The following is a 144,179-nucleotide window of genomic DNA, read 5'->3' on the forward strand; positions in this document are numbered from 1 at the left end:
TCCTTTACATTTACCATTTCTAAAATCAACTGACGATTGGTCTCCATTTTATTAATATTATTTAAACACTCCTTCAATACTGTAACGCAATTTGAATTATTTCTTACAAAATTATATTCATGAAAACACAATTTCTTTTTTTTTTTAACTGACAAATATTGTTTTGCTTGTTAAAAATTAATATCTAGAAGAGAGAGGTTGACATATGTTAAAATGGTCTGTGATCCACTGCGTCCTAGAACAAGATTAAAAAAATGGTTTCAGTCGATTTGCATGCACTTTGGATAATTTACTTCTTTTTATTGTGCATAACACTCCCTCTACATTTACTACTTTAAATGGACCTATCCATTGACTAGATAATTTCTTTGAACGCCCTCTCCTTACCGATTCATCAAATAATAGTACATTATCACCTACTACAAAATGGTATTCGTTCATATTTTTATCATATTGTTTCTTACTACGCAATTTTGATTGTATTAATTTCTCACGGGCCTGTTTATACATTTCCTGTAATTTATTCTTTAGTTGTACAACATACTCGTCTCTTTCCGATAAATTCTTTTCAACAGGTTTTTGCAATATTCCTGGTATATTGGGGACACGCCCAAACATCAACTCATGGGGGCTGAACCCTGTACTTGTATGGGGTGTGGTGTTGAAGGCAAAATGGCATAGGCTAACCACTTGTCCCAGTCAGTCTGTTCATCATTTATAATGTCTTAAGAATTCTGCTAAGGTTCTATGCGATCTTTCAATAAAGTTAGATTGGGGATGATAACTGGTAGTGTGTATTTGTTTAACATGTAGTAGTTTACATACGTTTTTCATAACGTCACTCAAAAAATTACTGCCCCTATCTGTCAAAATTACTTGGGGAATTCCAAATCGTAGGACAACATTTTCTACGAATCCTTTTGCTACGGTTTCCGCATCTTGTTGTGGTAACGCGACGGCCATTAAGTATTTTGACAAGCTGTCTTGACAAGTTAGTATGTACCGGTTTCCTGTTTCTGTAACTGGCAGAGGGCCCACAATATCCATTGCACACCTTTCAAATACTACTTCAGGTGTGGTAGTAATTTCCATAGGCATTTTAATTTTTGGTCGGGTCAACTTATTCTTTTGACAAGAGGTACATTTGTGAACGTATTTTTCGACTTCGTTTTTCATACCATCCCATGCACAAAATTGTTTAATCTTTCTGTAGGTACGCGCTGCTCCCTGGTGCCCCCCTATAGGAGAATCATGATATTCCTTTAATATTCTTTGTTTACTTTTCTCATCCAATACCTTATTTGTTTCTCTTGGATTTTTATTTACTTTAGTTTCTTTTATTGCTTTATTTTCTGTTACTTGTAATTCATAAATTCTACTCAGAGCATCTACATGGGGAATCTTTTTTCCTTCTCGATAATGAATTTCATAATCATATTCCTCCATTTTCAAACGCCATTTTAATAACCGTGAGCTCGGGTCTTTCACACTAAAAATCCAGGTAAGAGGTTTATGATCGGTCACAACGGTGAAACGTTTTCCCAGGAGATATGGCCGGAATATTTTTGTACCCCATACAATAGCTAACAACTCACGTTCCGTGGTTGAATAATTTTTTTCTGCATTATTTAGAGTTCTACTTGAGTATGCAATTGGGCGATCATTTCCTATCTCCCCTTGTGATAAAATGGCACCTATAGCATCGCGACTTGCATCAGTAGTTAATATAAATGGTTTCTCAAAATCTGGGTATTGTAATACTGGGGCTGTTATCAAGGCATCCTTTAATGTTTGGAATGAATTTTCCTGGTTTACCCCCCACTCAAATTGTACCTTTTCTTTTAATAACTCAAACAAAGGTTTGGCCACTCTATTAAAGTGAGGGACAAATTTTCGATAGTATCCAGCTAACCCCAAAAATGATTTTAATTTTCTTTTTGTATCTGGTCGCGGAAATTCCTGTACTGCTCTAATCTTTTCTGGATCTGGTTTTACTCCCTCCTGAGTTACTACATGGCCTAGGTAGGCTACTTCTTTTCGCAAAAATTCACATTTGTCTGGCTGTAACTTTAAATTATGCTCTCTCAATCTTTGAAATACTTCCTTAAGCCTGTCTATGTGCTCGGTTAATGTTCTACCATATATTACGATATCATCTAGATAAACCATACATTTTATACCTTGCAAACCTGCTAATACGGTATTCATAAGACGCTGAAATGTGGCAGGTGCACCTTTTAATCCAAGTCATACGTGTGAATTCATAATGGTTACGAGGAGTGCTAAACGCAGTTTTAGGCTGGTCTTCTGGGTGCATTGGCACCTGCAAGTATCCACTAGCTAGATCAAGGGTGGTAATGTACTTCGCCTGACCTAATTGGTCCAGGATTTCTGAAATATTTGGAATTGGAAACGCATTGCCTATAGTTAAGGCGTTTAAAGAACGGAAATCCACAACCACCCTCCATTTTTGTTTCCCGGAGGCGTCCCGTTTCTTAGGTACTACTAAAATGGGTGCATTCCAAGGGCTTCGACTTGGCACTATTATTCCATCCTTAATCATCTCTAACTCCTGTCTATATACCTCTTCTTTATGAGTCTCGGGTATACGATAAGGACGAACGTTAACAGGCTTGGCCCCCTCTATGGTGGGGATAGTGTGTTCAACGGTAGGGGAACACGTCAATTTATCGCCCGGCAAGTGAAATATGTCTGAATATTGGAAACAACAATTTTCAATTTCTCGCCTTTCTTCTTCATTCACATGATCTACTTGTAACAATGATCGCAGTGTGCTGATTCTATTAGATTGTTTTTCCCCCTTTTCTATTTGTTTTGCTATCTCTACGGCTTCTAAAGTCACTGTAGGTGTGTGCAACCTAACTATTTCATTGGTCGTATTTAGTACACTACAAACACAAGTTCCATTCCGGGCCATCGTTAAGCTATTCGCCAGGTAAACTCCTTTCTGTAACTCCCGTTTTTCTATTATTCCTTCTCCCTTATCACTAGTATAAGCTACCATTAAAAACTCACATCTCGCGGGAATTATCACATGCCCAGGAGGTTCCTTAAAATTTCCTTCATCTCTTGTATTTAACACCATGGGTATATCAATTGCTAATTTTGTTAACGTCACCTTTTTCTGTGGGTAATTTATGACTGCTTGTTGCGCAACCAAAAAGTTATTTCCCAAAATTCCCGTATAAGGGCAATTTTTAACGACATGAAATTTAAAACAAGGTCGATTGGTTGCATTTCCTATGTTCAAAAACATTATCAGTGTGCCTACTGTAGTTACTTTCTCGTACGCGATTCCTTGAAGCGTGCGTCGATCTCTCATGTTGACGCGTGCCTTATCATCTGTCTTTAAACAATTGTAAGCAATCAAACTTATCTCCGAGCCGGAGTCGACGAGCATTCTCTTATCCGAATTTTCCCGTATTCCATCTAAGGGTAATTCAATAAAAGTTAAATTTCGTTCTATGCCTACGGACTGTTGGTTTTTGTTATCAATGCAGCCTAATTTGCATTTTGTTACACTGGAGGGGTTCATTGGCTGCGTGTGACCCCTCCTAATTCGTTTCCCGTAGTTTCATTCGTATTTGTGTCCCAGAAACGTGTGTCATTACTTCTCCTTTGTTGCCTCCACTGTTGAGGACAGAAACGCCTAATATGTCCGACTTGTCCGCATTGGTAACAGATAATGTTCACGTTTATCTGTCGTTCTCATTTTATTTCTTGTTTGAGAAAACACCTATCAGATGTATGTCCCAGTTTATTACAATTTGTGCACTTACGTACGGGTCGGTAATCCCTGTTATCTGTGTTCATACCCATTCTACCTTTAATTTTATCATGTTGTGAATTAATATTACTTTCTTCCTCTAATGCAATTTCTATCGCATCTCCCAAACTTCTAACATCATTCCCTTTACTACGTATTATCATTTGAATTTTCTCGTCAATTAATCCTTGTACGAAACTGGCTTTGGCTAAATGATCAATTAATGCTTGCACCCCTACTAACTGTGGCGCTGTGACAATCCGCACCGCGGCTTCCTTCAATTGTGACATCATAGAATCCAATTTGCTTCCCCACGCGGCTACATTCTCATTCCTCCCCTGGCGTGCATTAAACATAGTGCAAGCATAATAATCTAAGGTTCTCCTCACTGCATAGTTTTCTTCCAACACATCTCGCACTCCATCCCATGAATCTACCGTCGTGCGAGCTAACAATTTAGTTTTAGCTTCACCGGTATTTTTGCTTTGAAAAATTTAAGTAGTTTATCATGTTCATTCGGATTTACTAACTCGAAGGCTGATTCAACATTATTTATGAATTCCCTTAACTTTTCTTTATTTCCAGAAAACGGCTCTCCGATTAGTTTAAGAGACTCAGACAAGCTACAGAACGGATTGACAAACTCTCTCTCCTGTTGTGCCATGTTTGAAATTTATTTCACGTACAACTACCGTTACAAAATTTGAGCACTTAATAATTCCTTCCTTTTTACTGCAACCGTAAGGATCAAAGGGAGCTGAGTGTGACTGACCTGTACAATAATATCTTCTTTCTTCGTTTGTAGACGCCTTCTGGACTCGTTGCTGTCGTCTCCCCGAAGTCGTCTTTATTCTTTCTTCTTTCGTTGTCTTCGTCTTCTTTCTTCGACACCCTCTAGAATCTCTGAAGTCTTCTCGCCGATATCTTGTTTCTTCGTTCTTCTTTTCTTCTTACTCGAACATAGACGCCATCTGGAATCTGCGCCTGTCTTGTCCTTAGCAGTCAGCTCCTCCGTGCCTCCGTCAGGGTTACCATCTATTGACTCATAACGATTCACTGCGCTAAATCACCCCTTCGTAGTCGTGTAGTCATCTTAAAATTCTTCTTATCTTCTTATCTCCGCAGCTCTGTCATCCGATTCTTCCGTTGATGCGTGTTCCTTCTATTTGGCTAACCCCACACCTGACACCAAATATTGTTGTGCCCGACTGCCTATTCCTGTGCAGTCGAGCCTATGGGGTTCGAGTGCCGAGCGGAACACTCGCTGATAGCCAAAATTAAGGGATAGGTACCCCAAGAAGGAACTCGTTGATTTAGTGGAAGACCTCTTTACTGCTGCTGCCCATTCTACAATTCATTTTAGTACAAGTCAACTACAACCATAATTACATACTGAACGTCCGCTCCCTCCGAGAGCCTAGCCTCCTCTGCTCTCGTCCCTCAGCGTCTCTCACATAAGTCCACCGCCAGCAACGCCCTGATCAAAGTTCAGTTTTTCAGGCGTCCGGTCACGAGGCACGCCGGCTTCCAGAAATCAGCAACGACGCACAAGCACACTCATCCTTGGTTTGTACAGCATACAGAGTTTCACAAACAGTTCTGTGTACATGCCCGCTGACGTCTTGAGATTACAAACATTCGCTACGCATCAGCCTGCTAAATGCACATGTACCATTTCCACTGAATCATAAGACCTACGTACAATATTTATAAATGTCTTAAAACGTATGCTTAAATGAAATAAATACAATACAAAGAAATAATCTTGTCATTATGTCTACCCTCTCTGAATCCCGGACACAACACTCATCTACAGCAACATCTCTGGATTCACCACCATTTACAGGTAAAATGATTGGGAACAAGTCAATGAAATACTTAACATCACAGAAGTTGGCTCTTTCAAAATTCTCTATAGTTGCCTGACCCGGCTTCGCACGGCTATACTAATGGAAAAAAATTCAGTGAAAATGTATTACAATGCTGTATAATGTACCGGATAGAAAATGAATAGCATCGATGGTTTCCCGACTCGTGCACGCAACGTACAACTGATGAACCCGTACTTCGCTATGGCAGTCTACCGACAGATCACTCTTGCGCCGCTCATTATACATGCCCCTCCTTGTGGGTACGCCACTGCCGCGCGATGCCCGTTGCCATGGAGACGCAGAAGGCATGAACAATGCAAAATCCTATTCTCATGCAGACAAAGTACCCACTGTTGCCTGGTTTTAACCACCCATGGGATCTAATTTTCGGATAATGTCATCCTGCGTAACATAAGGAACATTACTGTGAAGTATCAAGTCTATAAAATATATATACTTGAAAAAAAGGGCAATAAAAATACAAATTAAAGACAAGAGGGAAAAAAACAATAGTTTAGGTTTGCGATTTAAAGTGATCAAAAGTATTTAAATACTAATTGAACTCTTATGAGGGTACTGATTGCGTCGTTGTTAATATCACACGGGTGTTTTTTACTTGTATGAGAAAATTAAGAATGATAAGGCATCTAGTGCATGGCAACAATGTTAATAGGCAATAGGAAATAAACTTCTAGCGCCTGCGGCATTGTCAACACACACTTCGTAAGTGTACTGCATGTTGTATCTAACCCCCTCAAACACATTTGATTCTAAATTGGACTTTTAGTAAGGATCCCTAATGTTATTGATAATATAATATAGCCTATAGCCTTCCTCGATAAATGTACTATCCAACACTGAAAGAATTTTTCTAATCGGACCAGTGGTTCCTGAGATTAGCGCGTTCAAACAAACAAACAAACAAACTCTTCAGCTTTATAATATTAGTATAGTAGTATAGATTTAAGTAACTTGTGCCTTTTTAAGAATTTCATTTCTCAACGGAAATTTGTGAATTATATAATCACAAGCAGAAATGTAGTACATTTGCAAACTGTAGAAAAAAAAATTTTTTTTTACTGGTAGTGTAGCGACAATCCTTTCTGTTGAACATCCAACAACTAAGTCACCACTTTCTTTCAGATTGGTCTCCTCATGGTAATTTACTTCCAGCAAATTAATGTTCTTTACTGCACTTGGTTTCAAAAATCTTGAGTACAACTCTTTCAAAAAATCCAACAACAACTTCTGCAATATGTGAATTTGTGGACTGACTGACTGCAAAGTTAAGTTGAGTTTGTCAAACAATGGAGTGACACTTAACACAAACATGCTAAAGGATTTGTTTAACGACGATGACAGGAACATGAAAAGTTTTTCTTCTCGTAAGAGAATGGTCATAGAGCTTTTTGGTGATGATTTCAATTTTTTTTTCAGTTGAACATTTTTGCCTCTTCATACTTGTACCCTCGTCACTTTCTGGTTTTCTTTTGCTTATTTTCTTTGTGCTTAGGCCAGGTTTGGCATCGCTGATTGCAGCTTTCTTTGGAATTCTATATGATGACAAAGAGTTTTGAGATTTTGTAACCTTAACTTCCTCGTTGAAAAAACTAAGAAGTGGCTCCCACTGCTCCACAACTCTTGCCAAACTTGAACCTAACCTAATGTCAACCACCTCATGCAAACATATTTCAAAATTTTTCTAGTTTCCTTATTGTGCAGCTCTTGGAATTTGTGAAGCTTGTCCTTTCTCTTGGAACTTTCTTCCAGATAGTAGTAAATATCTACAACTATCTCGTCAAGTTTCACAGGAATGCTGGCTGATGCTTTCTCTGCTGCCAGGTTAACTAAATGACAAAAGCAGCCAATTGATATCAAATTTTGCTGTTTTTGTTTTAACAGTGCAACAACACCATTTTTAGCTCCAACCATTACAGGGGCATTATCAGAGCAAAAGGCTACACAATGTTCAAAAGGCACCTCCAAACGTTTGAGCTCTGTTAGCAACAGTTCACCAATATTTTTCCCTGTGGAATCCCCCTGCAATGTAGGGAGCGACAGCAAAGAACTCACAATTAACTGGCTCTTTGGATCGAAATATGTCACCACAAGGGGATAAAGTTTGGAACAAGAATCTGTGCTACCATCTGTAGAAAGGCAAAATGGCCCATTTTGCAAACAGTCAACAATATTAGAAACTGCATCTAAAGCCATTTCATTAACAATGGCAGTTGTCTTAGTTCTACCACAGCTATATTGCTTAGCCACATCACACTTAGGAAACATTTTTCTAAGCAGTGGGCCAACATGATCTGCAACACTGAAGGGTATGTTGCGTTCCACTAAAAAACCAGTGAACAAACACTCAGCCTGTATAACCTCATTTTCAACACTATTTGTGCCAAAGTAAGTGTTAATCTTTTTATTTTCCTGTTGTTATTTGAAATTACTTACATGTTTCGCACACTTGATATGGTTAGTGATATCATTTTTGCCCCCATGAGAAATATTAATATCACAGCGACAGACGGAACAAAACGCATGCTTGTCACCTTTCTCCGACTTCAGAATACATGAAAACTGTGTAAAGTATGCCGATCTAAACACTTGAACGTATTGTTTCTTTTTATCACACATTTTATACCTTTTGTTGGCACATAAGTACTATATTTATGCAACAAAAAAGAAAAATAATCAACATCTTGACTCAAACAACTTTATGTCTTTCTTGCTTCACTACACAACGAAATGTATGTGAAACTCAAATACACTCCCAAACATAACTGTATTGTAAATATTTTGCTTTCACTGAACCACTATAGTTTTTAATTAATGTAAACCAAACCACTATTTGTTATCAAACACAACACTACATGCGTGGACATAACCTGCAATCTCGTACACGACGGGCCCATCTACAACAGTCTGAACCTGTGGCCTCTGGGCGGTCCGTGCCATTATCCCGTAGATAAAGGTTACTATTTTAAGTGAATGAATGACGTCACATTGTCGCATATACAACTGTCCAGTCTACAATTACGATGTCTGATGACTGAATCTAACAATTTCTAAAGTATTCACCACAGCGCAGTACTGTGGAAGCGCGGCAAAAAATGTTGCCGGGTCAGTGCAAATATATGGTATTCTGTACTGTAAACTACAGTACATGTACCACAAAATACAGTTAAAACAATCTTGCAGCACGTAAAAATCGGTACTTCCTTTCTTCTTGCCATAAAAACCATTACAAAACTGTGGTATTGTACGTGACATTTACGGCACTGTTCTAACAAATATACGGAACAAAAACTGTACATTTATGGTATTTACCAATGCAATTTTATTTTTTATTTTACCAATACTATTTTATGGCACGAGATTGAAAACGCTAGCCCGTGAGTCGATGTAGAATTTCAGGCCAGCAGAAACGTAATGCGTAAAATTAATGCTGCTCCCCGTAAAAACGTAAGAACTGCAATTACCCGTACAAATTACGGCAGAATCGTACAAGTTGGCAGGTCTGCAGGAGGTTGTTACCGCTTATAATAAACACAGAGCAGCCCATGATTTTAAGGTTGGAGATTGTGTTTTGTGCCAGTCTTGTGTTTTGCCTAGTCTTTGAGCCCAGTTAAATGTGAAATTGCTGGCTCCTTTTGAAGGGCCTTATGTAATACATAGGTTGTTAGCCCCTAATATGCTATTATTAAAGTCACTTCAAGTTAATAAATTTTAAAAATGTCACGTGTCTCAAGTTAAGCTTTATGTGGCATGATGTTTTGATGTATTCTCTTTGGCCTAATTGATATTAGTCCTGCTGGCATTTTTTTTATTACATACTTGTATGTGTTGTTTGTTTCTAACGTTCTTTTAAATCCAGTGCTCTGGTATTTTAGTGTGTGTTTTTCGTGTGAGCCAATATCGAGTTTGGGTTTGCATAATCTCTCCCCTGGCCGCACCGAACCTCCACATTTAGGGCTATTTATTCGTTTTGATTCTGTCTAAATTGTTTTGTTTGTTTGAATCATTTTTTATATGGCCTGCGCAGTCCACCGGGGTTTTATACTCCTGTAATACTGCTGCATTTTAATAATCTTCTATTTTACTGTAGCCTATTGTATACTCCCAGTATTGTTTTCATGCTGCGTTTATTGAGGTACCGCATCATAATGGTTCACGTTATATTTTTAACTTTCTTGCGGACTTGTTGCGATTGATTGTTTTAATGCGTCGTAATAGAGCACGTTTTGTTCACATACATTGTTATGCATGTATTAAGCATTTATACTCATGATTGTTATCAATAAAAAACAAGTTAACGAATGTGGTTAGTCCTGTTCTATAACTACATTTACACCTCTCTGAATAATTACACTTTTTGTTTCAATAGCTTGCAGTCTAGTCGAACCCGTGAGTCCACCGGGCTGCACATTAACAGAAAATAGGTTTAAGTTTTATTAAATTACAGTATTATTTTGACACACTTTCTCTATGAACCATAAGTTAATAATTTTGCAGGTATATCTTTTAGTATCGAACTTCTTTGCTCAAGTAATTAGATATTTTGTTAAGCCAATAAGAAATGTATTTTCAAGTTTCTGCTTAATATTATATAACTAAATTTTGTAAAACACTCTGGTATTGGACGAAGACGGTAGAACAAAAACTATTGCTCGAAAATAAAAGTTTTGTTTGGAATTTTGACGGAGAAAACAAAAACGATAATTAATATTCGAATATTCGTAGAAGCACGACGTATAATTGCATTACAGAAGAAATTGAAAATTATGGCATTTTAATTAGTGATGGCCCGATATCCACCAACCCGATACCGATACTGATTCCGATATTTCCAAATTTACCGATCCGATACCCGATACCCGATAATAGGCCTACCTATCTCATTTCTAATACTGATTCTATAAAATTGTGGTTCTGGAGTATTGTTAGAGACAATAATGAAAAATGTTAAATATTAATAAAACATACTTATGTGAATGTATATTATTTTTATTAATTGTAAAATCACATTAAATGAAAGCTAATAATGAAATTATCATAATGGCCTACAAATAAGCTCTCTAAATTCAAATTCACGAGTCACTGCATGTACTTAGTCCAGTGTCTCAACTGTAATCTACGAAAAATACCGTCCGAAAAACATCAAACTTTTGTACCCTTTGCATAATTTCATCACGGTAAACGACACGCTAGAAAGGAAGGTCTTCAATTAGCAAATTTTGTGACCATTGTTCAAGTGTATCACTCCATTTATTGGTGGGAAAACACGTTAAAAATACGTGAAAAGTAATTTCAATACAACTTTGAAACGTACTGCAGAGATTATAAAACCACATATCTTTATTTATGTTATTGGCAATGCACTCAATAATATAGCCAACATAATACCTTTGCTGCAACTTGCCCTACTTAAACACGTTTCATATTTTAGCTTTGGAAAACATACGTAACGTCTTTGTATAGAACAGCAGTTGGCGACCATGAAACGACACGGAAAGAAAATGCCTGTTATATCAAGCAGCAACTTTATTCTTCTTCATGTTTACTTACAGCTACATCACTTATTAAATTAAATATCGTAATTATTTTTGTTTATGTTTTCAATTTATGTACACTGAACTTTGAAAATTTATCATGCTAAAACATTTTGCGAATATCTGAAACAAATAAATATGCACTAATGACTGGGATTTGTGTACACATGGAAGAATTGTACCGTCGGGATGCATTGCAGTATCAGAAAGAAAAAATAGGCTTGAAATTGTTTCAGTGGAAATTATGCTTGGAATTAATAGGTAATATGGTGACGTGAAGAAAGATAAATTACGCCCACGGAAAATAAGCTTGGAATTACGGTTAAAGGCCTTTTCACAATACCGCAATGCGACGCGATGCGACGCGATCTGGCGACGATATTTAGCGAAGGCAGCGACTTATATACCGTATTTACTCGTGTATAGCGCGCCCTCGTGTATAGCGCGCACCACGATTTTTGCAACTAATTCCAAAGAAAAAAAAATTGAAATTTTTTTTTCCCCCATAAATAAATTTTACTAACATTTTGTGGTACCTGATTATTTAAATTGATGTGTGGTGATGCGTCAGGAAAATACATAAACTCTGCTGTCTAAACGGAAGATAATGAAGCGCTATATCGTCACAACTGGTACGTGGAAGGAAGGAAGGGAGGGAGGCGTGCCGCGCTACGTTGCTAAGCTGGCGCGGAGAACTTGATGACTCACCGGTGAGGAATGGAGGAAGCGAAGAAGTTGCCGGGGGGGGGGGGGGGAACTGGTGACAACATTCTCTCTTTCTCTCTCTCTCTTTTTACTAGCTTCTGAGCTGGCTTTCTGTAAAGGGGGGAGGTCTAAAAATAAACAAGAGACCATGATGTGCGAGCTTGCTTGCGCGCGCGCGCGTGTGCGTGTGTGTGTGTGTGTGTGTGAAACAGAGGCCTTGTTGCTTGAGCTTATGTGTGGGGGCTGGCCAGAAACGTCACCCGTCACCCGGCAGTTAACGACTTCCACTCCTCCCCGCCTCCCCCCCCCCCCCAAAAATTTTTTTTCCCCGTGTATAGCGCGCATCCTTATTTTTTTCCTTTACTTGAGGGGAAAAAAGGGCGCGCTATACACGAGTATATACGGTATATGTCGCCAGCTAGTGCACTTCATAATAGCGCGACGCGATCGCCATGCAGCTGGCGAAAAAAAAAAAAACGAACCAGCCTGCACTCTGCTGGGGATATTTTGCAACATGGTTGTAAACAAAAGTTCTTGGTGGTAATATTCAGATTGTTGTTATTATATTTGTACACTGACTGACTGGTAGAAGCATTTAATTATGGATAGGAATCGCGAAGCCCATAATATATTTCTAACCAAGCATTATTTTTCTCCGTCTGATTACAATATTTGTTAGGTACTAGAAACATCGTACAAACACGGCTTTTTCTGAACATCAATCAGACGTTCTTCAAAACTAATTTCAATTGAACAAAATCCACATTACTTAGATGCATCAATACATCGTTTCTTAACCCTTGTTTTCAGTTCTTCTTCTTCTTTACCACAATCTTGTTTCCGATTGGCTGTTATTTCTGACGTCATTAGCGACATCGCCGAAGCGACGAAACAGCCTCGTCGCCAAGTGAGCTGTCGCGCATCGCGGGCGATGTAGTTGTGATTGGCTGGTTTGGTATGACGTCACGTCGCATCGCGTCGCGTCGCGGTATTGTGAAAAGGGCTTAAGGTTATGTGAGAAGTATTATTGGCGAAAGCAAACATCGGTTATCAAAATATCGCAAGTATTTACTGATGTCCGATATTGAAAAATGTGCCGATATTACCGATCTCCGATATCGAATATTGAATATCGGGCCATCACTAATTTTAATTATTTAGAAGAATTGCATAAAATAATAGGAGAAATTTATTCTACTGATAATTTGAAAATAATTATTGATTTGAAGAAAAAGGACAACATATACGAAGATTATAATAATTATTCAAGTGTTCCCAGTTAGACGAAAATAAATTATTTATACGAAGAATTTCAAGAAGTATTCAGGCGTTCCCAGGATGAAGATAACAAACCACGGTTACGAAGATTATAAGAATTATTGAGGCGTTCCCAGGACGAAGAAATAGAAATCTACGGAATAATCGTCAGTTTGATTCCATCCAGAACCACCGAGAGGCGTTCCCAGGACGAAGAAATAGAAATCTACGGAATAATCGTCAGTTCGATTCCATCCAGAACCACCGAGAGGCGTTCCCAGGACGAAGACGCGGAACTGCTGCGCTGGTGTTTCAAGGATGAATATGCGGATTATTCGATGCTGAGTTCCAGTATTAAGAAGTCAGAAACCGTATTACATAGTTCTATTACACTGAACTATTACTACAGGTCGGTCGTATCTTTCTTAAGGAATCTCGTATAACTTACTAACTTTGCAGAACTAACACTCCGAAATATTTAAAATCCTTAGAAGTCAGTCGACACACCATTTTCTTCTAGTACCAGAATGTTTACGTCTATCATAACTTGTGTTACTATTTAAATATTGTACTTCATATAATCTAGAAATCTAGCGAATATCACCACAACATATCCTGCTCTACCTACTAAGCTAGGATAATGAAAATTACTTCATTCTGTATATAAACCATTCAATTATTGAAGACATTTAATAAAATAGGTTCAATGAGTTTGACGATATTTTACTGGTATGAAGCAAACCATGTATATCAGGTGGTATTAATTGAATGACACTGAAAAGTAATAACCTTTGTTTTCCGTTCACGATACTAATATTGTGGCATTCATATTTAAGTCAACTCATTCACACACTTTTATTGTTTACTTCTAATTCATATAAATATTCATTTTATTACAACTTCTTAGAAGTTGTTGGCGCCCATAAATTAACATTAAATGATTCGTTCTTTTGCTTTTATTTTATAAATTCATTAGAATGGGTCTAAGTATACTCGAGTTATTTGAAGTCAAATCACTTTATCGTAATCAATAAATGTTTTGACTGAGGTAACCCGTTTATGGTGAAAAAGCACGACTAAAATTTTTTTTTTTTGTTGGCTAGAAAGCTATCCATGAAAATGGGTTTTCTGATTCAATTAAATGATATGAAAAAGTCTCTCACCTACAGCTTTTATTGTAATGATACAATTCTGAGATTTTTTTAAAATCTTTCTACATTATAAATATGTCAGCTAATTTGTGGTGTGATTTCTAAGTTTAAATGTTACCATCTGATTAATACTGTGGTGCTTTTAAACACTCTACAGTAGTGTCTCGTTTGTTTGACATAAACTGTCCGGCAGAACTTCGGATAAGCAAAAATGTTAGATAATCTGAAAGTGTTAAGAAAAAGAATATTCATCGTCAAACTAGTGTATGTTATCATTTCACATATTAACTACTTAATAATCATGTTTTTCAACAGAGCAACTGAAAAAATTAACTGGGAAAAAAAAAGGTACATAACTAATTAGTTGTGGTAGTTGGTAGCAACAAAAAGGACTTCACTAAGTTGCTTGTTTTTCGGGGGGAGGGGGGGAAATTGGATAATACTGAATGTCTGATAAGCAAAGGTCACTTAAACAAGACTCAATCTTCTCAAATGCTTTCCGTAAACAGATGCCGCTGAAATACGTAGACCTGTTTATAGTTCTGAAGCGCTTCAGGTAGGCCAACCCCAAGTAGTGCGAGGATGTTTCCACTGAAGAGATACTGTGGAATTCAATGTAAGAATGCAAGATCTTGAACTAAACAAAATAAAATTGTGCTTGAAATAAAACATTTTCATTTTTTTCTAACAAAACAAGATAATTTTCAACATAGAACATACAGGCACTTGTGTTGCTGTTAAAATGATGTCAAAGAAGTGTAGATGAAGTGATGATTGACGTCGGAATCAGTGAAAAACAGGAGCACTTTGAATCAAATATAATATCCTGCCTGCTTCTTCGGCCTAACATGCTCGTTGCACAGTGGTCCCGAAGTCCTGGCTCTCGACAATGTGAGACACTGCCACAGTGACAGACCAGTGTCTCCCAAGATGTGGATCACTGCTGGAGGCTTGATTCAGTGCTGACTGCCATCCAAGTCTACACATTGACAAACCACTGGGAAATATGGTTTGTGGTCTTGTCTCGAAGGATCACCGTGCCTCGACGTCTTCACGAAGCTCCCCAGCGTCGGTCAGTCCGACCACCTTCTTCGCACTGGTCAGCAATTTCTTTCGTGTCTTACGTCAGGTACATTTCAAACCACGCCAATGTCACCGCTGTAGTTTTCATCATGTATGTTAATTTCTCCTTTCACTTCGTTTCTTCTTAGGCTGTTCATCACTTGATTCTAGAACAAAAAAAAATGATTGGTTGCTAATGGGCATGCTATTACATCATCTCAAAAACATTAATTACTCAAAAAATAAGTCTACTAAAAAAGAACAATCATTCTAGCTCCTTGCATTTTTTTTGCGCACATTCATTAAAAACAGAAAAAAAAAGTATAAGACGAGTACGTCCGTTTACTTTCCCAGAAAAAACTTTGTGTTTTACCGCACACTACAGACAAGGATACTGGCCTGCAGTGAACGAGGACAGCAGATATCAGGATCTGTGACTCCAGAGACTCATAACTGAACTACTTTGCTTCTTACGTTTGGCAGCCAAGGCTCAGGCGATCCTTCCCTCCTCTTCCGGCATAGTTTGTACTTAGTCACGTGATTTATTTACTTCTTTGTGAGTATTTCTTAAAAAGGAATTAACGGGAATTGACTTTAAAACCGAATGCATCTCAAAACATAAACTCTTGGAACTATAAACACAGGGCCCATTAGTGTGTGTGCAGCTTCTGTGACATGGTACTGCCGCCTTCGTGCTAACAAAAGGTCGTCTGTCGGCTGCGAGGCAGAAAGCTGAGTTGCACCAAAGGAAGTGCTACATCCAAAGACAATTCTATTCTCTTTTTGCCCACTAACTTTCGTCTTTTGATGTCTGCAAGGCGACGCTTCATAATCGTCGCATAGACCTTCAATGAACATGCTTGGCCATAGGCTGATGTATTTTTAATTGTAATAAATTTTTATTCATTATTTAATGTAACCCTCTGTTATGCTTAAACATTACATGTATGTATAGATTACCTTTTTAAATATAGTTTGTGCCGCCAACTAGTATTTTAAGCATCATTTCAAATTTGAATTAAATAATGTCTCCAATCTTTCCTCTGCTGCATGAACTTAACGTGTTCTTCCTCCTGTACACTCCCATCCAACCTTTGTCAGACTCGTCTCCCCTAATTTTCCCAGCCTCTACTATTCAATGACCCAGTAGGGCGATCCCATTATTCCAGCCTTGGCGCACGGACGTCTCCTGTAATTCGTCCCCGATTCGTGACGAGAACTGCTAGGGCCTGCAAGCTCTTAGGACCGGCCAGTTCCTAGACCTCGCCTGACGCGAGCACTCCTTGGCATGATCGCGAATCATCTTCGCCAAAGTATCGTCACGCCTCCGGGTCCTGAAAACCACCGTTCTCACTGGCACCGCAGTTTTAACCCCCCCCCCCCCCCTTCACCAGGTTTTCCTGGGAACACCGCCCCGAGTCTTTGACCAGCCACAAACCCCGACCAGTGTCGGCCTCTCCCCAAGGCCACTACAGTAGTACATGAAGTACATGCTTATGCCATCTAGCGGTAGTTTTGCGAATCACTTCCCCTGGGAGTTCGAACACCCGTGGAACGCCTGCCCTCTGGCGTCTCCCGCAGTAACCAGTACTGTAGTTCCTCCCCGGGCCACCAGAGCGCTGGCTTAGTCCGTCCCATAAGCCTCAATGCTGCTACCAGCTGACCCGTGTGAGTTGATCTCTACTGAAGTTGTAAAGAAAATAAATAATGTAGAATGAGCTGTAACTTGTCCGGCACAGTGACACAAGGCAGGTCTGGGGGTTCACACTCTACTGCTTAAAGTGTCCCTGGCTTCAATTAGTTTGTGCACGACAGCTTCATGCGTATTTTGCTATCTCAGAGAGACCGGTTGATATACCAATGGTAATACTCAACCTGCGTAAAACAATTCACTTCGGCAGGCACACTTTGACTTAGTCACAAAGATTTAAAATAACAAATTATTATAGTTTAAATTAATTGTATGGTTTTTATCGCTTTTTTTTTCCTCTTTTGCATGTGATCATGCAGAACAATAAATTGCATCATAAGTGGAAAGGGTTATGGGTTATTATTTATTTCTACTTTATGATTTTGTTTTGAAGTAACCAAACAACACTTTATGAAGTCCTTAATTTTCCTCCTTAAAGTACATGAACTGTATTCTGCTCCGAAATATGCCCTAGCTTTGTCAAAAGGGTACTCACTCGGGCAACTCCAAACCTATAATAACATCACAAGGCTGGTTGGTCCCAGCAAGGCACACACCTGCCTTGATCCTGACGGGACCCTCGTCCGGCCCGGCCCCGCGGACGCCGGAGGGGTCGTGGGAGCAGCCGTGGGCGCGGAGGGACTGGGTCACCTCGTCCACCTTGTCCGAGTCCTTGGGCACCTTGTAGTCGGCCACGTGGTCGACCCTCAGGGTGCGTCCCAGGAGCTGGCGGAGCCAACAACAACGCACACCAATATAATGGCATTTCATAAGACAATTATGTGATTTCCACTTAAATACCATAAGGGGATCTGCTACTGAAAATAATGAACAATTTGCTTTATTATTATTATTATTATTATTATTATTATTATTATTATTATTATGGAATGTAATAAACAAGGTGATTATATTTGAAAAATATTTCCTAGCATTGTAAGAGTCAAATTTATTATTTTTTTACAACCCTACAAAATCCCAAAGTAGGCATTTCACAAGTAAATTGCATTTATCCAAGAATGTTCATAACCTAGACCTAAATTCTTATGAACAATGCTAATTTCACGTTTATGAACTAACAACTGTCTAATAAAATAGTTATCAGAGCAATATAATTATAACATCTAACTTTACAAACACACTTTCAATAACTCACTGTTTTATTCAACATCAGAGAGCACAACTAAAGAAATAGAACCATAGAGTAAACAATTCAGCTGATTATTTACTTCTTCATTTCTGCTCTTCTTCAGTCATAGTTTCATAAGTGGCATTGTTATGTTTTGTCATGAAGTGTCGTGAGAGGTTGAATTCCTTGAATACGACTACAGCTTCATTGCAATTGAGGCACACAGGTTTAACCTTAATAGGCGTGAAAAAGTATTTCCAAATCCACTCATATTTAAAAACATGACATTCTGAATAGAGGTGGGACGATACCACACTTTCGATACTCGATTCTGTATTGTTTTTTAAGTTCGAACATTTCGATACTTTCGATACTCCAGGGAAAAATATTTTCCCATTAAGTAAAAATTATTACAAATAACATAAATTAGTTTGAAACTATATAAATTCCCTCTTTATTAAAAGAAAAAATACAAACTGTGAACAACTTTAAAGACTTGAGTATAAAAATCAATATAAAAAATAGAAGTAAAATACAAACTATCTTCAAGAGAGTTAGCCCTTTTATTTTCCAGTACACTTTTTTTTACCGCCAACAAATGTAAATAAAGATAGGTAGCGCTCTCTTAAATAAAATTGCCGCAAACAATGATAGTTCGCGCTGGTGGCGCCAATTTACGTCACTATACGACCGCGGCAATTGAAAATGTTCATAATATCGATACAAATCTCTGGTACTTACCATACACGAGAGACGAGACACGTACTTATTCTATGCTGTTGACTGTTATTACTAGGCGTGTTATTGTTACTATTGCGACGGATTGCGAGTGGAGTCAATTAATGTCAATTTTAAGTGCTCAATATTTCTACAATTGTTTTTTCTTTCAAATTTCCTGTGAATTCAATGTCAGAAGTGTTACGTACGAAAAACATAACTTCTTGAACACGAAACAAAAACAACTTAACCTTACTTTACCGTTTGTTTACTATTGGCAAGTTGCAGTAACGACTTATATAATGATGATTTATTCTGATGTAAGCCTATTGGTTATCATAATTACGGCTAATAAGCTGTTCTAGTATGTAGTTGTATTTTGTACGATGGCGACTCAAAACGTAATTCAATACAAATGAACAGGCATTCCGGTATCGAAAAAATGTATCGAACTTATAGTTTCGATACTCAATACTTTGCGATACCGTCAAGTATCGAAGGTATCGAGGTATCGAAGTATCGAAAATCCCATCACTAATTCTGAATCAACTTTACTCTTTTACTTGGCATTTAACGATCAAAAATGTCAAAAACACTACCAACAAAGCAAAACTTTGGAAACACAAGCCAGACACACAGCCACAGAGGTGACTTGACACTGCCTACATGACTGTCCCAACTACACTGACCTTGAGAACAGACAATGCGAGATTGGTAGCGCCCGACTCGTTCCGAACTCAGCCGAGCAATACCGAGCGCTCTGCAGGCCAGGCACCGTGGAGACACCAGTGTGAACACTGCCACACGTATTGTACTCCACATCTCCATGCTACTGAGCTACAGACGTCTGCTACAACACTAGGCCTACGCGAGGTCGCGTGCAAACCCAGTTAGTATTAGATGCGATAATACAGTACTTACAACGCAATGAGAAGAAAACTGTTATTTATTCTAGCTACACAGGAAATACATTTTGTCCTATGTGTAACTGTAGGGGTTTTCTAAACCATGTCGCGGGCCAGATTGACTGCCGGAAGGATCGCATTTGGCTCGCGGGCCGTACTTTACCCATGAATAGTTTATACAGCAACTACAGCAATAGAGTCACGGAATTGGCATTGCCGTTGTTTGATTTGCTGAAAAAGGACAGAAATTGGGAATGGAATGACAGCACACAGAGTACGTTTGAAAAGTTAAATCAGTGTTTTTGAAAGAACAGATTATTGATCACCCTGTGAAAGGGCGAGATTGTTGTTGTATACCAATGTGTCAGCCGATGCACTGGTTCTTAACTGGCACAATGTGATGACAATGGTATTGAAAAGACAGTAGCCATGGCCAGCCGTACGTTAAATGGCGCAGAAAAAATTACACAGTAACGGAAAAAGAAACATTGACTGTAATATGGTCACTCCAGATATTCAGGGAATTGCTGTTAGGTGAAAAGATCAAATTGTTAACGGATCATCAGTCTTTGACATGACTAAAAGTCGGTAAAATATTCTGTAGTAGACTGACTAGATGGTGCTTTTCAATGCAAGAGTTTTACCTTGAGATTTGCCATATAAATAAATGGTAAAGATAACACCGTAGCTGATTTTCTGAGTAGAGTTCCGGATTTTAATTTAGTCAGGCTGTCAGGCGAAAAACGTCCAAATTAATTTTTGGCAGCTAACCTGTTGTCCGACCATGTACGCTTAAAAGGTATTTCTGGAGATTTACCTGCATTACAGGAGAAAGATAAATTTTGTCAGGAATTAAAAGTGAAATTGCGTAACACCGATACCATGCACAGACTACACACATTCAAGTCTTTTATTTTAGCAAATTAAACTGGAAACGAGATTTGAAGACAGTTGGAAAATGTTCATACCTAAAAGCGTAAAAAATGACATAATAACTTAAACACATGTTCTTTTCAGTGATGTACGAGCGAAGAAATTATCGGAAATTTTGCGTAGTCTTATGTACTGGTCGAATAGGTAAAAAAGATTGCATCTGTGACTTATTGAATGTAGTACTTATAAAAATAAATACCAACATGAATTTATATGAAAATTTATGTTCTTTATTTGAAATTTAGCCTATTTTAACAATATAATACACCCTCGCAGGTTGTTAGTTTAATTTGCTTATACTTTTGTATTTCACGTCTTATCTAACCTCATTTTCTTACATTTCATCAGTCCGCCATTTTATCTCATAGCTTCATTTCTGCATCCGACACTTGTTCCAGTGTCCAGTATAAACAGGTTAATAACAACCTGCTAAAAAGTAAGTCTCGGACACTTACCGCAGATATATACATCCTCTGAGCGTGTGTCAGATGCAAATACTGTCTGATACTTTCCTTAGACACATGATATTTATGTCACGACTAAAGTGTCCAGTGTTAACATACATTAACTGTGACAAAACTGCAGCCGTCTGTGTTTTCAAGTGCACCTATTATATTCCTCCAGCCCGGCACAAGTTTGCCGGTAAATCCATGGAACTCTAGGAAAGGTGCACCCTTACAGTCAAAATGTTGGATTTTTCTGACCAAAATTAAAGGAGCATGGGCGAACCCTTCTGTGGGTCAATGCGGTAAACAAAAGAAAATTATCCATTGTTTGTAAAGCACTTGTTTCTAAACAAAACAAAAATTTATTGTCAATAGTAATATACAATCCCTCAGTAAACTGGCTGTTAATGAGACAAACATTCAATAAAAAAGTTCACGTTAATACTGACTCAATAAGATCAATTATGTTGCTTGTATACAACTGTGAATTACATGTATTGTGATAACAAAATATAGCCAAATATAAATAAACAATTTGTTAAAGTTAAAACTCTCATTTGTAAATTTATTTACTTTCAATTTCAATTTCTTTTTTTATTTACCAAAACTGATATTTATAAACGTAAGAGCTTGCCATTCAAAAATATTATGATGAAAGATGTTATTTAAAAACTTCCTACAAATAAATATTCAAAAAAAAATTTTATCTCCCATTCACAAGACTTGTTTTGTGAACAAATGTTTCACGTCATTGCCAGTCGTATGATTATCTCAAAGCCCAACATTGTGGAACTAGAAGACCAACCTTGATTCCATTGAAATTGTCCACGGCCAAGATTGTGCTCCGCTGGTCCTCGTAGCACAGGAAACAGAAGCCCTTGGACTTCCCCGAGGCCTTGTCTCGCACCAGGTTCAGGTTGGCCACCTCGCCGAACCTGCGGACAAGCACGCGACTCCGAGGGACCTCCCCTCGTGTGCCACGTGCTTGCACGGCTGGTCGGGCCGGGAAACACAGTACTCCCCCCCTCCGCTCCCGCCTCACGGTCAAGCATACCAAGGCTCGTTCGGTTGACGTCGACCCAAGTGTCTCCCCAGCTCCTTCAGGCCGTTATGCCTCGTCAGCCCCTGATCCACCCCTGCCCCACGCAATGTGATACTGTGTAATTTAGTATTAGGAACATACTTATTTGTTTAATGCGTAATGGTTTATAATTTGAATGTATTCTTTTGTATTAGTAATGATTATATGTTTTTCTAAAAACTATGTTATATAATTTTGTAACTTTGTTCACCGGGCGATAAAGCCGAGGCCAACACCCGGAAACTCTCCGCCCATGTAAATAGACTTTGTGAAGGGCTCAATAAATACTTGCATTCAAACTGTCGAACTGTCATTGTAGTACGGATAGTGATAATTTCCCCCGCCACGAGGCCTGAACCCCACCTGAGAGTAAGACGCAACCAGAATCACGGGGGTGATATCTGTGACTACGACACACTAATGTCTTTTCTTTTACTAGCCACATTTCTAACTGATTACATCTACTGATCACAGTAAATTATAAAGATACCATATTAATTTTTCTAAAACAAAATAACATAATAAGATAAGGTATCAAAAATAATTTTAAATGTCAATTAATACCAACTACAAAACAAAAATTATATTTTAACCGGGTTACCGCTTAACATTTTAACGCAGCTAGAATATACTTAATTAACGTATATTTTTACTTAGAATATATATATAATTTCTTTCTCCAATTATATTAACAGTCTTTGAAACTGTTCTTCCTTTTTAAATCCTTTAAAAAAAATATACTGTGTGACCACAAGGTCACAATTTATACAGAACATGCTTTTTTATTACAAAACAGCATTAAGTGTTTTTTGCACAGATTAAATCTTTTTTATGAATCCATTAGTTATTGTCAGGGGTGCAACAGGGGGGGGGGGGGGGGGGCAAGGGTATTTTCCTCCCCCTCTGAAACCTTGAAGTGGGGGCAAAGAAAGTGCTGTGTAATCAATTTTTAGATAACAAAACTGCTTAAATAGCACCGTTTTCCACCTTGAAATACAAATTTTCCCGGGGGAGGACCCCCGGACCCCCCGCTTCAATAGGGGGGATCGATGATTCTTTATAAAAACGTATATTGCCCTCCCCCCCCCCCTTTGGAAATTTAGTTGTTGTGCCCCTGGTTGTTGTCAAGTATTTAAATTAACATTATAAACCTAAAATTTTGGATTTAAACCTCTATCCCAATTTTTTATTGCTAGCAGTTATGGGCCCACTCAACAAATAGCATCTCTTGTCGTGCAATAAAAAAACCTGGTTTCAGTTCCACTGTAAGTTCGCACTTTTGTATCTCCCTCCTTGTTCTGTGGTCGATGCACACAGAAAAATACAAGTAAACTCTTCTGTTTCTTGTCCCACTATAGTCAGAGACGCCTGGGGCCTGTTTTATAACCAAGGCAGAATGCTGACAAATGACCACTTACAAGCGTGGACATGAATAGTTCTTGACATTATGATGACACTTGTAGAATATTTTTTATTGATTTTATTGATTTTGACTAGTAGTATTTCACTATGTTACTGACAAATTATAGGCTGTAAAGTGTTTGCTCATTATAAATACAAAAAAATATATATTATTCCATTAGGTATATATATTCCTAACCTCAAAAACCAAGTTAAATGTAGAGCATTATAGAAGTACATTAAAATCTCACTACGAGATTAGTCAGACATTCAAAGTTTGGCAGTACACAAGAGATACATTTTGAAAAAAATATGAAAAAAGGAACTGTTTGGTCCTTTTACTTTCAATTTTTTAATAATGCATGCTTTTTATGTAAATTATTGTACTGTTGATTGTATCTGACCCCACATTACCACTAAGAAAACTGGTCTTGCTGTTTAAATGAAGCTCATGAGGCAGTCAGACACAAGCTGTTAACCTGGCAGTGCCACAGAGAAGGAGCACTCTGAGGCAATCCACGTTCAACATCCAATGAAATTCAAGAAATGAATGGTGAGATTATGCACCACCTATATAAACACTGGCTATCAAATTGATGTTAAAATGCATTTCAAACAACAGGAAGGGATATGTTACAACTGACTACAAAGAGCCTTTACAGTATATTTTCAAATCAACTCACTAATATATTGTAAAACAACTTAGGTACTTATAAAAATTTGTTAACTGTCTACAATAAATTATTATCTTAAAACAATATGGAAAATGAGTTTTTTTTAAGGTAGATATATATAGGCCTAATATTATCATTTCAAAAAAAAAGGGGGGAGGGTCTTTGGATACCTATTAAATTTTTAGAAATTAGAAAGAGGGATGAACAATAAAGACAACCGAAACTGTGTTTGAAGAGCTTAAAAATACTTCTATAAATGCCCCAAAACGATACACACACTTGGATGTATTAAAATTCCCTCATATATTGTAACTATATAGATTACGACACTGCCCAATTTTATAAATTAAAGACCATATCTATTACTACCCAGGTAAAATTAAACATTTAAAATAATAGGGTAGGTATCTAATCCTAGTTTAAATTTTTAAATTCAAAGAATCAAAAAAAGATTATTAAATATTTTAAATTCACCTAAAAAAAATAATAAACAAAATATAAATCTTAACTTCAATAACGAAAAATATTAATTTACATTTATTGTATAACCACATATGCTAGCACAAACATTTACAATACTATAAAGAATATCCAAATCAAAAATAATTTAATATTTAATATTAAATACTGCAAAACAATTATATAAAATATGAAGAAAAACCCATCATGTATATATTTCTAAAAACTAATATAATAGTAGTCAGATTCAAACTATCAATCATAAAACTCAAAAATAAATATCAGAACAAAATAAAAAAATTATATAACAAATTATATTAACTAATTTAAAAAACTGTCCAGCAAGGCATATTTTGCAGACATAATGTATGTTATTCACTAGGTGTCACGAGTAACTGGTGCTAGTTCTTGTTGGAAACAAATACCTGTGCCTGCATGCAGGGTGAGTGGGCAGCTACTCACTGGGAGAACACGCAGATGATGTCGCCCTCAGTGAGGTTGTACGGCAGGCCGCCCAGGAACACTTGTGTCTGACTAGCACTGCCTGCATGCAGGGTGAGTGGGCAGCTACTCACTGGGAGAACACGCAGATGATGTCGCCCTCAGTGAGGTTGTACGGCAGGCCGCCCAGGAACACTTGTGTCTGACTAGCACTGCCTGCATGCAGGGTGAGTGGGCAGCTACTCACTGGGAGAACACGCAGATGATGTCGCCCTCAGTGAGGTTGTACGGCAGGCCGCCCAGGAACACTTGTGTCTGACTAGCACTGCCTGCATGCAGGGTGAGTGGGCAGCTACTCACTGGGAGAACACGCAGATGATGTCGCCCTCAGTGAGGTTGTACAGCAGGCCGCCCAGGAACACTTGTGTCTGACTAGCACTGCCTGCATGCACGGTGAGTGGGCAGCTACTCACTGGGAGAACACGCAGATGATGTCGCCCTCAGTGAGGTTGTACGGCAGGCCGCCCAGGAACACTTGTGTCTGACTAGCACTGCCTGCATGCACGGTGAGTGGGCAGCTACTCACTGGGAGAACACGCAGATGATGTCGCCCTCAGTGAGGTTGTACGGCAGGCCGCCCAGGAACACTTGTGTCTGACTAGCACTGCCTGCATGCAGGGTGAGTGGGCAGCTACTCACTGGGAGAACACGCAGATGATGTCGCCCTCAGTGAGGTTGTACGGCAGGCCGCCCAGGAACACTTGTGTCTGACTAGCACTGCCTGCATGCAGGGTGAGTGGGCAGCTACTCACTGGGAGAACACGCAGATGATGTCGCCCTCAGTGAGGTTGTACGGCAGGCCGCCCAGGAACACTTGTGTCTGACTAGCACTGCCTGCATGCAGGGTGAGTGGGCAGCTACTCACTGGGAGAACACGCAGATGATGTCGCCCTCAGTGAGGTTGTACGGCAGGCCGCCCAGGAACACTTGTGTCTGACTAGCACTGCCTGCATGCACGGTGAGTGGGCAGCTACTCACTGGGAGAACACGCAGATGATGTCGCCCTCAGTGAGGTTGTACGGCAGGCCGCCCAGGAACACTTGTGTCTGACTAGCACTGCCTGCATGCAGGGTGAGTGGGCAGCTACTCACTGGGAGAACACGCAGATGATGTCGCCCTCAGTGAGGTTGTACGGCAGGCCGCCCAGGAACACTTGTGTCTGACTAGCACTGCCTGCATGCAGGGTGAGTGGGCAGCTACTCACTGGGAGAACACGCAGATGATGTCGCCCTCGGTGAGGTTGTACGGCAGGCTGCCCAGGAACACTTGTGTGTGACTAGCACTGCCTGCATGCAGGGTGAGTGGGCAGCTACTCACTGGGAGAACACGCAGATGATGTCGCCCTCAGTGAGGTTGTACGGCAGGCCGCCCAGGAACACTTGTGTCTGACTAGCACTGCCTGCATGCAGGGTGAGTGGGCAGCTACTCACTGGGAGAACACGCAGATGATGTCGCCCTCAGTGAGGTTGTACGGCAGGCCGCCCAGGAACACTTGTGTCTGACTAGCACTGCCTGCATGCAGGGTGAGTGGGCAGCTACTCACTGGGAGAACACGCAGATGATGTCGCCCTCGGTGAGGTTGTACGGCAGGCCGCCCAGGAACACTTGTGTCTGACTAGAACTGCCTGCATGCAGGGTGAGTGGGCAGCTACTCACTGGGAGAACACGCAGATGATGTCGCCCTCAGTGAGGTTGTACGGCAGGCCGCCCAGGAACACTTGTGTCTGACTAGCACTGCCTGCATGCAGGGTGAGTGGGCAGCTACTCACTGGGAGAACACGCAGATGATGTCGCCCTCGGTGAGGTTGTACGGCAGGCCGCCCAGGAACACTTGTGTGTGACTAGCGCTGCCTGCATGCAGGGTGAATGGGCAGCTACTCACTGGGAGAACACGCAGATGATGTCGCCCTCGGTGAGGTTGTACGGCATGCCGCCCAGGAACACTTGTGTCTGACTAGCACTGCCTGCATGCAGGGTGAGTGGGCAGCTACTCACTGGGAGAACACGCAGATGATGTCGCCCTCAGTGAGGTTGTACGGCAGGCCGCCCAGGAACACTTGTGTCTGACTAGCACTGCCTGCATGCAGGGTGAGTGGGCAGCTACTCACTGGGAGAACACGCAGATGATGTCGCCCTCGGTGAGGTTGTACGGCAGGCCGCCCAGGAACACTTGTGTCTGACTAGCACTGCCTGCATGCAGGGTGAGTGGGCAGCTACTCACTGGGAGAACACGCAGATGATGTCGCCCTCAGTGAGGTTGTACGGCAGGCCGCCCAGGAACACTTGTGTCTGACTAGCACTGCCTGCATGCAGGGTGAGTGGGCAGCTACTCACTGGGAGAACACGCAGATGATGTCGCCCTCAGTGAGGTTGTACGGCAGGCCGCCCAGGAACACTTGTGTCTGACTAGCACTGCCTGCATGCAGGGTGAGTGGGCAGCTACTCACTGGGAGAACACGCAGATGATGTCGCCCTCAGTGAGGTTGTACGGCAGGCCGCCCAGGAACACTTGTGTCTGACTAGCACTGCCTGCATGCAGGGTGAGTGGGCAGCTACTCACTGGGAGAACACGCAGATGATGTCGCCCTCGGTGAGGTTGTACGGCAGGCCGCCCAGGAACACTTGTGTCTGACTAGCGCTGCCTGCATGCAGGGTGAGTGGGCAGCTACTCACTGGGAGAACACGCAGATGATGTCGCCCTCAGTGAGGTTGTACGGCAGGCCGCCCAGGAACACTTGTGTCTGACTAGCACTGCCTGCATGCAGGGTGAGTGGGCAACTACTCACTGGGAGAACACGCAGATGATGTCGCCCTCGGTGAGGTTGTACGGCAGGCCGCCCAGGAACACTTGTGTGTGACTAGCGCTGCCTGCATGCAGGGTGAATGGGCAGCTACTCACTGGGAGAACACGCAGATGATGTCGCCCTCGGTGAGGTTGTACGGCAGGCCGCCCAGGAACACTTGTGTCTGACTAGCACTGCCTGCATGCAGGGTGAGTGGGCAGCTACTCACTGGGAGAACACGCAGATGATGTCGCCCTCGGTGAGGTTGTACGGCAGGCCGCCCAGGAACACTTGTGTGTGACTAGCGCTGCCTGCATGCAGGGTGAATGGGCAGCTACTCACTGGGAGAACACGCAGATGATGTCGCCCTCGGTGTGGTTGTACGGCAGGCCGCCCAGGAACACTTGTGTCTGACTAGCACTGCCTGCATGCAGGGTGAGTGGGCAGCTACTCACTGGGAGAACACGCAGATGATGTCGCCCTCGGTGAGGTTGTACGGCAGGCCGCCCAGGAACACTTGTGTCTGACTAGCACTGCCTGCATGCAGGGTGAGTGGGCAGCTACTCACTGGGAGAACACGCAGATGATGTCGCCCTCGGTGAGGTTGTACGGCAGGCCGCCCAGGAACACTTGTGTGTGACTAGCGCTGCCTGCATGCAGGGTGAATGGGCAGCTACTCACTGGGAGAACACGCAGATGATGTCGCCCTCGGTGAGGTTGTACGGCAGGCCGCCCAGGAACACTTGTGTCTGACTAGCACTGCCTGCATGCAGGGTGAGTGGGCAGCTACTCACTGGGAGAACACGCAGATGATGTCGCCCTCGGTGAGGTTGTACGGCAGGCCGCCCAGGAACACTTGTGTCTGACTAGCACTGCCTGCATGCAGGGTGAGTGGGCAGCTACTCACTGGGAGAACACGCAGATGATGTCGCCCTCAGTGAGGTTGTACGGCAGGCTGCCCAGGAACACTTGTGTCTGACTAGCACTGCCTGCATGCAGGGTGAGTGGGCAGCTACTCACTGGGAGAACACGCAGATGATGTCGCCCTCGGTGAGGTTGTACGGCAGGCCGCCCAGGAACACTTGTGTCTGACTAGCACTGCCTGCATGCAGGGTGAGTGGGCAGCTACTCACTGGGAGAACACGCAGATGATGTCGCCCTCAGTGAGGTTGTACGGCAGGCCGCCCAGGAACACTTGTGTCTGACTAGCACTGCCTGCATGCAGGGTGAGTGGGCAGCTACTCACTGGGAGAACACGCAGATGATGTCGCCCTCAGTGAGGTTGTACGGCAGGCTGCCCAGGAACACTTGTGTCTGACTAGCACTGCCTGCATGCAGGGTGAGTGGACAGCTACTCACTGGGAGAACACGCAGATGATGTCGCCCTCGGTGAGGTTGTACGGCAGGCCGCCCAGGAACACTTGTGTCTGACTAGCACTGCCTGCATGCAGGGTGAGTGGGCAGCTACTCACTGGGAGAACACGCAGATGATGTCGCCCTCGGTGAGGTTGTACGGCAGGCTGCCCAGGAACACTTGTGTCTGACTAGCACTGCCTGCATGCAGGGTGAGTGGGCAGCTACTCACTGGGAGAACACGCAGATGATGTCGCCCTCAGTGAGGTTGTACGGCAGGCTGCCCAGGAACACTTGTGTCTGACTAGCACTGCCTGCATGCACGGTGAGTGGGCAGCTACTCACTGGGAGAACACGCAGATGATGTCGCCCTCAGTGAGGTTGTACGGCATGCCCCCCAGAAACACTTGTGTGTGACTAGCACTGCCTGCATGCAGGGTGAGTGGGCAGCTACTCACTGGGAGAACACACAGATGATGTCGCCCTCAGTGAGGTTGTACGGCAGGCCCCCCAGAAACACTTGTGTGTGACTAGCACTGCCTGCATGCAGGGTGAGTGGGCAGCTACTCACTGGGAGAACACACAGATGATGTCGCCCTCGGTGAGGTTGTACGGCAGGCCGCCCAGGAACACTTGTGTCTGACTAGCACTGCCTGCATGCAGGGTGAGTGGGCAGCTACTCACTGGGAGAACACGCAGATGATGTCGCCCTCGGTGAGGTTGTACGGCAGGCCGCCCAGGAACACTTGTGTCTGACTAGCACTGCCTGCATGCAGGGTGAGTGGGCAGCTACTCACTGGGAGAACACGCAGATGATGTCGCCCTCAGTGAGGTTGTACGGCAGGCTGCCCAGGAACACTTGTGTCTGACTAGCACTGCCTGCATGCAGGGTGAGTGGGCAGCTACTCACTGGGAGAACACGCAGATGATGTCGCCCTCGGTGAGGTTGTACGGCAGGCCGCACAGGAACACTTGTGTCTGACTAGCACTGCCTGCATGCAGGGTGAGTGGGCAGCTACTCACTGGGAGAACACGCAGATGATGTCGCCCTCAGTGAGGTTGTACGGCAGGCCGCCCAGGAACACTTGTGTCTGACTAGCACTGCCTGCATGCAGGGTGAGTGGGCAGCTACTCACTGGGAGAACACGCAGATGATGTCGACCTCGGTGAGGTTGTACGGCAGGCCGCCCAGGAACACTTGTGTGTGACTAGCGCTGCCTGCATGCAGGGTGAATGGGCAGCTACTCACTGGGAGAACACGCAGATGATGTCGCCCTCGGTGAGGTTGTACGGCAGGCCGCCCAGAAACACTTGTGTCTGACTAGCACTGCCTGCATGCAGGGTGAGTGGGCAGCTACTCACTGGGAGAACACGCAGATGATGTCGCCCTCGGTGAGGTTGTACGGCAGGCCGCTCAGAAACACTTGTGTCTGACTAGCACTGCCTGCATGCAGGGTGAGTGGGCAGCTACTCACTGGGAGAACACGCAGATGATGTCGCCCTCGGTGAGGTTGTACTGCAGGCCGCCCAGGAACACTTGTGTGTGACTAGCACTGCCTGCATGCAGGGTGAGTGGGCAGCTACTCACTGGGAGAACACGCAGATGATGTCGCCCTCGGTGAGGTTGTACGGCAGGCCGCTCAGAAACACTTGTGTCTGACTAGCACTGCCTGCATGCAGGGTGAGTGGGCAGCTACTCACTGGGAGAACACGCAGATGATGTCGCCCTCAGTGAGGTTGTACGGCAGGCCGCCCAGGAACACTTGTGTCTGACTAGCACTGCCTGCATGCAGGGTGAGTGGGCAGCTACTCACTGGGAGAACACGCAGATGATGTCGCCCTCGGTGAGGTTGTACGGCAGGCCGCCCACGAACACCCACGCGCTGTCCTTGTACTGGTCGTGCCAGGACGTCTTCAGCTTGCCGCTCAGGTCCTGTTCGCTCAGCTTCTTGATGTTCTTCACATTGCTGCAAGCAGCACACCGCCACACTCTGGTTTCATAACTGTGGTGTCTGGACACGCCAAGAATTTAAATATAGCCACTATTTCAACTGATAGCTTGACAGGTTAAGTAGATTTTTATTTTTTACAGTTAAAGTACTCTAAAACACATTTCCTACATATAGAGATATTTTTTGTGTCTTATTAAATTTTTTTCTTTAATATAAATAATATCTGGTGTCCTTGGCATGAAGACAGAAATATACTTATTTGTTTTATCTATTTTATTAGCGATAAATGAGTAGTTTTCTGCTGTTAAATGTTTGGAACCCACAGCTTTGCATGTATTTTCAGATGGTGGGGAAAGGGAAGCAGAGAAAGTATTAGACATCAACAATTTGATTACTTAAGGGGCAAGTATTACTCTTTTACCATTTTACCCAGCTTCCTACCCACTCCATCTCGTGTTTCAAGTTGTACCCCCACAGGGATGAAGACTACCAGCATCTGCCAATGACAGCACTGGCCCCGAGTGCAGTAGTACATCATGTTTCAGTGGCCACTTGTATTCAGCCGGGGCGCACTTAGTGCAGTTTATCCCCCACTGGCTCCAGGCAATATGGCAGACCTCATGGAAGTAAATAAGGAGAAATTATTAGCTGTTCTTCAGTTTGTAGATCTTCTGATGGCCTTTCAGAAGACAAGCCAGTTTAATGTGGGTTTTGAAACAAACGGAAGTTAAAAAAACCAGGCCTAAAATATTAAACTATACTGATGATGTAGTTAGTCATTATAGTGATTAAGATGTTAGTTGTTACATTTCAGTAATTTTATGCATCTCCCAGGAATTTTCAGAGATTGATCCCAGAAATTAATACTTTACAACACAATAGCTCGTAGCTATCTTTATTTCCGGAACTTAATACTAGCTTTTTGTCTGCCATATTTTTGTTAAAAATCTCACATAATGCACTTTTCAGGCTTTGAATTCCAAATTTTAGTGCAAGAACAAATGGTACTCGTTCAATGCAATCACATGATAGTTGCACTAAGTTGGGCTCCAAGTTGCTATCAGCGGCGTAGCAAGCGGGTGGCAGGGATGGCCCCCTCCAGGGGTGCTGGAGCAGGGGGGGACACTGCCGCGACGGTTTCGCGGTTACTCAACCCTCCCCCCTCTCTTTTAACCCAAGAGGGGGCGCCATTTTCAAATTCAGCCAGGGACGCCAGTCACCTTAGCTACGCTAGAGGTGGGTTGTTACAGCAATTTTCGGTATCTGTTCCAACCTGATACTGATACAGTAATGTACCTAGTTACAAATATCTGATACTTTTGTATCAGAGCAGTAGCGGTCCCAGGAAGCGACAAGGTACACATCCTCCATGCCGTCATCACCAGCATAAAAAGGTATCGGTGTCTCTGATGCATTATTTATCACGCCCGGTAATTCTCTACCTCTGTTACTCTCATGCCCGCCTGATACAGCCAGTATCAATCAGTTCAACATTCACTGCAGTTCGTCCTGGCCGTGTATCACCATGTACATTGTTGCGGGCTGTCATGCTTTGTAGTTAGTATCTTTATAGTGAAATAAGGAATGGATAAGTGCACGAAAAAGACTTCATTTGTGTGGAATTTTTTTACGGAAAATAATGAGTTTGCTAATTGTAATTTGTGTTAACAAAAACTGAGTTACAAATCATCATCGACTAATCTGAAGAAACATTTGAAACGTAAACATTGATATAGTATGCTCACTATTGTAAGTATCTGTTTTTTTTTATTTTTAATTTTTGATAAAATCGTAATCTTTTAATGTATGAAAACACTAGTTACTAATTGTTTTCGGAAAAAAAAGTCCTAATGTTGATTACATCTGTTATTAGTGTCAACTGAGAATTTATTTGCATTTACATAGCTGTTAGGTGCACAAATATAAATATTATATCTTGTATTAATGTACTTTTTAATATTAAAATTTCATTAGTTTTATTATTGAATGAGACTGTGCACGCACTGCGCACTGAGCGTACTTTGATGTGGGACAATAACCAAACGACTCGTAACAATTTCGCTTTGCGCCTCTCCTTCAACGCCTTCCCCTGCGCTTCTTCCCCTACATTATTTCCCTTCTTTATCCCTTATTCGTCGTTCCTGCTCCCTCCCCTTTCACAAGCTCCGCCCAAGTGACCGTCATCTGCGATCGGGTTCTGCGCACATTGGCCATGGTGTTCCAGGCGAATTCTGAACTGATACTAAAGTTCTTGATACTTTTCAAGTGTACTCGTTTGCCGTTCCTGATACAGGCGCGTATCAGTGACAAAGTATCAGGTTGATACTTTTCGACCCACCTCTAAGCTACGCCACTGGCTGCTTTAAGGTTATGGAAGTAGTTCAGAGCACTCAACACCGACTAATAGCTCTTGTCCTGAATTTTGCTTGTTTGTTACATCGATAAGCCCTATCTGAAGCAGTAAACAAGAAACCTCACCAACACTGAACCCTTTTACTTAAATTACATTAACCAATAAAAGCACATCTTGTCTAAATCAGGTACACCAGAACTGCATACACATTGACATTTTCAATGTGGGTATTTGAGTAATTCTGGGTGATGTAATAAATATTTTAGCATTATAAAATACAAACGATAGTAACTAAAATAATATACTAACGTCATGGGATTCATCTTGGTTGTGTTTAAAAACCAAGAGTTTATCCTGAGAGATAGTCTTCAAAACGCACAACCAGACACCAAAACCAATCTTTTTTTTTTTTTTTTTTTTTTTGTGAATTATGGTTTCCCGCGGAAAACCGACGACCAAGGCATGAAGTGTAAAGGATTATTGAAAACTGCACTGGATACTACTTAATAAGTATTCGCATAAATCTAAAGCGGTCTGTCCGGAAAGGGGTTGAGTGATAAGATTATCTAGGAAAGCTCCGAGGAAAATAAGGATTACTGGAAATTATATAGATACATTGTGATGTAAAAAGTTTGAAATAACATGGTAAATAGCATAGATAAAAGGAGCAACAATGAACAAATACAGGAATTTCATTGGGAATGGTAGTTGTAACTGTTAATTCCCGTAAAAAAACTTGTTCTATCTGCAAATTGTGGGCATTCTGACAAAAATTATTAATGTCGGCTGATTTCGCTCCACAGCCACATATTCGATTTTGTATAAAGTTGACGCCGCCGTTAGTGCTCCCTCTGAGAGCACAGGCCGTTGTGTGTCCTCAACACCCGAATTAGCTCAAGTGTAACGAACATGCCCGCGCGTGCCAAGTAGAGTAGGGTAGGGCAGTGCACCGAACGACGTGACGCTATAGTCACGGGCAGCTGTGTTGTGCGAGCGCCCGGCCGGGTGTGGCAATGCGCAAACGAACATAGAGCACATGCAAATTTCATTAGGAGAAATAACTAAAACTTTTTATGTATTTAATATTCATGAATAATTATTACATGTTAATTGATATGCTCTTGTGTCACAAAACTGGCCATCACCATCTTACCGTGCTCCGTATCTTTCCACGGGAAATCGAGCCCTCCCTCGCCGGGTTGCCAGGGAGAGACGACAGTAGCCTTCCAGCACTCATCAGGGCCGGCAGCTCCGCGCACGTGGAGCCTTCAACCTTCGTGCCAAAACCATCATGTAGCTTCCATAGGTAAATCTTACAATCCATTTTCATCGGCTCCACAGCCGGCCCTAAATCGACCGTACGACGTGTCGTGCATTTCTTAATTAATTGTGTGTTACTCAGCCATGAGTCGTTTCGCGTAATACGTAATTCTTGTCGTTTTGGGCAGCACGCCATCCCCGCTGCCTGTTCTAAAATTAATGAATTTAAGTTGTGGATACTAGGATTTTGACTCGAGGGCGTGGTTCTTTCCCTCGTGGCTAAAGGCAGGGACGCGTCGACAAGGACTCCCCGGGCTGTTTTGGCCACCCAGGACGTCGTAACGATTAAAAGAACACGTAAATATAACTAGATTTATTAACACGTCACACGGTACATTATGTCACCTGGTACAGTACGCTGTCACATAACTGGCTGTATCATCGTCTACCTTCTCATCTCCACACACCCTCGAATGGCGGTACTGATCCACGGTTTATGGAATTCCCTGGGAATACCCCACCGAGTGTTGCAGGCTACCCTGAGATTACAAGTAGAGCTGATGAGGGCACATGACGTGTCTGGATGTTGGGGATAATTATACCCCGGACGGTGAAACAGGGTAAAATACTTCAATTAATTAATTAATGTCGGACATTAAAGCTACATAACCTTACGTGACTGATGGCTAAAACTAAACTAACATAGATACCAGGGGATATAGTCTGACATGGAAAGGTTCTGTAGGTCGGAATGAGTCTGATGCAGGAACACTGCTCAGATTAAATTAACATAATTACCGAGTCCATCTTCGTAGTGGCGTGGGGCCACGTAATGCTGGGCGCGGGCGTGGCTGTCCTGGGGCACGGAAACTCACTAGCGACCACAGCAAGTCCCAGGAACTGATTCGTTAGTAAGACACTGTTCGTGCTTGGCACAATGCCGCCCTGCGTGGGCAAAGTTCAAATCTCCTGACGGAGGTATCAAGGCGTGATGCGTGGGCACACCGGCGTGCTGCCCAAAACGACAAGAATTACGTATTACGCGAAACGACTCATGGCTGAGTAACACACAATTAATTATGAAATGCACGACACGTCGTACGGTCGATTTAGGGCCGGCTGTGGAGCGGATGAAAATGGATTGTAAGATTTACCTATGGAAGCTACATGTTGGTTTTGGCGCGAAGGTTGAAGGCTCCACGTGTGCGGAGCTGCCGGCCCTGATGAGTGCTGGAAGGCTACTGTCGTCTCTCCCTGGCAACCCGGCCAGGGAGGGCTCGATTTCCCGTGGAAAGATACGGAGCGCGGTAAGATGGTGATGGCCAGTTTTGTGACACGAAAGCATATCAATTAACATGTAATAATTATTCATGAATTTTAAATACATAAAAAGTTTTAGTTATTTCTCCTAATGAAATTTGCATGTTCCCTATGTTCGTATTGCGCATTGCCACACCCGGCCGGGCGCTCGCACAACACAGCTGCCCGTGACTATAGCGTCACGTCGTTCGGTGCACTGCCCTACCCTACTCTACTTGGCACGCGCGGGCATGTTCGTTATACTTGAGCTAATTCGAGTGTTGAGGACACATAACGGCCTGTGCTCTCAGAGGGAGCACTGACGGCGACGTCAATTGCTATTCATTCTCTTCTTCACCAATATAAATTTTATCTACTTTTATAAAAATAATATGAAAACAGTGGTAATTATAATTTATAAAATATTTAAATTCATCTTAAAAATAGCACCATAATGTAATAAAAAATTGCATTTGAGATTTATATAATGTGATAATATACATAATTTGTTATGGAAAAAAAATGTTCAATTGTAATTATTTTACACTCAAATTAATGTTATGTTTCACAAAAATCATCTTCTATTAACAATTTATTTTACTCCTGAAATTTTGTTTGGTGATATTTACATATCATATGGTATTACACTATTTCATGTATTATTAACCACATTTTCGGATATTTTATTTTACCAGTCCGCCATTTCTATAAAAGTTAGTGTTTGAACCCTCTGGCAATTCGAACGTTAAAGAGGTGGAATGTTATAAGTAGTCATCTAGTCGAACTTCATTTACCCGTTCCAACGCTCTATCCATTGTTTGCATTGTGTTACCTCTGCTTTACGTGGTTGTCACTTATGAGATCGTGAAATGTTGATGAAGGACGTGGCATACGTTTGACGTGACTCACGTAGGATTGTGTTTCTGACGTCTGCATTCTGAAGCTTTGAATTTTATTTGTTAAATCAAAAGAGAATGGGTTTGACAATTTCGAGCGTTTTCAATAGGCTATTCGGGAAAACTCAGATGAGGATACTGATGGTTGGGTTGGACGCCGCTGGAAAGACGACAATTCTGTACAAACTGAAGCTCGGAGAGATTGTGACCACAATTCCTACTATTGGCTTTAATGTGGAGACCGTTGAGTACAAGAACATCTGCTTTACGGTGTGGGATGTCGGCGGCCAGGACAAGATAAGACAACTGTGGCGTCACTATTTTCAGAACACTCAGGGGTTGATCTTCGTGGTGGATTCGAACGACCGCGGACGGATAGAGGAAGCGGAGAAGGAACTGCAGAACATGATGCAAGAGGACGAGCTGAGAGACGCAGTGTTGCTGGTGTTCGCGAACAAGCAGGATCTGCCCGAGGCGATGAGCGCGGCGGAGCTGACGGACAAACTCGGCCTCAACCACCTCCGAAACAGGAAGTGGTACATACAGACCACCTGCGCCACTCAGGGCCACGGCTTGTACGAAGGTCTGGATTGGTTGTCGAATGAACTCTCCAAGAAGTAAAACTAACATTCCTCTCTGTTGAGTATGAGACTGTGCAATGTGAAGCGCTAAGTAAACATTGTGTGTGTGTGTCTGAGTGAAGACATATTGATAGTTTACGTTATCATCAAAAGACTAGGGCTGACGATCATCAGTGTAAGTTACTTTATGCATTGGAGGTTCGTGTATATCTCTCAAGTTCTTTGTGCTTAACATTACATCGCATGGATTTGAACATAACCATCTTAAACTGGATGCACCACTCAGCAACTATTGACCACGAAAAGTGTATTGCACTCATATGTTGTTTGCTGGTGGGAATGAACTCATTTGGTGCTGACAGAAAGTGTAATTGTATGACACTTTATATCTTAATGTCTGGACACAATCAACTTAAATTTAACACATGGCCGAAGGCACTTATGAAACACAAAACTAGCACAGGCATCTGGCTACAACGGACATAAACTTAACTTCTTTTCTTTGTTTATGATGGTTGTTTTAGCGGAGCTATTCTAGAACTCGATACCATACCATGTTTACGTCATTTACACTTACATCGTTACCATCCCTACTTTCTTTTGGGGAAAGTGCGGAAAATAGGGGTTTTGGGCGGGGAACATTGTATTCCTTATTTTTCGCTTATGTAATTTTCTTATAATCATTATTTCCCATCAACTAAATATCAATATCACAATTTTGATCATATGTTTCACATTTTTAACATAATCAAATACTGGTATTGTGAAGTACAGTATACTGTATCTTCACGATACCTAAAATATAATTTTTTGTACATTGTTCACACATTTAACTATTTAAATTCCAGTATCGCAAAATAGAGTACACCGAGATACCTAGGTTTTTTTATACATTTTTTCACACATTAAAAACTACACAGTTATCAACATTTGAAAACCTACTTCCCCTACAGTTTTTTTCCTCGCATATGAAGCTTCCTCAACTGGAGATATCACATTCTAGAACTGACCCGTTTTAGCCTTTAAGAAATTAATGCTGCAGTGTAAATAGGGCCTATATGAAAAAATTGCATTTACTGAATAAAATCTATAAAAGCAAAAATAAAGGTTTTATTTTTTCTAAGTGTGCCGTGATTTCAGCAAAACTTCGTTGTCAGAACATAATAAACAAAAGAAAATAAAAAAATATTCATCACAATTTAGTTAACTCACACATTTTGTTATTTATTAAATAAAGTTTTATAATGACATCATAGTAGAACGTTCAGAGTTTTTTATTGGCCGAAAACATAGAATTAAGCAAGCATCAAACCTAGAGTGAACTCTATCTACTTACTAATTCTGGACTTATGTAATTCTTATCATAATGTGTAATTGTAGTGAGTCGGATTAGATTTCAGGAAGGCCAACTGTTTTGTATAATACTGGGTTGTGTAAATGAAATGCAAATGTTGATTGTATCCAGGCTTTTAATGATATGTTATTGCTTCCTTGCCTTTTTGCTTGAACAACCTTCACCCATTTCTTGTTATTTGTTTGTACATTATGTGCCTTGTGGGTAAATGTGCAGAACAGCTGCCACTTTAAATTTAATGTACCAGAAATCCCTGTGTTGTGTTAAATGTTTGTAGTACTGCACATTTTCACTTCAAATATTATTTGAATTACTAATGTTAATTCTTAAAAAATTGTGTTTGTGAGGTTAGTGAAAATGATAGTTAGGAAGTTTAATAAGTCTATTAAGAACAGTGGCATAATGTAAATGTTATTTGCCTGACTAGAAATTTTGAAGTGGTAATGGTCTAGAATTGGTTGATGATGAAAATAAATTTTAGAATATGAGGAGAAAAATAGTGTTTGATATTTATTTGTTTCTTCCATGAGGGCCATTTTGAGGTTGTTTCGTGTTTTGGTGGAAAAGTAAATGGTTAAATTAATTAAGAATGTGATTTATTATAAAAATGGCTAAAGTTTGAATTTTTTTCTGCTTTATTTTTATTTGTAAAGTTCTTATTTTTTTCTTGCAAATCACATATTTTTTACTTGTGTTGCATATCTCACGCTGTGCTTCCTGATGGCAGATGGAGTGGTGAGACCAGACAGACACACTTTCACTGCGTGCTGCACGGGGCAGGGAATCACGCAGCTGTCGTCCGTGCTCGCTCGCAGCGAGGCACAGAATCGAGAGAATCGAGAGGTTAAATAAATAGACGTTTACGGTAGTAATTTATTCATCAGGAATGTTAAAAATGTAAAAAAAAACATATACGTCAAATCACAAAAACAGGGAGTGTCCACTGAGTTAATCTGTAAAGTGAAACAAAAAAAAATCATGTAATCCAAATAAAATGCTTATTCTTAATAATAATATATTTGGTGATGACTTCGCCCGAACAGAGACAAAAGTATAATCAGCGTGGCGTAAAACTCCAAAATAAACCTTTTTACATTGGGATAAAATCATTATAAAAATTGAGAACATTTTTTGGAAACAAGCAATTTAAAACCACCAACTTTTTAAAATATTGGTGATCAGACAGTCACTTGCGAGGATACTGGTGGAATAACAGTGTTCCAACCCGGGAGCCGTTGATATCCAGAAGTAACCTCCCTAGGCTTGCACAGTTACTTCAGGCAAAGGAACAAACTACTCCAGTGGATTAACTTGTGACTGCGGGCTGGCCTTAGCTTCGTGAAGATCTTCCTTGTGAACCTTCTCATTTTTGTTGTTTGAATATGGAAAATATGTAGGTTGCAAATGAAGATTTTACAAGTGTGCTCTTAAATGTAACGCACAAAAGGGTTTTCAAAATGACGACGTTAGATTACCTGTGTACTTCACTTCCAGATGTTACTTTTGAGACAAGTTCACGTAAGTATTGACCTTGTCGGATGCCTTACTGTCACCTGCTTCTCGTACACGTGGTGGTTCGCAACTCCGCAGGATTGTGGCCTGGTTGTTCACAGACTTCCGCGCTGCCTCGGACCAATCACCACTCTGGCTTCCCTCTCTCGTGGTACAGTCCGTTCCACTTCCCTTGATCCTGTTGCTCGTCACGTGGTTGAAAATACTTGTGTGTGTTTGGAACTATACATATTTATATCACTGTATTAGAAATTGCTTTTTTCTTTGACTATGCATTGTATTCATTACATTTTTTCCTAATACATTAATGTGTACATAGAAGCAATGAATAAAACACTGAGCAAGAATAGTTTTGTAGCTGTTTGTATAAAGGTGCCTACTTTTAGCTTATTTTATACTACAGTTTTGAGCCAGCCGACGGACATGTTCTCTGCCAGCACAGCTCTGGGTTAGTTGGCCAACGTCGATGGTCGTGAAGGATTCAGAGGTGGAAAGCCCCTGTAGACAAAATGGGAGTAAAAAATAAAATTAAAAAAAAGTGAATAATGCAAATAGTAATTTTGTATTGTATGCTTGTATGTTTGAGAATGATAACATTAACTAGACAAAATGGGTCATCACAGCAGATTGAGAAAGCTCAAAAATGTTGTGAGCCTAAGCTTGACATTCAGTTGAAAGTTGGACAATTCAAGTAAATAAAGCACTGACTTGACAGCGAAGCATGTTGCGTGCTGCAGCGACAAATGCCCTGGTGGAGCAGGGCCCTGTGCCGGAATTTTCATATTTATTTTCCTTTGTCTATTTCATGAAAAAATTATGGCCAACAAGATTTGGAACAGAATGAAATGGTATAGCATATAATTTAAAGTGTTGGTCAAAACATTTTTAAAACTTTTTTAGTTGTACTAATTTATTAATGAAAATTTCAATTTAGTCTTTATTACCAAATGTAATTTCATAGGAATATTTGATCCGTTAGAATTAATAAATGTAATCCAAGTGTAATTCATCTTAAAAAGAAATTCAAAATTTAAAAAAAAAAAATTAGAAAATTGTTATCAAAATACTAAGTTTAAGGTTGGTTTAATAATTAAGCATTAAAGATCTTGTGTTTTCAAGTTCTCTAGGTAGAGCCCGGATAAAAAATTACCTGGGGGTTATTCATATCCACAGGTCGCAACTGAACTTACAGAACTTTCTTTCTGAGGTTGATCTACATCCCCAGACCACCACCAAATACACTTTCTGGGGGTTGCTCTACATCCCCAGACATCCATCAGGAGCACAGCACTTTCTCTCTGGGGTTTCTCTACATCCCCAGACCACCATCAGGAGCACAGAACTTTCTTTCTGAGGTTGATCTACATCCCCAGACCACCACCAAATACACTTTCTGGGGGTTGCTCTACATCCCCAGACATCCATCAGGAGCACAGCACTTTCTCTCTGGGGTCGCTCTACATCCCCAGACCACCATCAGGAGCACAGCACTTTCTCTCTGGGGTTTCTCTACATCCCCAGACCACCATCAGGAGCACAGAACTTTCTTTCTGAGGTTGATCTACATCCCCAGACCACCACCAAATACACTTTCTGGGGGTTGCTCTACATCCCCAGACATCCATCAGGAGCACAGCACTTTCTCTCTGGGGTCGCTCTACATCCCCAGACCACCATCAGGAGCACAGCACTTTCTCTCTGGGGTTTCTCTACATCCCCAGACCACCATCAGGAGCACAGAACTTTCTTTCTGAGGTTGATCTACATCCCCAGACCACCACCAAATACACTTTCTGGGGGTTGCTCTACATCCCCAGACATCCATCAGGAGCACAGCACTTTCTCTCTGGGGTCGCTCTACATCCCCAGACCACCATCAGGAGCACAGCACTTTCTCTCTGGGGTTTCTCTACATGCCCAGACATCCATCAGAGGCACAGCACTTTCTCTCTGGGGTCACTCTACATGCCCAGACATCCATCAGGAGCACAGCACTTTCTCTCTGGGGTCGCTCTACATCCCCAGACCACCATCAGGAGCACAGCACTTTCTCTCTGGGGTTTCTCTACATGCCCAGACATCCATCAGAGGAACAGCACTTTCTCTCTGGGGTCGCTCTACATCCCCAGACCACCATCAGGAGCACAGCACTTTCTCTCTGGGGTTTCTCTACATGCCCAGACATCCATCAGAGGCACAGCACTTTCTCTCTGGGGTCGCTCTACATCCCCAGACCACCATCAGGAGCACAGCACTTTCTCTCTGGGGTCGCTCTACATCCCCAGACCACCATCAGGAGCACAGCACTTTCTCTCTGGGGTCGCTCTACATCCCCAGACCACCATCAGGAGCACAGCACTTTCTCTCTGGGGTTTCTCTACATGCCCAGACATCCATCAGGAGCACAGCACTTTCTCTCTGGGGTCACTCTACATCCCCAGACCACCATCAGGAGCACAGCACTTTCTCTCTGGGGTTTCTCTACGTGCCCAGATATCCATCAGAGGCACAGCACTTTCTCTCTGGGGTCGCTCTACATTCCCAGACTACCATCAGGAGCACAGCACTTTCTCTCTGGGGTTTCTCTACATGCCCAGACATCCATCAGAGGCACAGCACTTTCTCTCTGGGGTCGCTCTACATTCCCAGACCACCATCAGGAGCACAGCACTTTCTCTCTGGGGTTTCTCTACATGCCCAGACATCCATCAGAGGCACAGCACTTTCTCTCTGGGGTCGCTCTACATCCCCAGACCACCATCAGGAGCACAGCACTTTCTCTCTGGGGTTTCTCTACATGCCCAGACATCCATCAGGAGCACAGCACTTTCTCTCTGGGGTCGCTCTACATCCCCAGACCACCATCAGGAGCACAGCACTTTCTCTCTGGGGTTTCTCTACATGCCCAGACATCCATCAGAGGCACAGCACTTTCTCTCTGGGGTCACTCTACATGCCCAGACATCCATCAGGAGCACAGCACTTTCTCTCTGGGGTCGCTCTACATCCCCAGACCACCATCAGGAGCACAGCACTTTCTCTCTGGGGTTTCTCTACATGCCCAGACATCCATCAGAGGCACAGAACTTTCTCTCTGGGGTCGCTCTACATCCCCAGACCACCATCAGGAGCACAGCACTTTCTCTCTGGGGTTTCTCTACATGCCCAGACATCCATCAGAGGCACAGCACTTTCTCTCTGGGGTCGCTCTACATCCCCAGACCACCATCAGGAGCACAGCACTTTCTCTCTGGGGTTTCTCTACATGCCCAGACATCCATCAGAGGCACAGCACTTTCTCTCTGGGGTCACTCTACATGCCCAGATATCCATCAGGAGCACAGCACTTTCTCTCTGGGGTCGCTCTACATCCCCAGACCACCATCAGGAGCACAGCACTTTCTCTCTGGGGTTTCTCTACGTGCCCAGACATCCATCAGAGGCACAGCACTTTCTCTCTGGGGTCACTCTACATGCCCAGACATCCATCAGGAGCACAGCACTTTCTCTCTGGGGTCGCTCTACATCCCCAGACCACCATCAGGAGCACAGCACTTTCTCTCTGGGGTTTCTCTACATGCCCAGACATCCATCAGAGGCACAGCACTTTCTCTCTGGGGTCGCTCTACATCCCCAGACCACCATCAGGAGCACAGCACTTTGTCTCTGGGGTTTCTCTACATGCCCAGACATCCATCAGAGGCACAGCACTTTCTCTCTGGGGTCGCTCTACATCCCCAGACCACCATCAGGAGCACAGCACTTTCTCTCTGGGGTTTCTCTACATGCCCAGACATCCATCAGAGGCACAGCACTTTCTCTCTGGGGTCACTCTACATGCCCAGACATCCATCAGGAGCACAGCACTTTCTCTCTGGGGTCGCTCTACATCCCCAGACCACCATCAGGAGCACAGCACTTTCTCTCTGGGGTTTCTCTACATGCCCAGACATCCATCAGAGGCACAGCACTTTCTCTCTGGGGTCACTCTACATGCCCAGACATCCATCAGGAGCACAGCACTTTCTCTCTGGGGTCGCTCTACATCCCCAGACCACCATCAGGAGCACAGCACTTTCTCTCTGGGGTTTCTCTACATGCCCAGACATCCATCAGAGGCACAGCACTTTCTCTCTGGGGTCGCTCTACATCCCCAGATACCATCAGGAGCACAGCACTTTCTCTCTGGGGTTTCTCTACATGCCCAGACATCCATCAGAGGCACAGCACTTTCTCTCTTGGGTCGCTCTACATCCCCAGACCACCATCAGGAGCACAGCACTTTCTCTCTGGGGTCGCTCTACATCCCCAGACCACCATCAGGAGCACAGCACTTTCTCTCTGGGGTCGCTCTACATCCCCAGACCACCATCAGGAGCACAGCACTTTCTCTCTGGGGTTTCTCTACATGCCCAGACATCCATCAGAGGCACAGCACTTTCTCTCTGGGGTTTCTCTACATGCCCAGACATCCATCAGAGGCACAGCACTTTCTCTCTGGGGTCGCTCTACATCCCCAGACCACCATCAGGAGCACAGCACTTTCTCTCTGGGGTCGCTCTACATCCCCAGACCACCATCAGGAGCACAGCACTTTCTCTCTGGGGTCGCTCTACATCCCCAGACCACCATCAGGAGCACAGCACTTTCTCTCTGGGGTTTCTCTACATGCCCAGACATCCATCAGGAGCACAGCACTTTCTCTCTGGGGTCACTCTACATCCCCAGACCACCATCAGGAGCACAGCACTTTCTCTCTGGGGTTTCTCTACGTGCCCAGATATCCATCAGAGGCACAGCACTTTCTCTCTGGGGTCGCTCTACATTCCCAGACTACCATCAGTAGCACAGCACTTTCTCTCTGGGGTTTCTCTACATGCCCAGATATCCATCAGAGGCACAGCACTTTCTCTCTGGGGTCGCTCTACATTCCCAGACCACCATCAGGAGCACAGCACTTTCTCTCTGACGGTTGTTCTATATCCCCAGACCTCCACTAGAAGCACTTTCTCTCCGTGGGTGGGGGGGGGGGGGGGGGGTATCTACAACCCCAGACCATCATGGATATTACTTGCCTAGCAGATGCTAGAGACGCTCCGGGCTCTATTTAGCTCTGACAGAAAACTATTTTATTTGCTCGAAATCATGTTAATTTTTGGAACAAATAATGGTACCTGAGAAAATAGTTAGGCTTTCACTTTACATATTTATTTGGGAGAGTGCAAAAGAAAACATAATGTGTTAATTTGTAGAAATTAAAATAAAAATAAAATTATTAAACAGAATTTTATTTTTGTAGAACACTGAAAATATTTTAATCCATTGTATAAAATTGTATCATAAAAATTTAATATTTTTAATATAAATTGTATTTTGAGAACTCCACTAGAGATTGGTGTGTGTGCAGGTTTGCACAATGATAGTATCACATGAAAACATTATCTTTGAAAGATTTGTGCAATGGGAGTGCATGACTTGATGTAGGCTTTTGGAGATACGCCATTGCTTAGCACATGTAGGCTATGTCTGCAGAAGAAAACTACAAAAAAACACAAATGACAAAAAACACAAATTAAGCAAAAATTGCTGTTGTCAGGATTTAACGCCACACAATATTCCACAACAGGAATATGGTCAACAAACAAGGAAAAAACAAAGAAAAATGGACTAACAGAACGAAAAAAAAACCCACAAATGATGACAGCACAAAAATTCCGAACCCAAAAAAATTCAACACAACAGTTGAAACGAGACAAAAAAACACAGCAAAACGAAAAGACGAAACAAACACAATAGTTGGCAATGGGCTCTTCTCTTTCACCATTTATGGCCAATATATTTAAGGAAAACTTTGAGCAAGAAGCACTTAGCAAAAGTAATAGCCCTCCTAAAATCTGGCTCTGTTATGTAGACGACACCTTCACTGTCTGGCAACATGGACTTGAAACTTTGGAGGAATTTGTGAACCACCTCAACTCTCTGAGGCCATCAATAAAGTTCACCTATGAAAAAGAAACCAATGGTAGCATTCCTTTCCTGGATGTACTAGTCAGCAGAAAAAACAACAGCCTGGAAACTAAAGTATACAGGAAACCTACGCACACAGGCCAATACCTTAACTTTGCATCCAACCATCCCAAAACAACAAAAACTGGCATAAATCACACACTAACCAACCGAGCTGAGATTATTTGTTCTGATGAGAAATCTATTGCGGTTGAACACAATAATATAAAAAAGGAACTCATAGCCAATGGTTACCCTGCTAACACCATCAAACAGCATATGAAATCAAACAAAACACTCAAACCCACAGAAACCGATAAACCGGCAGGAACTCTAGTCATTCCGTATGTTCAAGGGCTTTCAGAAAAAATAAGACGCCTGGGAAACAAATATGTACTCAAAACAGCTTTCCGTTCTAAATCTACTATTAAAAGCATGGTTACAAAGGTGAAACCAGCCACAGAAAAATTACAAACCCACAACTGTGTGTATCAGACCCCCTGTGAATGTGGCCACGTGTACATAGGTGAAACTGGCAGAGCTCTATCCACCCGAATCAAAGAACACAAAAACAACTGCAAGAAGGGTGAAACCCTAAAATCCAGACTTGCTGAACATACATGGGAAAATAGCCACAAAATTCTCATACAGGAACCCGATAAAATATAAAGGAAAATCAAAGAATCAGCTTTCATTATTAGCAATAAAAATCTTTTCACCCAGCAGAGCATTGAATTAAAAAATATGTGGATCCCTTTGATTAAGAGAAACATCCCTGCAGCACAAAACAATAGCCAATACTCAACCTACAATAACCAATCCGCTTTAACTACATGGTGCACAGCCAATGAGGAGTCAGCTTGTCTGCCATTGGCTGAGCAAGATGTAGTCCATTTTCTGATAAATACCCTCATTTTTCCAGCCCCTTCTCAGTCGCACCTGTGTTTCCGTACCATGTGCGTCTCTGCCTGAGGACGGGAGCAGATAGCAGTTCCCGAAACGTTGCTTGTTTCTGTTTTAGAAAACTATTGTGTTTGTTTCGTCTTTTCGTTTTGCTGTGTTTTTTGTCTCGTTTCAACTGTTGTGTTGAATTTTTTTGGGTTCGGAATTTTTGTGCTGTCATCATTTGTGGGGGTTTTTTCGTTCTGTTAGTCCATTTTTCTTTGTTTTTTCCTTGTTTGTTGACCATATTCCTGTTGTGGAATATTGTGTGGCGTTAAATCCTGACAACAGCAATTTTTGCTTAATTTGTGTTTTTTGTCATTTGTGTTTTTTTGTAGTTTTCTTCTGCAGACATACATGTGCTAAGCAATGGCGTATGTCCAAAAGCCTACATAAAGACATGAAAACATGCATACAAACAAATAATCTTCTAATCTTCCATTATCCTAAACCACTGATGGTCCTCAGGTGCGCATGCAGGTATGAGCCAGACCCTATCCCCCTCTACGCCACCTACTGTTTAATGTAATCTATCATTCCCACCAACAACAGGAAAGAATCTGGCGGCAGGCAGCAGGCAGCCGTGAGTGTGCCGTGCCTTGCAGTAGCCACAGGCCAGACATGAAAAGGAGAGAGAACTGCTCTGAACACATTTTATAACTACCTACGTGTTAGTATTTTTAAAATTATTTTTGACGTGATAACGTCTTATAAATCGATGAACGCCGGCTGCATGCACAAAAAAGCATGACTCTTTGTCACGTTCCGCCTGAGCCGAGCATGCAAGAACCAGCCAACCACTGTGCGAGAAAATCTTCTATAATATCAAACAGGGTAAGGCGGGCTTTTAAACTAATTGTTCGGATTATATTTAAACTAATTATTCAAATTAAATTTGCAAAAACTGTAAATAATATTTGAAAATTAAAAAATATGCAATATTTTATCAATGTTTGCTTATGACATTATCACGTAAAATTATTGTCCGTAAACCGACTTTACAGACAACCCCCTTTTATTTAACACAAATATTATTTTGTAGAATAGAGAGAAGGGCTAATTAAAAAGTATGTATGTTATGTTTTCTTCAAAGAGCTCTGTATTGGAGCAGCACATTTCTAGTAGATTTTGAAGCAGGTCGTAGAATAGCTAACTGAGCTGTTGCACAAATACAAAACACACATCAACTAACTTCCAGTGGAACATGATGTTCTGGGGTGACTATCCACAGTTATAAAATCACCAATACACCAGTACCTAGTACGATCAAAGAAGATGGTGATGGTTGTTTGCACTACAATAGCAGTTTGAATCTCTGAAATATGGCTCCGAGCTGTTGATTTGTATTTCTTCATCTATGGCCTCAAATGAAACATTTGGTTTGGAGAGAGCATCCGTACATCACAGGCTTCCGACCTCTACCGAGCTGTAAACTGGCTCGTGCTTGGATGGAAATGGATAGACTTTAACTTCTCGTGGATATCAGTCAAAGTTGATGAAAGTTGCCGAGATGCTAATGAAGCATTTGGAATGCATGGCTGGGGTAACTGAGGTGTTTCGATAAAGCCCATTAGCAACCGACAACATCCGGCACATGTCTCTCTTGCGAACAACCCAGGTAGGCCCTGCCGGGAGGCAGCCAGTGACCACAGCTCATCCCTTCTGGGATCAACGCTAACACAAAGTAATGAACAATATTTTCTAATTATGTTTGTTTATTCTAAAAAAGCATTTTTGTTTGAGCGGGGCCTTCTTCATTCTGACTCTGTTTGTGTACATTTACCTTATACTCTACAAGGAGAGGGTGAATTCATTTCATTCCAACACTTGTGTGTTTCTGGATTAAAAAGATATAACATTTCACCCCTTAAGAGCATATTAACAGCCAGTAGGCATGTGACAACTGAATTTTACCTGCAAGATTCTGGGTTGGTATCTTGCAGTCAAGTGTAACCTTTTCGGGTTGGTAGTCATTTCTATCAACTGTCAGTTGCGACATGAAAATAAGCTCACTCCTGGATGGCTAAATAAATAGAGAAATGTAACACCCCACCACTTTCTGGAAATATTTATTTTGTAATTTAAACTTTGCAATTGCTGTGAATGGGACAGAGTACTCGACTGCTTAGCTGCTTATATGCTGTTATAAACCAAAAAATGGGAGTCAAAAAAAGGGCAACTAATACAACATCCAAATGTGCTAATATTTTGAATTAGGTATTTGGCATGCACTGCATGCTATTTAACAGCCCATGATGGCAGATGTAGACCAGGGGAACTGATGCAAGATGCAGACCTGCCAACATTCAAATTTAAAAAATCATGAGGTCCTCGATAAAAATTTCCAGGCCCATAAATACAGGTTAGATATAAAAAACAACAAATGAGAATCTTTAAATTTAAGTGACATACCTGTGCATATGTTACATGGTCTCTGCTTCAAAATTTATTTCAACAAATAATAGGTTGCAGATTTAATTTAGTTTAACATAATTTAGCGCTGTCGTGTAGTGATCATGCAGGGCCGCAACTAAAAAAGATGTAAAATAACATTCTGCTCGTGTAACACTATTATCACTGTTCACAGCAAAATTAATTTTTTTATTGGAAGCAATACACGTGTTAGTTGTGTTTTTTGTAGTGACATGTTTCACAATGTCTCCTCTTCCACTATGCCAGATAGAAAAATCAGCACGGCACATGCTACAAAACGCAAAATTACTTCCTTTACGTGACTCCAGTATTGATGGAAACTCATTACTGTAAGCTTTCGTAAAACTTGTTTTGTAACTTTTACAAACAAAATCTTGGGGCCCCAAAAAATCGTGAGGAAACACTATTTTGGCGTGAGGGCGTGAGATGGACCTTAAAATCATGAGCCTCACACCAAAATCGTGAGAGTTGGCAGGTCTGAAGATGCCAAGTTGGAAAGGGAGAGATGGTAAAGGTCACAACAGTTTAGGCGTGAACATGCAGCAAACACAAACTTGACTTGGCTAATAACTCTACAAATTAAACTGCACAGCTGGTTTTTCTTTCATTTATTCTTGACATAATTCACACAGCAATAATATCACAGAGTCAAATTACGATACATTCATATTGCACAATGACCCCACAATTTAACATGAGTCAAAAATATGGAATTCATTAACTGTATTGCTGCTTCCAATAATCACACTAACAAACATAATACTGAAAATGTTTATCTCTCCGTAATCAACTACTTTTCAGTAAACTTACAACATTTAACATAAATATTATGTATCTCAAGTTAGTGGGTTTGTTAAAAATAAAAACACTTTTCAAGTAAAGGAGATCCAAGACTCCCAAATAAAGCAAATTTTGGCCAAATTGCACACAATGCCAACAAAAAAAAAAACAATGTTAGCAAAACATTACAGGATTTCCTGTTTCGAAGTTTCTATAATTTGGCACATGATTTATAAAATTAGACACTATTAATTCCATTAATAATAAGCGTACTATTTTTTGGTATACTATGAACTTTTAAATACAATTAACTATAATGTGATAACAGCGAGAACAAACACTTCCTCCGGAAGTACGTACAGTAGACGTCCGAGTGGCTGGCGACTGGACAGCCGACAGCAGCCGTCACACTCGACACTCTCAGAGGTTCACACATCCACTCCACCACTGGCTCTGAGGGACTGAGACGCTACCAACCACAACAGTATGCTCTTGTCAGCCTAGCAAACAAAACTTCAAAATATTACAAAAAAAGATTGTAAAAACAAAGCATATTTTGATGTTACAAAAAAAAAATCTACTTGCACTGAATTGACTAAACTAATGTTTCGCACACTCGACAAATACAAATAAAAGTACATAGAAAAAGCACAAATCCAATGGATGAGGCAGTATTTCACCTTGGGAGAAGACTGCATCACTGCACTCGTGACTGTGTGCTGGACAGAACAACTACCTCACCAATTACTAGATACAAACCACAGCAATATATAAGACAAGATAATTTCACATTATTTTCCTGCACTCGCTTCCGGCCACTCATACAAATGTGGAAATTAACAAAGAATACACATGGTATAACCCTGGTACAACACACACGAAAGGGAAAATAACCTCATATCTGACTTGTATGACACTGAAAGATGCCTCGAATCACTAAAATGGAAATTATCGGTATCGACAGCGACACATGGGGAAAGCAAATTTAGTCCAGTTCAGGCACAAGCTTAAACTGGTGACTTTCCGTTGGTGTTTCTAGTAGTTTCACCCTTCTTTAACTGGCGTTTCAGTATTTACAGAGTGGAGACTTGGAACAGGTCTGTCTTGACTGTATCAACAGGAGCGTACGCAGAATTTAATTTCGGGGTGGTAAGGAGAGTGGGGGAGTGCTGTTTGCTATTAAATTATTTCCTTTTGTTGGTGGGAATAATTAGATTAATTAGGATTTTGGAGGGAGATGTATCCTTACTCCCCCTCCTCCTCTCTACAGTATGCCCCTGGTTAAAAGTAACCAGCAAACACTTAAAGATCAGTTTAGCTTTCTGAAACCCAAGTTTAAATGTCTACAGTCAGTCCGCTGTGTGAAAGTACATTATTACTGTAATATTACCACAGGATGACACACATCCATGCACTGGTCGCAGACATTTGAACGCTCCTGTCGCGCCTGTACGTAGGTACTAGAGAAACCACCCATACAAAATACACACTTTTAAAAGCTTGTGTGGCATGTATCACAGCTCCTGATTGGCTGCAACCTGCTACGTGCCAGCACAGACTTGTAAGATTATGCACAGCCATGGAGCAGGAATTTTTTTGCGAATGACTTTCAAAATAGTTACATATTTAGATAAGCATGAGAGACAAAATAAAACAATTTGTTCTAGTGAGCAGCTCTATTAAAATAACTCACATAAAACTGCCAGGGCACAGATATGGTGTGAGCTTCAAAGATCTGCTCAGGATATTCAAGTGGTCTGTGAAAAGCATTTGATAAAATGTTGACATCAGAAATGTAAGTCACTTTTTGGATTTCATTTTAGAAATGTATATTCTGGAGAATGAAAAGGGTAAAACGTTTTCAGAAGAGTTTTTAAGTATGACAACACTCCTAATACACTTCTTGAAAGCACCAATGGGACTGGCATACACAACCATCTTCATTCCTACACCATTTCATGGTTGCCTGTTGCCTCAAAGTGTGCATAGTTGCAATAAGCCCAATGAGAAGACTGTAGCAAGTCAGAGTCTTGCACTTAGTGGCACTGATGAGCATCGTACCTATCACCCCACCTCACTAACCTTCACTTGCACTTCACTAACACGTGCATACCCCTATCCCTCACTTAGCACGACTAATGTGTCCCTAAAAATGTTTGTGTTATTCGAAACTGTGTATTCTGTAGCATTAGTCTCCATAAATATAAGACTAAATTATTTAATGTGTTCCAAGATGTGTAAGAAAACAATCTTTACATAGTATAAATGCGTAGAATAACACCTGGCAAAGAATACGTTACATCATTTATCTTTTTAAGCCTACTACCGAACACTTTAGATGAAGAAAATATGAAACAGCATAACGGGAGATAAGAGATTATGAGCGTACAGTGGAACCTCGTTATTACGAGTACCGGATACTACGAGACATTCAGTGTTACAACAGTTTTGTAATGCACCGTCAGTTTGACTACATAAATCATACTAAAATAAACCGGTTATTACGAGTGCCTCCTTGTTGGCCGTTTCATAAGTACGAGTGATTTGAATGGCATCTTCCAAAAAAGGAAAAACACCTCAGTTGAAAAAATAATGTTTACGCAGTAAACACAGACAGCTGCGTGGCTACGCGGGCGCCAGACAGGCTGGGTCCTTGGCAGGTATAAGCCATGATCAGGGGAGGAAGGACTGGTGACAAACAACCTGCGCTCTCTCTCTCTTTCCCTCCCTCTCTCTTTCTCTTTGACAACAGGAAGGGTAAATCCAAAAATAGACCAGCCAATACCCTTCCTTTCTTCCTTCGCTCTTTTTTTCCACAGCTTCACATATCTTCCCTCTGTGATCATGAACGGCGCAGGTCTTTGTATCAGGCCATTTCATTCGCGATTAAATAAAAAAACCATTGTAGATAAAAAAAATTCCATAGACACACTTTCTATTCGTAATTTAGTTTGCTACAACTTTTATTCAATACGTTTTTTTCACTATAGTGCACTGTTTTCAAGTTACGGTGTGAAATTAAAGACTGTTTGGATGGTCCAGAATCTAACTTAACTTCAATTTTTTATATTCGGTTATAACGTGTACTCGTTACGAGAATTTTTGCAGTCATTGTCAGCTCTTGTAGTAACGAGGTTCCACTGTACCATCTGTTATCGTATAATCGTTGCACTCGCTAATCGTCGCACCCATATTTTAGGGCATCAAAATTAGGATTAAAAAAAACTTCGCTCGTAAACGTCTCATGATGTTTTTGGTCCCGCTATTAGATTCCGAGCGCTTTGTGTATTTTTTTCCGTATAAAACGATGTATTTTAAAATAGAAATCTAATATTCATTCGGACATTACCTCTTACTTATTTAATTAACAGAAATACGAAGTTGTCTGATGTGTAAATTTTCTTTTAAAGACTTTTTAAACGTTATAATCTTCATTTATTCGTCTCCGTCACCGTGGTGTACCGCTTACAAAAATGTAGCCAGCGCCAGTTAGCATCATTCATGTTTGGTTATGTTGTTTCCCGTATAGAGCGCGCACACGTAGCCGAATATCTATATCTCACCGAGTGCATACAACGCGCACTCTCTGTCGAGTGCCGAGTTAACTACATCTGATGGCCCGCTCTCTTCCGTGATGTGTACTGCGGCGGTAGTCACGCGTTCGTTCGGCTTGAATTTGGATCACAGATTTTGTTTTTCTATTTAAAGTTGAAAGGTTTTTGTTGCATGAATTATTAATTTAAATTGTTTGGCGTGCTCTTTTATACTTCACTTTTAAAATAAACGTACTTTTCATGAAAGGGTTTTGGTTTTGAGTAACTTTATCTAACAAAAAAAATTTTTCCCACATAATCGTCGCACCCCTACTTTTCAAACTTGATTTTAAAATAAAATGTGTGAATATTATGCGAGAAAACAAAGTACTTACCGTCAGTCGGCTGGTTGGCTTGCCCGCCCAGGCCCAGTACCACATGCGCGGACCTAAAAACATTTAGTCCTTTACACTCCATAGCCACAACTTAACTTGCCATAGCTGATGTTTGTACAACAGCTGATAGCGTAGTCAGACCTGCGCGCGCATCTCTTCCCCCCTTGTTTGGCTAACTGTATCTCACAGCACATCTGTTGTTTACTGAAGTTGAAACAGACTTTGTGGCGCCATACCAGATTTTTTTTTTTTGCCGCAGAGGTTTCACGCTAACTGAAATTTACAGACGTGCTATTCAAGAATGGAGCAGTAAAATTACCATTGCACTAAATTAATTCACGCAAGCTGAAGACATGCTAAGTGAGGGATAGGTGTACTACAAAATACAATATCCAATTACAAATGTATGATGACTAAAACATTTCAAAGATAATCACTGCAAGGAAATTTTGGTGATTCCAACAGCAAAAGATTTAAAGTGATTGAACACTTATTTTTTTTTACGGCTTTGTATTATTAAGAACCTTCACGCCACATTTGAGACCATTTTCCTCTTCCCTCAGGAATACCGCACTTGGCATCACCATTTATTCCCTTTTTTTTCCTGCAAAGTAAATAATTTAGTTTGTTTCCCTGGCATCAAGTTCCTCTTGTACACTACATTACTCCCTTCGTCACAGTTGCAGACAGAACAAACAGACATGAAGTCATCTTGCTTACAACCGCCAGCCTCAGGTTCCTACTGTACGAATCACAGCCATACAACTACGCTGCAGCTTTCCATGCACTAAGGTACAACAGTTTCTCATTGTTCACGATCAGCAACAGGGCAGGTACATTCCGTATTTTCATAAAAATATTTTTTTTAACTGCCAAGCATACACTGCCTTGCCAATCACGCTGTAGTCTCTCTCATTTGACGACAGCTATCTGCAACTTTCCAAACATAATAAACTGCAGTCCTGCTGTTCTCGCCACACGGAGTGGGCGAGTGTAGTGCTACGAGGGTGGCTGACCTGCTGACAGACAACACCACTAGCCGTCACAGCAGCCTGTGAGAACTGCAGGACAACAGGTCGTGTGGCTGCGCGGGAAATCATCCCTAAATATATCCGGGATACATTTCCGTCACACAGCGCAGTTCTGGAGGGCCGCCCATGCTGAATACTTGCACCGCACATCACCAGCTGTGTTTCAACCACAGGAATTACACATCACAACTCGTTATCTTACAGCAGTAAAGTCATGCCCCACTAGATTTTGATTTTAAAAAAGCAAACTAATCAAGAATGCCTTCAGTAAGGCAAAATCAGTATATGCTCTGGTGTTGTAAGGGGAAAACAATTGCTTAAACAAACAAATGAAATACCACATATCTGGGCCAACCACACTAGACTGTCCTGTGCATCGAGTGTGTTTGAAATATAAATTTAGCATGACAACTATATTAAACATTGCAAGGAAAAATGAAAAGTGTTCAAACCCAGTTGAGGTCAGACTTGGCGAAGTACACTTGGCCCTCCTAAGGCGTTTCCATGAAAGACAAGACAGCCAGTCAGAGCAACTGTCTCAGAAGAGCTTGGATGTGCTGATGTAGACTCCTGTGCCACCCCCACGGTGATTGTGAAGAAGCTCAGCGCCGGAAGAGGCGGCGCAGGCCGGAGAGGGGCGTGGGCGGGGGCGGGGGGATGAAGTCCCAGCCGGCCGCCTGCACGTGCAGCGAGGCGGCGCGCACCAGGCTGAGGCCCGGCAGGCGGGCTCGCAGGCGCTCCGCGGCCTCCGGGCTCATCTTGCCGCAGTAGCTCACGTCCAGGTGCTTGAGGCAGCCGCAGCTCTCCCCGAGCGCGTCCAGCACCGCGTCCGTCAGCTCCTCGCAGTGCTGCCGACACGCACCATGCACATCACCCCTCGCTTCCCCCAGAGCGACGTTCTGCCCGCTCCGCATGGGAGTATCAGACATTATAACATCCTTTACCCTTGTTTCAGCCAGGTCACCATTATTTGCTGACATTTTCATTAGGGCTGTGCGAATATTCAAAATTTTCCAATATCAAAACAGTTTATTATTTTTATTCGATTTTGAATACTAACACTAGGAAAAAGAGAATATTCAGCAATTTACGAATACGACTGCGCGGGATCTCGAAAGTCTGGAAAAATTTCGGGATCACGGAAGATTTTCTCGTCGGGCGGGAACAAAATTTCCACAGGATTTTCGTAATGTTTTAGAGTTTTTTGCTATATCTGGCCATGTAAATTTTGAGAAGAATAATATAGCAAAGTCGGAATTAATACAGTGAAACCTTTTTGTTGCGACCCCATTTATTGTGACCACCTCTCTATTACAACCCGATTTCGAGGAACCGTGAAAAAATTGCTGATAATTTGAAGAAAATAAATTTCTTGTGGTGAGTAGCATGTTACTGCGTTTCTCTTGCCGAGTGCTGTACTGCCGTAGGCAGCGCATATCTAAAAATAGATACCACTTCCTGTCGACCGCTGTCAGCGCTTGACAACCCCCATTCCACGTCCTTTTGCCGGCAGGGTGCAGATAAAGGTGTTTGTGGCAACGTGTTTACGTTTAGCTTTTTGTGAGTGTCTAGTGTGGTACGCAGTTAAGGCAAAGCTACCTGCTGGATTTCTCTTGATTTTGATAACTATCGGTTGACAATGTTTGCTTAGTTTTTGAAGTCAGATATGTTATATTTTCTGGCTTAAATTTGTGAACTATTGTTGATGACTTCTGCAGTGTTTTTTTTCTTTCGAATTTGTGTATTATGACTTAATAAATAAAATACCATTAAATATTAATTACTATTAATACAATGGAGAAAAGCCCTCCGGCCGCAGCGTGTGAACATGGTAGTCGGCCGCTCGCCCGCCCTTGCTCACCCTCTCCCCGTACCGTGCGCTGCGGCCGATCTCGGATGCTGCTTGTACTTATTAACAATCACGCTATCTGCTTCATTTTAACGAGAGTAAAAATATATTAAAACTGTCAGAAAATTGATAAAAGCTTTATGTATCCGCAAAAAAGGCCATAACACTGGCCCGCCAGTTGTTTTCATTCAAAACCTGGCTAAAGAACTTGCATGGATCAGGCTGAAAACATCCGGCAATACATGTAGGTTATAAGGAATCTTGTTATGAATTGAGATGTTATGTTTTTCGAGTAGATATACACAGCGACCGACAGGATGCACGCCTGCCTCGACTTGTTTTAACTGCTGCAGCGATGTTTATTATGACAGCTCAAGCAATTATCTTTTCCCGTGGTTTGATAGAAAAAGGTTGCTTCACCCAGCATAAAAAAAAAGGCTACGCCACTTATTCCCCAAGCAGGAAACACACTGGCTGCCGTCTGTCTTCAGTCTCCCCCGCATTTATCTTTCTTCTAACATTCCACGTCTCGCCTCTCGCGCGAGCAATAACGAAGCGACCACGCATTGGGCCGTTTTATGCTTTGTTTGGTGACAGCAACTTGATTTTATTCTGTATATTCCTTTTCATAGGACCCTTGCTATTAAAATACATTTATATTTAAGTTTGAAAGCTTGTAAATTCCTTGCCAGAGATGACTGAACTCGAACTTGAAAAGTGGCATATTTTGACATATTTATTTTGGGCGTGTTTGGGGGGAGGGAGGGGACCGAAAATATTTACAACGATCTTACCCCCCCCCCCCCCCCCCCTTCGCTGCTTTAGTAACCCATTCATAATAGCCCAATTTTACGGGAGAAGGGAGGGTGAAATGAGCATTTTCTCACTGAAGGTTTTTCAAAGGAAGCGAAGTTGGGGTGTTATAAGGGAGGACACTAGATGGTTTGTGTGTCTGGGAAGGATGAGCTAGCCTTGAAGAATGGTAAGGAGGGGAGGGAGGGGTGAGCTTATGCGTCATGAAGCCGCTGCCGCCAGCCAGCCGGGCGAGCTTTGTGTGCGCCCACTCGCATTGCAGAACCTACCGCTGCCATATTTTTAAAAGAAATGTCCCATTATTTTTTTGTTATTATTACATGAACATTATTGGAAGTATTAAAGCGACACACAAATACGCTGTGTGTTAAAATTAACAGATTTTAATGATCTTTCATTTCGTTTTTTTTTCTTCTGATTTTCACATTTTGGTCAAAATGTCCAATTTTTTGACAGTTCCCGAGAATGTATTCTTAAAATCACTGCTTCGTTAAATCCAGGGTTCGTGACATTGGGGTTCTAGTGTATTTAACTACGGCAAGAAGAAAACGTACATGTAAACTAACCAGTAAAAATAAACTTGTCTTTTGACATATTTTCTTTAGAGGTGGCCTGTAGGGCGACGGACTTGTCATGAAGGTTGAAGTGGATTTAAAGCAAAGCCGTCTAGCATTGTGAGTGACAGCATCCTGCCATTGTACGGCTGGTTTCTTAGCGAGTAGCGCTTTTGGGGGGGAGGGGGGGTTGAATTGACTGAAAATTTCGGAAAACATCTATTACGACCCCCCCTCTATTACGACCCTATTCCTGGGAACTGTGAGGGGTCGTTTCAGAGAGGTTTGACTATATAGTGAAGTCGGAATTAATACAGTGATTTGGAAACAGTCCTAACACCCACGTTATCATCTAAAGTCTTAAGTATTTTACAGAGAAAAGAGCCCGACAGGTTGTTAAAAACAGATTGGAACTGACAGCATCCTGATAAGGATAAATACATGTCCATAAAAATTTAAAAATCAAAACACTGCACGGGTGTTAAAGTTGACAGTTTTTAGATCAGGGGGTAGAAACCCAGCATGCCAGCTCTGTGATTGGTTTCTTCAGAATGGGATGGCGAAGAGAAAAACTTGTATGGATCTCGTAGAAAACATCTGGTCCCATACCCCATACTCACAGCAAAGACTCCTAAACCTAGCAACCTACGTCAACATTTTTCTGGTGGATAAAACACAGTGAACCACGACCGGATACAGAGGCCCACATACACTCACACTCCTAGCAGTGACAGCCCAGGCTCCCCCCCTTCATGCTTTCTCAATGTACATTTTTGGGCTTTATTGTTTTCAGACTTTGTTTCCAAACATCAAACATTCTAGTTCAGGTTTGAAGTTAGTTGATTTCACTTGTCTCATACACTAGTACCAACATGTCTGGCTAACAATTCCTAAAAAGAAAGTAATTTCTAAAATCCTTACGTATTTGCAAAAAAAAACTTTTCCTTGTTTCTTTTTCAGGTCATTTCTGATTACACTCAATACGAGGCCAGCACAGACGGACACACTCGACACCGCTGTTGAAGGAAACTGCAGGACTGAACCACGGCTGTAGCGTTACTTGCCAAGTGACTCAGGGAAACCACGAACCACAATAAGGATGGTCGTACTGGCTTCCAACGCACCCCTCGCTCCTTTACAACATACTAGAAGCACCCTGCAGGATACAAGTGCAGGGTTCTAGTTGTCAGGATGCCACTTTCCTTTCCCTTCAAGCTAGCATTGTGTATGATGTATTTTTCAATATATGGCTGAAAATAAATTTCAAGCATTCTAACTAGTGTTGGGCCAATTCCTAAAATATACCGATTCCGATTCCATTTTCGATTCTTAAATTAAAGGGTCGATTCTTCGAATCCGATTCCGATTCCTTAATTTTTATCTGGCAATGTTCAACAGAGTAATATACTCATAAAAAAAAGGTTGTTTATGATTTTAAAAATGTATTTGCATTGTTTTTCATTTTCTGTGCAGAAATTAACATTATATACAGCTTATATAATGTTAAAAAGTATATTCATTACCATCAAGTCACGCTACCTTGAATTTCTAGCACAATTTGGCCTTTTAACCTTGCATATAGTTAGACAAAACACGTGTTCAAACACTGCCAATAATCAAAGATGTCTTATGACGTGAATGTTATAACTTAACCAACTTTAGATACCTTACATTAATTAATTGTAAAAAAAAAAGAGGTTTGTACGGTTAGGTTAAGAATTTTATTTTCAAGCACAACTAAATAATGATCCAAATAAAATGACAATATAACCTCGATTATACATATTTCAAGGGACCTGGGCGAAAAAAAATAAAAAGGGGGAAATGTAAAAATAAAACTTTATTATCTCATTATGATGGAAATGACAAGAAACAAATATGCACCACACTAAAATAAAATGTCAGAAATGCTTACGTTTTAATATATTACCTAGAACTTAATTATCTCACTTGGTGAAAAGAATAAATCCATCCAGTCTTGCAGTTCTTCACAACCGTAAAGAGAAAATAAATTTTAGATAAATTTTAGGTTCTTGAGTAAGAATGTTCTGTGCATGTTTTAGCATCTCAAAATTTCCACATTTTATGGTGAGATTTTCTTACATAAAATATTTAAACTCTTCAAATAATCGCGTGTGAACATTTAATTTATTTCAGAAATTTATCGGAAACAATTCTGTAAAACTAACACAACTACTTTCAAAAGATTGTTTATGTTTGGTAAAGGCCCTGTCACACTGTCAAATTTTAGCTTCCAGCTCCTTCCAATATGTTGGATCCAATATCTTTGAGGGTTGTGACGTCACGTTCAACGTCACTATCGCAGCCATGTTTATTTGAGAGATTGAATGTCTAGAGTTTCCTTCAAATATTTTACGTATAGGACTGGTTCTAAAATATGTTGGATGTTGGATGGGATCAGCCAATCAGAGTTATCTAAAATAAAGCGGCCGCTTTTGTTTCCGTTTCCGAAGTGTAATAGTTTAAATATCAGCAATGGCGAATGGGAAATAAATGCAGTAATTGAATTAATACTATTTTATTTCCTGCTGGAATATGTAATTGTTATTGTATATTTTCCTCCAATTGAATCTGTATGTACGGAAGTGCAGGTTAATATATTTGACTAAAAGAAGTTACTGTAGTTTTGGAATATTATGGTCCTTAAACCAGAAAACATCTTCTATTCAACTTACGATCATTATTTGATTGCTATACCAGTTTTGCTTATGTTCAGGTATTGTTGATACACTAAATTAAAACAGCAAGCATTGCGTACAAAATGTGCCATCAGGAATGAGGTATCAAAACTAGGATATGCATTTCGGAACTTTTACCTACAAATCCAAATTAATAACACCTAAAATAAATTTTAAAATATTTCAATTCAGAGACTTAATGTAACTAAAATTATTTTGGCTTACCTAATCAATCTTTCTTATAAGTCATTGTTCTCCTTATTTCACAATAGCTGCTTCTCTGTAAGTATTGTCTGGAATTTTCTGGAATATAGACTCATAATTTCCTGACAATAGATGGTACTGACTTATGTTAAAGCAGCATCTCTGACTAAGCAAGTAGCTCTGGTGATTTGCAAGAAAGGCCTAGAAATATTAAAATTCTGCCTACGTGTTCACTTATTATTACCTATTTAAGTTTTGAAAGTAATACCATTTTTCGTGAATGTAAATATTTGTGTAGCAGATCCTTGTCAGTAAGCCTATACTTGCCAGGCTGTACGAAACAAGCATACCTGGTCTAATATCTCGTTAAAAAATTATTTTAAAGAGATAATGTGACTGAGGTGAAGTTAGCTTAAAGGCTCAGGTTGAGGTTTGTAACAGTAAATACACTTAATTCAAAATAAAACAAAATTGCCAATTTCTAAACACAGCAAAAATCAACACATTCACTTTAAAGTATAGGAACAATTTTGATGAAATACAAGTGAAAGTGTCCATACAACAGCAGCTAGTTGGGTGAGAAAATAAGCGGGAATGAGAAGGGATATGCCTACTTGCAGATTTACATTTAATTATATGTTTTATTCTTACTAAACATACCTTTAAATATTGTTTTTGAAGAGCACTATAAATTGCACTACAAATTTCAGGTAAAAATTTTGAGATGGTGTTGTGTGGAATACTTGTAGAGAACATAAGGGACTTAAATGATTCCCCTGTCGCCAAAAATCTTAATGTAACTGCCAGCCTCTGCTTTGCTGGTATAGACTGGCACAAATGAGTATCCTTCTTTGCAATGCGAGACTCCACAATTGAAAGAAGAAAATCAAAACTTTCAGAATCCATTATTACATAGTTCGGAAATGAATCGGCATCTTTGTATCGAAGTTCATGACAAAAAGGGGTAAAACACCATTTGTTTGCCGGGAAAGTATCCACTGTCTCGTCCACCATCTGCGTTTCTTTTTCTTAGATTTCTCTTCTAGTTTACTGAGACTTGCTACAATTACAATTACAGCTACAGCTTTTGAAACACTTTGATGCTCTTAATGCAGGCATTGCAAACACCTGGAAAACGTAAATTTTAAACTGTGTATGATCACAATATACCTAAATTGGAATATAACTTACTTAAAAAAGCCCGCGTTCCTTGACCCAAAATTTGTTTTTTGATTCTAAATACTGTCATTTACAGTTCTCTACAGAATGTTTGGTAAAACGAGCTCATTCAAAGAAAATTGATAGTGTGAAATGACTTCAAATATATTTTACATTGCTCGTCAAATAATATTGAATACAATATATTTGAAGACGTATTTAATCCAAAATCACCCTTCAAATTTTGTTGTCCAATTTATTGGATACAATATATTTGACAGTGTGACAGGGCCTTAATAAAACTTTACGAACGTTTCAGCAGCAATGTTTGGTAATTCAGATTAGCCAACTGCCTTTCCAAAATATATCTAATGTAAAATGAGCATCGCTGAACACGCACAAGAACGCCGAATTACAGCAATTTGGTTATGTTGCTTTTACACTTATTTTAATATGGTCGCAATAATCCACTGTGAATTTGGGTAAAATCTCATTCAAAAATTATTTTATTTTAATTCTTTAAAGTTTAAAGTGCAGAGATGTGAAACATCTTAATTTTCACGTTCACGTCACCAAAGATTTGGTTCATGGCCGTATGGTTTACCATGGCAGGTAGCACAAACAAAAAAAAAATTAGGTTGTTTACAATTAGGGATGGGAAATATAGTTCTTTGGAAAGAACTAGTTCGTTCGGAACTAGTCACTTCAAAGACTAGTTCTTTAGGAACCGTTCTATTGAACTACATCGGTCGCGGACTGTATCGCGGTTTCCAATGTTTAAACAAAATATTCCATACATGACACCAACACAATCGTTACAGACTTTTTGTTTTATGGGCATTTCTTTTTCTATAAATAAAAGAGGCACACAGTAATCCGATGCTTGTAAACAATATCTCCCATTACAAATGAGCGACTATCATATTGTTTTTCTTTCACACACTTCTTACATTTTTGAATGTGTATTAATTTATTTTCTGCGAGTAAAGTGCTTATTTTCACTTGTGTACAAAACAAAATAATGGTATAGTGTTTTCTCATCTGTGACAACCTAAGCTGATTTTTTTTCGTATTAGGTAAGTTTTATTATGTTTCTTTAAATTTTAGTGTAGTTTTGTAATGTGTGGTCTATGTGTTATTAAAGTTTAATTTCAGATTGTATAGGCTATCTGAAATTTAACGTAATTACACTTATTTACGTGACACGTTTTTTAATGCCAATATGTAATGTAAATGTCTAAAGAATATTAGATAAAAATTTAGAGTTCACGTTCGTCAAATGATACATCATTGCGCAAGAAAGAACGAAACGAAATGACCGACAGCGTGAACTATCATGTCTTTGAACTAGCTAGTTCAGTGTGTATATGTACTCCCTTTCTCTTCGGTCTTCGTAGTTCAGATGAGTACTTGGAACGTCTCTGCTTGGAACTGACGAAGCGATGGGGAAATAACGGTAAGGGGGGAGATGAGACAAAATAAAGAACAAACGTAAGAGAGGGAAGAAAGCAGCAAAGAACGAAAGAACGATTGTTTTTGGGGTAACAGCGAACTAGTCATCTAGTTCGCTCGTCAGAACAGTTCTAAATGAACTGGTAGTTCGCGAACTACCCATCCCTATTTACAATGGCAAATGTAGCTGCCATGATCAAATAGTTAACGTTTACATTATTTTACTTGCCGTTTACATTTACATAATTTTCTTTTAACATTTATGGTTTTGTCTAATTATTTTTGAAGGTTTACTATTAAATGCAGTGCTGCTGCAACGTAATTTCCGAAAAATGTTTTCGCTTAAAGCGGGAAAGTAGATACTGCATTTGTACTGTAGGGAAAATGGCGGTGCAAGTAAATAAATACGTTAATCACTGTAATTCGTAAATCAGTTCCGTAAAAAAGATTGTATTATGTAGTTTAAAAATTATATTTGCATGCATTTTAATATTTTCTTACGTTGCGTGGGAGATGTATTTTGCAAACTTAAAAACAATGCAGGAATCGGTCATGGTCGATTCCAAAACCATTGTATTCTGAATCCCACGATTATACTGGAATCGGTGGAACCGACCGATTCCGGAATCGGAATCGACCCATCACTAATTCTAACCATATAAACATACAATTTTAAACAACATTTTTAAAAATTATGTAAAAAGGCAGCAGGCAAATTAAACATTGGATAATTTACTAGTCTGTAAAGCTAATTATACCTCAAGAAGAAACAGTAAGTACAGCTGCAGACTGAATGTGAGTGGTTTGCACCCAGCCGAGGACTTGATTCAGTAGCCAAGAGTTCAGTACCGCTATTTGTACACACACTATAACTTGTCATTGCACAAAATTAATGTATTTGATTCAAAAACTCATGGAATACATTTCAATCAAAGCAAAACAACTAAACAAAAAAACTTCTGAAAGCTGAAATAAAATTGAAATGAGTTTAGATTGTAATACATTGCAAATTAATAAACATACAACATAACTGAAGGTCTGCCACAACAACAAGTTGTTAACTCGTGTTGCACAATGCAGAAGACAAAGGAGTTCACCTGTGCCTTCGACGAGAGGGGAAGGGGGGGGGGGGGGAGGGGGAAAAGTCCCGGAGCCCATTTGAGTTTCCAGATATTTTTTAATGCTTGAGTTTACCTTGATAGCAGGAAGAAAATTACAAGTCTATTGCCAATAATTACAGTCGTGGCCGTGGTAACATTTCCAGTATTTAGGTTTTTTATCTTGTCAGGTTTATTAAGTTGCAGGGAAGGGGCCCGACGGCCCAGCCAGGGCTGCTGAGGGAACACAGTATCCTCACAGGAGCCCTCGACTAGAGGCCCTCCCACAAGCCTGGACGCAGGTGAATCAGGTCAGTTCTGTTTTGTCTGTATCTAGTACTTTCCAGATAATGAATTATTGTAATCTAAGGCAAAAGAAACATTAAACTCGACACAATTGGGCTGCAATTACATGTTTTTTTCCATTAACCCAAAATATTTCAGGACGTGATTCCTTGTGACATTTGAGGTAGATGTACCGTATTTACTCACATATAGGTCGCCATCGCATATAGGCGCACCCATAATTTGAAGTCTTAAATTTGGTATTTAAGATTCCCCCCATATAGGTCGCACCGGTAATTTAATGATGCGAACGGCTGGCGCGCCGTGCACGAAAGAGTTAACCGATACTGTGAAACTCCGCTACTACGAAAGCTGATAATGGCGTGATAAATTGTTGTAACAACAAGTACTTGTAATAACCGAATATAGAAAATTGAAGTCAAGTTATATTCCGGACTTCTTAAAATGTCTTAATTGTAGAATATAACTCAAAAACAGTGCTTTGTATTGATAAAATGCACAGAATAAAAGTTGTAGTAAATTTAATTACGAATAAAAAAGGCCTGTTATGATTTTTTATATCTACAGCGGTTTTCGTTATGGGTTCCGATAAATACTCACGCTAAGTGAATTCACGTCACGCGAGTTTGGCTATGCTAGCAGGCTGGTTGTTATTTTCGTTCAAAACGTGGCGAAGGAACTTGTGTGGATCAGGTAGAAAACATTCGGCTACAAACGAAAGATATAAGAACAATGCTATCCTGAAATGCTGTGACATGTTTTTGGAGTAGATAATCACAGCGACAGACCGACAGGATTCGCTCCCGACCTTGCCGTCAGCGATGTTTATTTTGACAGCTCAAGCAATTATCTTTTCCACGACCCTTCACAGTGTAAAAAAAAAAGAAGAAAAAACATGTTAGAATGCAGATGGAAAAGTAACTATGCAGTAAAATAAATATATTTACGGCCCTGCTAAATTTTTCTATTCAATAAAATTCGAGGTATTAGTGATTTTTCAGCAGAAACTGCTGTGTGACTAATAAATAGTGATGTGCGAGTCTCGGCATCATCGAGAACGAGTCGAGACAGAAATTTTCTCGATCTCGTCTCGAGATAATTTTTTTGGCTCGGAATTTTCGAGAATTTTTTAAACAAGAAATAGGTTAGGTAATATATTGAGGCAGCATTTTGCGTTGCGTGTTGAAATAATTAACATATCTTCAACGTAACGTAGATCGAATAAAATAAAATATACTTGTTACGATAGTATACACGATAAATTATTAAAAAGTTAAAAACTAACAACTTCCGTTCACAAGTCACTACATGAAACGGTAAACGTAAACAATGAATTGTGCTGTGGTTATCACATTAAATTACAGAAGAAAATGATTATTTTCCGTTAATAAAACCAACATTAAAGTTAAAAATAAATCATTTTCGTTATCAATATCAAGTATCAACGTAAATCGTTACGGTAAAAAATAAAAATATAAACATGACTGCAGAATTCTTCCGCGATTGCATTTTGTTTTATGGCCTTATGTTATACACACGGCCAGCAGTATATAACAAGCAACATGATGTTTAAATTGCGGTCCGTATCGATAGTGACATATCGATAGTGGTGAATGTTCAGACTTTCATGATCAAGTACCGTCCATGGCTCAAGGAAACTGTATAGACTATGGAATCAATAACGTATGTTTACAATTACATACGACAGTAGGCAAATAAACTGTTGAGTGTAAAGGTAAAGTTGTAGTTGCAATTGCAGTTGTGGATACTTGATAAAATTATTGAATAATTATGTATGTTTGTCAGATTATTGAGTTTTACTTTTTTGGATCATATTATCCTGTTAACTAAAGTACAGATTTCTCGATCTCGACTCGATTCTCGAGAATTTTTAAATTGCTTTCTCGATCTCGTCTCGAATTCAAAAAAGTCTTTCTCGCACATGCCTACTAATAAACAAATTGTATCATAATAACTTATAAAGTATTTATTAACGGCAAAGGACAGTCGTATAAGCCTAAAAAATATTTATTTTACAGAGAATGGACTATACAACCTGGCTTTTGCCACACGCGGTGTGGCAGGGGAGGAGGATGCTGACAGTTTCTCACGCAGAAGGTTGAAATTAGGGAGGAAATGTGTTCAAATGTTAGTTGAAAAGGGGGGGAGGGTGTTTTTACATGGTTTGTGGCTCTGGGAGGAATGAGCCTTGAAGAATTAGCAGGGGATGGGAGATGTAAGCGTCACGTCACGTATGATGTCAAGCCGCCGCTACCGTCAGCCTGGCCGGACGAGTTTCTTATGCTCTCGCAGAAGCTACCACAGCGGCTTTTCGTGCGGGCGGGTAAGATAACATGACAGCTGAGACGGCTTTTCGTGCGATAGTGGACGCGCCGAGCTCGGCTAGACACTGCCGCGTGGACAGTCTAGAGGGGTGGTATCTATTTTTAGCCGTCTTTTGTATGCCTGCTTGCTTACAGTACAGCTCTCGCCAAGATAAACGTGAACACATAGCGCCGAACAAAGTGTAACAGACTTGTTTTTCAGTAGATTTTACTCAAATTTTCGACTTTCTCTGCTTAAATCTTTCACGGTTTCTCAAAAAACGTTCGTATAAAATCAGAGGGGGGTCGCATCGGCGGGATTCTACTGTATTGCAAAAAAAAAATTCCTCAAAAATTTTAAAAAATTTTTCTTCACATATAGGTTGCACTTCATTTTTTCCCCATCAAATCTGGTAAAATTGCCGTGACCTATATGCGAGTAAATACGGTAGTGTTAGCCACTTACAGCTAAGCTCAATTTCACCCTTGAAAGTTAATTTTTTGCAACAGTGCATGTGCACAATACCAAAACTAATTGCAGTTACAACTACAAGGTTGGGAATGTAGCTATGTGTCAGGTGGGCGATGCCACTTGCCTGCAGCTCCAGGTGTCTGAGTCGCGGGCTGTGGCGCACGAAGCAGATCATGGCCTCGTCGCTCACGTAGCAGTTGTTCATGATCAGCTCCTCGATGCTGGGGTTGTTCGCGGCCAGACTCCTCATGCCTGTCTCCGTCACCTGCAGCACGCCCGTCTCCCGTCTCCCATACAGAGCTTGCTCACTTCATATTCATGAATAATCAACCTCAAGTCTTTGGTACATTCTGTGTTTCACTTTACACAACTAGTGTTAGTGGGATTGATACAAAAAATTAAAGTAAAACTCAAATAAGCTACACTATTAAATAAAACAATGAAACCAATGAACCAAACTATTTAGTTAATATACTAAACGTAATTATTTCAGCATTAAGAGTTGTTTTATAATGTACTACCAAATTGAATAGGCAGCAAACTGGCAATCTTCATTTGAAACCAGCGGGGTGTGACGTCACTACTCCCTGCTTCACCTCCTGTCAGCCTCTCAGTGACGTGCATGTTTTGTTTCTGGGGTCACGGCTAGATTCCCCTCTTGCGGGCTGAGCATGTGCCTGGCGCTGGTGCAGGGTCTTTAAGAAGAGAACACGATAGCATCGTCATATTCACACACTTAACTTCATTGGTTTAGGCAACAGGCGTAGGAGTGGTCCACGTGGCTTGGTAAGTGCTTGCTTGTTCGTCGCTGTGAAACAGACGGTGGCCCCGTATTTAACATAAATTTAAATTAATCTGTTGAAAATTAAAATTTGTCTGTTTTCCTTTTCGGCCGCCACTGTGTGCAAATTATTTTGAGGTTTAGACACGGTAGTCGTTCGTTTTAAATTCCATTTCTATTATGATGACTTGTGGTCGATGCCATTGTATAAATTTGTTTCCTCTTCCGTCTGCGGGATAACAGCTCTAATCACTAATTCAGATCTGTAATTGTAAATTCACTATGGTTGTAGTTCCCTATTACTAGAGACCGGAAAAATTCGCGAATTAATTTCGCGATAGGCTAAAATACAAATCGTTATACCTCAGTGCTGCCTCTGTTATTGGTTCACAACTCACCTGGATGACTCCAATGAGAAACACCCATCCAAAGCTTTATCGAATCACAGGCTGCTACGCTGGAACGTCTCACAAGACAGCAGCCAATGAGCGGGTGGCATTTGACCGAGTGTACATAGAACTATGGAGTTCATCCTACAGGTCATTGAACCCACTAATTTTTCCGGTCCCTACCTATTACTGTTGGGTTTTGATTTGCGATACATTTACGTGCGGATCAGATGTTTAGTTTGGATACAACATGGTTGTGCTGCAAGCACTATATCTCACTTGATAGCTGTGGTTTATTTACCCTGCGTAGTTTCCCTGGGGCATACTAAATTTTATTTTTGCCCGTCTAATTTTTTTGTTAACTGGTAACTTAACTTGTTGGTGACGCTACTGGGTAACTTGTGCTGCTGCCCACGGGTGGTGATGATCAGGTACCCGAGTGTTGCTATGCTTTCTCCTGTTTAATCGGGCTTTATGTGTAGTTATCTTGTTAATGATAGAAATTTCATATGTGTAAATTATGTTATTACAGCTTTTTGATATTATGCACTTCCGTATGTACACAGACTATATTGTACCTTCATTGAAAATGTATGCAATCGCTTTTAATATGTATTACTTTAATCATAACGAACCATCACCATTAGGGATACGTGAATATTGTGATGTCTTATATGATTCCGTACTTATTTATAAATAGCAGTGTAATTTATATATATCTTAGATATTTTGACGTAAATTTCATTCTGTAGACCTATAAATGTTGCTGTTCTGTGATCATCTGTCCACGAGGTTTATCAGACACGTGTGACATGCTGTTAATACTGTTTTCTTACTGTGATAAATAATTGAATAAAACGAGCTGTTTGATACTTGAAAATATATTGACGTATTCTCTTTGTATCGTGATCACGCCGTTATTCATGAAATGCTATACGCATTTATTTGTCTTTGAGGAACTGGTAGAGAATGCCCACACCACCCCTTGGTTCTTCCACAAACCAAAACGTGGCTGTTTTGAGTGACTCTTTAGCTTCCTTGATCCTGCTGTTGTAAGCTATTGGGCGCTGTTTGATTCCCAGAGGGACCTAAAAGCCTTCAAATCAAAATTAAATTTCTCTGCGGGTGAAGGATCCTACAGCTTCGCCTTTTCACAAACAACATTTTAACCTAGCTAAAAATGTTTACTTCCGGTGATACGTTACTGAGATTTGTTATCGAGACTGTAGAGACCAGTTTGTCACCTGGTGGCACTTGCTGAGGTTGATGTGTCGCAGCTCCAGGAAGCTGAAGGCATGCTTGAGGCTCACGTCTGTGATGCGGTTGCAGCCACACAGGTTCAGGTGGCGCAGGCCTGCAACACGACACAGCACACGCTACACACACTCCTCCTTCAGTCCTATTAGTGACAGATGCATCTTTCACTAAGCAATATTTCTCTTAAAGAGTTCATAAACCCCTCAGATTTAGAGCAAGGGTTTTTTTGGTCATCACTTGTTTAGCTACTTGGCAGTTAAAACTTAAATGAAGGGAAGTTGCATTTGAAACGTTGACTGCTCTATGGATTTCTTCCTTACCTGCCCCACAGTGGACTTGTGACTATTAGTATTTCATCTTTTATATTAGTTGACTAGCCCTTCAATTATACTTTTCCACTAATGGTGATATAGTTTGCCTGTAATTGTACGATCTAAGGGTTGTAAACCGCAAACCATTTCCAAAGCTTGAAAGTCACAACAAAGAAAGAATGCAGTAAATTCAGCAGATGTTGAAAATATACTATTTTTAAGGTGCACCCCAGTTTTACAGAGTATATAAAGTCACATAACAGGTGCATCTTTAAATCAAGTAAATTCTGTAGTAAAATGATTCTAGTATTTAATTTAAAAAAAAAACCAAACCAAGAATATCTATGATAACTTTTTTGCACAAAGACCTTACACATTAAGAATTGTCTTTTATGGAATTTAAAAACAAACATACAGATTACTCTGAACACCTACTTTTATTACTATAAGCATCATCAAAAAACCATCTGAATGGCTAAAAATTTTCACCTAGGACACCTTCTACAGAAAAATGCAAATAACCAAATATAAAAACTACCATTAAAACAGCCAGCGTCTACAGATCATTATTACTAGCCGTCATGGACGGTAGCATGGAGCCTTACAAGAAAACAAAACTTCCAGCGTGACATATCTGCTCAAGATGACAGAACATTAAAACTAATCTTTTTTAAAAGGTTACTACAATATTTTGCACTTCATCACTTAAAATACTAAATATATATTTTAAATTTAGTGTTATGTGCATCTTTTCTTTTTCACTTGTAGCAGGTAGCAGATTAACGAATTACAAGAAAAGATATATTTGATTTATTTAATTTGTGCTCTCAACATTATAACGGGACTTCTCCAATATCTATGTGCAAAATTGTACAGATTTTGATAGCACGGTGGGAGCGCTTGTGAAAGTGATTTTACAGCGTTCCTCTGCCACTGCTGGTAGGCCGAGGGAGTGGTGGGAGGGGACTTGGCTACACTGAGACCTCGAGATACCGCGAGGGAATTGTCTCTGGTGACAGGAATGGTCGCACAGCAACCTAAATTAATGTTATAAGGAAGATGACTTTGATAATGTTTGATTTGGTGTGAATGCAGTAACATTGGACATGCTGTGTGTGGAAATGTAGACGGTGCTGCAACATGTGTGAACTGCCTTACACGCCACCAGCGAGGGAACAAGTCCACACGTAGCTTCAGGGCTAATCAACATACAGCGTTACCCTTCACCTACCACCCATAAATTTAAAAAAATTCATAAAAATGTATATAAAACAAAATACAAAAATTTCTGTAATGGACTTCTATAAACCTAGGTTACAGGGCAGCACAGTCCAGACAACGGTAGGGAAGCGCACGCGACCTGCGAGGTTGGCGAGAGAGTCGTCCGTGCGCACGTACTGCTGCTCGCACACCTCCGAGACCAGCGTCTTCAGCTTGGCGTCGTCCACTATCTCCTGCTCGGCCTTGCTGCGCAGCGAGATCTTGTGGAAGGGGTCCGCCAGCCGCTCGCCGTTCCTCACGGACAGCAGGCGCACGCGCACGTCCTCCGAGGGCTGGGCGGGCTCCGAGGGCTGGGCGGGCTCGCCCACGCCCATGCCCGTGAGCCCCGCGTCCGTCACCTTGTTGCACTCGGCCAGCACCAGGGTGCGCAGGCGGCGCTGGTGCCGGCAGACGGCCTGCAGCGAGCGGTCCGTCACGGCGTTGAAGCAGAAGCCCAGGTCCAGCAGCGTGAGGGCGGGCAGGCTCTCGGCCAGCAGGCAGGCCGTGGCCTCGTCCAGCTCCAGGCCGGTGAGGCGCAGCTCGCGCAGACGCGTGTTCATGGCGGGGCACAGCGCCCGCGCCACGCCCTCGCCCGTCAGCAGGCGGCACTGCGACAGGTCCAGCTCCTCCAGGGACACCAGCCGGGACAGCTGCGCCACGCCCAGGTTCGTGACGCCCCCGCAGCAGCGCAGGTTCAGGGACACCAGGGCGTGCATGCGCGCACACACGGCCAGCAGGGCGTGGTCCGTGACGCGCGAGCACCGGCTCAGGTCCAGCCGCGCCAGGCCCGGCTGGAGCTCCACCAGCGCCATCACGGCCGCGTTGTTCACCTGCTCGCAGTTGCAGGCGCGCAGGGCCTCCAGCCGCAGCCCGGGCACGCGGCACAGCCGCTCCAGCGCCACGTTGTCCAGCAGCGTGTGGCCCAGGTCCAGGCGCCGCACCAAGCCCGCGCGCGCCGCCACCAAGCGCAGCACGTTGTCGAAGGTCAGCAGCGACTCGGAGGCCAGCGGGCGGGCGTCCGTGTGCGGGTAGAAGCGCTTGCACAGCCCCACGTGGAAGGACACGGGACAGCCGGCCAGCGACAGGCCCTCCAGGGCGGGCGCGATGGCCACGAACCTGTTGAACAGGGCGTCGGAGAGGTAGCGGTTCGAGTCCAGGCTGAGCTCGCGCAGCTCGGCCAGCGTGTCTCTGAGGAGCGCCACGTCATCCTGGCTCTCGAGCACACGGCCCGACATGAGCAGCTCCCGGCAGCCGCTCAGCTGCAGGCGCTGCAGGCGGGGGCAGCGGGACAGCACGTCCACCAGGGTCTTCTCCGACAGGTTGCAGGCCTGGATGCGCAGCGAGCGCAGCGAGGGACAGAAGCGGTCCCAGAAGTCCAGCAGCTTGTCGCCCAGCTCCATCTCCTTGAAGACGAAGTGCGAGAAGGCGCGGGAGCTGCGCTGCAGCACGGGCAGGTACTGGGACAGGTTGTCGTGGAAGAACATCACTTCGTCCGCGGAGAGGCGGTGGTCGCAGGCGACGGCGTGCCAGCGTCGGCACACCTGGGCCGCCGCCAGCCGGTCTCGCAGCGCCAGGTACTGGAAGATGTGTGTGACGATCTGCAAGCACACCACAGGGGAGACATACATGTCAACATTTTGATTTTCAGTGTTCTTAACCTCGTAAGTACACATTTATAATTTTTAAATACAGTTATTTTGCCTCATGCTATGCCAAATTTTAAAACCTCATTTTCACAAAAATGTAAAAGAGGAATCAGTCATTTCCTCTACACATTTCACTCAAAGTTTACCAATGCTATAAGAACTTTAACATATTTGTTGTTTATTACGCGAGCATTCTAGGTCTCACACATGTATAGTATAATCATTGAGAATATCCTGGCCTCCGTTAGTGTATAGCTCAGATTACCACCTTTAAAGGCCCCCTGGCTGGTAGACATTATTTACATTTAAAAAAAATTAAGACAAAACTACTGACACTATATTGAAGGAACCAGGAAAAGACATTCAAACTTTTTTTTTTAAACATTTTATATAAGTATGCTCCACTTAACTATTATGAAATCACATACTCGACATAACCAGAAGACATGAAAACAAGCATTGATGCAGTTAATGTAATAATGTCTCATTATATATGTTTATAGATCTCCATTTTGTCATCTTTTGTCTTAATTTATAACAATTTTACAATTAATCCTTCGTAGGTGTAAGCCTGGGAGGGTCTGGGCCTTCCTCTTCCTTAGAATTATTCGGTGAATTTTAAAACTCTTGTTCTTGAAATAACTTTGTCCTACAATTGGAACACAGCTTTTTTCCGGGAACTAACAAAACACCAGCTTTCTTTTTCGCATCATTGGCCATTTGAAGAGATATAGGTCTTGTCTTATGCCACTTTTTAAAGACCATCTGTGTTTCTTTGCTGGGTCACAACATATTTTTCAAAAGCTTCCCCGTAATATTTAATGAGTCATGCATAGTGGTGTGAACAAATACTTGAATTTGAATGCAGTGTGGAAGTCAGCAATATTAAGAAATATCTTCTTGTCTGTGTATATATTTATATATGACACACAGAATTAATAAAAAGACCTAAACTACACTTTTTATATCAACTGGTAGCCATTGTAGATTGTAAATTAACTCTCGGTTTTACCCACTTCAGTCAGAAAATACAAAGCAAAGAAATTGTCAAAAATAAATAAATAAAACCAGCTACATATCAAAACTAAACCATTAATGGTCAAAAAATAAACACTCTCAGACAACTTGAAGTGTGCAGAACAATAGCAGCTCCTAAGACTCCCTCACACCGGACAACCTGCGACTAATATCTTCTACATCACCCTTGACATCGTTCGGGCCTGCTGCCCTTTTTAAGCCCGATATGCCCCTGCCTGAACAAACCCCACCCTCCATCCTTCCCTACCACCAGTGCTCAGGGCGTGTGTTTGACTAGAAGAGGGCGCTGTAGCAGCAGTGCACCACACGCCTCTAACTAGAGACAAACATTGTCATTCTTTTTGCTTATTTTTCCCCAAGTGGCGTGTGACGGCAGATCGGCCGGGAGTGTTTTATGTACTTTAAGTAATTAATATTTAGTTAAGGCATGAACAACAAAAAGACGTACCGAACATGCACGAGGCGAACCGAAGTCCGCTGAAGCCGGACTGGTTATCATTAATAATAATAATAAATTGTTGTAATTTTAGTTAATAGTTTTTATCAAGCATTAGATGTAATCTAATTATTAAGAGTGTTTCATGTTTTACCTGTAGCTTCCTGTGGCACGTAATCGTAAATAGGTATAACGGTAATTGGTTCGGATCGAAGACGCCATGTTAGGCTAGCAGAGCCCTGAGCTCAGCCCAGTCCTTCTCCAGCACCGACCGAGAGCAGACGCATCAGCACCCCGGGGACCTCACCGCTTGCCTGCACTGCTAAGTAGTTCTGTTAAATCTTAATCATCTTGAATCTTTTCGTTCAAAATTCCTTGGGGCTTCTCTCGGTTCAGAAGATTGTTTAAATAATTGTATGAGTGACCACTATGGTCCTTTTTATGCTAATTACCTAATTGTAGAGTGTGACCACGTGGTCAGGTCGCACCACATGAACCAATTCGTGCCGCAGGCGCTGTGTGATATAATCAAAGGTGTAGGCGAAGTAGCAGCTAATAAACCAGGGCATGCGATTTTATTTGTATTTGTTTATTTCAACATCCTGAGTGTGCCGGCGTGTGGGATGCCGTAAGAGACCACTACGTAGGTGGAGCGCGTGCCCGACGCTGAGAGTGGACCAGTGGTGAGTACTAGGATTGGCTTTAGGGGGGTTAAAATCACGCCTCACGTGGGCGACGTCACGGCCCTGAAGAAGAGTCTCTCCCGGGAGGCGCCCACAAATTAATCTCAGTACATGTATCGACGCGAACCCCCGCTTAGCATAAGGACAGTTAGGCCCCAGGCCATGTCACCCTACAGTAAATATTTAGATGATATTACATCATCTGCATTTAAGCAAGATGCAATATTATGCAAACTGACTCAGTGACCAAAGATTAATTGAACCATAACTTTTCTTCAAACATTTTCTTCTCCTTTTCATTTTTCATATTTAGGCCTACAGTATATTAAATATGCATTCCCAACGAGGCTAAATCATTATTTCAAAATTTTTGCAATAAATATTTTACTCATATTTGCTTTTACATGTACAAATTACTTTGTAAACTGAAAACAGATTTATAATCTTAACTACTTATTTCACAAAGAATTTTTATTTTACCATTTTGTAGCAAAATTTGGTGCTCTATTTAATGGTACCAAGCCGAGATTGTAAAGATTAACAGAAAAAAGTTACAATAGGATTACTGAACTTATGTTTACAATTTTTGGTAATTCATTTTTTCCACTTCAAACATAAAATGCATGTAGCCTACTTCTGGGCATATAATTACATTTTACGAGTGATATTTGAAATCTACATACAATTCTAAAAAAGGACATATAGTAATTTCACGATTCTACATTAATACCCAACTGGGTAAATATTTACTTGGGCGGTATTTCCGAAAAAAAATGTTAAAAATCCGAAAATACCTTTATTTTATGCTCTTTAACTTCCTCTTTTCATTAAAAGTGGCGGAGGTAAGAAATTCCAAATACTTTTGGAGATATCGAATTTTTAAATTTCATCATATGTAGTTGAGCGGTATTTGCGAAAATAAATGTTAAAAATCCGAAAATACCTTTATCATATGCTCTTCAACTTCCTCTTTTCATTAAAAGCGGCGGAGATGAGAAATTCCAAATACTTTAGGAGATATCGAATTTTTTAATTTTGCAATACAAGACCTGTGGAACCATTCGAGCGGCGCCATTTTTGTTCTTTTGCCGTGTGTTCGTGAATACGTGAATCGTGAATGCGTAATTAATAAAATGGTTGATTAGGTCAGGTCAGTTACATTATTAATACTTTCAAACTAAGCCGACATTAAAAATTATTTTGTGAATTAATTTTAATGGCTGTTTAGTTTTAAAATATTTATAATGTAACTGACCTGACCAAACAAACCCGGACAGAGGGTGAACAGTAAACTAAAATGGTCGATTAGGTCAGGTCAGTTACATTATAAATACTTTCAAACTAAGGTGATATTAAAAGTAATGTGAATTAAATTTAATTATTCTTTAGTTTTAAATTATTTATAATGTAACTGACCTTACCTAACAAACCCGTAACAAAGGATGTACAGTAACAACTCACCTAAATTTTTTTGTTACTTATTACTTGCGCAACAATATCAAAATAACAAATAAGACTTTAAAATTAGAAACGTTAAAAACTCACCTAAGTTGGAGGCGGTAATTAAACACCGTTTTAAACAATAATTGAACTAAATAATCACGTATTAGTTCATTTGAATTCTGGCCTATCACGAACAATCACGTGACATCATTATCCAATAAAAAAAATAGATACTCGTACGTAAACAAGAAACAATGGTGCACGCACGCCACAGGAATGCGCTGGTTTTGTGCTGAAATTTAAAAATTCGATATCTCCTAAAGTATTTGGAATTTCTAATCTCCGCCGCTTTTAATGAAAAGAGGAATTTGAAGAGCATATAATAAAGGTATTTTCGGATTTTTAACATTTTTTTTCGCAAATACCGCTCAACTACATATGAAGAAATTTAAAAATTCGATATCTCCTAAAGTATTTGGAATTTCTAATCTCCGCCGATTTTAATGAAAATAGGAAGTTGAAGAGCATAAAATAAAGGTATTTTCGGATTTTTAAAATTTTTTTTCGGAAATACCGCCCAAGTAAATATTTACCCCCAACTGTTATTACAAATGTAAGTTGAAGCAGGATGTGTCGCTCGACCCTGGTTGGATTAAAAAAAATTCACAAGAGGAAAACTTGGAAGGTTTAAATTACCAACTAGAGCCAATATTTCAAAAAATGAAATATAACATGTTCTTATATTTGTATGAAGATACCATGTACCTACCAAATTTCATCCAAATCTGAATGATCTTGCATGGAATTCCCCTTAATGAAATGTTATTAATACTCAATAAATACATAATGGGTAATTTATTACTTGAAATATTCCAAAGCTATGTTACAAAATTAGAAAAAATGTCCGGATGTAAAACTGCATTTATTACTACGGTGGTTTCTCCAGCCAGACCGTAACCTTGAAAGCTGAATGCAAGTATGTCCACTGCTGCTTAATTGTATAACAACCTTAAATTAATTAATGAGCTACTAGCTACTCTATGATAATCATAAATTAATTAATCAGCTGTTATGGAAAAAAAAATTTTAACAGGAAAAATCTCTTAAATATTCACAATGTCAAATTTATAATAACTCATAAAGATTATAAAATTGTGATGTCATTCACAACAATGAAAATAACTAACAAAGGAATTTTTTTCCTTCAGAATAATTACTACCATTCATACACAAGAGTGTATTACCATCCCATAAATAATTTACAAATAAATCAAATCCTTATAAAATCTAATAAATATGTGATCCCATAATTAATAAAGGGGTAACATTCCAAGAAATGCCAAGGATCGATCAAGTATAGCTTCGACAATCATATAAAATTAAATATATATTAGAATTGTACCTCATTTGGCAGATTCTCCGCAATTTTGTCTCTTGCTATGTGGCATTCTTCTGCTGTTCCCATTGTCTCGCTCAAAGAATTTTACATAACATTTCCGGATCACAACAGCGTTAACCTTCAAATTTTAATCAGCTGATCCGCTGATACGGAAACATTCAAGTACATAGACATGTAATGATGTCAGGCAACTTCCTAACCTTTGAATTGGCGTGTCTCGTCGGCTTAGTGAAGCTAATGGCGGCTTGCAAACTAATAGCGCTAGTAAAAGTGTAACTCATCCTTAACAATGTTTTAAATGAGAGTTTTATATGAAATTATAATAGTCCGCCTGCATTTCGTAATTTTTTTTTATTATTAGTTTTTCCATTTGTTTGGGTGCTTGTTAAATGCCTAATCTGTACAAAAGACTTAAAAAAATTCCCGCATTTGTTAGTTAATTTGAAAGAGAATTCATTGGAAATCGTGAATAGTTCCGACATGTGCGTGAACACCTATAGTGAGTCTGGTGCCTTTCTTTCTTCATGACATTTATTTACTGTACCTTTACGTCGTCCGACCCTAAAGCTCGACCTGCAACCGCCAGTATCTGACCCTGCTAACGGAATGCGCCCCTAGCCATGGCCCACCAGAGTCAGGCGAGCGCCGCGGAACAAAGGTAGAATCAACGCCCATGACTTAATCGACCAGACAACCCGAGTCCCGTGCATTGTAAATTCAACACACATTAATGATCACATCACTTTTAATTAACAACCCCGTGCAAAGGAAGTGCGACGTAGGAGTGCTCGGGTCACTCACGTGTGGTTTTTTAGTAATACAGTTGTGAGTGCACCCCTTGCGGCATTCAGCCTAATTTCAATAACATAGTGTGTGACTTAATTAAAACCGCCCCAAATTTCCGTGTATCATTCGCCACTGGAGCAGTCATCAAGCGACGAACAGTCTCCAGTGTGACTCAGATTATTCAAACTTATTTCATATAAACTTGTTAAATCTAATTTCCAAAACATATATATGTATTAGGTTAATTGCTAATTTTTAATGTGTAAATTTTGAACCACTTACATTTTGTTATTAATATAATATTTTACGAATAACGGAACTTTAGAATCCTTGGCGCGAGAGTATGCTCACCCCTCCCCTCGCGGCAGGGCCAGTACCGAGCGACTCGCGGACTGGGACGGACGTTCGTCCCACAGGCAGCCATCAACCATAGTCAACACTGAATTCATTCTGATAAATATAGTCACGCACGAAAACCTTTTTTTTAATCAACTCCCTATGTGCGCCCGGTCCTTTTACGATGTAGGGCCAATCCCAGCCGCGTAAACATAACACTCCCCGCACAACGCATTACGCGGGGCAGTGCAATATACAGCACGGGCTGACTCCCGCAATAACAGACTTTCAGTTAACTGCCGAAGTGCACAGGCACTGGCCAAATCTAATTGAAGACTTTAATTAATTTCATAGCGAGCCGCGGTCCACACAGGTGGGCCCGCGTGTCACAGTTCGCAAATTACGGGATTGGCCGACTCCAATCAAACTCTCCCCCTCAACCACGACTGGCGTGAGGACTTAATTTTAGGGATGGCGCGTTAGAGCGCCCAGTGTAATCATAGTGTACTTTGTATAGGGAAATAGTGTGACTGTAACTGCAAGTGTAACTGCCAACGTTAATTAAACGTCCACTCCGCACACTCTGTGCGCGACGTGTATACGACAGTGCAAAACAGACTCGTGTACGTTATTTGTGGAACCTCCCCAACCCAGTTAGGGATCAGTGTGCTTTGCTGTGTAGGGCCAGTAGTGCAGCAGTAATTAGGGATCCCTAACATCACGACCACCGCCGCCATTCCTAGTGGGCCACGCAGGGGCATTCGTACCCAACGACCCACCTCGTGGTTAACCACCGAGTTAGCCTGGCGCCCTCTCGGACATGTTTCATGTAATAAAACAGCCTTCCCGCTAGGAACCCCGCCGGATCTCTAACACAAGAACCCGGGCGACGGCAACCTTAATACATTTTTCGGTGTTAAATAGTATTTTTTTATTACTTTGCAACTTTAAGTGATAATTCATTCAGCTATCGTCGAGATACGATGGTGCTGGCAGGTGGAACCTAGTGCTGAAGGTCTGGTACCCTCAGTAAAATGGGGGACTCCTCAGTAGACATTGATATTCAGGTATGTAGGACATCAGAATGATTGACTCTATTATCTGAGGATCTGGTGAACAACAACCAACCAATATCATCTAAGCAAGTTCAGATGCAACCACTTCACGATAGTTAACATAACCAAAACTCAAGTTACACTGTATAGTGGAGCTAGTTTAGGTCCATATATTACATTTGTTAAAAGTATGAACAAAAAACGTAGGGAAACTTTACCCCATTTCACTCGGCAATAAACTGTAAAGCATGACAAATAATATCAATGAAATTCGTAGAAATAAATTCAAAATTACCACGAAAATGACATCTGCAGCGAATCTTTTAGTGTCTCAAAAAATACTGCAAACACACAACGTCTGTGGGAATATTCCTATTTCCATGACTCAATAGCAGGGCTTGGTGTATGGCATTCCCTTGGAATTCACAGAGGCGGACAGTCAAGATGGCATGGAAACTCCTTTCGAAATATCCAAAGTCGAATGCTTTTCTAAAAAAGTGTTTCATGATGGTGAGGTAACACACGTATCTACAAAATTTATGTGTCTCACTTTCAAGGGTCAAATTCTTCCTGATAAATTTGTGATCTACAAGTCCTTATTTTCCGTCAAACCTAAAGTCCAGTCAGTCCTTCTTTGTTCAAAAAAGCAATGCTTTGGTCATTCCGCGGAGAACTGTGGTGTTGGGGTTTGGAGAAAACCACAGCATACTGAACTGTCACACTACAACCTTAAGCTGTCACACTTGCAAAGGTCCCCATTTATCAACAGATCAGAATAAGTGCCGAGTGTGGAGCACTGAAAATGAGGTTAAAACACTGATGCCTGTCTGTAAACTGCCTTACAACATAGCAAAACAGCAGGTCCTGGATGGCTCCCCATACAAACTCCAGGACTACCTTCTCACAACAACCCTGTGACTCCATTTTCCCAGGCACTAAGAGCTATCTTACCACTTGTCCAATAATCAAAAATTGGAAACCAGCTGCTGCAGATCAAATCTCACTGCAATGTAATCCTCCACAGGTTACTGAGATTTACGAAAATTCTTATTCAAGATCCTCATTCCAGCCCAATAAGAGGAAATACCAGTCATTAGGTATGAAAGGAGATAATGCAATTGGCTCCCTGCCAAAAGATAGGACCATGCCATAGCCCTTATACATTACCGACAAGCAACTGCACCACCCTCGCCAATTATTATGCCCAGTGCAGACCAGAGCAAGATACCTAACTCAGGAAATGGTATTACACTACATAATGTTTCTACTCCTGTGGCTAAGAACTCTGAATCACATGCTTATAAAATGATGATAGAAGCATTCACCTTCCTAATTCCACATAATAAACTCCATAGTAGTAGAAAATACACCTGCCATTCAAGAGTCTCTAATACTTATAAAATCTAATGCAGCTGCCAAGAAATAATTCCTTTGTCACAAGCATCGCTACTATTACGTGAGTGTATACAACTACAACTTCAACTTAGAAGTTGAAGCTTCTACAGTTTGCCATCACCCGGCCTCTGTGAAAGTCCCGGGAAGTACCTGACGAGCGCTACAGGCGTTGCGGTTCTGCTGTTGTCCGGGGGGCGCCAGGCTATTGGAACACTAGGCCATTGGTGATGGGTCGTGGGTACTCTGCACCCACGTGCCCCGCCAGGTACGCAGCGTAAAGTCTAACCTGAAATCCACTGAGGCCGCTCGGCCGTGTTGAGGACAGGGTGGCGCGAAATAATCGTAAGCGACACCTATTATGTTGGTTTATGTTTAATTAACGGACTTCCCCAGTGGTACGCATGGGTACTCGGTACTCCCTATTCGTACTTTACGCGGTGGCAGAACAGCTACAAACACTATGCAAATGCGCTATGCGGCGTCTGAGCCGTTGTACAGTTACATGAACATACGCTGATTACAGAACAAAACACGACACTAATATAACACAATGAATTCGCTGCGGCAGTCTCGTGGGGCGCAGTTACGAGTGTTCTGGAGACGGCCAGTACCGGAAGTTAACTGTCTTAGGGTGGCTCAGTGAGCGTGACCTTAAATTACACCTTACACTTACTTGTGGTTGCAGCCGGCAGGCGTATGCACGGCGGTCTATCGAAAGCGTGTTGGCTGGAGTCGGCCAGTGCCGTAAGTGGCGTGGTCCGCGACGTGGTGCGGAACCACTACATAACGAAGGCGGTCGGGATAAGCCCGGGCCCGCAAAATACACGCCGAGTCGACGTGACCAGCAATGAAGTAAAAGAAAAGGTTTAGATATTAAAATGACTACAGAATGAACGATCGATGAAACTAAGTGGAAGGCTGCTTACGGACAAACGTCTTGACCCGGCGCGGAGTGGTTGGAGATACCGAACATGGCCGCCTCGCAAGGGAGGGGAACTTTAACCTCCATTGTGAGTTGGCGCCAAAAACTCGCATTAACTTAATTTGCTCTATTATAAGCTAAAAACACATTCCAGGTGCCAAATTAAAAGGTAGCACCTTATAATTAGGTGCTTAAGGCTTAACAATTGTTTTAGAGTATTTAATTATTTGAATTGTGGCATCAAGTTTGCGATTGTGAATTAATTAACATATTGTCTCCCTGTGAACTGTATTAGTGAAATTTCTCCTAATCCGAATTGATCATTGTCACGGCACTTTAATTAAGGCCAGTGGCCGTGGTGAATGGTAATGAGGTTCGTTTTCTGCTCCGTGCATGCGGTACTCGCACGGAGTGGCTATGACGCACTTGAATAATGTCTGAGCATTAGTAATTTTGTCCTAATGTCTTTTCCCTTAGTTGTTTTATGGGTTCGAGACCCCGGGGTTCCGTACCCTTAAGTTTCTTTAAGTCTATTGGGGTCACGCCCGAGGCGACCACCTGACTCATTCCTGCTGGGCTGGGGGACACTCCGAAAATGGGATCAAGTACTAGCGGTGCTGAGCACACGCTTAAGAGGCCATGGTCGGGACGACGTCAAACGCCCCCCCTCCCCCCAGCGGAAGGCCGGCTCTGCCGCGTGTTCCTGATACCGCGGCTCAATGACCCCCTAGAACAGCCAGCACCCTTTGTGGCGCGATCCCGTGGCCTGAGGCATCTTGACGCGGGCGGGCGCTGCCTCGGACGCTGCGGGAGCAGCTGGGCCGGGAGGCAGCGCGGCGCCGCGTGACGTGTGGGGCGGCGCAACGAGACTGCCTAGGACATACTCGGCCAGGTGGACAGGGAGTCGTTGGTCCCGTCGGGGCCGCTCTCGCTGGCTACTCCCCTTGGGGCTCGTCGGACGTGGCCCCCGTAGGGCTGGCGTTCACGCTCGGGTATCAGCGTCGGGCTGGGTGAGCTCCACCCCTGGGTGGTGTCGAGGACAAACTCCCTCAAACTCGCCGGTCTGCGCCGCATCCGGCCGGTCCCTTCCTCTCGTAGGTGCATGACGATGACGTGGAAAGTGGCTTCAACGAGGGAGGCTGCGTTTCCCCAAATGCCTCTTGTCGGGCTAGGGGGCGCTCTGGCAGGGTCCTCGGTGTTCTCCCCCGTGAACTCCATTACCTGGCACCAGGCATGGAGAGGCGTATGTCCCCGCGGGCTCCTCTTGCCTCAAGGGGGAGGGGGGCTCGCTATCGGGGGCCTCGCAGGGGTCATGTGGGGAGTCCGCTTTCAGTCCTTCGGGCGGGCATGTGTCGGGAGGGGTGTCTGGCCCGTCGGCCGGGTCAAACACTGGGTCACCGGTCAGAGTGGAGATACGGTGTTCTGCGACGATGGTCCGCCTTAAGGGTCCGTTTGCAGCAAGCGTCTAGGGTCGGGTGGCGAGGACCTTGTTTACCACAGCCTGGTATGCGAGGGGGGGACTTGTTTACCTCAGCCTGCTATGCGGGGGGTGGACGTCGTGGCGCACGTCTGCTAGGGTCCCTACTGTGTCCTGGTGGAGGGGCTACTATCCTAGAGCGTACACTACACATCTCTCCGCCCGTCCCAGTGCCAAGACCGCGTCTTGCTGGGCTAGCCAAGGGAGACCCAGCACCACCTGCTCGCACAAATCCTACACTATCACTGCGGATACACAACTGGCCAATCCCTGGGTACTCACCACGATCTCAGCGTGTCCCAGCATCCGCCCGGTGTGCATAGTAGTGGCCAGGCGTAGCTCGCCGCCGCCCGGGCGCAACGCCCTGGAGGGCACGAACGAGGGATGCACGAAGACGTCGCTCGCTCCGGTGTCGACGAGCGCGGCGGCTGGCCGTCCGTTGAGCTCCAAGGGGATGCGGAACAAGTTGTCCAGCGGCGGCCCATCTGTCCCAAGGTCGGGAGCTCGTGTCCCTCTCCGAGCGCGGGGCCTTGGGCCGGTGCCGGTGGGCTGGCGCGTTGCGGCAGAGGTGGTCTCGCGTGCGCCTCCTGGCGTGGTGAGTTGCGCTGCCTGGAATTCCTGCGGGCACTCGCTGTGCCAGCGGCGTTCACCGCGCGGGCACCCCAAGCGCCACAGAGGGACGTGTTCCCGTGCCGCGGCGGTCGCTCCGCTCGCCAAGATGGCGGCACCTCATAGGCTTGTGGTCCTCTGGGCTGGTATGGGGGCGTGTCCCGTGGTGGTGTGTTCCGCCAAAGTTTCCGGTGAGCTGCCACTTCCTCGGGCGTTCGCGGCTGGGCCGCGCTTGCATTCCCTCTGAAAGTTACGTTCTGTTTCGTGTGCTTCCTGCATGTTATCTGCTACGCAACCGGCGTGGCAGCGGCGCAGGATGGGCTGCAGCTCGTCTCTCACCAAGCTCGTGATGATAGGCAGCGCCCGGTGAGATGCAGCGGAACAGCTGAAGTTTCGTGGCTACGTACGCCTCGACTGCTTCGCCTTCCTTCTGCCGGGTCCCATAGAAGTGGGCGGAACACTCGACAAGGGGCGATCTTGTGTCAAATCGGTGGTTGAACGTGTTGGCGAATTTGCTCCACGGCTTCACGAAACCTGCCCCATATGCTGCACCAGCTCCGGGCGGTCCCTCGCAGTTGTTTGCTGACCCGCTCTGTCCATTCGGACTGGTGAATCCAGCACCCGATTAGGTGTGCTTCGCACAGCCCCAGGAATTCTCACGGATCCTCATGCGGGGCACTGGCGAACTCCGGCGGAGTCACTCTGCTGGGTAGCAGGGCTCGTGCCAGGTCCTCCAGGGCGGGCCACACGCACTTGGTCTCGGTCGTCTATGGCGCATGTGTCGCGTGGTCGGCGTGCGAGCTCCAGTCGCTGGCGTGTGGCGGCCGGGGGGGTGGTGTGGACCAGCCAGGGGATGTTGTTCACTGGTGGTATTCTCGCCTGTGCCTGCGTCTCCGCGCTGTTGTGCCACGGTTCCAGGAGCGCTCCGGTCTTGATCCTGTCCGCCATCGCGTTGCGCAAGGTTTCTGTGTCGATGTTTACACTGTGCACGCACGTGTCTCTGTTGACAACCTACTCCCGGTTGAGGAGGAGGGGGGGGGGGGGGGGGAGAGAGAGCGATGGCTGTGGGGTGGTGCACGGTCAGGGCTGCTCGCTGAAGTCCTTTTGGGGGGGGGGGGGGGGGGGGGGGATGTGTGACAGTAAAAGTGAAAGTTGGCGGAGGGACGGCGCGGGCGGTGACGCAATGCACCGGGCGGTCCCTTTGTCACCTCTCCTCTGCTCGCCAAATTCCACTGCGCGCGTCCAAAATGACATGGCATGGAAATGACTACAATATGACCACTGACTATATGCTTGTAATAATATCTCGGCCAAGGCAATAATATTTCTCTGATAATGTTTCATGTGTTACTTGTATATTTTATGAATTGTATATCTAGTCATGATGTAGACTAAAATTATATTTATTTCATTTGTTCTTTGCCTGGCTTTGCTCCATCTGGCAGAGAAGTATATTAGACTACTGAGTTATGATACAAGTTAAAAATGTTTCTTGAATATTTACTAATCTAGCAAATCAAGACTTCTGTTTCCATTTCATGCTAAAATAAGTATTTGTTACTATCCTTTAAATATTAGTCCAATTTAGAAAATTAACTTCAACAAAAGTAGTTAGTAGGATGAAACAAATCAATTCAAGCATAATTGAAGCATATGTACTTATCTGTATTTTCCATGCCTATTTCTACCATATTCAGTCAAACTGATATTGCCATACAAATTTTCTGCATATTATTAACATGAATAAATAATCTCCTGTATTCTTGATATAAATAAATATTTACAAACTTTAACATTCAGATATTCATATTAATTGAGTTTTACAAAATGTCAGCATGAAAAATCTCTCTATTGTCCTTAGTTATATATTTTTTAATAATTGACCATGGACAATATATACAACTCTACCTTAGTAACATACAATACTACACAAAGAGAACACATATTATTACTGATACATAGAGATGGTGATTTATAGCATTTAAAATAATAACATTTAGCATTTTGAATTTGAAATTTAGCATTTTGTAGCATTTTTAAAAACAAGATTTAGCCAATTCTCTCATTCTACTTACTGAAGAAAAGTATATTTTTAATAAGTATTAAATAATACACATATTAATTAGTATTTGATACATGTATAACAAAAACTGCTTTACTACAAAGACAAACAAAATAAATTAAGTTATTTTTGTATGTTAACTTTACAACCAATATACTTTTAAAGGTTAATCTCATAAATTATTAACTAAGCTACAGGTAAAACAAAAGAAGATATTTACCTATCAAAAAGTGATGCACATAGTTTCATTAAAATTGTTTTATTTATATTTACATAATAAAATAATCACATTCTCCTACAATTTTACAAAAAATTATGTGTCATATATTTAATGATATAATAGGACCAGTAATTGTAAATTATGATAATATAATCGAGGATCAGGAATTGGTTTTGGAAAAGGTAGTATTAGAACAGCCCTGAAAAATAGGAATTATTATTTACAGGTAGAGTCTTACACAATTCAGCATGACTCTGTATGTTTTTACAGAGCATACACAAAAATAACCAGGCAAAATTACCTGTCTTTTTCCTTCTTCCAGATCAAAAGCTTTAATATTCCCAGATCAAAGTTTTATTGAATATACACAAAATGGACATGGCAAAAAAAAAATGGTTTCATGCATGTCTTGAACACAAATTGCATAGTAACCATTTCCATTTTTAAAGTGTAGCTAACACGAGTTACCCGCAATTGTTCTTCATTTGTCTAAAGGCCTGTGTGAATATTCAAAATTCTAAATGTTAAAACAAACAATTTGAATTTCAAATGCTTAAATTTCGAAATAACAAATATTTGGGTGTTTTCTAAGTGTAATGAAGATGTACCACAGCAAACTATTAACTGTCAGTTTGAGTCATTTTTGTAGAATATGTATATGCACCCAGTTAAAAATTTTATAGGGCATGATATAAACATCCATACTTTATCTAAACATGAGCACATCTCACAGCAGAGTGGCCGAGTTCCGGATCAGGACACTCTGCAATCTAGATTTTTAAATCAAAAACATGGAAACATCTTTTTTTTGCAACCAAACCAAAAAATACCCTTAAAAACACCTAATATCCAAAGAATACTTTGCGTAATTTTTTATACCTCATAGTGAAATATCTACTGTCACTACAGGGAAGGGGGGGGGGGGGGGGAACATTGGTTAAAACAGGACTTATTAACTTACCTTAAAAAAAATTATATTACATTTCAAAATTCACGTAAATCAATTTTGATACACGTAATAAAATTTGATTGAAAGAAAAAAAAATTACGCTCACACGGTTCTACTTGTCGGCACAAACTAGAACCTTGAGGCAGGAAGGGCAGGATCAGCAGCCCCGGCCGAGCTGGTGCCGGCGGGTAGCACTGCAGGCTGCACAGCGGGGCGCCAGTCCGGGAGCAGGAGTACTTCCTGGCGTTGCCGCAGCCCTCCACGGCACACAGCGGGGCCCGCGGCGGGGTCCTGGGACACTGCCACCACTCAGCCCCGGCCGAGCTGGTGCCGGCGGTAGCACTGCAGGCTGCACAGCGGGGCGCCAGTCCGGGAGCAGGAGTACTTCCTGGCGTTGCCGCAGCCCTCCACGGCACACGGCTGGGCCCGCGGCGGGGTCCTGGGACACTGCGCCCACTCAGCCCCGGCCGAGCTGGTGCCGGCGGTAGCACTGCAGGCTGCACAGTGGGGCGCCAGTCCGGGAGCAGGAGTACTTCCTGGCGTTGCCGCAGCCCTCCACGGCACACAGCTGGGCCCGCGGCGGGGTCCTGGGACACTGCGCCCACTCAGCCCCGGCCGAGCTGGTGCCGGCGGTAGCACTGCAGGCTGCACAGTGGGGCGCCAGTCCGGGAGCAGGAGTACTTCCTGGCGTTGCCGCAGCCCTCCACGGCACACAGCTGGGCCCGCGGCGGGGTCCTGGGACACTGCGCCCACTCAGCCCCGGCCGAGCTGGTGCCGGCGGTAGCACTGCAGACTGCACAGTGGGGCGCCAGTCCGGGAGCAGGAGTACTTCCTGGCGTTGCCGCAGCCCTCCACGGCACACAGCTGGGCCCGCGGCGGGGTCCTGGGACACTGCGCCCACTCAGCCCCGGCCGAGCTGGTGCCGGCGGTAGCACTGCAGGCTGCACAGTGGGGCGCCAGTCCGGGAGCAGAAGTACTTCCTGGCGTTGCCGCAGCCCTCCACGGCACACAGCTGGGCCCGCGGCGGGGTCCTGGGACACTGCGCCCACTCAGCCCCGGCCGAGCTGGTGCCGGCGGTAGCACTGCAGACTGCACAGCGGGGCGCCAGTCCGGGAGCAGGAGTACTTCCTGGCGTTGCCGCAGCCCTCCACGGCACACAGCTGGGCCCGCGGCGGGGTCCTGGGACACTGCCACCACTCAGCCCCGGCCGAGCTGGTGCCGGCGGTAGCACTGCAGGCTGCACAGCGGGGCGCCAGTCCGGGAGCAGGAGTACTTCCTGGCGTTGCCGCAGCCCTCCACGGCACACAGCTGGGCCCGCGGCGGGGTCCTGGGACACTGTGCCCACTCAGCCCCGGCCGAGCTGGTGCCGGCGGTAGCACTGCAGGCTGCACAGTGGGGCGCCAGTCCGGGAGCAGGAGTACTTCCTGGCGTTGCCGCAGCCCTCCACGGCACACAGCTGGGCCCGCGGCGGGGTCCTGGGACACTGCGCCCACTCAGCCCTGGCCGAGCTGGTGCCGGCGGTAGCACTGCAGACTGCACAGTGGGGCGCCAGTCCGGGAGCAGGAGTACTTCCTGGCGTTGCCGCAGCCCTCCACGGCACACAGCTGGGCCCGCGGCGGGGTCCTGGGACACTGCGCCCACTCAGCCCCGGCCGAGCTGGTGCCGGCGGTAGCACTGCAGGCTGCACAGCGGGGCGCCAGTCCGGGAGCACGAGTACTTCCTGGCGTTGCCGCAGCCCTCCACGGCACACAGCTGGGCCCGCGGCGGGGTCCTGGGACACTGCGCCCACTCAGCCCCGGCCGAGCTGGTGCCGGCGGTAGCACTGCAGGCTGCACAGCGGGGCGCCAGTCCGGGAGCACGAGTACTTCCTGGCGTTGCCGCAGCCCTCCACGGCACACAGCTGGGCCCGCGGCGGGGTCCTGGGACACTGCCACCACTCAGCCCCGGCCGAGCTGGTGCCGGCGGTAGCACTGCAGGCTGCACAGCGGGGCGCCAGTCCGGGAGCAGGAGTACTTCCTGGCGTTGCCGCAGCCCTCCACGGCACACAGCTGGGCCCGCGGCGGGGTCCTGCAGACACGGCCACTCCCGCCGTACCAACATTACCACACCATTCTTTACATATGAAAAAACTACAACAATAAAAATGTCAAAATCTAAAACCATAAAATCTTTGCCTTTCCAGGGAAGACACAGGCAGTTTGTTTCATGGAGTGTTATTTTTCAGGGTTATTCATTACATCAAGAAGTGTAGTTTTTAAGAAAAATAGACAATGATTAAGTTATGAATGGATCGTCACTTTCCCTGCTCACTACTCAATGGTGTCACCATCCTAACAAGGCGACTACAGTGCCTCTCGTGTCAGGCCATGGTTTTAGATTTTTTAATGATCACGAATTGGCTTGGAGCCCGCTATAAGTACATATTCAAATTCACTGATATCTGTGAACAAATGTCGCTGTTTGCAGTTTGTACAGTTTTTAAACGAGGGAATCGACTGAAGGCACCTGGAGACGGCGTGCTGCAGCGGGAAGTCGACACCGGGCGGCAGAGACACGCTGATGCCCTCGGCACAGCTGCGGTACAGCACGCGAGGCCCCAGCCGGCCCGTGGCTCGCACCCTCTGCCCCCCCTTCGCCCCCTTGCACTCCTGCTTCTTGAGCAGCCGCTCCATCGTCTTCTTCTGCAACCACACCGACACCACCACCAGTTCCCTCACGCTGCCACTGGCCACTCGCTGTCTCGGAGCCAAGTTCGTGCCGAGTCACGAGCTCTCTCAATTACTGTTCCCCATAATCTTCAGTTTCGAAACAGTTGAGTTCACGTCCAATGATCCTGTTGTCGAAGGGATGTGAAGAACTATCTACACACACTTGACCATAACATGGAAGCAGCTACTACGTACTCAACTGCCTACTAAGCACAGCACTCTTTAATCCTGCACACATTGATTCCACACACTCAGTAACACAGCTTTTTAAATATATATGTATTATATTACAAGACCACTCTGCTGAGGTTGGGGGGGGGGGGGGAAGGGGGCTGCAATAAACTAAATTATATATACCGTATTGGTCCGAATATAGGCTGACCTTTCTTGCCAGTTTTGTCAACCTTGAAATCTAGTCGGCCTATAATGGGGCACTAGCCAAAATAGTATAATTAAACACACATTTCAAAGAGAATCACTTATGGCATAAAAATGTTATCAGATATACAATTCATTGACCTAAAATTATGCCGTAATTACGTGGAATTAGTAATTTTTCCAACTTAGAAATTTAGTAAACACACTTAACCCCAATAACGTATCATATTTTAAGTTAAGTACACAGATGTGGTCACTTGTAGCACATAGCTTTTAAAAGCTCAGTCTGGTTATTTTTAACTGTATTTAACAGGCTGCTGTAATTTTATTTGCTTGTAAAATGTGGTATTTACAGTAAACAATTAGTAAAAATAAAAACAGCAAATTTGTCGTAAGGTTATTTACCATAGTATGCTTTATTTACTCTTCTACCACAGGAAAACCAAAATAATGGCACCAGTGTTGGCAACTTGTAGTTGCGACACGAATAAACAAATACCGGTACATACCAACAGTAACAAGAACAATAAAACCTATTTGCAATATTAGCTGTTTTATGGTTGATTCATACACGTTTTACATGAAACCACTTTGGTTTTTTTTTTGTCAAAATTAAACGTACCGGTAAATGTTTTTACGTCACAATGTCTATGAACTTAGAAAATGTAGCCATTGCCGTACAAAATGTTGGCACCACTACAAAAGAATGTGAAGATAAACGGAAACACAGCTTATACTATATACATATTTATATATTTCGTAAGTAACAATAACACATTTTGTCAGTTCAATAAATACTAACTTAGTTGAAGTGTTACTGTGGTAATATGCTGCTGATAATCATTTTAGTTAGTTAAAATTTATTTTTACCTGATTTTGAGTGTGCTGTAGGAGGGGTCAGCCTATTTTCGGACCAATACTGTATTTTTTTCAGGAATTTTAATGGTTTTCTAAGAATTATGAAATTAATTAAAACATAACTATTTTGGTTACATCAGAGTTAAAATATAACCAAACAAACTATTTAATATTAAATATCAACTGTTTCATACTATATGAAATAAAAAGTGTCATTAAAAAAATTGTATTCCTGTAAGACTATATTACTTCTGTGACAAAAGTGTTTTTCCTGAAAATAATTTAGGAACTCTTTTATGTTTATGTTTTAATATTAATCAAAAGCAACATTTCAAGAAATACAGCATTGTTATAAATAATACAGAAAAACATAAGGTCAAAACTAAAAAAGACTTCAACATTTGCCAGAAATAAAAACAGTTTACACATGACAGAAATAATTATTAAACACATAAATAGTTAAAATTCTCACCAGTATTCTTGTTAGCTGAGCTTGATATGTTCCTAGCTTCAAATTTCACAGACAGTTATTCATTCACATGTGCACATAGAGAATTTTGAGGTGTAAAAGTACCTCTTGTCAATCATTTTTTTTTACTTATTACTATTAGAAAATCATTTAAATACTTGCTTTAGAAACTAATTGCAATGGTAAAATCTTAATGAACAGATGTATGTGATTTACTGAAATCTGTATTGGAATTGATACATGCAGTAAAAAAAAATATGTTATCCACAAGTCCAGTTTCTTTCAAGTTGAGCAATATTTTTTTGGTCTTGTTCTACAACTATAATCCTTCAGTCTTTAAAGGGGCACGAACTACAGGAAATGGCACGAACCTTATCCTTCTCTCTCTTCTCGTCTGCCAGCTGCTTCCTCCGCTGGGACTTGAGCTGTGCCTTCTGGATGGCTTCCGCCGTCATTACCTTCTCCTTGAGACCTGCAGCACACGGCACGCTCTCACCACCGCGCCGCGCCCACGCGATCAGCAGTCATTCAAGACGGCAACCACGCAAACATGTTTACAAGACGAATTTCCAGTCCATTCCGGCAATTCTATTCACGTTTAGGTTCGTCTGTGTTGCTCGCAAGGTGCATGTCGCAACATATGTCACAGATAAATGCAGCAAATAAGCTACTACTGTGTAAACATAGTGGTAGTTTGACTGTAACTATTGATTTGAATATCGTTTTAACTACTGTGTTCACATTTTGGCCATAGCACAACAGTTCCCATGGTTTTGATTATATAGTGTATTGTCGAAACCAATTTTTTTTTTTACAGAAACTGGTACGTTATACGAAACAAAAAAATAACTATTACACATTTAATTATTTGGTGCAAGTCTGAAATACTGAATAAAGTGCTCGTTTACAATCGTGTCTGTGAATATATTTTTATTAAATGTCAATAGTTTGAGTTTGAACTGCTACAAATGGTACGTTTTCGATCGCGTGCATGTTTCGAATTAGGCCACAGTGCAATGCTTTCTTTGACAATATAGTTTGTTAACAACAATTTTGGGACATGGACATCTATGCTACCGGAATAAAACCAAGAAACTGAACAATTTATTCTCCCACCAGACATTTAGAGAAAGACACATTAGTGGTTCCTTTAAGAAACCGGGATCCCACCCCGTTCTAGTGCTAATGATATTCAGTCAGTTACTTGGTATTGGTTTTAACGCTGAACCAACTGATCACTACAATAACTGGCCCATCACTAGCCACATCTGGACCTCTAGATGTTTTCTCTTTACACAAACTTAAATATTTTTTTAGCTCTTTACATGTCAGAGAAAATATTATGTGAGTACTTCCACTACTGTATTTACCCGCAGAAGGGTTGCCTCTGCGTATGGATCGCACCTTTAATTAAGGGCAAAATATCTAACATTTTCACTGTAAGGGTCACCCTCGAATATGAGTCGCGCCATGTGTCTCCAGTAGAATACAAGTGAAATATTTTGGTCCGTGTCTCAGCTTATTGCCGCGCAAGAAACGGCACTGATGTCCTTCGTCTTTCCACTCTTCATCCTTTATGGCCCTTCCACCCCCCTCCCCCTAGCACTAACTAACAAAAAATACAAAGGAAAAGAATGCTATTTTTTTTATACCCACGTTACCCTTCCCGTATTACCCAAGAGAGAAAAGACCGCAGGCTATTTCCCTGTCTTTTTTGGTCAATTTCTTCAATAAAAACAAGAACGCCATTTACAGCAGTTTTGTCACGAATTAAATATTGCAGTAGAAAGGGTAGGAAATCGCACGCAAAAATAACGTTTGGACACAGTTGCGTCACAAAAAACCTGTCGAGACAGATGCAATGGTAGTGTATGCTGCCAGGAGGGAGAACCATAAACACTGCTGCGTGACCACACACACACACTCCACTACCCCCCCTCTCTCCCCCTCTTGCCGAGCGCCACAGCCACGTCACTGACCGGCGCCGGTCAATAGCTGCCCAACAGGCGGAAGACGTGGCTTAAGGGGCCAGCCTCGTCAGAGGTGTATGTGTGTTGGTGAGGCAGGACTGGCTGGTGCTTCTAGCGCGGTGTCTCCTCTGGACTGGCGCGCAGTCTTTTCGTCGCCACAGGATAACTGCGAGATCTGAGCGGTGACCGTAACATTATATGGCCGAGAAATGAAGATAAAGGTGTAATGCAAGTCCCTTAAGTGCTTTCAGAATCTGCACTGGTTGTTTTACGCCTAAAAATTACTCTGAAAAGATGCGTTTTAGAAGCCTTTTTAACTCTTCTAAAAATACAGTTTAAAACTTAATCCGAAATCAAAAGTACTTTTCGGCCCTCGACGAACTCTTAACCCTTTCACTCTAAAATTTTTTTTATTGGGTAAAAAAATTATTGGCTATGAAATTCTTTTTTAAAATGACTTATTTACCCTAGAAATAGTTTCATAAAAACGAATATTTAATTTTTTTTATACAATTTGATTACGTCCATTGTAGTGGACATATAGAGTCAACCGTGACAATTTAGAGTGAAATTATTTTTAATGCTGCAAGTAAAAAAATTACAATAAAATCAGTAAACATACACCAAATTTGTTACAGACACAGAAAATTCAAGTCATATATTAGCATAAACACTGTTTAAGACATTTATAAGTGATATTGATCCTCAAATTGAGGAAATTACATGTTTATAATAATTCCATTTACAAAGGTTTTTATGCTTCAGACCGTGAACGCTGATTTGAAACATGTCCCGTCTTTTACAGAGCATACAAAACTGTACACTTATTACAATTACATTTATTACCCTTGTAATGTATAAAAATAAAGATAATTGTACAACAAAAATTTTTTTTCAGTCATTAGATACACGATCCATGGAAAACGTCTGTGGAAATTTCTTCAAACACATATTTGGCACAAATAAATTTACACTTATCACAAAAAATTCTTTAGCCAAAGAATTATTGTCAGTAGCAGATGATATGCACACTGAATATATCTTTCAAGAAAATTACACTCTGACTTGAAGATTTTTTCTGTAAATTTGAAGTCAAGTTTATATGAAAATTCTTGAAGCAGTTTCTTCCTTACACGAAACACAAATGAACTTTACATTTATCACAATAAACATGTGTTTTTCCAAGACATTTCTTTTCTTTACAACGTGTTGCTTCTTTGGCATCATCATACTCTGGCATATGATCTGTCAATTATTTTTGAACTTCTTCCAGTGGTCGCTTTTCAAGAGATTTGCACTTTACTGTTGGACTATCACTTTGCCTCGGGCGCCCTCGGTTTTTTGCAGAACCTGAAGTAGGTCTGTACATTTTCACCAGTGACTCGCCTAACCTCAACTTGAAATGTAAAAGATCAAGTAATTTCTTGTCATTTATGTGTTTGTTGTCCTGCTTGTACTCGAGCCATGAATTCACGATAGCCATGTCTATTGCATGGAAAACATACGTAGGGTCTACTTTCTACTCTTCAAGTAAATTCTGTAGAGTGAAACTAACATATCGTATTTGTCAACCCCACCCATGCTTTCATTGTACATTTTGACAAATTGTGGACGTTTCACATTTACATGAGATTTTTTAGTTTTGTCCCATCTCTTGACTTCATCACATTCACCAGTGCCGATGAAGTTGGATGCCAAGTGTACACTGCGGTTATCAGTCCATTTCACGAGAACTGCTTCTCCATCTCGACTCACAAGCTCTTCTCAAAATCCACGCCCTGTCTTGGCTGACTCTTTGTCACTCAAAAATTGAGGCTTACCAAACCTAGCGACACGAACAGTTCCAGCAATGTGTAACTTCTGCTGCCTGAGTTGTTCAACTAAGTTGTAGGTATGAAAATAGTTATCACAGAAGAGAATGTGATGCTCTTTTGTCAGTCTTATTGACAAGTGTATCACTATTGCTGCACAAAAACCAAATGTTTTCAGCACATTTGGGTCGATTTCAGTGCTACTACCCTGATAAAGAAGAAAACCATAACATAAGCCACTTTTCACACAAAGAACAAAGTTTTTTATCCCCCAAGGATTTGGCTTTCCTCGCATGAACTGTTTTGTCTGGAGTGTTCCTCGAAATGGAATCATTTGCTCATCTACACAAACATTTTGTTCCACATTCAACTCTAGGCAACGACAACGTACTGCATCATAAATCAGCCTGACTTTATAGAATTTGTAAGTATTATCGTTTGGTCGTTGCAAATTGTTTACAATGTGAATATGTGAACGTAGTTTGTAAAACCGATCTACTGTCATAGTATCTGGAAAAATGTTTACTTGTAGTGATTTTTCCCAGTACATGCTTATCCTGGGATACTTCAGACAACTCATGACTGCGTGCAACCCTATAAAAGCTCGTATCTCCAAGTCATTTGTTGGAATAAAAGAAGTCCCTTGTTGGAGAGCAAAGATGTTGGTCATGGATGAAATAGTCGAAATGTCTTAATCTGAAATGTATCTACTAAAGTACTGAACAGGGGTCAATTCTGATATTCCACTATCACACACCTCGGAATCATTCCACTCAATACTTGGTGGGTCGAAAGGTCTTCGCCTCCACCCTATATCCTTTGTTTTGGTAAGTTGTTTGTAGGAGATGTAAAATCTCTCTGAGGAATATCTTCTTCAAGAGTGTTGTAGGCATTCTCCAATAAATCGAAAATACGTGCCACGTCTTTAGGATCCGACAGATTGAAACGTTCTGAAAAACAAGTAAACATAAAGTTAACTCTTCAAAATGTAGTAAAACAAATTATTCCTGTTTCTAAAATGAAATTTATACTAGAATTTATTTTGTAGACAGGTGTAATTATTAATTATACATTATTCATACATATATGTAAAGTTTTATAATATTTATTTGCATGTATATCAAATAAATTTCCATTCCAGTGGACAAAAGTATTTAAAAGGCTTGAAGGCGATTTGCAACTCTTCAAACGATATGTCCATTCTAATGGACAAACAATTTGAAGTCATATTATGATAAAACCTTTAGATTAACAGTGGTATACATATTTTTACAACTTCATTCTATCTTAGCAATGCAATCACAAATGATAAAACATTTAAAACCACTTAAAAATAATATTAAAAATGTAAGGACAAAATGATGATACCTTGTCTATTGCGCGCCATGACGACATGCAAGAGATAGAGTGGCCAGGCAGTTCCAACCTTCGTCACAAGATAGCACCACACATCAGGTAGTGCGCTGGGTTGAATAAGGGTGCGTTCCAATACTTGTGTGGAGCAAAATGCCGCTTAGTTTGAAATAAAACTTCGTTCAAAGTTTGTGTCCATTACAGTGGACACCAGGAGTGAAAGGGTTAAATGCTTTTCGTAAGCAGACCCCACTCGGATGTCTTGAGTAGTTTTGAAACCGCATTGTTTTTCCTGAAGCCCTGCGCACCGTGTGTGTGCCCGGGATGGGCGGGGCCTTAAGGTCGCAGTTAACTGCTGAGGTATTTTATTCCAACAATTTATATTAACTCGTGACATATTAATTAAAAACTAACACAGGCTAGTTATTCAAGCATATAATCAACCACAACAGTGGAAAGTTAATTTTTTTATACCCAAATTGGAAATTTTCAAATATGGGTCACAATACATTCTATTAAACAAAAAATTGGCGTAAAATCTGCAACCCATATGCAGATAAATACAGTATTTATCTTATCTGATTAAGCATAATAACGGCCCCTGTAATGTGTTTATTTATTGGGCAGCTCCCTTACTTGAGATAATGAATGGTATTTCGCCTGTGGCAGTGTCAACTGCAGTAATGTTTCATTTCCTCAATTCTTGCTATTTATATTTGTCTAGTTGTTAGATGTATGCTTAAGGATGTTATGTATGTATGTATATGTGTGTGTATCTCTCTCTCTCTCTCTCTCTCTCTCTCTCTCTCTCTCTCTCTCTCTCTCTCTCTCTCTATATATATATATATATATATATATATCTATATATATATATATAATTATATATCTGTGTCTGTGTATCTCTCTCTGTGTGTGTGTGTGTATTACTACGCCAAGATATTTTGTGTAAAAATATATTGCTTCCGTTCTCAAGAAACATAGTTCATAGTTAAATGAGACATTTAAGTCGGGTAAAAGTGTATGCTTATGTGTGTAGTGTACAGCTGTGCAGTGCTGTTGTGTTGAAAGCAGTTTCATCATTTGTTATTTAATGAGCTTAATCTTAAACTTTTACATGCACTCGTATAAATTTTTCTTGTTCATCATCATATGTTTTACATGCATAACAAGTATCCTTATATGTGCAATAAAACATCATACTATATTCAATGTTAGATCATGCTTGTTTATTTACTATTGGATTAGTTGTTACTTACCAAAACACAAAAGTCTCTCTGCCTCCCTTTGAAAGAGATCAGGGCCCTTAATGTTTTGTTGGTACTTTGTTAAGTCTAAGTCCTCCGCATTTGGGACTGAGGTCCCAGGACGCTTCAAGACTAAACACCGTGCAGCACAACTAACTGCTGTGAGGAAATACACACACATGACAATGATAGTGGTGTTGAAGCGAGCGCCGCTTCTATCATGTCATTGTCGCATCATAGCCTTCCTTCCCCTCTCCCTCCTTTCCCCCTCTCCAGCTGAGTGTATTGTGTTACCCCCCTCCCTTTTTTCTTAGGTCCCCTGCCGACGATTGGTGATCGCCACGCCATCTATTTGAGGGTATAAATTGATGTGTTCGTGGGCCCTCGGGATCTTCTGCTAAGTTTTGGTTAGGTGTAACCGCGGTCATTTCTGTCGAACGGAACCAGACTTGTTAAATTACTTAATTTATTCTTGTAACTCGTAAATTCTTTAGTGACTTTAGTGCGGCTAGCCCCGTGTATTCTTTAACTTCATAATTTGAGCCACGTGAGGCTTCTGTAAATTATCCTGTTTGTTTGTCCCCTTGCACTGCGCAGTGCTGTAAATTCATTGAAAGGGGTGTACTGTTTGATACTCACATTTATTACGCTTGAATATTTGTTACGTGTGTTCTTACCTACGCTCCAGAGGAGCTGTATGTTACAATGAGAAAAGAATAAAACATAAATATATACGTTTTGATAAAATAATTGTTTGTACTGCTATCACTCAAAACATTTATGTTTCAATTGTCCTTTCTAGCAAGTATTCGCCGAGTGCGGCTCACTCGTGTGCTACTAGTGTGAGACACGAACCAGAGGGCAGGGCCAACAGCTGCTCCCCGCCCACGCCGGGCTCCTTGTCGCTCTTGCGCACCAGCATCGCACGCTGCCGGGCCGTCATCAGCTTCGGGTCCTTCAGCTTGATCTTCTTCAGTTCGTCATCCACCTGCACACACACACCCACGCTCACCTCGCCTCTCACATCCACGTGGCTCCCACGCTCACCTCACCTCTCACATCCACGTGGCTCCCACGCTCACCTGGCCTCTCACATCCACGTGGCTCCCACGCTCACCTGGCCTCTCACATCCACGTGGCTCCCACGCTCACCTGGCCTCTCACATCCACGTGGCTCCCACGCTCACCTGGCCTCTCACATCCATGTGGCTCCCACGCTCACCTGGCCTCTCACATCCACGTGGCTCCCACGCTCACCTGGCCTCTCAAATTCACGTGGCTCCCACGCTCATCTGGCCTCTCACATCCACGTGGCTCCCACGCTCACCTGGCCTCTCACATCCACGTGGCTCCCACGCTCACCTGGCCTCTCACATCCACGTGGCTCCCACGCTCACCTGGCCTCTCACATCCACGTGGCTCCCACGCTCACCTGGCCTCTCACATCCACGTGGCTCCCACGCTCACCTGGCCTCTCACATGCTCACTTGGCCTCTCACATCCACGTGGCTCCCACGCTCACCTGGCCTCTCACATCCACGTGGCTCCCATGCTCACCTGGCCTCTCACATCCACGTGGCTCCCACGCTCACCTGGCCTCTCACATCCACGTGGCTCCCACGCTCACCTGGCCTCTCACATCCACGTGGCTCCCACGCTCACCTGGCCTCTCACATCCACGTGGCTCCCACGCTCACCTGGCCTCTCACATCCACATGGCTCCCACGCTCACCTGGCCTCTCACATCCACGTGGCTCCCACGCTCACCTGGCCTCTCACATTCACGTGGCTCCCACGCTCATCTGGCCTCTCACATCCACGTGGCTCCCACGCTCACCTGGCCTCTCACATTCACGTGGCTCCCACGCTCACCTGGCCTCTCACATCCACGTGGCTCCCACGCTCACCTGGCCTCTCACATCCACGTGGCTCCCACGCTCACCTGGCCTCTTACATCCACGTGGCTCCCACGCTCACCTGGCCTCTCACATGCTCACTTGGCCTCTCACATCCACGTGGCTCCCACGCTCACCTGGCCTCTCACATCCACGTGGCTCCCACGCTCACCTGGCCTCTCACATGCTCACTTGGCCTCTCACATCCACGTGGCTCCCACGCTCACCTGGCCTCTCACATCCACGTGGCTCCCACGCTCACCTGGCCTCTCACATCCACGTGGCTCCCACGCTCACCTGGCCTCTCACATCCACGTGGCTCCCACGCTCACCTGGCCTCTCACATCCACGTGGCTCCCACGCTCACCTGGCCTCTCACATCCACGTGGCTCCCACGCTCACCTGGCCTCTCACATCCACGTGGCTCCCACGCTCACCTGGCCTCTCACATCCACGTGGCTCCCACGCTCACCTGGCCTCTCACATCCACGTGGCTCCCACGCTCACCTGGCCTCTCACATCCACGTGGCTCCCTCGCTCACCTGGCCTCTCACATCCACGTGGCTCCCACGCTCACCTGGCCTCTCACATCCACGTGGCTCCCACGCTCACCTGGCCTCTCACATCCACGTGGCTCCCACGCTCACCTGGCCTCTCACATCCACGTGGCTCCCACGCTCACCTGGCCTCTCACATCCACGTGGCTCCCACGCTCACCTGGCCTCTCACATCCACGTGGCTCCCACGCTCACCTGGCCTCTCACATCCACATGGCTCCCACGCTCACCTGGCCTCTCACATCCACGTGGCTCCCACGCATACCTGGCCTCTCACATTCACGTGGCTCCCACGCTCATCTGGCCTCTCACATCCACGTGGCTCCCACGCTCACCTGGCCTCTTACATCCACGTGGCTCCCACGCTCACCTGGCCTCTCACATCCACGTGGCTCCCACGCTCACCTGGCCTCTCACACCCACGTGGCTCCCACGCTCACCTGGCCTCTCACATCCACGTGGCTCCCACGCTCACCTGGCCTCTCACATCCACGTGGCTCCCACGCTCACCTGGCCTCTCACATGCTCACTTGGCCTCTCACATCCACGTGGCTCCCACGCTCACCTGGCCTCTCACATCCAAGTGGCTCCCACGCTCACCTGGCCTCTCACATCCACGTGGCTCCCACGCTTACCTGGCCTCTCACATCCACGTGGCTCCCACGCTCACCTGGCCTCTCACATCCACGTGGCTCCCACGCTCACCTGGCCTCTCACATCCACCTGGCTCCCACGCTCACCTGGCCTCTCACATCCACGTGGCTCCCACGCTCACCTGGCCTCTCACATCCACGTGGCTCCCACGCTCACCTGGCCTCTCACATCCACGTGGCTCCCACACTCACCTGGCCTCTCACATCCACGTGGCTCCCACGCTCACCTGGCCTCTCACATCCACGTGGCTCCCACGCTCACCTGGCCTCTCACATCCACGTGGCTCCCACGCTCACCTGGCCTCTCACATCCACGTGGCTCCCACGCTCACCTGGCCTCTCACATCCACGTGGCTCCCACGCTCACCTGGCCTCTCACATCCACGTGGCTCCCACGCTCACCTGGCCTCTCACATCCACGTGGCTCCCACGCTCACCTGGCCTCTCACATCCACGTGGCTCCCACGCTCACCTGGCCTTTCACATCCACGTGGCTCCCACGCTCACCTGGCCTCTCACATCCACGTGGCTCCCACGCTCACCTGGCCTCTCACATCCACGTGGCTCCCACGCTCACCTGGCCTCTCACATCCACGTGGCTCCCACGCTCACCTGGCCTCTCACATCCACGTGGCTCCCACGCTCACCTGGCCTCTCACATCCACGTGGCTCCCACGCTCACCTGGCCTCTCACATCCACGTGGCTCCCACGCTCACCTGGCCTTTCACATCCACGTGGCTCCACTGTTTTTGAAGGGTTTGAGTCATACACAAAGTGTAAAGAAATATGTAATTAATGAACTGTATATTATCATTATTTTTTATTATATTAAGAATAAACTACTTATAATCAGCAAGCTCTTCACATATTAAAACACAAACGTAACAGACCAGGGATATTGATAAAGATATGGACCATGGCTCATTTGAAAGAACCATCATTACATTTCTAAGAAGGATTATGGACCAAGATTAAACTTATGTGTTCTGGACTGTGAGGCCAATCTATTATCACTGTGCTAACTTGTTCCCTGCTAATGTTTTATGTATTCAACTGCTTAAAAAGCAACTCCAAAATTTAAGATTTTTTTAATGACGTGAACGGTAGCCCCCTGATCCAGTAAGTAACCCCTGGTAGAGCTATTGGCAGTGATTCCTAAGTATTATAATTTTTAAAACACATAGGAAAGAATAACAAACCAAATTACAGAACTTTGACCTTAAGAGACAGTTTAATTAGAGTAATAAGGAAGGAAGGTGGTACAATGAAAGATACTCTTTCGAACAATCACTAATCAGGATACAATAAAGCTGCTAGTAAACAATTTTTTTGTTTGGATTTTTGCAGTTCATTTTAGCCGACAGGTTTAATAACTGCGATGACAGAATTTCATTTTTCTCAAAGTAATCTTTATCGTTTGTTTAGTGTGTAACATTCCAATTTTCACTCTTGGTACATATTCCCACCTAATATACACACACAAACATTTACAATAAAACTACTTATTAACGTTCTATAATGTGACAAAATTGCTTGATTGGCATAGCATGGTCATGACTCTGCTAAATTAAAATATTTTACCGTAACGATTCTGCAAATGTGATAACCTTCCAGAACAGAGGAACGGCTAGGTTCATCCAGAACAGTAAGTACACAAGGCTAAGACCAACAAGAATAACGAATGATGACTTCAGGCCTCACCTCCTCCAGCTTGCCCGACTCGATGGCGTCCAGCCAGCGCTCCTCCTCGCTGGACGTGCCACTGTCGCGCCCCTTCCCCTTCTTGCGCTTGCTCGCCGACTTGGGAGACGCACCTCCGCGCTCCCCCGGCTTGGGGGGGCTAGGTCTGGTCGGGCCCACACCGCCACTGCAACCAAACATACTCCATACTCTCCTTACATGGGGAAGGCTGGTTCTGGTCAACCTCAACACTGCCCCTGTGAGCAACACACACTCCCAGGGTCTCTGGCGACCCCACACTGAACTGTCTTGGGCGGGCTGTGTCTAGTTGAGCCCACTCTTCCCCCGTGAGCTACATGTTCTTTCAAGCACACCTGCACCCATGTGCTACCCTAGCATAGGCAGGTAGTGCCTGCAGGAGCCATTACTGCCCCTGTGCCTCAGGCTCTGTCGCAATACAACAACCCACTATTATGGGCGGGCTGTGTCCAGTCGAGCCCACTCTTCCCACCCCAGAGCATCACTGCCTTAGACAGGTAGTGTCTGCCCTAGCCAACAGTGCCCCTGTCTCTCGCAACCCCACACTGAACTGTCTTGGGCGGGCTGTGTCTAGTATTCCCCTGTGAGTTAGGTACACACCTAATACCTCCCCTGTGAGTTACTAGTCGAGCCCACACTGCCCCAGGCTTCTGTACTGTCTGATCACTCACGCCTTTTCCCCAGCACCATCCTTGGGCCAGCGGATCTTCAGCTTGAGCTTGTGTTTCTCTATGTCGTCGGGCGTGTCCCCGTCCTCCGAGGGCTTCTTCCGCCGGTGCTTCTTGTGCTTGTGCTTCTTGTGTCTGCGCAGCAACGCCGCGTCCTCCACGTCTGCGCACAACTCTGTGTCACTTGCACCGCAGTGCACAGCTCTGCAGGAGCTGGCTTACAGTGAGACATAGTGTACACAACTACTGTCATACTGTTTCCTTCACCTGTACACACAACATTTCTGAGTGTCATAATGCAGGGAACAGCATATAGTAAGTATATTTAGTATTTAGTAAGCAGTACATGTGAATAAGACATTAAAGATACAGTTTTACTGTCCAGTTTTTATTTAAGGCTTTCTGAGCCAGACATAGAACACCTTTTTCTCACAAAGACTAAACAATTAAATAGCAGCAAAAATTTACCATCGCAGAACAAGCCCCATACAATGTAAAGAATGAGATTTTTTATTTGAAAATTTCAAGTTAATTAAGCGAGTTTTGGCGAAAATGGAATTAAAACTATTTTTATCATGTTTTAGACATAGTATTCAAAACTGCAAAATTCTTAAATTTTTCACTTGCATCCAGGTGAATAATAATTCTACATTTCTACAATCCTGTCACGTAGTTCTGTAGTATTTGAACCTAGGCCATTTCTTAGTCATCTTTAGAGCACAATACCTGTGATATAAGGCTAGGTTAGAAGTGGGCCCGTGTGTCTAACCTCATCATGCTGTATCACTAGGATTTCCTGTGATATATTAATTGTGGGTTTGATCATTTAGGTTTCACACTGAAGTGTGCTGTGACGATATGTACCATCAGAGGATGCTTCAGTCTGCTACGAGGATATAAATAAATAAAAAATGTAGAAAAAATTCCCATCAGGTAGGAATACTTGTATACATAGAAAGTGTACTAAATCCGAGTCGTAATCAAAGATTACGTTGAAGGGATAAAATACTTTAATTATGTCACTGAACAACACAATGAGTTACTATGGGAATAAAACTCCAATAACAAGAATTTTAAATGTCTTTAGATCAATAGAGACAGTAATCTGGTATAATAACATAATACTAAAGATAAATACATTTGTGCTATGCAAATCTAGCAATATTCTCGTTAAGTAAAAAGACAGATACACAAGAAGTCGCAAAAGAAAGCTAAATCACATTAGCTTCAGTATATCATGAGTTCACTAGTAGGACAGATAAGGCAGTAAACATTATTAGTATATATAGATACACATTCAACATGATTATAATTTTATCAATAACAATACTAACATTACATTACCTTAATTTAAAAGTACAACAAGAAATGAGAGAAAAAAACAACATCCAAATGTATACGATATATGATTCAGGTGAGATATTTGCTCTATAGTGTGGGCGAACAAGACAAACGAGGCAAAGGTAATAATACTGAAATGGCATCTTACGGCCCACGAAACATGAAAAGGCAAAGATGAGAAATCAAGAAGTGGCAAACAGGGTGTAGATCATGGGTGTCAAATGCACAACACAAGGTAGAACTAACAGTTTAACAAAGATAAACTATTAAAGATATTTGTGTTATGATATTGTATTAGTATCCAATAAATATTTTTCCACCGTACTGCTGTTATTTTTTAGGTTCTTGATCACACGTAATTTCTCTGGTCAAAGTAAAAGGAAACATTAAAAATGCTGTGAAATCGTGGAAATGGTTGGTTACGTCAGCTACATTACATTTTGTGATGTTGTATGAATGGTTGGCTAGGTTAGGTTAGCTACATTGTATTTGGAATTTCTTATCTCCGCCGGTTGTTTGGAAAAGAGGAAGTGAAAGAGCATACAATAAAAGTATTTTTGGTAAATATTTACTTGGGCGGTATTTCCGAAAAAAACTGTTAAAAATCCGAAAATACCTTTATTTTATGCTCTTCAACTTCCTCTTTTCATTAAAAGTGGCGGAGGTAAGAAATTCCAAATACTTTAGGAGATATCGAATTTTTAAATTTCATCATATGTAGTTGAGCGGTATTTGCGAAAATAAATGTTAAAAATCCGAAAATACCTTTATCATATGCTCTTCAACTTCCTCTTTTCATTAAAAGCGGCGGAGATAAGAAATTCCAAATACTTTAGGAGATATCGAATTTTTTAATTTTGCAATACAAGACCTGTGGAACCATTCGAGCGGCGCCATTTTTGTTATTTTGCCGTGTGTTCGTGAATACGTGAATCGTGAATGCGTAATTAATAAAATGGTTGATTAGGTCAGGTCAGTTACATTATTAATACTTTCAAACTAAGCCGACATTAAAAATTATTTTGTGAATTAATTTTAATGGCTGCTTAGTTTTAAAATATTTATAATGTAACTGACCTGACCAAACAAACCCGGACAGAGGGTAAACAGTAAACTAAAATGGTTGATTAGGTCAGGTCAGTTACATTATTAATACTTTCAAACTAAGCCGACATTAAAAATTATTTTGTGAATTAATTTTAATGGCTGTTTAGTTTTAAAATATTTATAATGTAACTGACCTGACCAAAAAAACCCGGACAGAGGGTGAACAGTAAACTAAAAAGGTTGATTAGGTCAGGTCAGTTACATTATAAATACTTTCAAACTAAGGTGATATTAAAAATAATGTGAATTAATTTTAATTATTCTTTAGTTTTAAATTATTTATAATGTAACTGACCTTACATAACAAACCCGTAACAAAGGATGTACAGTAACAACTCACCTAAATTTTTTTGTTACTTATTACTTGCGCAACAATATCAAAATAACAAATAAGAATTTAAAATTAGAAACGTTAAAAACTCACCTAAGTTGGAGGCGGTAATTAAACACTGTTTTAAACAATAATTGAACTAAATAATCACGTATTAGTTCATTTGAATTCTGGCCTATCACGAACAATCACGTGACATCATTTTCCAATAAAAAATAGATACTCGTACGTAAACAAGAAACAATGGTGCACGCACGCCACAGGAATGCGCTGGTTTTGTGCTGAAATTTAAAAATTCGATATCTCCTAAAGTATTTGGAATTTCTAATCTCCGCCGCTTTTAATGAAAAGAGGAATTTGAAGAGCATATAATAAAGGTATTTTCGGATTTTTAACATTTTTTTTCGCAAATACCGCTCAACTACATATGAAGAAATTTAAAAATTCAATATCTCCTAAAGTATTTGGAATTTCTAATCTCCACCGATTTTAATGAAAAGAGGAAGTTGAAGAGCATAAAATAAAGGTATTTTTGGATTTTTAACATTTTTTTTTCGGAAATATCACTCAAGTAAATATTTACCGTATTTTTGGATTATTATCATTTTTTTCCGCAAATACCGCTACTCTGCATATTTACCGCTAACTAAAGCTAATCAATCCTCTACACTATTTTCACGTATTTAAATGTGGGTAACCTAACCATAGAAATTTCACAATATCTCTATATTTGTAATTTTCTTACCTAACCTAATAGGTAAAAAGGTTAACTAACAGCAAACTAATTAAAGTATCTCAACACACTATTATAGATCGACTGTAAAGCATGTCTTGAAGTAAAATTAATTTTTGTAATTTTTTAAAACTTTTATTAATAAAGTGGTTTTACTTCATAACACCAAGGTGAATAAATTAAATTTTAAATATTAAAATATACTTATGTGGGATGATAAATATCATCAGAAGTACAATTAAACAATATTTTGAAATTAGTTTTTTGGACTAGAACCTATATTTAAAAAAAAAAAAAAAATCCACATACCATTCCATATTAGATGAGCATCGTGTACCACAGGATCAAGCTTGAAGGATTAAGGGATGGACTTGGATACGTGATACGGAACTTCCATCGATGTCTCAATAAGTTGTTGTCATTTAAAAATGCTCATCTTGCTTATCTAACTTACATATGGTCAAGTTTACTATTAAATAAAATAAAAAAATTAGATTATAAAAAAAACTTACCAACACTAATCTCATCTTCAGTACTAGTTTCTTTAAGTTTATTCATTAATGACAAAATGAACTACATAAATGCTTAAAATACATATGTAGAAAATAATTACAACAGAAGGGAAAAAACAACAAACCGCACCGTAGACATTTAGACACATCTGACAGTAACATTGGCGTTTTGACGTAGAGTTTTAAGCGGCTGCCTAACAAACTAATAATGCTAGTAGTAACTGAGTCCATCGTTAAAATTGTTATAATGAGAGTTGAAAATAAAATTGATATTAATCCCAATTCCGTCCTACCTTTTGACATTTTTCTTAGATTACTATTATTAATTCGTTTGGGTGATTTATAATGCGTAATCTGTACAAGGCTATTTTTTTCTTCCAAATATGTCAATTAAATATAATATTTCAGGAATATGTTTAAAATCATTGTGAAATCAGGGGAGTGAGCTTTAGTCAAGTGAAAGGCTCTCTAATCCGAAGGCTCAAGTTTGATACTCACTGGTGATATGTTTTAATTAATTTTATTTTGGGCAATATTAAACTATTAATCACAGAATTTAAATATGTCTAAACAGTTAAATTTAAAAGTTAATTAATTTTTTAAAGAAATCACAAACCATGCTCGACAATAAATACAATTTAAATTAATACTTGTTTCAAAATAGTGATAAATACTTTAAAGTACGGTAACATTTACTTTAAAGAATATATTAATTTTAAAAATATTTCAGGTATTTAATTAAAAGTTTAATAGTGTATGAAATACAAATTTTTTGACATGACGTCTAATAAATCGATGAACGCCGGCTGCACGCACGAAAAAGTGTCCCGTTACGCACACTGTCCCGTTACGATGTGTCCCGTTACGCTCATTGTAGGCTTGCGCCACATCTATCTCTCTTCCACTCGGTTATAACAACCATCGATTTGACTTTTTCGAGGCACATTTAAACTTGAAACACTCCCATTCGTTTCTTACTTTTCCTATCATTGTCCTATCCTTAACAGAATAACACAGATTGGAAGAAATTACATAGCAAACATGTATAAAAGTTATAGTTAAAATAATCTCTTCGTTAAAGTAATAAACATATTTGAATAAATGAGTGCAAATAAAAGTAAATTTATCAATTAAATTGTAGATTTCATTTCACTCTTCTTTGTATCCATAAAAAATAGTGATGATTCAATAAAAAAATTGGTTGTCTGTAAAGTCGGTTTACGGACGATAGTTAAACATGACAACGTCATAACATAACATTGATGAAATGATTGCATACTTTTATGAATAAAATTTAATCATTTTTATACAACAGCCGCAACTCCGGCACGACCAGCTCGCACACGATTGACGTGACTCCGCTCATGAGCTCGGTTCCCCCTAAGCGCCGATGTAGGCGAGCCTTGTTGTAGATAAAAGCTTCGATCTCTCCTCCTTCCGCCTGTGGATGGCAGAACAGCTGGCGTTGCGCCTCCGCACGTGCCCTTGGTCCATCAAATCGTCACTCCACAGTGGTGGCAAACTCATCCCAGGCCTGGGCTCTGCCCCGGAGCTGACCAATGACCCGCTCCACCCAACACTCCACTGGCACGTTCAAGAGACGTTCGCGACATGCCTGAATGAAGACTCGCGAATTTTCGTGGGCTTGTCCCGCAAACTCCGGTATGCCCTTGTGCCCGTACTGCTCGGACTATCGGTTGTGCCTGTACGTGTCCTTGTTGCACCACCTCGTACTCGCATCTGTGACACATTAAAAGTCCGTCTCGGAACTGGAGAAATTCACCCCGATCGGTGCACGCGCGATGCTTCACTATCCCGCATCCATGGCACTTAGCTGTTTCTCCAGGCTGCCCGCGACAGCCGGCCGCACTGCAAGTTTTCCTGTTGCCCGCGACTCTCTCTCTGCTGATCTGACTCCGTTTTAATGTTCAGTGAACATGAACATATTTCTCCCGCGTGACCTCCCGCGATATCATTCGTAGCTGTCCACAGCAACTTCCCGTATGTCCTGCATGACGTCACCCGACTCGAGTTGCGATAAGGCACGGAGCGGAGTCGAGTTGCGATAAGGCGTGTAGATGCGAGCGTGAGACGCGTAACTAAGATGCTTATCACGTCATCCCTTATCTATAACTCGCCGCGCCGTCTTCCTGTTGCCCCATTCGTACTGTCGCATCACTGGGTTTTACCAACTTGAAAAATTAGAGGTTCTAATTTGAGAAAATTTTAAAGTATGTAAGTCGTGGCCACACGAGAAGGGCGCCAATTGACAAGGCCGTGGCTAGTCCCTGTAAGTGGTGCATTTCCGGCTGCTCAGGCGTGGTAGAGTAGGGATCGTGCCTCGTGGCCTAAGGGATCTAGCCTGCCCAGGATGATTTCAGGAAATTAAAGTCAGCATGAAGTTTCAGGGTTTTATGTACGATAAAACATCCTTTACATGGGGCTACCGTGGTCCCGCCTGGGGCAATCTCAATAAGGGCGATGCCCGGTTCCGCACATTTCCCTTGAAATTGTGAAGCACTGTGAAGCTTTAGATATCCGTTTCATAGTTTTACCACCTAACTCCACACATTTATGCCAGCCATTGGATGTTGCCCTTTTTAGGCCAATGAAGGCAGCTTGGCGTAAGTGTCTTGATGAATGGAAGAGGAAAAACTATGGTACTCTACCCAAAAGTGAGTTTCCAAGAATGCTCAAGAAGGCTATGGAAATGATTGGAGACTCAGCCGCAGAAAACGTATGTGCAGGGTTTAGAGCAACAGGTATCGTGCCTCTTGATTGTAACTGTGTTCTTGCTAAGATTCCCACTCATGACAATTGTGAATCTGAGAAAGACAACCAGGCATGGACTGAAGCATTCACGACGCTTCTGCAGGAAGCTCGTTTCCGTGAACATCCAAAGACCAAACCTCGTGGAAATAAAATGACACTTGCAGCAGGTAAAGATATAAGACCATCTGATTTTGCTGCTTTGAAGAAGAAACACCATCATGTTCTAACAAAGAACCTTGTGAAGAACGAAATAAAACAGACGAAGAAAATGTTTTTCAAACGGAAAATGTGCTGAGTTATACACTTAACTCCCAGGACTTCATTGTAGTCAAGTTCCCAACAAACAAAAGGGATTGATTTTATATTGGACAGATTATGGACGATTTGGGTGGTAATCCATGTTAGACCCAAGTTAAGTTTTTACGTAAAAAAAGTATCAAAAAAGTACACATACTTCATCTTTCCTGACATAGCTGATGAGTGCTCAGTAAATTACACGCCAGTTGTGCGTAAACTGAAAACTCCACGACATGCGAAGAGGACGCTTTATATTTAGAGGCATTGACGTTGGTTACATAGAGTAAACTGTGGTTCTAAGCCATTTCTATGGACTGTTGTTGTCTATTTCCTATGTCAAGCAATTATATTCCTGTCCGAAGACCCCTAGCATATTTTTAACTTCGGTTTTCAAGTGAAATATATTAGTGTCAGGAGTCACCCCACTGTATGGGGTGACTCCGGACACTTTTAAAAAATTTTTATTTTGTGCATTTTTAATAATAAATATTTGATTGTGTGCTGTAATGATACCTTGAAAATTCATTTATATTGTAATAAATTTTCATAATCATATCTTGAAAACATTTTTTCATTGTTAAAAATAGAACGAAAAGTGGTCCAAAGTCACCCCTCATTTCGGTACTGTAGGTAGCTTTTATTCCAGTAAATGTAAGGCATTCATTTTTTTGTGCTTAAATTAATGTTTTAAGTGGTAAGTTTTTCTGTTACATAGTACTTGTATCTATTTTAGGTTCACAGGCAAAAGTTGACTGCTGTAGCTTCTTCAAGAAACACACATTCTGAAAATGACCCAATATGCATTGATTACACTTGAATTTTGAACAATTTTAAATACAACACCACATACCTCCACTCTACCAAAGCCTCTTGTGGACAAAACCACTCTTCGTCAAGAATCAGTATCAGATTATGCACCTGCAATATTATCGCCTTCAGAGAAAACAAATGTAGATTAAGCCTTATTGCAATTAGGAAGGTATTCATTTCTGACTTGCCACATTCAGTGTTGTGGATGATACAGGCTTTCGAGAACAACCAAATTCTCTGAATCCTAATTATCAGTTGCCAGGAAGGCCGGTCATTTCAAAAACACTGATTCCTGCTCTCCATGAGTTTGTAACAAACGAACGAAATATTTTTAAGTCTCTCACAAACGTGTGTTTGACAACAGACTGCTAGACATCAATTATTAATCAAAGTTTCATGGCAATCACTGTACATTTTTTGAGTGAAATTTTTGAATTGAAGTCAACACTGTTTGTGTGTTTTTCGATAGAAAGTAGTCACACAAGTACAAATCTTTTCAATAAACTGAAGGAGTAAGTTATCACTTGAGATTTGGAAGGCAAAGTCATGTTGGCTGTTTCAGATAATGATGCCAATATAAAAAGTGCCATATCGAATGAGCTTCGATGGAAACATTTTGGATGTTTTTCGCTCATACATTACATTTAGTTTCAATGGATGCTCTAGACATAGTGATGCCAGTCATTGATAGTGTAAAGACTATAGTTGCACCTACCAGAATGTAGTCACACATTGGAATCCGTATGTTAGATAAATTTCTTGAACTTGAAGTTGTTGTACGTAGCACAGTTGCCATTCTGAACAGGAATTTGCTTATCACTAAAGAAGACTGGATAATAATTAAATAAATGTGCTGAGTTTTGAATCCATTTGAAAGTGTCCCAAAATTTATCAGCGTGGAGCACTATGCCACAGCATCAGTTTTGAATGTGTTGGTCAACTTCTTATGCAACTTGTGCACCAAATTTATTGTCACTGGTTTTTAGGAAACAGTAAAAACTATCATTTCGAAGATACAAAATGGCTTGACAGTAGTATGTAATAGCGGCTCCGAGCGCAGGGTTCAGGGTGAGGAGCCGAGGAGCCGACCGCCATCTTGGATTGTGACATCACGGCGGCCATCTTGGATGGTTGTGACCTTGACCTTTGACCTTGACCTTGACATTTGTTCTTCAAAGTGTGCCAAAATTGCCCAAAATTTGTCAAAATTTTCCCAAAATTCCTCAAAATCAACCAAAATTTCAATTTTTTTAGAAAAAAATTCCACCAAAAAATCACAAAAAATTCCAAAATTCAAAAAATTCTCTTTTCGAGGAAAAATTCCCGTTTCGAGAAAATTTTCCCGTTTTTAGTCCTTAAAAATTCCAGCGGCTAGAAATGTCCATATAGAGGCTTAAGCATCCATGTCTACAGCCTCCGATAAGCCTCGTCATCATGGAATATGTCATTTTGGATTATGACGTCAACGTTGCAATTTATGTTACGGTTGCCATTTATAAAATCTTTATTTATTATCCGATTTTAATGAAACAAATTTAAAAATTATAAAAAATTCATTTAATAAAATTTTAATAAAAAATATTAAAAAAAAAAAAAACATTTACGACACGGAGCTCGGAGTCCTCGGTTCGAACCCGGTGAGGGCAAAAAAAATGGCGTCCAATCCTTCCCTCACGGTGGCTGCAGGCAGACTGACCCCCACCACTTATATCAAAGTATATATCGTCACCTAGTATGACGTCATGTCCGCCATCTTGTCTTCGTTTGCTGGAAGCCACCATCATGTTATCGTCTGCTAGAGTGCGCTGACGCCACGTTAGTTTAATTCTTACCCGTTAGAGTGCAGTAATCGTTTATTATTACTGTGACAACCGCCATCTTGAAATTTGGGGCAATCTTGGAAATTCGTAATTTTAATGCTAGAAATGCGGGAAAAAATTCAAAATTCATTAAATAAATTGGCAATAAATATACTGATTGATTCGATCGAATCCCCTCCTTGGTTCGAACCCTATACGATGCAAAACATTTAATTTTATGTAAAAAATAATAATTTTAATAAATAATGATCAAAGTCCTAAAAGAAGCAAAGTTTCCAAATCAACCATCATCCTATAAGCCAGTGCGACCGTCATCTTGGATATTTGTATTTATTATCCGATTTTAATGAAAAAAATTTAAAATTCATTAAATAATTCACACATTAATAAACATATTGATTCGTTCGATTCCTGTCCTTGGTTCGATCTCTGAACGAAGCTAAAAATAAATTTTATTTAAATATCAGAAAAGTGACAAGTTCGAGATATAAAACACCACAAGCTCTTATAAAAAATTTTATTACATAATTTCTATTTTACTACACGAACAATTGCGAAAGCCAGCAATCTCATAATCATTTAGTTCCGCATCGGTGTGAAATGACTAATTCGTAGCTCCAATCGGTTTGTACTAGACAGAGACCAACCAGAACCTTTACTGACATAATCCTCGACTTCTTGACAGAGTTTCTGGATACCGTGTTTAACAGTTTGCTTCACATCGTCAAAATTGTAAATTACTGCTGCCGATGTCTTGAATGCACATTTCTTCACTTTTTCATCAAACGGATATGGCTTTCCATATATACAGTCCAATTACAAGTTATATTTCAAAGGTCCGTTTGTTGCTACATCTTCAGTAAGCTGATTGATTATGTTCTGTCTGATATCATCAAGAAAATTACAAATGTATTTCGACTCACCTAACGTATTTAGATAATAGTAGCCTTTCAATGTTCCACGAAATGCAGACTGCGCCAAGTAGAAGCCATTATCATTCACCTATAGAGCACCGAGCACAGTCTTAGGTTTAGTTACATGTCCAGATACCATAGAAATCGGTTGCTGCGCATCTGTTTTCTTGCTTGTACGCTTACGAGTCTCCAATCTAAAGCGAGGAGTCGAAATTTCTGCAGGTAGTTCAGCAGTAGGCGCACGGACTTCACCTTTACAGTTTTTCGCATGTCGGCTCAAATTATCAATTCGAGTAAACCATTCATAACACTCATCACAGCGAAACTTCATGCGAGAAGGATTCTTTGCACATTTACTCCTCTCATGTCTCCGTTCATCATGAGCAAATGCAAACGTCATATCGCAGTAGCTGCAAGGGTACCGCGGTGATGAAGACGAGCCTTTCAGACTCGATCCAGATACTGACGTTGCCAGGCATACTCTTATGCACATCAATCATTCGCTGTTGTATAGACATCTTTACTTTCTGCCGCGCAACAGGTCCTTGCACGTCTCCAAGTGTTGCTGCAAATTAGCATTTATTGTAAATTGCTTACGACATTTCTCACAGCCAAACATTTTTCGATAAAGGTTCTTAACACATTCTCTCTTCTCGTGTCGTCGAGCATTGCTGTTGTTTGAGAAAATCTTTTCGCAGTAACGGCACCGATGTTCGTTGTTTGTTGTCGAATCACCATCCATTGAAGTCACCATCGAGGGCGAAACAGCGTTCGTCGAGGTTTCCTGTACAGCCAGCACTACCGGCATTAAAGTCTCTTCTGCTGGTGGTATCACGTATGTTGAAGTACCCTCCAGTGTTGACGTCGTCGTTGCCAACGGGATCTGCTCCTTCTCCGTCGTAGCTGTCGTCAAGGTTCCCGTAGATGATGGTACAACTTCCATCGAGTTCGTCGATAAAGTCCGTAAAGATGCCAGCGAGTTCGCAAGAACAGGTAATTACGTGACTAATGCACCAGAAGAAACAAACTAGGTGATCCGTACACCGTTGACGACAGTAACAACTGAGCGACCTGCTGTCTAGGACTCGCTTATATACATGCACCGGATGGCATAATACGCTAGTCAAATCAAGAACAATTTATTATAATACTAGAGTCAAAACAACATTAAAAATAGAAGCACCATCAACGAAAAGGCAGCTCATTTTGGGCGCACCATCATTAAAAAGGAAGCACATTCTACAAAACGAAAGCCATTGAATGAAAGGGAGATACATTCTCACGTACATGCAAATCGGTAGGATACGATCGTCAATGTTAAGTTAGGATATAATGTCTCTATCAGTCTATGAATCTATCAGTTTGTAGTTCCATAATCCATTGGCACCAATATTCATTGGCTCCAATAGGCATTGGCTCCATCAGTCATTGGCTCTAATATGCAAAGGCTCCAATAGTCATTGGCTCCATCAGTCATTGTCTCTAACAGTCTTTTGACTCCAAAAGTCATTGGCTCCTAAAGTCATTGGCTCCTACAGTCATTGGCTCCAACTACCTTTTGTCTCAACACCTCCAATGATATTTGGCTAGAATGCTACGAGTCTAAGAGTCTAAAAAGATCTAGCTGGTTCCGGGTTGTACATGGCTGCGAGACTGCAAGATAAAAGACCGCGTGGCTACGAAACTACATGTCTATGAAGCTACAAGGATACAAGTCTATTCGCCTTCAAAAGCTCCAACAGCTCCAACACGCAATGCACGCAATGTACGCGCAATAAATGTAATGATCACACAGTACACACAGGAGAAGAAATGAAGAAATAGTAAACACAGGAAAAAAACGGAATGTACACACAGTACACACAGGAAACGGAACGTACACACAGGAAACGGAACGTACACACAGTACACACAGGAAACGGAACGAACACACAGGAAACGGAATGATCACGCATACAGTAGCGGAAACACAGGCTTAGTTGGAAATCAGAATACAAGAAATAAAACATACTTTTTTAAAATATAAATCATTCAATTATTTTTCAATAGTACACACATGATAGTCAAACAAATGATTATTGTATGTAGCCAGCTTTCCGCAGTTCTTTAAGTATGGACGACACTGCCTCGATATGCAAGTAGTTTCCTCTACGAACAGATGCCACCAATAGTCTTAGCTGGTCAACCAATATGTTTGGATATTTCCTTGATGTGTAATTAATCTCTTCTGCCACCATCTTCCTTGCACGTCGATAATAAATATTATGATCTCTGGTGTCTTCCGTTTTAACACCAACCTCAGTGACCCCATGTGTAGTTAAAGAAACATTATCTATTGTTTTGAAAATACTGGAAGCTGCATCAAGTGGGCGAAACAGTAACAACTGTATACTCAGAGGACACAAGGGAGCAACCAAAAATATTAGTTAGTTCTCACAAAGGGAACTAGGAAGGAGGATCGTATTTTAAGTGAAAAACAAATATGTTTGCTTAAAATCTACCCTTTTTATTGTTAGTTAAGATCTGCATTATATTATTTTTATGTTCTTTGAAATTACAAAATTACCATTATTGGAATCAATAATTAAATGTTTTGAAGGGGGGCCCGGACCATTTGAAGTCATTAGTTACAATTTTATGATACATTTCATAAATGAGACTATGAAAATAACCATAATAGTTTTAACATTAATACAATTGATAGTTATAAAAAAAATATTGATTGCTCTGATTGGTGCTGGAGTACATATTCAAAATGTTGCGTGGCGGACTGTTCACTGGCGGAGCATAATTAGGAGGTTGTAACACCCCTCGTGCCTCAAAATAGAATTATTTGGAATTAATTAAAAGATCCTTGGAAACAAGCTGGAAAAAAAATACGTTAAATGAAATGATTTACCAGAGGCGACACGAGGTGGGAACAAACACAATTTAGGAACTTCCAGTAACAAGCAAAGGGGAAGTTGTAGGATCGTTATAATCAATAAAATTAAAAGTACACGATTAACTTGATCTATAGTTTCCCTGTTTTATTTGCCCTGATTCATTATCATGTTTCCATTATTTTAACATACACGCAAAAGGTTTTAACAATTTTCAAAGATTAACAAAAGGAAAACGAAAATAGGGGGCCGGCCCGCGAATCTTTAAATAAGTTACATTCTTAGTTTGACATCTAAACATTTGCATAATAAGATGATTATATTGATAATTAGTTCTATTTGTTTTACATTTTCTTGAGAAAAACACTGGTCGCTGGTGGGTTGGTCATCCGGTGAAGATAGTTCGTAGTTAGGTAAGGGGGAAATGTTGAATTTACATTACCACTCCGGGGTCTTTAAACGATCACTTCGGGTGGTAGAAAAGTTTCTTCCCACGGAACAGGGAAGGGGGGGGGGGGAGGCCACGAGATGAGAGCCTCAATCTCTCCCGGTCATCGAACCCTGTCAAAACAGGGGAGTTGCCCAGCACGCTGCAGTCGTGGAGTCAGCCAGGCTCGGAAGCTCGCGAATTGCGCGGCAGGACGCGGATTATTTCTTCATAATAATAAATTTCAAAGAGAAAAATTTCTAAGGCAAATAACTAAACTATGCAGACAGACTAAGCTACTAGAATTAACTGGAGGGATAGCATCCCTTATACGAAGCGACTACATAGTCGTTAGCGGTCGGATGAATTCTCGCCGATTCGCCGATACTCGATGGAGGACTGTCTGCAGACGCGACGCGAGTTGGTCTGTGTCGCTGGAAGTTGCGTCCCGTAATTAAAAATGCCCACCGGCTCTAACAGGTGGAAGAGGGGGGGGGGGGGGGGGTCTGGGCCGCCGAAAAATACCGAAGTTGCCCGAATGCGGGCGGAAAAAAAACTCTAGCAGGAGTCTTGAAGTTGGCCACACTGGGCGACCGTAGCGATCTCTGTCGGAGGTGGTCTGAGTTGAAAACAATCGACTCGACCACGGTGTCCATATAACACAAGGCAAAGCAGGTGCTGCTCTCTGGCGCCCTAGCGGGCAGGCAAGCGGAGAGGTTCGCGAATTGGCCGCTAGGAAGCGCTTGTGATCAGTTTTGGCGCACTCGTTTTGCGAAGAGACCTTGGAAACGGTCACCGGTGTCCAGGGGGTTACGACCGGTCATTGGTCTTACTTGGAACAGAGAAGGGGGGGGGGGGGTGAAATGCAACGTTGGTGGGAAACTACGCCCCGTCGTGGCTACTGAGGGGCGAATATAACACTACGACGTGATGAAAAAGACGGATCTCAGCTCGTCTCTGCGAACTGGTCGCCTGCAAGCTACAGCCTTGCCTATGCAGTTAGAGTCACGAAGGGAAATAATATAACTGGCTTGAGGCGTGACTGAAGGTGGGGGAAATGGTAAGCGGGCTGCCAGTCAGTGATTAGACCAGCAGAATATCCGATACGCCGATGGGAAAGGGGCTCCAGAGCACTGAGACAAAGTTTAACTCAGAGGAGTACACCGGACTAACAAATTAAAATTACACTATAGTAGGGCAAATAAAATTTCTACACAAAAATTTAAAATCATAATAAAAATTTAAAATATATCGTGTCGAATTTACTAATTAACGGCACATACTTCCCCCCTGAAAGACGGAGTCAGGGTGGCCCACTTGAGCCACCAAAAACCTGGGTTCCAGAAACTTACCCTGTACCAGGATCTACTGTAGTAAACTACTTACATATAAAAAAAATATCTTGATCAAATCGAAGGTATATTATAATTAATTAATTAACACTTAACGATGAATGAAGTAATGAGGAAAGTTGATCTTAGATGTTGGGAATGGTGTCACGTGACAAAACTCTAAAGATGGGCGCTGTGAGGCGGGCCGAAAAGCACTGAGGCCGAAACAAGGGAAATGCGTCCTTGAGCACTCAGTGATATATGGGGATTGGAACCCCTGTATATGGGTATGGTAACCCGTAACTTACAAAATATATTTGGGAATAGAACCCCTGTACAATTGTCTTTCCATAAAAGGCCGAAGGCATTGGGACTTAGCCCTGCACAATCAGGCCATGGAGAAGACGGTCAAATTTGCTGCTTCCCCGAAGGTAAAACAGATCCTCAGTCCCAGAGTGACACAGGGCCTAAGGGTAAGATTCCCTTGGCGGGTTTTTAAATTATTGGGGTTGGAACCCTAAAAGATCAACAATCCGTATGAATGAATGAATTTAAAAAAAAATTAAATATTCGACAAATTTAGAAATTTTAGCGCATACAACTCTGATGTTCAATATAACTAACTAATATTTATTATTTAAAAATTTTCTGCAAACAAAACAATAAATTAACGACTCTTCGCACTCAAATTTAAATTATTTAAAGAAAGGTAAAATGCAATAAACCAACAATTATAAATCAAAAGGGTTATAAATTATCATGGAGCGGTTAGATCTTCCATGACTGCTGATAGGTTTCACACTGCCTGAGAGGGGGTTTGAACATAGGCCGTCCAAAGGTGAGTGCTGGGGATCTAACCCAGTAACACTCTATGGTCAAAGGATTTTTCTCCTAGAGGACCGAGTCTCGGCTCGTTGGCTCGTAGGACCCTTCTTTTGCGCTGCTCGTTGGCTAGCTTGACCTAGCTCATATTTTAGAAATACACATAAAAGAAACCAGTTTGCCGTCTGGAAGTCACGTAGCTCTTACTTAAATAAACCATATCATCGATAACGATGTAAAAGAAATACAGCTTTAGGGGTAGAATACAAAGGAAACAAAAAAAAAGGGCTAGATGTAACAGCTTCTGTGCTCAGAATCTATGTACGTCACTGTACATCACATTTACGTGCAAGGGAAAATAAAGAAATAAACATGTACAAGTATTAACAAAAAATCAGAACAAAAAACACTACAAACATTATTCTTGCTTAAATTTACGAATTATGATTATTAAAAAAATGGAACTTAATCAAAAATTAAATAGATAAAATCGTCGAACAAAATTCATGAAGATTAAAAAAACTGTCAGAGAAGTATTACTAAGTTAAAAAAAAAAAAAAAAAAAAAAAACAATTTACGTCAAGCAGCTTGTTCAAGACTGAACTTACATATGGAAAAATTAAAACTTTAAAGTATCTTAAATTACATAGAGTGTGCTAGCCTAGAGACGGGATGCTTAAACGTACCCAAATTAATTTAGTGGACCTCTCGTTGGAGGTTGAAAGGATTTCACCACTCTCGGTGATTACTATAAACATTACAATGAGGCTAGTCACCTCGTAGGTACTTAATTTCGGGCAATACGTATTTTAATATGCTTGATTATATTATTATTATTTTATCACTATATTATGTTTTCAAGTATTATTACTTTAATAATGTAAGACGTGAAATTCTTATAAGGCAAAAGTCTTTCAGTATAGTTTGAAATCATTATTATGATGGGGGGGAGCCCTTGATATGTAAATTAAAATCTATATTTAAATATTATGTGCGTGTTTATTAGTAATGGCGTTAGTAGCCTAAAAAAGGTACTCTTAACTTATAGTTATTTGTTCATATGTAAACTTAATAATTAAATTTAAACACATTTAGCTGACTACTGCGGGACAACCGTGGAAAACTATAAACTTATTTGACTCTCAGTCATAAAGTAACTACGGCGGGCGGAGATAAACAGAGCCCGTCGTCACGACAAGGACGTCAGCTGTGGTCACCCCTTGAAGATAAGCGGGCGGCAGAGGCCGCTCGAAGAAGGAAGGGGGGGGGGGGGGGGAAACAAACATGACAGCTCCCATGTGGCTGTCGGGAAAAGGATGTGAGCGGAAAAGTTGCTCACGTTAAAATTTGCTATGGTCCAGGATTAATTGGACAAAAACAAAAAAAAAAATATATACGTCGCGGACATTCGTCTCGCGCTACTGGTAAAGTAAGGTTTGGACACCCCTACGAAGGTCGTACAGAGCGCACGGGGCGCTGAACTGAAGACGAAACCACGAACGTGCGCCGTGAGAGATAAGCAGCCTGTAGAGACGGGGGAGGGGTGTCTGTGGCCTTGTGCCTGTCACGTCCGGGGACGCGGGATGGGGGGGGGGGGGGGGAGGTCAGCTGGCCGGCTGAAAGACGTCTTGCGCGCTACGCGCTACCCTAAGTCCGCACGGGAATTTAAAACTCAATATAAATTTTAAAAATTTAACTCATTATAACTAGGGGGTGTACCAGCGATCAGTTTACAATATTATTACAAAATTATTATTATCAAAAATTAATTAAAAAAATTTTTTGTACTTTTAATTTTAGTTTAGGTATGCTTATATTATTCAGGTATGCCTACAGACCAAGGTAACCATGCTCTGCTACCAAGTTGTAACACCCCTCGTGCCTCAAAATAGAATTATTTGGAATTAATTAAAAGAGCCTTGGAAACAAGCTGGGAAAAAAATACGTTAAATGAAATGATTTACCAGAGGCGACACGAGGTGGGAACAAACACAATTTAGGAACTTCCAGTAACAAGCAAAGGGGAAGTTGTAGGATCGTTATAATCAATAAAATTAAAAGTACACGATTAACTTGATCTATAGTTTCCCTGTTTTATTTGCCCTGATTCATTATCATGTTTCCATTATTTTAACATACACGCAAAAGGTTTTAACAATTTTCAAAGATTAACAAAAGGAAAACGAAAATAGGGGGCCGGCCCGCGAATCTTTAAATAAGTTACATTCTTAGTTTGACATCTAAACATTTGCATAATAAGATGATTATATTGATAATTAGTTCTATTTGTTTTACATTTTCTTGAGAAAAACACTGGTCGCTGGTGGGTTGGTCATCCGGTGAAGATAGTTCGTAGTTAGGTAAGGGGGAAATGTTGAATTTACATTACCACTCCGGGGTCTTTAAACGATCACTTCGGGTGGTAGAAAAGTTTCTTCTAATGTTTCTTCCCACGGAACAGGGAAGGGGGGGGGGGGGAGGCCACGAGATGAGAGCCTCAATCTCTCCCGGTCATCGAACCCTGTCAAAACAGGGGAGTTGCCCAGCACGCTGCAGTCGTGGAGTCAGCCAGGCTCTGGAGCTCGCGAATTGCGCGGCAGGACGCGGATGATTTCTTCATAATAAAAAATTTCAAAGAGAAAAATTTCTAAGGCAAATAACTAAACTATGCAGACAGACTAAGCTACTAGAATTAACTGGAGGGATAGCATCCCTTATACGAAGCGACTACATAGTCGTTAGCGGTCGGATGAAGTCTCGCCGATTCGCCGATACTCGATGGAGGACTGTCTGCAGACGCGACGCGAGTTGGTCTGTGTCGCTGGAAGTTGCGTCCCGTAATTAAAAATGCCCACCGGCTCTAACAGGTGGAAGAGGGGGGGGGGGGGGTCTGGGCCGCCAAAAAATACCGAAGTTGCCCGAATGCGGGCGGAAAAAAAACTCTAGCAGGAGTCTTGAAGTTGGCCACACTGGGCGACCGTAGCGATCTCTGTCGGAGGTGGTCTGAGTTGAAAACAATCGACTCGACCACGGTGTCCATATAACACAAGGCAAAGCAGGTGCTGCTCTCTGGCGCCCTAGCGGGCAGGCAAGCGGAGAGGTTCGCGAATTGGCCGCTAGGAAGCGCTTGTGATCAGTTTTGGCGCACTCGTTTTGCGAAGAGACCTTGGAAACGGTCACCGGTGTCCAGGGGGTTACGACCGGTCATTGGTCTTACTTGGAACAGAGAAGGGGGGGGGGGGGGTGAAATGCAACGCTGGTGGGAAACTACGCCCCGTCGTGGCTACCGAGGGGCGAATATAACACTACGACGTGATGAAAAAGACGGATCTCAGCTCGTCTCTGCGAACTGGTCGCCTGCAAGCTACAGCCTTGCCTATGCAGTTAGAGTCACGAAGGGAAATAATATAACTGGCTTGAGGCGTGACTGAAGGCGGGGGAAATGGTAAGCGGGCTGCCAGTCAGTGATTAGACCAGCAGAATATCCGATACGCCGATGGGAAAGGGGCTCCAGAGCACTGAGACAAAGTTTAACTCAGAGGAGTACACCGGACTAACAAATTAAAATTACACTATAGTAGGGCAAATAAAATTTCTACACAAAAATTTAAAATCATAATAAAAATTTAAAATATATCGTGTCGAATTTACTAATTAACGGCACAAGGTTCTGGGCTTCAATCTCCGAAGGATCAGCGTAAATTTGGCAGACTAAGTCTTGAAAGGAAACTTTACTCGAGTCTTGAAACATTTCTTGACTCAAGTCTTGAACCCCACGATCTGGGGTTGAAGTGAAGTGAAGTTAAGTGAAGTCACTCCCCGAAGGGAGGCGGCGCGAGTAGTCGCGATGAACCGTCGCGAAACATAATGCGAAATTACTACTTGGCTAAACTAATGGAAAATAGCCATCCAGAAGAATAAATAAAAACGTTAGGGAACACTCCCGAACTTGAGAGATCACATCTCTTAGCTAGGTTGCGGCGCCTGAATACGTAAACGGCGCGGGCGATGCAGCTACGGCACGAGATGCTATCGCGGTGACCGCATCTCTCGCTCTTCCAGGTGACATGAAGTTAAGTTCGAGCGAGATGCCCGGAGTCTTAGGGAGTGGGAGAAGTGGCCTCTGATTGGCTTGAATAAGCCCGGCGGAGTACTTGCTCCGCCCTCCAAAAAAAAGATATGAAGAGGGCTCCTTGACTAACTTAAAGGGGCCTCAGAAGTGCAAAGCAGAGTGCTCTGTTGGGGACAACAGGAACTGACTCTGTGTTGGTACGCAGGGTATCCCGGGGGGGGGGGGGGTTAGTGCTGCGTAGTGGGAACGGCCGCCTACAGGACTCCCGTGGCGTGTCGGGACCGACTGTAACCTGTGCCGGCGAACCTGACCAAAGTTGCTTCGGTCAATTGTAGCTTGAGCTACGGGTGTGCCTAAAAGGGCTGACGGAAGCAGAGGTAGCGTGTGGCAGGATGTGCGCAGAGCACTGAAGGGGTGCGAAATTTCACTCGCGTATGTGCCGAGGAGCGGGGAGACATGAGACGATGCTTAATCAGGACTTGAGTGGTGTGGGAGCCCGTGGATGAAACGGCCGGAGACAAAATTAAGTAGGAGAGTACAATACTGGGATAAAATTTTGATAGGCTGTAACAGGCTACAGAAAAAAATACTTAAATTATTTATTTAAATTATACTAAGCCTAAAGTTGAGCCAGGAGAATATGACAATTTATGGCTCATCAGGGTAACTTTCATCATCGAGCCAGTGATAATCACAAGCTTGATCAGATTTATTTATTATAACAGGTCGTTTGCAACCTTTCGGTCTCAGTACACTATCACAGTCTTCGATCTTGCCTGATTTAGGTGCTTCAGCACAGTCATCGATCACGTCGACAGTTTCAGAGTCATTGTAGCAATCACCGTAGAAGGCATCGTCTTCACCCAGATTACCGTAAGAACTCGATATCGTTGATTTCGAAGTGTCTTCATCGTCTTCATGCTTCCTTTTTAGGAGTCCATCATTTTTACAAAGTATGGAGGATCTAATGAATATAGGCTTGAATGTATTCTCACTTTTCACGGTGTTTATTCTTCCATTAGTTTCAATCTTTCCGAAGCCATCAGCATCCTTCAATTTACGTTCTTCGTCACGATCGGGTGAGCTAATGCCATCACGCTCAGGACAAGGAAAATTATTGTCGTAATGTAGATCACTCTTCTTTAGTCTAGTGGATCCATCGATGACCTCTATGCCGTAAGTAGGCTTGGCTTTACATGTTCTACCATGTCTTTTTAAGCTGTCAATTCGTGTGAACAACCTGCTACACCGATTACAGCTTAACATTTTGCGTAGTGGGTTTTAACACAATCGTTATTCTCACACCGTTTAGCATTCTTTCTCAAGGTAAACACCTTGCTACAGTATCTAAAGCGGCTTCCTTCCGATTCAGCTGCAGATAACAAACCATGATCCATGGTAGCTTCTGTGACTAATGTTAGATACAAACTGCCAGTTTTCCAATTGGAACCATTTCTTAAATAGAATTTTTTAAATATTTCATCAGCGAGAGTTCAGTTATCTAATGCAAAGCAAATTGATGCAAGTAGTTCTGCTTGTCAACAAAAAATGTCGACACATTTTGCTTGCAGTTAAATATTATTTATTTTATGTGGGATGCGGGATGCTCACTAACGATCGCAGAAGAAGGAAGGCTTCGCTAGACATCAAGGAGAAGAAAGTTCATCATTCGTGATAGTGTTTCTCATCCATCTTATCAGATACGTTTTGGGATAAGTAATTTTTTTTTTTTGAAATCCACCTTATAAAAATTTTGTCAGTTTTGATTTAGTACCAGAAATTAACAATTTAATTGCATCACAGGATAAAATGACATAACTGATTAGGTAAAAAGTCCTTTATGCGGATATCAATTTCTCATCTGTAACCAGAAGCACTCGGAGAAAACCATCAGTTGTTTAGTCAGGAATAATGAGAAGCACTAAAAGAGAACCATCAAAATTTGTCAAGAATAATCAGAACAGCTTGGAGAAATCCATCAAAATATTGTCATCAATAATCAGAAACACACGGAGAAAACCACCATAATATTGACAAGAAAAATCGGAAGCACACGGAGAAAACCACTATAATATTGACACGAATAATTGGAAGCACACGGAGAAAACCACTTTAATATTGACACGAATAATCGGAAGCACACAGAGAAAACCACCATAATATTGACAAGAATAATCGGAAGCACACAGAGAAAAACAACCTCAAGTTTTCTTTGATGACATGAAATTACAGAAAAAACATAAATAAAAAAACTAAACTAAAAACAAAAAAATACAAAAAAAGATTCTGCTAGCTTGTGAACTTCTCGTTGTTGTGCAAAGTTAGAGTTCAAGTACAAGCCAAAAATTTTTGTATTTTTTATTTTTTTATTTTTTTATTTTTTTTTTCTGTAATTTCATGTCATCAAAGAAAACTTGAGGTGGTTTTCTCCGTGTGCTTCCGATTATTCTTGTCAATATTATGGTGGTTTTCTCCGTGTGCTTCCGATTATTCGTGTCAATATTAAAGTGGTTTTCTCCGTGTGCTTCCAATTATTCGTGTCAATATTATAGTGGTTTTCTCCGTGTGCTTCCGATTTTTCTTGTCAATATTATGGTGGTTTTCTCCGTGTGCTTCTGATTATTGATGACAATATTTTGATGGATTTCTCCAAGCTGTTCTGATTATTCTTGACAATATTTTGATGGTTCTCTTTTAGTGCTTCTCATTATTCCTGACTAAACAACTGATGGTTTTCTCCGAGTGCTTCTGGTTACAGATGAGAAATTGATATCCGCATAAAGGACTTTTTACCTAATCAGTTATGTCATTTTATCCTGTGATGCAATTAAATTGTTAATTTCTGGTACTAAATCAGAACTGACAAAATTTTTATAAGGTCGATTTAAAAAAAACATTACTTAGTCCAAAACATATCTGATAAGACGGATGAGAAACATTATCACGAATGATGAACTTCCTTCTCCTTGATGTCTAGCGAAGCCTTCCTTCTTTTGCGATCGTTAGTGAGCATCCCGCATCCCACATAAAATAAATAATATTTACCTGCAAGCAAAATGTGTCGACATCTGTTGTTGACAAGCAGAACTACTTGCATCAATTTGCTTTGCATTAGATAACTGAACTCTCGCTGATGAAATATTTAAAAAATTCTATTTAAGAAATGGTTCCAATTGGAAAACTGGCAGTTTGTATCTAACATTAGTCACAGAAGCTACCATGGATCATGGTTTGTTATCTGCAGCTGAATCGGAAGGAAGCCGCTTTAGATACTGTAGCAAGGTGTTTACCTTTAGAAAGAATGCTAAACGGTGTGAGAATAACGATTGTGTTAAAACCCACTACGCAAAATGTTAAGCTGTAATCGGTGTAGCAGGTTGTTTACACGAATTGACAGCTTAAAAAGACATGGTAGAACATGTAAAGCCAAGCCTACTTACGGCATAGAGGTCATCGATGGATCCACTAGACTAAAGAAGAGTGATCTACATTAACACTAATAATTTTCCTTGTCCTGAGCGTGATGGCATTAGCTCACCCGATCGTGACGAAGAACGTAAATTGAAGGATGCTGATGGCTTCGGAAAGATTGAAACTAATGGAAGTATAAACACCGTTATAAACAAACCAGTAGTTTATAGTAATTAATAATGTTATTTAATTTCAAAATTTGTAAATATTGATGTGAAGTATTGCCACAACTTGTGTTTTGGGAAACCTTCTTCTTTTTCTTTTCATTATACTTCATAGTAACTTTTAACAACGATATATTTGGATTTAAAACATATTTATTTGCCTACTTCCTCTATTCTTGCTTTTGAATTACAAGTTAGATGGAGAATTTTTATTAGGAAGGATGAATTCGAACGGCGAACATAAAAGAAGAAAATGATAAGCAGCAAAATTGACTGAGACTTCGAGAAATGTACGAATCTAAAATTTATATAAAACTTAAAGTTCATCGCTGCCAATATTCGACCAGAACTACATAATCGTCGTCGAAAGTATTAAAGAACTACATAGTCGTCATCGAAGATAGACCAGAACTACATAGTCGTCGTCAAAGATAGTCAAGAACTACATATGCGTCATCGAGGATAGTAAATACCTGCATCATTATCAAGAATGTGAACAACTGCCCTTCGTCGTCATCAAGAATCGCCGATTTGGAGACCCATCATCAGGACGATCGAGAGTCGCTGTTCCTGTGGAGTCATCATCAGGACGATCGAGAAATCGCTGTTCCTGTGGAGTCATCATCAGGAAGATCGAGAGCTAGGACATCGCTACGTCCGTACGAATGTAGTTACTGAGATCCGCAGTTCACGGTATAGTTGAAATACCATATCTTAAGGTGGTATTGTCCTTAACTTGCGGCATATTCTGAGGTAATTATGAACTACGAGAAAATTTTACATCTTTACAACTCCACAAGCTTATAATTAATAGCAGTACATAACTCGACAGCCGTGTACCAATCTTATGTATGAGTCGTCTACTTACACCCATATAACCCGAGAGAATAATCGAAGAGTCCCTATTGAGCTAAAATAATTTTAAAACTTTACTACATTTGAATATTGCAATATAAATATTGAATTTTATCCGAAGAGGTGCCCTATTACACAGGTTGTGCAATATTAATCTTAAACTATTCTACTGAATATAGCTATTCTTGTAAAAACTCCAATTAGCATGTTGTACTGTGAAAACAATATCATTTCCAGTAATATAACTATTCATATTACAACAGTGAATCGTTTGCGTTATCATTGAAATTGAATTAAAACTTAAGGTTAATAATAAGTACAATTTTGTGTTTATAAATAACCCAGTGGATCACCTTAACTTAACATGTTAATGATTGTTATTGATTCAACATCAATAATCATAAACATATACTCAGACATCAAATATGTTCTTTAGAGTTTCTCAAATTTGGTATTAACCAAATTACTTTCTTTGTTGGTCTGCCAATGACCGGGCTAGTCAGATTGAAATAGGCGATCACAAAGAAATTTGTCTACCCAACGTGGGGCTCGAACAAAGAAATTTGTCTACCCAACGCGGGGCCGATCATATCCGACTACTTAACATAGGATTGAATAAATCACAGTACAAAAATTAGAGTCGAGGAATTACTGTTTAACAACCTAGAATCAGAATCAGACAAAATAAACATGTCAGAAAACGACGAGACTGCTACCTACTACCTAAGACGGAGAAACAATGGAGGGGAAGGTGGGGAACAGAACTCGGAAACTGCTAATACAGCTGGTCCGCAGGAGGAAACCGCAGGAGTTAATATTCAGGTTAGTAGCGACATACAAACCGAACGTTCTATTTCCATAGAGAATACGAATACTGCTAATGCCACAGATAACACGGAGTATTCTGATAATAACACTTTTTTAAGCAATGGTTTGGTACAAATGTTACAACGAATGTTCCGAGACCAAAGCGAACAACTTTCCCGCAAAACCGAACAGCTTTCTCGCAAAGCTGAACAACTATCACGCGAAAACGCACGTGAAAACAGGGAACACGCTGAACAGTTAGCAGAAAGATTATCAGAACGTATTGATCAGGTAAACGACAGGCTTACAGATGTAATACACCAGTTCAATACTAAGATTCATGAGACAGACACAGAAATACGAAATGTCAGTGAATTGGTTAGAGTAAAATTCACGAGTGTAGATGAACAAATAGCAGATATTCAACAAAAACTTGTAGGTAGTGAAACTAGTTGTCATGATATTGCTAAGAACACTACACAAGAAATAATCACACAACATACACGAGAGATTGAAACGAGAATCACGAAAATGGCTACTGAATCACAACTACACAAAGTAATTACGTCTGACGAATTTAGGACGGTGAATCAGAGGATAGACGGTTTAGAAAATCGAGTGCAGAATATTACGACACAAACAACAGATGTACCGATTACTAATTCTAATACATCAATTCCGGTAGAGTCGTGTATTAATAACACAACGATCCCAATACATACGGAGAATTCGAGCAACGATGCACGATGTAGAACACTATATACTACAGAGGGACAACAGATGATTATGATTGATTCTACTACAGCATTTAATCATCCCTCACGACACTGGGCTGAGGAAAAACCTGTATTCGCAGCCAAGATAAGTGAAAATCCACGAAAGTTCTTAAAATCATTCGAAGAGTACGTTTCGCGATTCAATTTAACCGATAACGAAAAATTGAAATGCGTGAGCAGTAATTTAAAAAACACCGCATACTATTGGTGGGAGATGCATCAACACACCATAAATTCATACGAACAGTTTAAACAACTATTCTTGCAGCAGTACTGGAATTCTAAAATTCAAGGAAATTTGCGTGCCACACTGCATGGAGAGAAATTTGACCCTAGAAAGAATAGATCACTGGAGTCGCATTTGAGTGAAATGTTTGAACGATCTAGATATTTGGATGTCGAAATGTGTGACAGTGAATTTATTGCTATGATACTTGGGCAATTGCCGATGCGATACCAATTGCATATGTCAGGATATAATTTTGAAAATATCTCTGATTTCCGCGAGCAACTAATCACATATGATCGATTGGATCGGCAAAGTAGATTGAATACGAATGTTCGTGGGGACCACGATAGGTCGAACCACCCTAAGACTACACCAAAATACCAGCCGTGGAATCAAATAAAAATGACAATAACCACGAAAATCACACGCGGAATACACCCCGTGTCAATGCTTTTATATGGCGAGGTAATAAATCCAAGAAGTACAAAAATCACTGGTACGATAATAACAACCGAAATTCACAACAAAGAGAATGGCGTTCAAATTACTTAGAAGGAGGAAATGCAGGTTATTCATGGAAACATCGTAACACTGATAACAGATACTATGACGAACATAAGAGAAATCAATTCATGCATTCGAAAAATCATAATGAATATTACCAACACTACCCGTTAGCGGAATCGCAGCAGAACGAAAATATTTCGTCACCACACAGGGAAATTCAGCAATCATTCGCAAACGAAAAACAATCACAAAGATACTACGAGGTGCGAAATGAAAATCGATCACCAAAACATTCTGACAACAGTCCAGATATGAATGCAATGCATATAAATCAATGTAGTCAAGTACCTAAAATTAATACTCAAGTGTATACATCTGGGGGTAACATGATACCAATAACATGTACCAGCGCAGGTGATAAACAAATGTTAACAACACCGCAATCTACTACATATTTTCCACGACGAGAACCGATTTCTGCGGACACATATTACTCAAATTCACGGGAAACAGTAGCATCACCCGGGAATAATACTCAACGTGGGCTACACCTTGAAGATGTAGTATGCACGAATACGTTAAACTAGCTGAGATCGGTAGTGACCGTTCCTGCTTACCGATCACTAGTAATGTAAAAGGGACGAACATAAATGCCACACTGAAACATGTGTATAACATACAAATATCAGACAATGAACGCGAATTTTTGACCGAAGATAAAGAGACAATTAATGGAAGCCAAGAAGCATATTCCAACCACATCATCAGTTCGCCATCCCCAGAGCAACCCGGTGGAGCGGCAGATGAGAAATTTGGGAAACATCCTTAGAATTTATTGCCACCACTCACAACAAAGTTGGAGGGATTACATTCCGTTCATAGAATTTATTTTCAACCATACTATACATTCATCTACAGGACTGACTCCTAACGAGATTTTAACGACAAAAAGATCTGACGCGTTACCGGAAGTATTTTTACCTGATTTAGACAAAAGTCAAAGTTCTAACTTAGCCGGATTGTCTGAAGAAGATCTCAGATTACAGTTAGAGGACTTTGTAAAGGCTCGATTACATGCGGCTGCGGAAAAACGAATACGCAATCAAAAGCGAAAGAAAATTGTGAGTTTAAATATTAATGATCTTGTGCTGAAAAAGGCCAATCCCATTAGTCAATTTTGGGAGAAACTTACTAAAAAGTTATTCTTACTTTACGAGGGTCCTTATAGAGTATGTGGGAAGGTTAACGAAAATTGTTATATTTTGCAGACAATAGACAGTGAAGAGACTATATATATATATTGTAAACCACGTACATTACGAGATTAATGTCAGCTACACTAACCACACCAGATATAACATATACGCAAGATTATATTGTGGATCGACTTTAGACTTCATAGATGTATGTGTGATAATTGTATATGAAGAATGTTTTTTTTTGTTTTAAGAAGTTAAATGTTGAACTGTTTTCTTAATATCGAACTTTATACGATATGACAAACTTATCACTTGTGCATGTTTAAGTATGATGATACAAACATTGAGGTTTTGTTTGCTTATTATGCATATTTGTCACATTTATGTTTAGATTTTAGTTTTCGTGTATATGACATGGTGTAAGTGTATCAATTTTATATGTTATTTAATTTTAATAGTTGACAAAAAGGTCAATCACTTCTAAGACTAATCTCATGAAAATTTATGTACAGATTGCACATAACTGTTATAATTTAGTTTAACAAATTTTAGTTAATTTGGTAAAGATGATCACTGTTATTTAGTGACACTAAATAGAACCCGCAATCATCTTTGGAAAGGCATTCTATAAACAAACAAGTAGTTTATAGTAATTAATAATGTTATTTAATTTCAAAATTTGTAAATATTTATTTGTGAAGTATTGCCACAACTAGTGTTTTGGGAAATCTTCTTCTTTTTCTTTTCATTATACTTCATAGTAACTTTTAACAACGATATCTTTGGATTTAAAACATATTTATTTGCCTACTTCCTCTATTCTTGCTTTTGAATTACAAGTTAGATGGAGAATTTTTATTAGGAAGGATGAATTCGAACGGCGAACATGAAAGAAGAAAATGATAAGCAGCAAAATTGACTGAGACTTCGAGAAATGTACGAATCTAAAATTTATATAAAACTTAAAGTTCATCGCTGCCAATATTCGACCTGAACTACATAATCGTCGTCTAAAGTATTAAAGAACTACATAGTCGTCATCGAAGATAGACCAGAACTACATAGTCGTCGTCAAAGATAGTCAAGAACTACATATGCGTCATCGAGGATAGTAAATCCCTGCATCATTATCAAGAATGTGAACAACTGCCCTTCGTCGTCATCAAGAATCGCCGATTTGGAGACCCATCATCAGGACGATCGAGAGTCGCTGTTCCTGTGGAGTCATCATCAGGACGATCGAGAAATCGCTGTTCCTGTGGAGTCATCATCAGGAAGATCGAGAGCTAGGACATCGCTACGTCCGTACGAATGTAGTTACTGAGATCCGCAGTTCACGGTATAGTTGAAATACCATATCTTAAGGTGGTATTGTCCTTAAATTGCGGCATATTCTGAGGTAATTATGAACTACGAGAAAATTTTACATCTTTACAACTCCACAAGCTTATAATTAATAGCAGTACATAACTCGACAGCCGTGTACCAATCTTATGTATGAGTCGTCTACTTACACCCATATAACCCGAGAGAATAATCGAAGAGTCCCTATTGAGCTAAAATAATTTTAAAACTTTACTACATTTGAATATTGCAATATAAATATTGAATTTTATCCGAAGAGGTGCCCTATTACACAGGTTGTGCAATATTAATCTTAAACTATTCTACTGAATATAGCTATTCTTGTAAAAACTCCAATTAGCATGTTGTACTGTGAAAACAATATCATTTCCAGTAATATAACTATTCATATTACAACAGTGAATCGTTTGCGTTATCATTGAAATTGAATTAAAACTTAAGGTTAATAATAAGTACAATTTTGTGTTTATAAATAACCCAGTGGATCACCTTAACTTAACATGTTAATGATTGTTATTGATTCAACATCAATAATCATAAACATATACTCAGAGATCAAATATGTTCTTTAGAGTTTCTCAAATTTGGTATTAACCAAATTACTTTCTTTGTTGGTCTGCCAATGACCGGGCTAGTCAGATTGAAATAGGCGATCACACCGTGAAAAGTGAGAATACATTCAAGCCTATATTCAGTAGATCCTCCATACATTGTAAAAATGATGGACTCCTAAAAAGGAGGCATGAAGACGATGAAGACACTTCGAATTCAACGATATCGAGTTCTTACGGTAATCTGGGTGAAGACGATGCCTTCTACGGTGATTGCTACAATGTCTCTGAAGCTGGCGACGTGATCGATAACTGTGATGAAGCACCTAAATCAGGCAAGATCGAAGACTGTGATGGTGTACTGAGACCGAAACGATGGAAACGACCTGCTATAATAAATAAATCTGATCAAACTTGTGATGATCACTGGCTCGATGATGAAAGTTACCCTGAGGTTGGTGTTAAAACGGAAGATACCAGAGATCATAATATTTATTATAGACGTGCAAGGAAGATGGTGGCAGAAGAGATTAATTACACATCAAGGAAAGATCCAAACATATTGGTTGACCGGCTAAGACTATTGGTGGCATCTGTTCGTAGAGGAAACTACTTGCATATCGAGGAAGTATCACCCATACTTAAAGAACTGCGGAAAGCTGGCTACATACAATAATCATTTGTTTGACTGTCATGTGTGTACTATTGAAAAATAAATGAATGATTTATATTTTAAAAAAGTATGATTTATTTCTTGTATTCTGATTTCCAACTAAGCCTTTGTTTCCGTTACTGTATGCGTGATCATTCCGTTTCCTCTGTGTTCGTTCTGTTCCCTGTGTGTACGTTCCGTTTCCTGTGTGTACGTTCCGTTTCCTGTGTGTACTGTGTGTACATTCCGTTTTTTTCCTGTGTTTACTATTTCTTCATTTCTTCTCCTGTGTGTACTGTGTGATCATTACATTTATTGCGCGTACATTGCGTGCATTGAGTGTTGGAGCTGTTGGAGCTTTTGGAGCAGAATAGACTTGTATCCTTGTAGCTTCAAATACATGTAGTTGCGTAGCCATGCGGTCTTTTAGTCATGCAGTCTCGCAGCCACGTATAACTCGGAACCAGCTAGATCTTTTTAGACTCGCAGCCTTGTAGCCTCATAGTCACTTAAACTCGTAGCATTCTAGCCAAATATCATTGGAGCTGTTGAGACAAAAGGCAGTTGGTGCCAATGACTGTAGGAGCCAATGACTTTAGGAGCCAATGACTTTTGGAGTCAAAAGACTGTTAGAGACAATGACTGATGGAGCCAATGCCTATTGGAGCCAATGAATATTGGAGCCAATGGATTATGGAACTACAAACTGATAGATTTATAGACTGATGGAGACATTATATCCTAACTTAACATTGACGATCGTATCCTACTGATTTGCATGTACGTGAGAATGTACCTCCTTTTCATTCAATGGCTTTCGTTTTGTAGAATGTGCTTCCTTTTTAATGACAGCGCGCCCAAAATGAGCTGCCTTTTCGTTGATGGTGCTTCTATTTGCAGCCCGGTGGACACACGGGTTCGACCAGACTGCAAGCTATTAAGGTGAAAAAAGGTTATTCAGAGAGATAGGTATGTTCTTTTAAAACAGGATTAACCACTTTCGAAACAATGTTTTTAAATTTATTATTACATTTATAAGTATCAAATAATGTAAACAAAAAATGTTACAGTAAAAATACAAAACTATTAAAAAATACAATACTATCAAACACGAGGGCTGTGCAGGCCATAAAAAATGAATGCAAAAATGTGATACAATTTAGGCGAAGTCAAACTGGTATGCCCTAACGCGGAGGTTCGGTGCGGCCAGGGGAGAGGTTACACTACCCCGGGAGCGATATTGGCTCGCGCAACAAATTAAGCGAAAGACGTTAAGCAGCAGTGAATTAATGAACTGATAAAAGCTGCGCAACAAAATAAAGCGGCCAATATCGGGGCGACGGACACAAAGTACAGCAAAATTATCAATACAATAAATCGACATTACGTTTACCAATGGCAATGCAAACCACATACCATGACTGGCAGAACAGCGAGACACAAAAAGAAAGGCCCATAATAGCCCAAAAGGCTCAACAAACAACGTGGCTGGATAAAGTTACTTTAAACGGGCGAGACAAAAAAAAGGGGCACGGCCACATCGTGCAGGAAGAAAGACGTTACCGAATACAAGTTACTGTCATCGCTGATACTGACCAGTGCGAACAGCTCCCCTGACCGCAACCGAACGACCCGAGACGAGAGCTCGCAGGCCCTTATAAGCACAAGAGTAGAGGGCGCTGGAGCTGCGGCGGAATAATACACTACAGGGGAATGAGTGGGGAGGCGGAGGGGAAATCAAACCACCGAGAGAGGTACCGGGGAGGGGGAAACGAGGAAGGGAGGGGAAGGAATCGCGGTGGGAGGAGCAGCAACCCGCCCGAGCAGGTGTGGCAGGCCGCGGGCGCGCAGGGGGTGGCCACAGCGCACAGCAAGCTGAGTGACGCCGGGATAGATCGACGAGATGCCTGGGTGCAGACGGAGATGGTGCGGCCAACGGTGACTTCCCCGTGCCTCCACCGCCAGGGATAGGCGGGAGACTCGGACAGGCGTCACAGACGCAGGAGCAGGCGCCATCCAGCCAGACCAGCAAGAGCCGCAACAAGCCAGCACTGCCGCGCCGGGCAGAGAGCGGCCACCGACTCACGGAGGCGCGAGAAGCAGCCTTCACGGAATACGGGTGGCAGCCACGGAGCAGGCGGTGGCTGCGCCGACAGTAGCTCAAAGCAGTCGGAGTGTCTCATCAATGGCGGGCCCATGCCAAGGAGACGACCGACACGCAGATGGCTGGATAGGCATGCAGAACAGCTCCAGCTCGCGGAAGCGAATGGCTCTCTCGGGCAGGCGACCGTGACGCGGCGGGGGGAGAGGGAGCAGACCCAACTCGTAGAGACGTCTCTCGGCGAGGCGGGCAGCAGACGAAGGTGGAAGACCGACACAGCAAGCGAAGGGGAAGGAGGCAGGAACGACGCACCAGAACTGAAAAGGGATAGCCAGCAGCACCGCGCACACACAAACAACAAACATTGCAATTACCAGTGCACTGGATTTAAAATACATTAAAAACAAACAACATATATAATGTGTAAAAAAATATAAATGCCGGCAGGGCTAATATCAATTAGGCAAAAGAAAATACGTCAAACATCATGCCACATAGGGCTTAACTTGAGACACGTGACATTTTTTAAATTTATTATTAACATTAAGCGACTTCAATAATAGAGTATTAGGGGCTAACAACCTATGAATCACGTAAGGCCCTTCAAAAGGAGCCAACAATTTTACATTTAATTGAGCTGAAAGGTTGGGCAGGACATAAGACCGGCACAAAACACGATCTCCAACCTTAAAATCATGGGCTGCTCTGTGTTTATTATAAGCGGTAATAACCTCCTGTCTGGCTTTAGCGAGATTACACGCAACACTATCAAGAACACATTCAAGTCCGGCGACGTCCAGGCTGGAGTCCAGCGGCGGCAAGCCCCACTGATTAAGCAAGGGATGATTGAGCTCGCGGCCCAAAAAAGGGATGGAGGGAGGGAATCTGGAAGCAGAATGACAGGCGGAGTTCAGGCCAACGTTAATGAAATATAAATCAGAGTCCTACAGAGTCTGATCTGAACGATAAAAATATGTGAGGATGCTTTTAAGGACCTTATTGACTCTCTCTGACTGATTGCCCTGGGGGAAGTAGGCGGAGCTGTAGATAGGCTTAATTGCCCACTCAAAACACATATCCCTATATACGTTCGACTGAAAATAACGGGCATTGTCAGAGACAATCATGCAAGGGGGACCTAACAACTTCCAGACTTGCTCCCTCAGGGCCTTTACAATGGTAGTGGCCTTCATATTTTTCAGTGGTAACAGAACCACGAACTTCGTGAAGATGTCTAACACCACTAACAGGCATACATTGCCCTTTCGGGACCGCGTCATCGGACCAAAAATGTCGATATGAAGAACGTGCCAGGGGGCCACAGGAGGATCAGCAGTATAAAGGCCAATTTTAGAATTACGAGGGGGCTTCGCGATTTGACAGTCATGGCAACTGCGTACGTACTTCTGAACGTCTTTGTGTAACTCGGGCCAGAAGAGGTGGGCAGAAATCCTGCGAAATGTCTTGTCTATCCCCAAGTGTCCTCCAATCAGAAACGAGTGAAAATACGCGAGCACCATGGCTCTTAAAGCGGCAGGAACCAAAGCCTTGCGCGCCCTACCTGAAGAGCCAGTAAAAAACATTCCCTGCTCAAGTATATACGGGACAGGCTTTTTTGCGGCCAAGTCCTTGCGAATCTGCGCACAAAATGGGTCCTGACTCTGACTCTCCCTAATGTTGATATAGGACTCAGGAAAAATTTTACAAGAGAATAGACAATTCACAGGAACTAAAGTCGGCTGTTGTGGGACTTCAAATTCGTCAGAGCAGAACATGCGCGAAAGCGCGTCTGCGACAATATTATCGGTGCCCTTAATATGATGAATGACAAAACGAAAGCGGGATAATCTAAGTACCCAGCGCCCTAATTTCCCCAGCTGATGCGGGTGATTACAAAGCCAACTAAGGGCCTGGTTGTCGGTGAAGAGATCGAATTCACGGCAATCCAAGTAGCTCTCGAACTTCTCTAGTCCAAATAAACATGCAAGGGCCTCCTTCTCATAGATTCCTAATCGTCGCTCCGACTCCGACAGGGACCGGCTCGCGAAGGCAATAGGCCTAAGTTTGCCCTCCTCCAGGTGGCCTAAGACAGCGCCTAACGCAATGGATGACGCGTCAACCTGCAGTACGAAACGCCTATCGAAGTCAGGCAAGATGAGAACAGGCGGAGAGGCGATACGGGACTTCAAAGCCTGAAAGGCCTTTTCCTGATCCGCCCCCCAAATGAAAGGCGCATTTTTCTTACGAAGCAAATTCAAGGGCGCACTTAACGAGGCAAAGTCACAAATGAATCTAGCGAAGTACCCTAACATACCAAGAAATCGTTGAACGCCCTTCAAATTCACAGGTCTCGGGAAATTGACAATGGGAGCAATCTTCTCGGGATCCATAAGTAGGCTACCCTGAGAGATAACAAAGCCCAAGAATTTAACAAAAGTTTTGCCCAAACAAATTTTATCAGGATTAACGGTCAGATTAGCGGTTCTCAAACGAGTGAAAACTTCAGACAAATGACTTAAATGTTCCTCAAAAGTATTACTGTACACAATAATATCGTCGACATAGTTAAATACGTAGACGAATTTGAGATCATTCAGAACGTGGTCAAGGAGACGACTCAGCGCCTGACTGCCAAAACTGACGCCCACGGGAATTCTATTAAACTGATAGTGTCCAAAAGGGGTTGAAAAAGCGGTGAATTTACGACAGCTAGGATCTAATAAGCACTGGTGAAAGCTTTGGTTTAAATCTAAAACAGAAAAATATTTCGCCTTTCCAAGGTGCTGTAAGGCGCTTTCTACAGTCGGCAGGGGATATAAATCGTCCAAAAGGAGCTTACGGTTCAAAGGAATAAAATTATGAACCATCCTCCAGTTGACACCGTCCTTCTTACGAACAAGAAAAGTTGGACAGCTGAAATCGGACGTGGAAGGCGAAATTACCTCAGCTGCTAAGAGCTTGTCGATTATGCTTCGCATCGCCTGTAACTTGGGCGGAGAAACCTTGTGGTATTTACTGCGGACTGGTATTTCGTCCTTCAAGTAGAATTTATAAGGCATGATGTCACACTTTCCCAATTTGGTAGTGATAACATCGGGAAACGAATCAATGAGCCTCGCGATAGCCGCCTTGCGCATGGCCCCGTCCTCGTCACTACAAGCCAACACAATAGGATCCCCAGACTCAAAGCTCAACGGAACAATAACAGAAGGGGCAAAATCAAAACTGAGCTCGTGACGAGCCATATTCAAAAAACAACGGGATTTGCTCAAAAAATCAAGACCTAATATGAAATTAGGCGAAATGCCTGGCACCACCACGAACTTCCAGTCCCAGGAAAAATGCTTAATTTTAAAGTGCAGAATAACATATTTATCAGCACGCAACAGGTCGCCATTAGTGACACAGATGTTAACGACGTCATCACACCTGACACGTCGCGCGATGTTAGGAAATTTGTGAATCAAACTCTGAAGGCAGCTGTCACTAATTACAGAGCGAGTGGCCCCAGTATCAACTAAAGCAGGGTAAAAACAGTCCTGAATGGTGACAGGAGCGTAATGCAAATACACTGGGACAGAGGATTTTTTAACAAGCCGACGCAAGCGACCTCTTTTGCGCCCCGTCACTCCCCATTTCCCGGGCAGTTAGCCCTATAGTGCCCTAGGCCCTTGCATCGAAAACACAGCCTGTCATTGAAATCAATGTGCGGCTTGACGCACTCAGCCGATACATGGCCAAAGGCGCAACAATTTGAGCAGCGCCCGCGCCGATATTCCGGGTCAGGCTGTACTTGACGCACGACCTTCGTCAAGGCCGCGCGCGGCAAAGTAGGAGGATCGGTTACACTCTCCGCGTGGCAGGCTGCCCCGGGCGGGCGAGACAGGCGCTCAGGGTGACGAGTGGTTTTTTCATGAGAAAATACGTCACCCGAATTAGAAAAGGGCCTTGCCTCAGCATTATCATAGGGCCGTGACGACCTAGACTTCCAGTCCCCCTCTGAGACAGCCCTCGCGTGGCTGTCAGACACGAACACCTGACCTGACGTGCGCGGGGCGGAACTGCGCAGCCTAGAACACTCTAAGTTCTGAGAGGCGGAAGGAAATTCAGCCTCATATTTAGCAATAGCCGACAAACGGCTTTCAATCTCGCCCCCCCCCCCCCCAGACCCGCAACTCACTCAATGACGTAGGCGGAGTCAGCATGCCACAATGTCGCAACACACGAGGCGATAAATTCCCTAAAATTAATTGGACGAATTCTGCCTCAGGAGTGTTAAGTTCTAGGGCGTCAGCATACGCGGTAACAGAACTAACGTACTGAACAACTGACTCATCAGGCCGCTGGAAGCGAAAAACTAAGTCGCGCTTACATGCGTCTAAGACACGCGGCGGACACAATGACCGCACGACAGAGGATTTAAATTTTGGAAAATCTAATCCCTGGACTATGGCTTCAGTAAGGGTATCCACATAAGTCCCCGAACACTTGCTCAGAAGAGCCTTCATAAATGCCTCAGGCGGAACTAAATTCAATTTGGAAACACGCTCAGCAGCGATACAGAAATCCAATATGGACTTAGGCTCATTACCTCCCAGGACTGGCAGGGGTTTCAAGGCCACGAAGAATAACTTCTGGTTAAAGGAATTAGCGGAAGATTCACTTACTTCAGGCGGGGCCCGCGCCGGGGAACTCGCAGGCGGAACATCACATGCCTCGCGAATAAATTGCACCAGACGAGCACGCATTTCCCGCACCGTGTCGGTCGGCAGCGACGAGAGACCATTCTCCTCTAAGTGCTGCACGAGCTCGGCCCGGTGGAGTCGATACACCCACGACACACCAGTGGAGTACATGATCATGAAACAGAAAAACAACACTGAACGCTCTCTGAAACAGCAGAGTAGCGCAGAAGTTGCAGCCCGGTGGACACACGGGTTCGACCAGACTGCAAGCTATTAAGGTGAAAAAAGGTTATTCAGAGAGGTAGGTATGTTCTTTTAAAACAGGATTAACCACTTTCGAAACAATGTCTTTAAATTTATTATTACATTTATAAGTATCAAATAATGTAAACAAAAAATGTTACAGTAAAAATACAATACTATCAAACATGTGGGCTGTGCAGGCCATAAAAAATGAATGCAAAAATGTGATACAATTTAGGCGAAGTCAAACTGGTATGCCCTAACACGGAGGTTCGGTGCGGCCAGGGGAGAGGTTACACTACCCCGGGAGCGATATTGGCTCGCGCAACAAATTAAGCGAAAGACGTTAAGCAGCAGTGAATAAATGAACTGATAAAAGCTGCGCAACAAAATAAAGCGGCCAATATCGGGGCGACAGACACAAAGTACAGCAAAATTATCAATACAATAAATCGACATTACGTTTACCAATGGCAATGCAAACCACATACCATGACTGGCAGAACAGCGAGACACAAAAGGAAAGGCCCATAATAGCCCAAAAGGCTCAACAAACAACGTGGCTGGATAAAGTTACTTTAAACGGGCGAGACAAAAAAAAAGGGGCACGGCCACATCGTGCAGGAAGAAAGACGTTACCGAATACAAGTTACTGTCATCGCTGATACTGACCAGTGCGAACAGCTCCCCTGACCGCAACCGAACGACCCGAGACGAGAGCTCGCAGGCCCTTATAAGCACAAGGGTAGAGGGCGCTGGAGCTGCGGCGGAATAATACACTACAGGGGATGAGTGGGGAGGCGGAGGGGAAATCAAACCACCGGGAGAGGTACCGGGGAGGGGGAAACAAGGAAGGGAGGGGAAGGAATCGCTCAGCTGTACGGCGACGCAAGAAGCATACGCTTCATATTTTTAATGTTGTTTTGACTCTAGTATTATAATAAATTGTTCTT

General features: G+C 41.9%; 4 protein-coding genes across 5 annotated transcripts; 1 reads left to right on the top strand and 3 right to left on the bottom strand.

Moving 5' to 3' along the window:
* Positions 1-8,360: 8,360 nt before the first annotated feature.
* On the bottom strand, positions 8,361-34,330 carry LOC134539918 (RNA-binding motif protein, X-linked 2-like). Its single transcript, XM_063382269.1, has 5 exons — positions 34,072-34,330; positions 31,272-31,424; positions 22,011-22,140; positions 17,633-17,801; positions 8,361-15,552 (listed from the first exon to the last, which is right to left on the bottom strand). The coding sequence occupies exons 1-5, from the start codon at positions 34,083-34,085 to the stop codon at positions 15,503-15,505; spliced, it is 516 nt and encodes a 171-aa protein (XP_063238339.1). The 5' UTR covers positions 34,086-34,330; the 3' UTR covers positions 8,361-15,502.
* Positions 34,331-37,130: 2,800 nt separating this feature from the next.
* Positions 37,131-39,649, top strand: LOC134539831 (ADP-ribosylation factor 2). Its single transcript, XM_063382130.1, has one exon. It carries the CDS (start codon positions 37,296-37,298, stop codon positions 37,836-37,838), a length of 543 nt encoding a protein of 180 aa, XP_063238200.1. The 5' UTR covers positions 37,131-37,295; the 3' UTR covers positions 37,839-39,649.
* Positions 39,650-50,253: 10,604 nt separating this feature from the next.
* Positions 50,254-79,512, bottom strand: LOC134540491 (F-box/LRR-repeat protein 2). Its single transcript, XM_063383299.1, has 5 exons — positions 79,359-79,512; positions 72,811-74,308; positions 71,127-71,236; positions 68,837-68,977; positions 50,254-56,632 (listed from the first exon to the last, which is right to left on the bottom strand). The coding sequence occupies exons 1-5, from the start codon at positions 79,419-79,421 to the stop codon at positions 56,387-56,389; spliced, it is 2,058 nt and encodes a 685-aa protein (XP_063239369.1). The 5' UTR covers positions 79,422-79,512; the 3' UTR covers positions 50,254-56,386.
* A 7,990-nt stretch (positions 79,513-87,502) lies between these two features.
* Positions 87,503-111,386, bottom strand: LOC134540104 (INO80 complex subunit B). 2 transcript variants are annotated; one of them, XM_063382586.1, is made up of 7 exons: positions 109,475-111,386; positions 105,454-105,613; positions 104,765-104,930; positions 100,813-100,945; positions 93,951-94,051; positions 91,672-91,847; positions 87,503-91,085 (listed from the first exon to the last, which is right to left on the bottom strand). In XM_063382586.1, exons 1-7 carry the CDS (start codon positions 109,518-109,520, stop codon positions 90,956-90,958), a joined length of 912 nt encoding a protein of 303 aa, XP_063238656.1. In that variant the 5' UTR covers positions 109,521-111,386; the 3' UTR covers positions 87,503-90,955. The 2 variants fall into 2 exon arrangements, with proteins under 2 accessions (XP_063238656.1, XP_063238655.1); XM_063382585.1 differs by having other exon boundaries at positions 87,504-91,233; positions 109,475-111,385.
* Between the last annotated feature and the right edge of the window lie 32,793 nt (positions 111,387-144,179).

The sequence above is a fragment of the Bacillus rossius genome, chromosome 16, assembly GCF_032445375.1.
Source record: "Bacillus rossius redtenbacheri isolate Brsri chromosome 16, Brsri_v3, whole genome shotgun sequence".
In the NCBI taxonomy this organism is placed as follows: domain Eukaryota; kingdom Metazoa; phylum Arthropoda; class Insecta; order Phasmatodea; family Bacillidae; genus Bacillus; species Bacillus rossius.

What these genes read in the sequence shown, in the direction of transcription:
- LOC134539831 (XM_063382130.1), top strand. Translation starts at nt 37,296, where the DNA reads ATGGGTTTGACAATTTCGAGCGTTTTCAATAGGCTATTCGGGAAAACT.
- LOC134540104 (XM_063382586.1), bottom strand. Translation starts at nt 109,520, where the DNA reads ATGAATAAACTTAAAGAAACTAGTACTGAAGATGAGATTAGTGTTG. An exon ending in GCTGTTGGCCCTGCCCTCTG is followed by an intron (nt 94,052 to 100,812) that starts GTTCGTGTCTCA and finishes CGTGTGCTGCAG; the next exon opens with GTCTCAAGGAGAAGGTAATG. An exon ending in AGAAGAGAGAGAAGGATAAG is followed by an intron (nt 91,848 to 93,950) that starts GTTCGTGCCATT and finishes GTGTGGTTGCAG; the next exon opens with AAGAAGACGATGGAGCGGCT.
- LOC134539918 (XM_063382269.1), bottom strand. An exon ending in ACAATTTCAATGGAATCAAG is followed by an intron (nt 17,802 to 22,010) that starts GTTGGTCTTCTA and finishes TGGCTCCGCCAG; the next exon opens with CTCCTGGGACGCACCCTGAG. An exon ending in TCCCGTCAGGATCAAGGCAG is followed by an intron (nt 15,553 to 17,632) that starts GTGTGTGCCTTG and finishes TTTTTGTTCTAG; the next exon opens with AATCAAGTGATGAACAGCCT.
- LOC134540491 (XM_063383299.1), bottom strand. Translation starts at nt 79,421, where the DNA reads ATGGGAACAGCAGAAGAATGCCACATAGCAAGAGACAAAATTGCGGAG. An exon ending in CGGAGAATCTGCCAAATGAG is followed by an intron (nt 74,309 to 79,358) that starts GTACAATTCTAA and finishes GTGTGCTTGCAG; the next exon opens with ATCGTCACACACATCTTCCA. An exon ending in ACCTCAGCAAGTGCCACCAG is followed by an intron (nt 68,978 to 71,126) that starts GTGACAAACTGG and finishes GGCGTGCTGCAG; the next exon opens with GTGACGGAGACAGGCATGAG.